The 144,179-nt window shown below is 41.6% G+C and overlaps 1 protein-coding gene across 5 annotated transcripts; it reads right to left on the minus strand.

Moving 5' to 3' along the window:
• Positions 1 to 18,350: 18,350 nt before the first annotated feature.
• Positions 18,351 to 98,951, minus strand: IRF2 (interferon regulatory factor 2). Of its 5 annotated transcripts, none has more exons than XM_058524967.1 (9): positions 98,779 to 98,951; positions 56,532 to 56,624; positions 49,367 to 49,466; positions 48,159 to 48,335; positions 47,798 to 47,844; positions 38,884 to 39,001; positions 28,560 to 28,724; positions 20,966 to 21,012; positions 18,351 to 19,705 (listed from the first exon to the last, which is right to left on the minus strand). In XM_058524967.1, exons 2-9 carry the CDS (start codon positions 56,616 to 56,618, stop codon positions 19,397 to 19,399), a joined length of 1,050 nt encoding a protein of 349 aa, XP_058380950.1. In that variant the 5' UTR covers positions 56,619 to 56,624; positions 98,779 to 98,951; the 3' UTR covers positions 18,351 to 19,396. The 5 variants fall into 5 exon arrangements, with proteins under 5 accessions (XP_058380950.1, XP_058380951.1, XP_058380949.1 ...); XM_058524968.1 differs by lacking the exon at positions 98,779 to 98,951 and adding an exon at positions 98,384 to 98,440; XM_058524966.1 differs by lacking the exon at positions 98,779 to 98,951 and adding an exon at positions 98,114 to 98,363 and having other exon boundaries at positions 28,560 to 28,718.
• Positions 98,952 to 144,179: the final 45,228 nt, after the last annotated feature.

A 144,179-nucleotide genomic window follows, 5' to 3' on the forward strand; every position in this document is an offset into this window, starting at 1 on the left:
TGGCCTTAAATGACTTTAGTATTCATTTATCTATGCAATTATATGTTGCTATTGCTTTCCTATATACCAGCAATGAACAGTGGAATTTGAAATTAAAAATACCATTTGCATTAGCACCCCACAAAATAAAATACTTAGGTATAAATCTAACGTAAAATGTACAAGATCTATTTGAGGAAAACTACGAAACTCTGATGGGAGCTATCAAAGAAGAACTAAATAAGTGGAGGGACATTGTATGTCCATAAATAGAAAGACAAATATTGTCAAGAGGTCAGTTCTTCCTAACTTGATCTATAAATTCAACACAGTCCCAATGAAAATCCCAGCAAGTTATTTTGTGGATATTGATAAACTGATTCTAAAGTTTACATGGAGAGGCAAAAGATCCAGAATAGCCAAAACAGTATTGAAGGATAAGAACAAAGTTGGAGGACCAACACTACTCAATTTTAAGACTTACTATAAAGTTACAGTAATCAAGACAGTGTGGTATTGGTGAAAGAATAGACAAATAGATCCATAGAACAGAATAGAGAACCTAGAAACAGATCCCATAAATATAGTTAACTGATTTTTTTTTTTTTCCAGGGAAAGATTCACCCTGAACTAGCACCTGTTGCCAATCTTCCTCTTTTTTGTTTTCCTCTCCCCAAAGCTCCAGTGCATGGTTGTATATCCTAGCTGTAAGTCTTTCTAGTTCTTCTATGTGTGCCGCTGCCACAGCATGGCAACTGACAGATGGGTGGTGTGGTTCTGCGACCAGGAAACAAACCCGGGCCACTGAGCAGTGAGAGTGCAAAACTTTAACCACTAGGCCATCAGGGCTGGCTCTATAGTTAACTGATCTTTGACAAAGGAGTAAAGACAATACAATGGAGAAAAGACATAATCTTTTCAACAAATGGTGCTGGAACAACTGAATATCCACATGCAAAAAAATACACCCTTCACAAGCCTATGCTGCTTTCATTACCAAAGTTTAACTCCTTATTTCATTATCGGAGGCTAAATATTCTTCCAAATCATGTTGGACACCCACAGTTATCCACAGCCTTGTGGGAACATGCTGGTTTTCAGCCGTGCTTCAGAGTTTGGCCTCTTTAGCACACTTAAGACTGACAATGTAATTTGAAGACATCACGGAGAATCCTGAGTTTGTCGGCATTTCCTCTTTGGTTAAACTTATAATTTTGTTTTTCCCTTTTTAAAGATAAACATTAAGCAGCTCCTATTGAAAATCACTAGAAATTTTTGATAGATTTTGGAGCCTGAATAACACTTTTTGTTATGATGCATGAAGTGGTCACCACAATTTCCCCTAGCTTTGAGAATTTTTTAATTTACTCTGTGACGAAGCAATTTGTAATGCTTGGCATGTGCTAGGCATTCGTATGCACACAGGGTGACATGTGTTTGTTTCAATTCAGGAAAGCAGTGTAATCTTTGTGAAGACATTTTCAGTGACCATTAGGGACACAAATCTAAGTTAACACTGTGTGGTGCCACCAATGCAGATAATGACACATTTGTGGCAAAGTGGATAAAGAGATAATTCTACGCTGGCTAAATTTGTGTGGCCATAGGCAATGTCAACCATGTTGGCACCTTACTCCTCTGCCCAGCATTTGGCATTACAGATCCCAAGCTCATAAATGTTAACATATGGAAAAATAAAGTGAGTCTTAAACTAGAGGAAATGCGGCAGTTTTCAAAAATCACAAGACCTCGAGAATTCTATTTAGCATGTAGAGCTGGAGTTGTGTCCACCAGCTAAAAAGTTGTGTCTACCTCTACAGTTTCTGTCTTCCCGACTCCCCCTCCAGCCCCAACCCTGGAGATAATAGAGTTCAAATCACAGCTTGGAGGGAAAACCAATCTAAAAAGGAAGAAGAAGACAATAGTTATGCTTATTTTAAGTTTCCTGCCTGAACTACCACTAGGTTAATTTCTGTTAGATCAGACTTCATTTCCTGAAGTCTCATAGGCAAATGTGTATTTTCATGGCTGTGCTAAGATATGAAGGCTCCCTTTCCTAGGGCTTTGAACCTCATTTGAATTAGGATGGACCTGTGGCTATTGTGAAACCCTAACTCACATCTGATAAAGGAACCAGAAATTAATCCTATAAAAGTATTTTGCAATTTTGTATGTTCATGTATGTGGTTATTTTTGCTTTGAGTGTTTTTTGTTTCTTTCTTTTTAATAAAGTTGTCAAGCAAAATAACCTTTTAATTGTGATAACAAGCTCTCACCCAGCAAAGCCCCTCCCTTCCTGTTTTACCAGTAAGAGCCTTGCCTTGCTGCCTCTGAAAAAATTCCCAGCTTTAAAAGAAAGAGTGAGTTCTCCCATCTGGAAATACGGGACAAGAACTTGCACCGGAGGGCAAAGCCAAACCAAGCCAAGGTGCAGGTGTGTGGAAGGAATTTACATGAAGCTCTGGGAGAAAGAGTCACTCAGTGGCCCGCTCACTCAAAGCTAGCCCCAGGGTAAGAATGAATGTGCCCTGTGTATGTCTTGAGTAGCCACGTGCCCCTGCTGCTGCCTGCAGCCTTACAGACCCTGAGCCATAAGACAAGCAAACAGGACCCCAGGCCTCTGCTCCTCCACACCCCTCCTCCCTGCCAAGCAGCACTTGGTTGCTGGACCGGAAAGAGAAACATCTCTGTTGGAGCAGCTAGAAACCCATTCCTCCCATTTCTGGCCATGGAATCCGCCACAGTTTCTCTCCTCACCCATCACGCAAGCTTTCAGATATATCTTACGTATTCAGGTTAATTTTTTTTTATGGGAAAAGGCCTCATTTTCCATCACTGACTGTCTCTGCATGGACACCTGTGTCGACACAAATAATCCATAATCAATCTAAAAATCAAAATTGGGGTGAGTTTATTATGAGCCAGGTCTGAGGACTTTAGCCTGGGGGCTTCCTTCCCCAAGGAAGGAAGGACACCAAAGACGTGGGGTGTACAGAGGGTTATATACTGTCTTGGAACAAAGAGCATCCATCACATATGACAGGAATGTCTCTTTTACCACTGTCACGAGATGCTTAGCTAGCACAGCAGGTCAGTGGTCAGCAGGTCAGTGGTCACAAGGTGAGCACAGCAAGTTGGTAATTAATCCTCAGTTTCTAGGAAGAGATGCTTATCCTTAAAGAAATGCCAATATGGGGGGAGGCTACATCCCTATCTTTAAGGGCATCGTTCTTGTCTTTGGGACATTGTGAATATTTAAAGCAGATGTACAATGCAGGCTCAACAGGCCACATCAGACCTTTTTGGAAAAACAAGGTCAGGCTGAATTAGTTTTAAACCAAATGGCTTCCTCATATACTCCAGTATATCCTATTGCTTGTCGCTTATGCATCACTCAGAGGACCTGGACTTTTCCACCCACTGGCAGGGCACAGGCTGAGCAGCAGTGCAGTCCTGCTAGAACCAATGGCCCTTGACTGGGACACCACTGTTGAAAATGAAACAATTCAGTTAGATAAACAGACATTTGATCTAAATAAAAAGTCACTACCACTTCACAATGATACATAAATGCATCTTTTGCATCTGCTTATGTTAAATAGCCATCTTCAAGCACAATCTTCTTAAAACAACTACTAACTTTAGCAGATTTTGTCTACATGTTTTTTTGTGGTCAATGACATCACCAGAGTCCCTTGCTGGATGGTAGATGTCTACAATCATTTTGTGCAAATTATATATTCATCATCAACTTCCTAGAGAATCAAAAAGATAGCAATAATTGTTTCATTAAGCATGCCCTTTTTAAAAAACCATTGTTGTCAAAATAAATAGTTGTGGATTTAGACCATACAATAAGTGGCAAAACCATTGTAGCAAGAGCATTCAGGGTACTTTGTACATGCTCTATGGAAGGAGTGCTCAGCTTTGTTTTTTGCACCTATTTCATGCACAACTAATGTATAATTTCCCATGTTTCCCACTGACCTTGCTGAATGGCAATGTGATGACATTGAGCATCTCACAGGCCATAGCACAGCCCACATGACACAACTGACTGGTACACCGAGTGGCCTGCAGGGGCAGCAGCATCAAATACCTCTCCAAAGGCCTGGAGACTTGAAGGAATTATCTATCCCTAGACATTTGTGTCTGAAGGCATTTTATTTTAAGCATCCCACACGCTGTCCTTGAAGAGGAGCTATTAGTTACGCTGTGTCTGGAAAGGGTCAGGGATACATGTTAAAGTGAAAATAGTTCTCCCTGCACATGCATCTCACACTATGGGATAAGATCACGGAGAAGCTACAGTAAAAGCAGAGGTCTACCAATCTTATCCAGGTTAATTTATTGTGACCATAAATATGAATATATGATTGATCAATTTTTCAAAATGATCCATGTTCATTACATTTTAAAAGAAGATATAATCTCTATTATTAGGGCATAGTGTTGTATACAAATGCATACATTCTACCTTGTTATTTACTAAATTGTTTAAAACACTTATATCTTTATTTTCTTTCAGTTGGACCTGCCATGCTGGGTGCGGTGTATTAAAGACTCTTATTACTACTCTATTTCTATCTATTTCTATTCTCATCTCATGTAATTTCTGCTTTATATTGGTGGTTGCTATATTATTTGGTGCATAGATGTTTATAATTTACCTTCATTGTGAATTGTGGTTTTCAGCTTTATCTAGTTCACTTTTTTGTCTCACTTAAAGCTTTTTGCCCTAAATTCACTTTGCAGGATATAAGAATCACTACCCTGCCTTCTTATTGTTTTTATTTTTCTGGTATATCTTTGTCCATTTCTTTATATTTGGTTTTTTCAATCACTGTGTTTGAGGTGTGTCTATTAAATATAACATGGGGTCAGATTTTGCCTTGTGACCCAATTTGAGAATTGGCTCATTTGTCACTGTAACAAGAAAAGAGAAGAAATCAGCAAAATCTATTTCATTTATTGATATGACTCATATATTTGGTCTAAAGACTGTCACATTATTTTATGTTGTAATTACTGCATGTGTCATATTTAATGTATTTCCTTCTTTATTTGGCATATTTTCTTTGCTATTTATTTTTTCATTTCTTTTGGCATTTCGGAATGTTTATATGTTTGTTCCAGTGGTTGTCTTTGTATTTATTCCATTTATTCCATAAAATGGAATAAATCTCATTTAATATCTTTTCTTTCCTTGCTGAAACTTTACTATCCTGTATGTCCATTTGTATTCATCTCCTTTACCTATTATCTATACAACTGCCAATTTTATTCTTCTGCCTTCTGGTTTCTCTCCCATCCCCTCTCTCTTTTCAGTTCTGTTATTTTTACTTTTCCGGAATATATAATATGTAGATACTACTCTTCAATTCATGTCCTCACCGTTGTTTTAGCCATAACTATATAATGAAATATATTACAACTTAAATAATAGAAAATTAATTAATTAATATAATGTAATAATATATTACAAAAAATTACACCATAAAATACATGTTCACCCCCAGTCCTATCGCTGGTTTTTCCAGTTATCTCACGGTTAGATAGAGCTCGTCCTCTAGAAGAGTCTACTGCACACGTATACGGTATTCCCTGAGTTGCTGCGTGTTGAAACTCTTTCCTTTAACCTTGGTACTTGAAGGACAGCTTGGCTCACACTCTTTGTTCTTGAGTCTCTTAAGAATGCTGCCCCATTATTGACTGGCTTGACCAGTTGCTCATGAGAAGTCTGATGCCAGTTTAATATTCTAACCCTTATAAGTCATTTTACCGTTTTGCTTGGAGGGTCTGTAATGGATTGAATAGTGGCCCGAAAAAAGATATGTCCATGTCCAAATCCCTGGAACATGTGAGTGTTACCTTATTTGGAAAAAGGGTCTTTGCAGATGTAATTAAGCTAAGGATTTTGACATTAGATCATCCTGGATTATCCAGGTTGTCCCTAAATTTAACGACAAGTGTTCTTATAAGAGAAAGGCACAGGGAGGTAGATGTGAGAGGGACAGTGGAAGAACACACAGGTTAAAGAGGAGAAGGGAGGAGGGAGCTCTCTGGGGCCTCTTTTTTAATGTTAAGACACAGGAAGAGATTAGAGTTATGCTGCCACAAGCCAAGGAATGCTTGGAGTCACCAGAAGCTGGAAAAGGCATGGAAGGATTCTCCCCTAAAGCCTTCGGGGGGCATGGTCCTGTTGACACCTTGATTTGGGACTCCTGGTTTCCAGAACTGTAAAAAAATAAATTTTTGTTGTTTTAAGCCACCAAGTTTGTGGTAAGCTCCTACAGCAGACCTAGGAAATTAACACAGGCCCTGAAGATTTTGTATGCGTGTGTGTTTGTGTGTGTGTGTCTTTAAAGTTTCATAGTTTACTAGAAAATATCTCAAAGTTGCTCTTTCTAGATCAATTTTTTCTGGCTATACAGTGGGCCTTTTCAACATGTGGATTGCATTTTCACTTATTTCAGGGGAGTTTTCTTCAGTTATAGTTATGTTTCATTGCTTTGTTTTTCTTCTTCAGAAAATCCTACTATATGTATGTTGGACTACATTTGCCTCTCTTCCATTTCAATCACATCTCTTTAACTCTGTTTGCATCTTTCTTTGTTTCATTTTCATTCTCTTGGTTATTTATCTGCTCTTCTTCAATGTCAAAATTGTTCAACATTCAAATCTATTTTCCTTCGAGCACCTTGTAATTTACTCTTCATTTTTGAAATGCTTTTGTATTATTCCTCAAGTTATTTTGCTAGGTCAATCAACTCTTGTTTCATTTTTTCCTATTTTGTGCCCATGTGGGGTCTTAGCTTTTAAATTTCTGATCTGGGTTTTTTCCTAAATATCTCCAATTGTTTGAACATAATGACTTCAGTTTGGAATGTGGTTGTACAGTTTTCTTCTGTTTTGTGGTTGTTTTCGGGTGGAAAATTTTCATCAATTAACCTGTTATGATTCTCATTTTCTGTGTTCTTCTAATAGTTGCTCTTTATGGAGTTAGGTGTTTTCTTTTTTTCTTTTCTTAGCATTTGTGGACAGAGTTACTAATTCAAGAATACCCTCTCCTGTCAGTGCAGTGAAGTGAAATGCCTTTAGTGGACAGTAATGGAGAGAGGAGTCATCATGTCTTATTTCTTTTTCATTTCTGCAAGATCCTCAATTTTCTCCTTAGTTCCTTCTTTCTCTTCACTGCCAGATCTGTAAGGGGCACCATCCTTTCTTGGTTTATCTGGTTCTCCAAGAAGCAATGCTTCCTTGAAGCTGCTACTTCTGGTCTTGTTCACTTTCAAGCTCCTTCTCTCTAACGGTGCTGTGAATGTGTCACTTAGTATTGAAAGTTACACTCTCTGTGGATGATATTGTCTATGCTACATCTAAGTCTTTCATGCCTCTTTACTCTTTTTCCTGGAGATTTTAAGTCTCCTCTCTCTCACACTCTGTACCCAGCTTATAGAGATAAGTGACAGGACCTCTCTTGGAATGTGGTGTTGATTTCTCTACTTATTGGTAATTTGAAGTTTGTGACATTCTCTGTCTTCTGTTAACACTGAAGACATGGGTCGTGTGTGGTTTTTTTGTGCTCCTGTTGAATTAAAGGGTTGTATGAAGAGATTCGATTTCAGGTGGCTACACTTATCCTCCAAACCTGGAAACTCCCTTAGATTAGTGTTTCTTAATCTTTTTGAACCCATTTTCTCTTTTCATCACATGAAAATTCCATACACTATTAAAATGTTTATAAAACTCAAAATAGATGAAATAGTATAACTAAAAACAAATCAAGGCAGTGAGACAAAGTACCATTTTCTTTCTAGACACACACTTTCCCCTCTCCAGATTCTGATGTGTAAATATTTCCTCATCCTTTCCTCCAAATCATTGAACTGAGTAATTTCCAGAGCCATTGTCTTAGTCAGTTTGGGCTGCAATAACAAAATACCATAGATAGGGTGGCTTACAAACAATAGAAATTTATTACTCACAGTTCTGGAGGCTGGGAAGTCCAAGATCAAGGCACTGGCAGATTCCATGACTGGTGAGAACCCGTCTCTTGGTTCATAGATGGTCAACTTTTCACTGTGTCCTCACATAGCAGAAGGGAGGAGGGAGGTCTCTGGGATCTCTTTTATAAGGGTAGTAATCTCACTAATGAGGGGTCCATGCTATGACCTGTCAAATCCCAAGTCTCCATCTCCCAATACCATCACATTAGGGAAATAGGCTTCAACGTATGAATTTGGAAAAACACAAGCATGCAGTCTACAGCAGCCGTAATATTGGATCAAGATATTTTGTCATAGTTGTTTTGACACAGAAACATTTTGACACTTCTGAATTTATACCTTTTGTAATACCTTGGCCCTCTCTTTTTCATACTTAACTTTTCTACTGTCTATTCTATCCATTTTAAGTAGTATAATTCGGTTCACACCCAATTTCTATTGTCACGGATATTATTCATTATATCAACAATATAATTATATGAGAGAATGAATAAGGAATAAGGAGAGAGTTGCCCCTTCTCTCTCCCTTCTCCTAATGTCATTTAGTTGCGTTCTTTCCACTTTGCCAGAACGTAAAATGTTTACATACTATTACTTCAATCACATCCCCACCCTTGTTTTAGTCTTAGATATACAATTAAGTACGTTAAATTTTCATCATCAGTTCTTTTCCTGAAATTTCCCCAGTTATCTTTTGCTGAATACAGCTCACCCTTCAAGAGAGTTCTCTAGAAGGACATGTATGTGTGGTATATATTCGCCCTGGGGTGTTCAAGGTGAGTGACGGTAGCGGCCTCAGAGAAGCGTCACTCCTGGCAGAGAATCAGATACATAGAGAAGCAGTGGAGCTCCTTGCAGATAGTGAAGAAAAGAAGGAGAGGAGAGGGGAAATTTTGAGAATCTTGAAGAAATGAAAGAAATACATTTTTACATCATAGTGGTCACGCTATAGTGAAAAAATTCTGTTTTTATGATCCAATTGTAATTTGAATGTCCCAATGTTTCCCAATCTATAGGTACAAATGATGCCATATTAATGTAAATACTAGCTGTCCTAAACTTGAAAGTTCAACCTATGCAACCTCAAAAATTAAATAGCAGAACCTCCTGCCACTGCTACCACCTGTTTTCGAGGTCACCTCCACCTCTAGTATCTTAGGTTCTCTGCTTTGTGTGTAAGTCCACTAAGTCCACTTCTTCCGTCCCTAGCCTCGGAGCTGCTGCTTCCCTGGGCCTGCTGCCGGCTCCACTCCCTTTCTGCTTTTAGCCAAATTCTCATTCCTTGGCTAAGGCTGCCACATGCTCTACTGATGCAATCCTACTCCAGAATGTCTGGAAACTCCTACTGCCTCTGCCCTCTCCAGTGGTTCGCATCATTCTACTTGATCTGCCACCCAGCCCCAGGCCCCTGCTCATCCAGCCACTAAGAAATAGCTAGGGACATAAGAAGTAAACCTCCGTTTAAGGAGGGTGAGAGTGTCCTGAGGTGGCAGCTTTACATGCCCTCAGCCATTCTCTACCCAGGGTGTGTGCGCCCCTCAAGGGTGGCCAGGCATCTTTATGGGCTCAAGCAACATCCATGACACTGCTGAGGACAACTCCTGCTCCTTTCAGAGTCTTATTGGCTCCAGCTGGTCCCATTCTCAGGCTCGATTGTCTTCCCAGAATCTGGTCTCTGACACGCTCTTCTAGCTCTTTTCCCAAGAGCCTCTCAGCCCCTGTGCTAATCAGTTTAGGCAAACAGATGCCCTGGAAGGGCATGCTCACACCCGGCGTATGTTTCAGTTCTGACAAAGCACGTGCCACAAAAGCTCCCTTGTCCCATTCCTGAGCTAGGATAAGATTCTAGGAGAGGGTAGGAATATCTTAAGAAAGCGACAAAAGCTTAATAGTTTGTTAGTCTGTTTTATAAGTATGTTGAAACTCATCTAGTTTCGAAGTTAGGAGTCAAATGTCACGCAGTCCATGAATCTGGTGGGAATTACGGTGCAGACTGGTCTACAGTGGGAATTATATTGCCGACCCTGAGTGAAGCTAATTAGAATTACCTCAATAATCGAAAGTTAATTTAATTCCACCTGGTGGTTTTATAAGGCATTTAAAAAATTTGTTTGAGCCTATGTTGTTAAAAATAAAGGTAACGGGCCAGCCCTGTGGCTTAGCGGTTAAGTGCACGCGCTCCGCTACTGGCGGCCCGGGTTCGGATCCCAGGCGCACACCAACGCACTGCTTGTCCAGCCATGCTGAGGCCACGTGCCACATACAGCAACTAGAAGGATGTGCAGCTATGACATACAACTATCTACTGGGGCTTTGGGGGAAAAAAACGAGGAGGATTGGCAATAGATGTTAGCTCAGAGCTGGTCTTCCTCAGCAAAAAGAGGAGCATTAGCACGGATGTTAGCTCAGGGCTGATCTTCCTCACAAAAAAAAATAAATAAATAAAGGTAACTACCAGCAGGTTCTGATCCCCTTCAACTTCTACCAGAAAGGAATACAGTATTTTCTTAGCTTCTTTTAAGCCCACTCAATAATAGAATTAGCCTTGCCCAACAAAAGATGGCCCAAGATCTAGGGGGAAAAAAAAAAAGACCCACTAATTTTACATAGAAATTGGGGTCACATGTTTGAGTTTTGGAACCCTCAGTGGTGAATCCTTGAATTAATGTGAGTCTAGGAGCGAAGGGTAATTTGGAATTAGTGCTCCATAATATGGATCTTAGCTATTTTATATACAGATTATACGGTTAATAAAACTGTGTGTACAATGAGCCCCGTACTTTCGTAGCATTATCTTATTTAATTCTGACAACATCGTTGCAAGTAAGATGTTAATACCCCATTTTATACACAAAGAAACCACTTCGCATAGATATTAAGAAATTGCTCAAAGTGATCAGCAAGTAAGTGGGAACTGAACCCAGGTTTATCTGATTTCAAAACGTAATCTTTCCCCACTACACAATGTTGCCTTCCCACTCCACACTGGAGTGTTTTGGATGAAGATTCCATTCTTTTGATATTCTTACCTTGGATTTTTTTACTTCCCCTGGAATTCTTGGCAAAGAATGGTTTCCTCAAGGTGTATGGATGTCCTACACAGGTACTTGGTACCCATTCCCACCTCCTTCTAGTGTGCCTTCCTCTACTGCAGAGGTTGGAAATCTAGAACTATATTTTCTAGTCTTTCTTGCAGCTGGGTTTCTAACTGTGAATTAGGTGCAACTAGTTGTATGCACTTGCATAAGACTGGAAGTCAGAATTGAAGCAAAAGCCACCTTCTCACTAATTTGGCTGTAACCGTTGGCAAACGTGGTCATGAGACATTGGGACTTTCTAAAGCAGTGTCTCGCTGTTCAGTCGCTAATTTAATGAGTGTCAAGAGAGAGTTAGGGTGGGGGTGACAAGCACTTCCGGATTCTCAGATTTCAGCTAAAGAAGCGTGTTCCCACAGTCAATACTTCCAGTGACAGCCTCCTGATTTCCGACCTTCACGGTGGTGGCAGAGATAGAAGCAGCCCTAGAGTTGGCTCCTCCAGCTTTCCCACCAATGTTGTAAACACCTGCTTCTCTCTATTCAATGCCTTTCTGCCTAAAATAGCTAGCGTGGTTTCTGCTTCCTGCGACTGAACCCTGCTGATACACACAGTTTTCCTTTTTTTCCCACTAACTGCTGGTCTTCGCAACTGCCAACCCTTCAAGCGATCCTTTAAGCTCTAAAATGAAAGCTTTGAATATCTCCATCCCTATCTCCCTTACCTGGCTTTATTGTTCTCCATAGTATTTATTGTCACTCAAAGATTACTTCTTGGTTGAATGTCCACCTCTCCTAGAATTTTAGCTCCATTAGAACAAGGACTTGGGTTTGTTCACTTCTGTACGGCTCTCCAACACTCAGAACAGTACCAGCAAACAGTGGGAACTGAATAAATAGTGTTGAATGGATATATCTACTTTTCTTAACGGAACACCACTAAATGAATGCATTAGGAACAGACTCATCAATAGTACACCCTCAATAACACCTCCTCATGAAGCTTTCACTTGGGTTGAGAAAAGCCCCAAAGAACACAAAATAACATGCGTTCTCCAGATCTCAACCTTAAATTTAGGGTGAACAACTCCTCCCAGTGTGCCTGAGACTTTCTTAGTTTTAGCACTAAAGTCCCACATCCTGAGATGCCTTCAGCCCTGGCAGAGCAAGCTAATCGGTTACCCTAATTAAATTCATGAGGTGCTAAAGAAAGGCATTTAGAATTACGTTGCTTTCAATCAATCTTGCAAATAAAAATTCACAAACACGAATCTGTTAAACCAGCCTGAGGTTTCCTTCCCATGTCACAGCCATGTTGCAAGTGGTCCCTGAAGCCATCAGATGAAATTTGGACGATGGCCTTACATTTTTACTAAAGTTTCTTTTTTGTCTCTTCCCTGAGTATGTCAGGGCTCAGCCTGTGAAATCTCTTCTGTATTTCATAGTTACATTAAAAACACGATACACAATGAGCCAGCCCTGGTGGTCTAGTGGTTAAGATCTGGCGCTTTCACTGCCACGGCCCTGGTTCGTTTCCCGGTCTTGGAACCACACCACCCATCTGTCAGTTGTCATACTGTGACGGTGGCTCACATAGAGAACTAAACTAACAACTAGGATACACAACCATGCACTGAAGCTTTAAAAAAAAACACGATACACGAGCTTCCCAGAGAAAAGACTCTGCAGCATTTATAGTACTAGATCCCGCAGAGAAGGCAACAGAAGTCTAAGTTTATAATCTCGTTGGGAGACAGAAGAGTGAACTCTGCAGAGAACATTTATCAGTGTTAATTCTAAGAGTGAATAAAGGCTTAGCCATCACTAACCACAAGGAACTCGCCCCCTCTAGCTGCTAACCTTATCCTGAAACTTCAGACAGCGAGTTCAAGCATAACTTGGGGATTTGAAATGTCAACACCTTAGAACTGGTGCATTAGAGAGAATTTGGGGAATACGAACACTCTCAGATCTACAACCCAAGCTTCGGGCAGATGGAACCTCTTGGGGATTCTTGTTCCCTGATGATTCATGCGGATGGATGTTTGAGTGTTTAGATTTTAAAACGTTCTTCCCGACCAAAACCGAAACTTAGAGATGCTATCACCCTGGAATTATTTTTGGCCCTGCAAAAACAGTTGTGTTACTAAAATCAACTGTTTTTTGCTGCACGGGCTGTTGCGTGTGACGGTGGTGTCTCTCCAGCCACGTGTGTAAGGGGTTAACCGGGCAGCAGTTGCGCAATCTCAGCACAATACATTCCACAGAGCCAGCCATCTCTGTTTGAACGTGTTTATAAAGCAGATACAGAGAAACTGACCAAACCTCCCAAGGGCAGCTTGTTTAGGGGAACAGAAGCGCACATGCTGCTTTTCTTCTTAAGACATTGGTCAAAGGACTCCAGAAAATGCTCTTTTCAGACTGTGTGAACTCGGAAATGTCCTGCATCTTGATCCACAGCATGACTCAAGTTCTTGGACAGACTTCACATTTTTGCTAAAACCGGCTATTAGGCCTGGCCACTTCCTTCCTTCAGGCACTATTTTCAGAAGCAGAGACACAGAGCCCCTGCACCTGTTGTTAGTGCAGCCACAGAAGGAAACCTCCACAAAACCCTCCTTTGTCCACACAGCAGGGCCAGCGATGCCCAAGCCGAGGCAAGGGATGGTATCACTGTCCAGAGGGGCTGGTCAGGGACCAGAGGCTAGGCAGCTTCAGGAGGGAACATCTGACCCACCATCTTCTTGCATCTCCTGACCCAATTTGCACAACCTGGGGCACTCCTCTCCAGGTCTGTGACTGGCCACGTTCCTAAGGGGCGCAGCTAAGGGCCCCAGCCCTGTTCTCTTTCTTTTGGTGAAGAAGATTAGCCCTGAACTAACATCTGTTGCCAATCCTCCTCTTTTTGCTGAAGAAGACTGACCCTGGGCTAATATCTGCCAATCCTCCTCTTTTTTTTTTTTTGGCTGAGGAAGACTGGCTCTGGGCTAACATCCGTGCCCATCTTCCTCCACTTTATATGTGGGACACCTGCCACAGCATGGCTTGATAAGCGATGCCGACCTAGGTCTGCGCCTGGGATCTGAACCTGCAAACCCCAGGCCGCCAAAGCAGAGCACACAAACTTAACCGCCATGCCACCGGGCCGGCCCCCCAGCCCTGTTCTTTTGACACTGGTATGGTGGATCCCAGGGGAGGCGGAGGAGTTCTTGGAGGTGACTGCCTACTATGTAGCTAACCTCGTCCCACACATTGGAATGCAAAGGTGACTGAGACACAGCCTCAAGAAGCTTACAGTCCCATGGACAGTGATTCCCTGGGGGATGGGTCTCCTGCAGCCTGGGAACAGATGGAGAACTGGCTCCCAGCCCCCTTGTCTGGCCAGGTTCAGGTCCTACTGGCTCTGACCATCCTGGCCTTGGGTATGCCACAGGATGAAATTTCAGGACGAAGTAGCTGAACAACACTACATAAAAGCCAGTTTCTGCCTCCATTCTCTTTCCAAACCAAAACTGGTCCTGCGACATTGGATAGCCAACACTGACGGCCAGGGACCTAGCTTGGCTACCTGTTTGCCAGTCTCTTCCTAGCATGCTTTTTGTCTTTCTTCAGTAGAAATTTGGCAGAATCATAGGGTTCTTATTTTCACCTTTTATCTGGATCTGTTTGTCCATAGCTAGAATAACAGGGTCTTTTAAAACCTAATGAATGTAACGGTCAAAGAATGGCCTCAGGCAAATGGAATGTCTAATGTTCCATCTCTCTGGCTGAGGGCAGGAGGCCATTTGGGGCTTAACAACTTTTTCATTCACAGGCAAAATACTTCCAAAAGCACAAGTTTGAAAACTCACAATCCTGAAACCAAATCACTAATCTTCCTCATTCCTCACATTTTTATCTCGGTAGTGGTTACTTGATAGTTTAATACACTTTAGATTTGGGGGGAAAGAAAGAGATGCTATTTTGGGGTTTTGAGGTCCAATGGATTTGTGTGTATTTCTTATCCACGTATATTTCTTCTTCTCTATAAATATATTTAAATAGACTAAACACCTCCTTTGGCAGTTACTTCATCAAAACATGGAAAAAATGCTATGGCTGAGCACGGATTTATTTAGAGACTTGCAAATGGTGTTCTGGAAGTCTTTCGGGGTTTGAGGATGTGCTGGGTTCTCTCAACCTTCTGACTGGGCGGAAGTTCCTGTCACTGGATTCACAGTTCACAGCTGTACAATGCTCCTGGCTATCAAGGGAGTGAACCAGGTGTTGGCTGCAGAGAATAGAGAGAATTGTTCCAAAGGTTGTTGCACTGGACTTGCTACTTAAATACGCACACACACACACACACACACCCCAAGCCCATCATAAAAGCATATCAGCACACACAGATGCCAACCAAATGAAGCACGTGTCACTGGTACTTCCTCTAACTGACAACAAAGTCTGAGGCTTGAGTCCACGAGATGCCCCATCTCACTGGTTTTTCTTCCTCATGTCAATCCTAGGCATTGTGTAACCAGCTTGTTTTCCTCCACTACTGGCAAGTAATACCTAGAAACAGTACAGCCTTTCTCAGAAATAATTTAAACATGATTCTGTTTTTCATGGACTTATTGGCAATGGATCTTTAGTACTTCCATTGGGCATTTCCAAATCTCGAATTTTCTTTCACCTGGTAAGATTCTGTAAGTCTGGTTACAACCACAGAAGTGGAGGAAGCAAGTGAGGATGGTGCGTGGGACCTGTAAGCTGCTGAAAGGGGCAGGAAGTGAGCTGGGTGCTCCGTCTGTGTTTGGAAGAGGGTAGGGAGACAGGGAACAGGATCCTCAGGCCATGTGACTTAGGGGCACTTTCTGTGATTGTTTTTTTAATTTATTTTAAAACACAATGACTAAATGTTGTGTATTGGTTTGATTTCATATCCACTTGTTTATGACTTAAGTGAAGTTGTTTTAATCCACTTGTTTATGACAAAGACAAACAAATGAAGTTGAGGTGAAGTTGTTTTGATATAGGAATGAAGTAAGTTGTGTGGGGATGTTATCATCTCATCTGTTGTCATTGATAAGAACACTGCTGGGGGCTTATCAGTGAGAACATGTGGAGAAGCAACTATAGCAAGGAGACATTTAGACTGGAAATACCCAGAGTGTGTAAGAATTGTTTGAGTTTCATTCTGGGCAAGACGACACTTTGTTGGCCTAAATAAACTCTCTGATGACCTGGGGGCATTAGCTCCTACCATAAGGACAACTCTCTTGGGAGTGGTGACAAACCACACACCGGCCCCCTTGAAGGAGATCAGCCTACCCTCCAACACCAGTGCCATCATTCCCTGGCAACGTGCTCTAGAAATAAGGGACTTACTTTATGCTGGCAGCTGGAGGTCAGCTCTTGGTTGGGTTAGCCCTTGCCTACTCGTATGAAAAGGGACACCTCGATTAAACTTGGACTTTATTCCTTTTATCTCCCCTTGCCTGGAACAAGAGTGTGACTAATCTGTCATTGCTCTGGAGTATGTTATTTCTTTATTGGCTTATTAAGAGACATTATCCTGTGTGCTATTGGCTTGTGAAACTATTATAAATCCCACAGTGAACCTGTGTTAAATAAAATATTGGCAAAGACAAACTCAGTCTCTGAGCATAAATTTGCCCCCCAAAACAAAACATTAAATAAAAATATTTAGATATAAGTCACAAAGAACTGGGCTCATTTATTTGAGACCTGGGAGAAGAGTAGGTGATGTTGAAAAACAAAATTCAACCGAGTAAATTTGAAGATCTAATTGGCTTTATTAAATGTTTCACGAATTGGGTGGCATCTCCTCTAGCAAGTAGAAGGGTGTTCCGAGGGGTGATACAAAATGGAAGGTTTTTATAGGAAGAAGAGTGGGGCAAGGGAGCTATTAGCGAAAGAAAAGAAAGGATTATTTTTAGGCCAGGCCATCTCCTCTTGGGGGAAGGGACCAGCAGAGCGCTTTATCATGCAGATTGCCTCTTCTTCTTCTGGGGGATGGAGAGGGCCCATGTGACAGATTACCTGACTGGTACTAGACCAGAAAATTCCAGACTGGTCGATTAAGATTACATTTCTGGGAGGGGTTGAAACTGCAATTAGGTCAAGTATCAAATCCAGGTTTGGAAGCACGGGCTTTAGCAAGAGTGACGCCATTTTGGGCCTGTGGTTTTCTTTTTAACAGTCTTAACCGAAGAGCATAGTGCTAAGGAAGCCAGGAGCATCTCTTTCCTCCTTGTGACATCTCTTTTCACTGAGAAAGTGAGGTTTTCCTGAGAAATTGAGGTAAAAACATGGTCAACAAAGAGGTCCTCACAGAAGCAGTCAACCATCAACATGCAGCATTTCAACTACAACACATCAACCAGTAAAATGCTTCGGTTAATTTTTGTTTAGGGTTGGATAATTTTATGACCACTAATTATACCTGCAGCCACAAATGAAGAAAGGCATAAAAATAGCCCTTTGTCCTTTCATTGAAGGAACCTTTTCAAATATTAACTTAGCCATCTCCTCCACAACCCCCCAGAGGCAGTAGGTAGGCAGCTGAGTCTTACTATTCTGATTTTAAAGACATCAGGGAAGCTGGAGAGGTTAGTGCAGTGGCCTTCCTCAAGATCAGGACAATACCTTGAAATACCAAATGGGCGATGGAGTCTGGGGTTCTTGAATTCACATTTCTCACTTGAGAAGACATGCCCTAAGTTCTGAGGGCAGGTTCTGTGTCTAAGGCCCCAGGTCCTAGAAAGAAGACTGTCATAGAGTAGAAACCCAACAAATGTTTCCTGTCATTGAAAATGTCTTATCCACGGGGCTGGTATGTGACATAAACACAAAATTTTAGTCACACACATAGCCTATGGATGAGAACAGGAGAAGCACAGAGACGGGTGGCATTTGCTCAGAGTAGAGAAATAGAATAGTGAAGTGGGTAAAAAGATTCAGCCCATAGTCACACCAGACTTGGGCTTAACTTGTGCCCTTGACTCTTACTACCTATGTGACCTTGCATAAAGTCTTTTCATTTTAAGTCTCTGTTTCCTCCATGTTTAATGGCGATAGATCCCTATCCTGTGCACACCTGGATGCGGGAAGAACGTAACTCATGTAAGACATTCAGCAGAGAGCCTGGCTCAGGGTGAACACTTAGTAGAGGAAGCCATTCATATCCTCACAGTAGGAACCCTCCAGGGTTTCTTGTGGTAGAAAAGGGAAAAAGTTTTGGTCCCCAAAAAGAAACATTATTTTGTCAGTTCTGTCTCACGATTGTGTTCTAAAGTAGACACAGACAAAGCCAGGCATGACGCCCATTAAAAATTTAACTATATATCATATTCATTTATTATCAATCCACAGGATAATTTGATTGCTACATGAGCTCATAAAAGCTTTTTCACTTTTACAAAATTAAAAAAAAAAAAATGTGCCACAAGGGTGTAATAACAACTGCTGATAAACAAGAAAAGGAATCTTAAAATTATAAATTTGCTGTAGAAAAGATAAAAAACAATTATATTTTCTTTAGAATTTTACCTTGAATAAAATATTCCCCTGTATAAAAAATAAAAAAGCTTGCTCTGGTTAGAATTAGAGTGTTTTCATCTTCAAATCTGGGAATTTGCATAATAGCTCCATGATAGTTTTCCTTTGTACCGCGTGGCATTCAAGCATAGCAGATTAGAAAGATTTTCTTTTTCCTTTTTTTTCTTTAAAGCAGTCTTACAATGGGACACCAGGGGAGAAGTTCATTTTCTTCTTCTCCTCCTCAGGGATGTGGAATACAGCCTTTGAGGGGAGGAAGAAGAGGAAAGGAACTGGGTGGGATGGGACGGGAGGCAGGATGAAGGGCACGAAAGGGGGATGCTCAATGTGCTGTGCTGTGAAATAGAGCAAGGTGAGAGAAGGTCTATCTGTAAGTGCTTTAAGATAAGGTGCAGAAGCAGACTGCAACGTCGCTAGTACTGCCCTATGTACATATTCACAAGAATAAAAAATTCCAGCTAGTTCACATTTTCTCATCCATTCTGAGACATCCACTCCACCATGCTGGCCTTGACCGCAGGCAACGCAGCACCTCACCGCCCGTGTGGGTGTTGGTCCTATGACGTCCTTGAACTTGAGGGAGCAGCCCTGGGAGATCCAGCAGGCTCTAGAGATACACGTCTACCAATGGGCTGGAGTCCTGAGTTAAAAAGAAGCTCCTTGTACTGGAGTTGGACACAGCAATCAATGTTCTATTGTCAAGGCTGTTTCCCTTAGATTTGTCTAAAATACATGTCGGAGAGAAAAATAAAATACAAACAGACAACAAAACAAAGCCGAGAACGCCCAACAACCACCGGGGGAAGTCAAAGGCTTAACAGCTCTTGACTCGGGCCTGGGTGATATCTGACGTCTTCTTGATGACGCTGGCCCGAGTCTCCCGGTCCGGCCGACTGCTGCTGGCTGCTGGGGTCACGGAGGGAGTGTGGGGCAGGTCCGGGAAAGGGGGCCAGGAGCTGTTGTAAGGCACTGGACAGCTCTCCTCTTTGATGGTGACCTGGAGATCAGGCTTGTTGGAAGTGACGAAGGTCGCCATGCTGGGCAGCAGGTAGGTGCTTCGCGTCCCCATGTTGCTGAGGTACTGTTTGCCTTCAATGTTCCTCTTCCTCCAGTGTGGTCGTCCCTGTCAAAGAAAACAATTAAGACACATATTCTCTTTGCCTTCTATTGGATGGCTTTTAAAAAATGCACCACGGTTCCCACATGTTGGTGTTTTGACTGAGTTTCTTAAGAGTCGTGGAATGAAGAGAAGCTTGGCAACTCCACATCCCTCAACTGAAATCCATACCCCAAGCTGCTCATACCCCAAGCAATGGTTTCTCTTCCCTTTTTATCAATTCCCATTTGCTACCTCCCAGAAATATAGCCAAGACTGTTCTAAGAAGGCAGGAAAGCAAGGCAGCAACTTGGTTTCTAGTTCTCCTCCACTATGGCTGCCCAGCCTGATCATTAGGTAGGTTTCAGGCCATGAGGGCTGGTTTGTCACGGTGACTTGGTTCCTCACTGACGGCCCAATCCGATCTTAGAGTCAGTCTGCATTTTCAGAGGGAGGGAGGTGAGAAACTCAATAACGGCCAATAGGTGGCCTCAAGGGCGGCTTCATTCAGAGAAGGAGCTGGAATTCTGACCTTGAAGAAACAGGGTCAGAATGTAAGCATCTACATCCACTGTCTTTTCAGAATGCCTGGACTATACTTGAATGTATTTAGCACACTGGGAAATCACTAAGTCAAACAACCATTAGTCAGTCAGCCTCTCCGTCTCCCCCTCTCTCTCAAACACAGACACAAAGCTGGGAGGCGGTCAGCAGGAATGCTGTCCATCACCATTACGGCCCTTTCCTGCCATTGTGTGAGCCCAGCCGAGAGGAGAGAAATCGGAAGCAGGTCACTCAGAATCAAGACCGAACACACGCCTGGCCTCTGGGCTCGGAGCACAGAGGGAAGGGGCCCCAGGTACATGTGGAGACATTGTTACTTTGCACTTTCTGACACTTGCTTCTGGTCATCGCTTTGGGCCACCTGAACATTCTATTTCTGCTAGGGAATTAGGATGTTTATAGTGGTTAAGAATATCAACATTTCCTGCCCTCTCTTCAATTTCCTTTTCCTGCTGTCACAGCCTCTCTTTCTATGGTGACATCTTGCTCCCTTTCCTCCCATTCAGTTCCCAAAACTTCATTTTAAAATTTAAAATCCAAAAGTATGGTAAATTTTATATTATGTATATTTTACCACACACACACACACACACACACACAAATCCAAAAGTAAAACTGGTGATCAAAAGAAAAGAAAGGTAACTGGCAGCAAGGAGACCACAGTGCTGGTGGGGTTGTCCCCCCGCCACCACCCGCACCTGTGGGGCTGGCAGCCACACTTACCTCGGTGCTCTCTTCATCGCTGGGCACACTATCGGTAGTTTCGCTTTCTGTTCACAGAGAGAAAAACACAAGGCCATCATTTCTGCCACTCAAACTGTTTTGAGGCTCAGGCAGTGTTTAAAAAACATATCAGCACTTCTTTTCTCAGAAGAGAGAAATGGGTAACTAAACGCATAATTCCGTCCCCTCTATAAGGTCAAATCTTGTACTTGGGAGATGCTAAAGGGCATTTGGTTGCTCTCATTTGGGCCCTTCAGAGAAAGGATTCAGGGTTGAGAAGGAGCTCACTTCCCAAGGGCCAGGCTATGTTTACTCACGGCCACTACTTCCCAGGATGGTGTGGGTCCCCCCAAGCCAATCTGCTTTCTGCTCTCCATGCCCTGGGCTCACTCTTGCCTCCACATCAAGCCCCTTCGTCATGCTGCTCTATCCACAATGCCCCACACTGGTCCTCTTTTCCAATCCATGACCATTAGTTCATTTAAGTCCCAATTAAGAGTCTTCCTAGGTCACCCCCAGTCTACTCAGATCCTCCTTCACCTATATCCCTTTAGCACTTAGATATCTTGGATTCATAAAGTCGCATCTTCCACCTGGGTTACTGCGGGTGGACAGATTCAAGGATGGCTCCCATAATCCTCAACTCCTGGTGTTTATTTCTTGTGAGATTCCCTCCTCCAAAGGGTGGGTGGGACCTGTGACTTGCTCTGAACCAACAGAATGTAGGAAAGGTGACTGGACGTACGTGGTTACATTATGTAAGACTGAAACCTGTCTTATGAGGAGACGTTCTCTCTTGCTGGCTTTGAGGAAGCAAGCAGCCATGTTGGGAAAGCGTGCATGACAAAGAACTAAGGGCTGCTTCCACCCAACAGCCAGCAGGAAACTGAGGCCCTCCGTTTGACAACCTGCAAGGAACTACATTCCGCCCCAAACCACGTGAGCTTGGAAGCAGATCCTCCCCATTCAATCCACAGATGAGACAGCAGCCCTGGACCACACCTTGACTGCAGATCTGTCCAGGGCATACCCTGTGCAGAGGACCCAGCTAAGCCATGCCTGCACTCCTGACCCTCAGAAACAGTGGGATAACAAATGTGTTTTGTTTTAAGCCACTAAGTTTATGGTTATACTGTTAAGCAGCAATAGATAACTAATCCGGCAACCATCCTGATTCAGCCTGCCGGCTGTGAAACATGAGCAAGGTACTTAACTCCATGCCCTGAGCTGCAGTTTCCTCATCTGTAAAAGGGGAGTATGAACACCTTCCAAAGAGGATTATTGATGACTGAGTCCAAGGGTGTGTGGGAAAAGGCTGAGCAGGGCCTGGCACACAGCTCACACTCAGTAAATGTTGGTGCACCTCTGTCCTGAGCTCAGCAGCCTTGTTCAACATGGGATTTGCACAACCTGCTAGATTAACAAAGTCAGAGTCAATAGCTAGTGGTTACATATCACCTATCCATATAAAGCAAGATTTTTTTAAGTAAAAAAAATTTATATTTTGAAGTAAAAAAAATTAGATCTTTTGAAGTAAAAAAATTTTGATTTTTTTTTTTTTTTTTTGGTGAGGAAGATTTGCCCTGAGCTAACATCTGTTGCCAATCTTCCTCTTTTTGCTTGAGGAAGATTCACCATGAGCTAACATCCATGCCAATCTTCCTCTATTTTGTATGTGGATCGCCACTTCAGCATGGCTCACAAGTGGTGTAGGTCCATGCCTGGGATCTGAACCCATGAACCCGGGCCACCGAAGCGTAGCACACTGAACTTAACCACTATGCCACAGAGTCAGCCCTTGATTTTTTTGAAGTAAAAACATTTTGATTTTTTTGAGTAAAAAATTGACGGTGTTATGTTCTTCAGTGTTCACAGCACTGAGAAATGAAAGCACGGAGGGTAGAACTTCCAAAATACACAGACCCTTAGAGATTCCTGAGTCTCGGGCATTCATTTTACAGACAAGGCTGAAAGAGGAACCGTAATAGTGAACATCCACGGAGGGCTGAGTGCCAGCGCTAGGCCAGCGTCTCTGCACGCCGGTCTTGTTTAGCTCTCACAAGAATCCTGAGTCGGAAAGCAGCTCCCATCATCCCCCCATCATGCAGAAGAGCTCATGTGGCCTTCTACCCACTTCCATCCCAAACCTGTTGAGGGACTGGCCCCCAGTCTCACATCTTGCTGGTGGCACTGCTGGGACCAGATGGCTCCCAGCCCACAGTAAACCTTTTTGACCACTCAGATCACTAGCCACAGACCAGGCTTTTTACAAATTAAAGGCTAAAGAACAAACGGAAAAACTGAGCCACGGGTTCGTTCCCTAAACAAAGAAGGGGAGAACGTTGACCACACTGGGCCCACCCTGGGGCCTTTCCGCACGTTTCTTGGCCACTGCCCTCCAGTAACCTCACCCAGGCACGAGTGACAGCCGAGGGCTGACCACGAGCATGTAGAGGATGGGCTTCCCTTCTCCTCAGACGGAGTAGGCATCCCCAAAGCATTCCTGACTGGGAGCAACAGACACCCAGAGAAGGCTTCGGCCTCGGCTGACAGCGACCCTAGCTACCCAGACAAGCTGACCAAGCCAGACACGAGAAACGTTTCCACACAAACACAAATTACAAACAGCAGAAAAGGAAAACTCCCCTCCTCACATAACCCTCAGGCTAGCTCAGTATCCCGAGCAAGCAGGAATCGGGATGGCCACTCCCAAGAAAAATGAGGAACAGAGATGTTGAGAAACCTGCCAAAGTTGTGGACTGAGTCAGCAGAGAGCAGAGAAAACAAAACAGCACTTCTCATTCCAGGCTGTGCCCTGAACACAGCATCTGCTTCCCGAAGCACTCCCGCTGCTGGGTCTCTGACGCAATTTCAAGATCCCCTTTCCATTTTTATGCTTAGCTTTCTTTGTGCTCCGAAGCCAAGGTTTCTCTTCCTTTCATATATGTCTAGGCCCCTCCGCTCCTAATTACTCTTCATAAATACCATCATTTTCCGTTCCTTTCCCCTTCAACTAAAAACAAGCAAACAGATGCCACCAGGGGGGCTGGAAATATGGGAAAATGAACAGTTAATGCCAAGGTTCTAGGATTCCACCACAGTCCAAGTCCAGTGCCGAAGAATTTGGAAGGCCACCCTGGGTACGACTCCTTGGTAAGACCTTGCACAGGGCATGAACAGGATCAGAATGTTAACTGCCCTTAAGTACCCAGTTTTCAACTTCGGGGAAACTGTTTGAGACAAGAAAAGACACACATGTTCTGAACTGATGTTTTCAGCTGACACAAATGTTAGTTGAGAGCATCGTTTCTAAATTAAGATGAACTACTTCTAAAAGTAGTTATGAAGACTGTCCATATTAGCACACTGAGATTTCTAATTTTTACTGTTTAAAGCCTGGCCTTGAGTGCCTTCAGCCTAGGAGCAGGAGATGCTTGAAGCTCCAGCCTGAGGACCCAAGATCCTTCTAGAATAACAGTGGTTCTCCCGGCCACTCCTGAATCATTGGCTCAAAGTGCTTGCTGGATGTAGTCATGCCCATTTTCCTCTGTTTCCTTGGTTCTACTTCACCATTGCCATTTTCAAGATCCCTCTTATATGACAAATGAGTTCACTGCAGCTGCCGCTTCCAGATCCAAGTTACTGCTGAAATATCAACATAAGTTGTTATTTCATTTCCCCTTTTTCATTAGTTTGGATTTGGTTTTTTCTTTACTTTGAGTACAATGGAACAAAAAAATTTGAAGTTGCTTCTCTAACATGCATGATCTGAGTAAGTTCTAAGTGTTTACAGAGTAATAACAGGTACATGAGTAGTTTGTTTCATCTTTCTGGTCTCAGTGTCCCTGAAAGCAACTGGGGTCAGAAGGAAGGGGAGGTTTGGATTGGATGATCACAAAGGTGCTTCCTCCAGAGCTATAGTTCTAGAAGGATGCTCGTCTTAGGTCCACACTCCACTGCAGCTCAGTTTTTATTGTCAAACCATCACAGGAACATTGTGGGAGGAAGATAATATGTTAAAGACTTCTTGCACTCTAACATCCTGGTACATTTTCTGGAAGGCTCTTGTTCAACAAGTTTTATTAATAAGATTGGCAAGGATTTCTTTCCTTCAGTCATTTCCTCAATTACTTTCACTAGAAGTTTCGATTAAAAGGTTCAAATCAGAGTCCTCTTCATCTCAAAGCACTTTTACCTTTGCCCCACCCAACAAAATGCAAGACTGCCATGGTTTCCATATAGACCCAAAGTCTTGACTGCTGGTCGCTGGTCAGTAGGCAACCTCCATTCTCTCGGTTACAACCAATTAATCCTTGATATTATGCTTTCTTCTCCAGCTAATCTCCATTCTCTCATCCAGCCTTCTCCAAAACACTAGTGTGGCTGTCTTTTACTAAACCATCAACAACCTAATAAAATCCTGGTGCCACACATCAGGCCAGAGGCCACTTTATGGCAGACCTTTAAAAAGAAAATGATTCTCCTATAGAGTTTCCCAAGGTTGGGCTTGGGGACATCCCTCCCCAGAGTGAAATTTTTACGAATCCAACTAGAAATTGACGTTGTCTTAAAACACCCAATGCAAGTACTTTCACTCAAAGAAACTGTCTCTTTTCTTGCTCACCATAATATTTAGACCATAGAGAAGACCGACTTGCAAAACTGAACGTGGTTTTGTAATCCGATTGGGATTATATTTCAACGATCAGTAGGGGAAAAAAATAGCAAACAGCAGCCTCCAAGTACCAGTTTTCTAAACAAGGGAATGAAGTGGTTAGAGGAAGCTGAAATTCAGTTGAACAGTCCAAACAAAGGAATCCTGTCATGAAAAACAGGCAAACAGCCTCTCTTCTATTGGGGAACATACAGTTAGAAGGGTGAGTAGAACCAAAAAGCTGCCCTTCCTAGCAGCATGCTATAAAATTCCCGACTAAAATTAGACTGAAGCTAGTCAGGGTCAGTAACAGATGAATTACGTGTCTGTAAGCTCTAGAAAAGTAGCAGTGATGAAACATTTTGGCTCCATCCATTAAGCTTCCTTCCAAAAGGTTCTGGAGAATTCAGACAATGAAAACAAGGGAAAGAACCAAAGGCAAGACTGAAAAGCCAGGCTCCAACAAACCCCCCACTGCCTGCCAGCCTGGCCCTGAAATCCTTCTTTTCAAATGTATGCAAATATCCTGGAAAGGGTAATGAAATTTTTATTTCCCTCTGCATGGATCAGCTGTTCTTAGGATTCTTTTGCTAAAGCAAAATGCCACTGCTGGCAGAACAGCAAGAAGAGGTCTTTCCAGAATTCCCAAGAAGACTTCAGAAAGTCTTACTCAACAGATAAACAGAAAAGTCTATTCTAAAGCTCCAGCCCCTTAAAAAAAAACCCACATGGGATGTAATAATGCCTGCAGCAGCATGATATAGAAGAAAGTCACACATTTTTAGCCATAGCTATGTGAATATAAGCAAAGTAGCTTAGTGTTTCAAGCTTCAGTTATCTCAACTGTAAAATTAAGGCATAAACATTCTGCTCTGCCTCCTTTGGTGGGTCATTGAGATCATGGGATGCGGCTGTGTTCTGAATGGCAGAGCCCTGGGCAGCTATCCAGGGCAGCATTATAGTGAAAGGGTTAAGAACAGGCCTTCGGCATCAGCTACGTGTGGGTTCTAACTGTGCTACCACTTGTCTATCCCTGGACATGTTGCTTTACTCACATTGGCTTTAGATCCCTAGTGTTTAAAGAGGTAATAATGATGAAACCCAAGCTGACAAGCTTATTCTCATGATAATTAAATCAACTGATTCCAAGCGTTGGGCACAGTTCCCAGGGCACAAGAAACATGCAACAAAGAGTAGTTATCATTACTGAGGATCGGCTAAGGACAAAGAGCGACTGGTACACATAGGAGTTCAAAATACGTTTGATGAATAAATAACTGATGACAAGCTTATCCTGTTTGACGGATTATAAGCTTCTTGTAGCCAAGATTTGCTCTCATATTCCTTCTATGTTCTTAGCACAAAAAGAAGTTAGGACCTTGAGGACATTATGCTAAGGGAAAGAAGCTAGTCATAAAAGGATAAAAGGACAAATACCTTATGATTCCACTTGTATGAGGTCCCTAAGACCTCAAAGAGACAGAGGTGAAAATGGAGGTTGCCAGGGGCTGGCAGGAGGAGGGATGGGAAGTTAGTGTTTGAAGGGAACAGAGTTGCAGTTTTGCAGGATGAAAAAGTTCTGGAAATGGATGGTAGTGATGGTTGCACAGCAATGTTAAAGCACTTACTGCCACTGAAATGTATACTTAAAAATGGCTTAAATGGTAGGGGCTGGCCCGGTGGTGTAGTAGTTGAGTTTGTGCGCTCTGCTTCGGCGGCCCGGGGTTTGTGGGTTTGGATCCCGGGGGCAGACCTACACACCGCTCATCAAGCTATGCTGTGGCGGTGTCCTACATACAAAATGGAGGAAGGCTGGCACAGATGTTAGCTCAGGGACAATCTTCCTCACAAAAAAAAAAAGAGCTAAAATGGTAAATGTTATTTTAGGTATATTCTACCACAATTAAAAAAAAAAAGTTAAAAAAAGGAAATTGGGGTTCAGGAAATACGAGGTTAGTTTAGTGACTGATACTTCGCAAACAAGCTGGCATCTGAATCAACCTAATTCTAACGTCGATTCTGTGCCAGTCGCTGACGTGGCACCTGAACTGAAGGACATTCTATTTGGCAGCACACAAAAGACACTGGGAAGAATTCCCGAACCATTTATTAGAGCTGAATCACAATGAGACCTCTGCTTTTTGTTTTTAATATTTGTAAGCAATAACAGTGACTAGAATTTATATTGCATAATTATGACTGAGTCCCCCCAAAATTAAGTGGAGATCATCAGGAAGAGAGTAAAAGATGATGTAATGTTGGTAAGAAAAAGGAGTCATCTCTTTATTCCATGAGGATGGGAGAACCAGCTGACTCTGGTTCTAATCTTGTGACTATCTGGGCCAATTCCTGCAATCCTGGGGAATTAGAAATGGGCTCAGTCGTCTTGCCCAATTGGAAGCTGTACTAAATCAAAAGAGAAGGGGAAAATATGTGGAAGTGACAAGTGAACTTGGTGGGATGGAATGGGGCTTGGGGTCTGAAGGTTTAGTTCAAGTCTTGGTCCAAACACTTACTGACTGTGTGACCTTGAGCAAGTCCCCTCACTTCCAAAAATGAAGGAACGTGAAGAGATGACCCCTAAGATCTTATCCAGCGTGGTCAAACGGAGATTCCTTTAAAGACACTCTCCCGAATTTCTGATAATGTGTGCAAATAAAATAGACTCAGATGAACTATTTCCTCAAAGAAATCTTATTATTTGTTAGTCATGTATGAAAACATTATGGGTGATCAAGTAAACAAATGCTGGGACCTTGTCTTCTAACCGAGAACAAGAAGATGCTGGTCGAGAAAATTAAAGCAAGAATAACTCCAGCAGAATAATTCTTAGGACGAGGGGAGGCTCTCTGCTGTGTGGTGAAACAGGTGACCCCACACTAAAGGACGGCCCTCCCTTGTTCCCTGCTCGGTTCCAGAGTTTCCCTCCTGCCCCCTTACCTGCGTAGGAAGACACGGGGGAAATCTGCAGAGGGTAGAGCTCACTCATGCTGACTGGCTGCTCGTCGCTCTCAGTGGTCACCTCCACAACTTGGCAAATGTCTGGCGGATTAGTGACAATCTCTTGATCCTCAATGTTGCTGTCCAGATGGGACTGCCCTACAACTTCAAAGAAAAGAGAGCCATCATGCACCAACGTCACCTGACTTCGCAATTCTAACACACACTCGCAAGAAAGATCTTCCCCGAAAGAGTCGAATAGCCAGGAGTCAGACTCCCGGTCGCCAAATGTCCTCTGCCATGGAAGAGGAACAAGCCTTAGCTTTGGGTTAATGTCTCCAGAGAAGCAGCCTGCCAATAACCTGGCTCCCCAGGGCTATTTCCAGCATGCCTGCCAATGGTGCTTACATGTGGCAGTGTCCCAAGCTGAACCCCATTACAGCCACGGCTGCAGGACCAGAGGCTGCATCCAGACCTAGCCCCAGGGCCTGACAGACAGACAGTGCTTTGAATCTGACCCATTTCTGTTCTCTGCTCTTGCCCTGAAGGAAGCTGATGTGCTATTTTCTGGGTTCTGGGGTCCAGAGAGAGATTAGCAAATCTTATCAAGGAGGAAGGACCACCAAAATCTACCCAAATTGTGTCATTTCTAGCTATGGGGTGCTCTGTTCATACTCCCAGCCCTCTTCCTACTCAGCAGGCAACATGACCACCGGATGAAATATCAGAACAATGGAATAGAATGGCTTCCCGATTCTCACACCCATTAGTGGCATCAACTCCTCAGGACACTGATAAGATGAATTCTGACCACCGTCGCTCTGCATCCTGCCTCAATTTTTTTTAATTAAATTTTTTAGTTTGAGATCATTGTAGTTTCACATACAGTTGAAGAAATAATACAGAGAGATCCTGTGTGACCTTTACCCTAGTTTCCCCCAATGGTAACATCTTGCAAACTATAGTACAATATCAGGATACTGGCACTGATAACAATCACACATCTTGTTCAGATTGCCTCAGTTTTACTTGTCCTCCTTTGTGTGGCGAGTGTTTTTTGTGTGTATTTAGTTCTACGCAATTTTATCACATACATGGTTCTATGTACCCGCCACCCCAGTCAAAATACTGAATGGATCCATCATCGCAAGCATCTCCTATGTTAATCTTTTGTAACCATATCCACCTTCCTTCAGCCTCCTCCTCTCATCTCTAACCCTTGACATCCACTAATCCGTTCCTCATTTCTATAACTTTTGTCATTTCAAGGATGTTTATAAATGGACTCACAAAGTAACCTTTTGAGACTGGCTTTTTTTCACTCAGCATAATTCCCTAGAGATTCATCCAAGTCGCTGTTGTGTGTAGCAACAGTTGGTTCCTTTTCATTGCTGAGTAATATTCCATCATATGGATGTACCACAGTCTGTTTAACTGTTCACCCACTGAAGGACTTCTGGGTTGTTTCCATTCTTTGGCTATTACAAATAAGGCTGCTGTGAACATTCACACACAGGTGTTGTATGAACATAAGTTTCCATTTCTCTAGAATAAATGCCCAAGAATGCAACTGCTAGATCACATGGTAATTGCATGTTTAGTTTTATAAGAAACTGCCAAACTATTGCCCAGAGTGGCTATAGCATTTTACATTCCCACCAGCAATGTATGAATGATCTAATTTATGCACATTTTCACCAGCTTTTGGTGTTGCCACTATTTTTTTACTCTAGCCACTCTGGTCGGTATGTAATGATATCTCATTATGGTTTTAATTTGAATGCTCCTAATACCCTGTGCGACTTTTAAACAGAGCTCACCTTACACTTCTGTTGGCAACTGATTAGGTGGAATATCCCTGAAAACCAGCACCCATAAACAAATAGGAATAACAATGTTTTCCCAGGGGCCTCAAAGCACTTTGCCATCACAATCAATGTTTTGCTCACGGCTGTGTAAATTATTTCAACATTCCAGCCCACGAGAATGACAGGGAAAGCAACATTACCCTGTCATAAACGAAGAAACTCGGGCACAGAGAAGGAGAGTGACTCGGATTACATGCAGTGCTCCATGTCCCTGACACTTTCTGGGCCATCTGTAAAACGTTCGGGTGAGGCAGGAAGGTGGCCACATTCCAGTCTGAGAAGCTGGCCATCGTGGATGAGTTCCTGTTTTCACTGCTCAAAGTATTTTAATTGCTCAAGTATTTTTATTTATAAATGGGTTCCTGTTTTAACTGCTTTTTGGGGGGTGATAAATGACTAGATGAGGTAGGGAGAACATTCCTGATTTCTACTCAGGGAAGGTTTGAAAGGGAGCAAGAATTCATGAGTTCTGTAAGGAAGAAAGGAAAGGCACCAGAGAGGCTGGGAAAAGAGATTTCGGGATGTGATCGAAGAGTCCACAAAGCCACAGCAGACAGAATGAAAGGGGAACTGGATGCTGTTTAGGTTTATCCCCTGGAGGGGATAAAATTAAAGAAAAGCCAGCCTGGCTAAATATGGCAGGCAGACTCCCAAATTCTTATTTCATCCTTTGGACTATCCTATTTGAGCACGAGAGCATCAATTATGCAGTTCGCCAGACACAGACCAAGAGACAACATTGACCTCGCTCAAGTTTTTTCTCCCTCTTCTCCCAAGCAAAATAAAACGGCAGGAAAACGAGATATGTCCTGTCCCTTCTCAAGTCATGGGTGGAGACAGAAACCAAATGGGGCGTGTGTGTGTGTGTGTGTGTGTGTGTGTGTATGTGTGCATATGTGTGTGTGACGAGGGGGTGGGTACAAGCGATACTTTGCATTCTAAGGCAATTAAGGTCCTACACAAATTTGATTTAAATCAAAGCCACTTTAACTTCCAATACTCCAAAATTCATTTCTCTCTGGCACTGTCATTCCAAATAGAGAGACAGTAAGCTAGCTAGGATTATAAACCATGGCAGCAGTTCAAGCATCTTCCAATTATATCCCTTTGTTCTGACCAGGAATTCTCTCCCTCACTGTTTTCCCCATACTGCCCAATGCAGTCATTCAACTAACAAAGGATTATTGAGCACCTACTTTGTACAAGACCTTGTTGTCAAGTACTAAGAGGGGCAGAGAAAGATCAGCCTAGTCAAGGATCTGGTTTGTAAGAAGTCTATTAGGGCTACAGGCCAGCAGATAATAATCTGGAGAATAAGTTTAGGACAGTAAATAGTGAAAAGAAATAGAAGTGGAGGAGAGAGGCCACACGATGAGAACTGAGGAAGTGGAATATTTTTTTCCAGTCAAGGAATCAAAGGCTTCAATGAGGTGGTAACACGGGGCATTGGGGGTGGGGGTGGTGAGCAACAGGCAGTATTCAGAATTCAGCATGCCTCTGTTTTATTGGAGCCTTTTCCTCACCACCCCAGAACAGACTGACCTCTCTTTCCTGAGTGCTTCTCATTCACTGTCCCCACTGCTCAGCCAAAACTATAGTGTGACACAACCTTGTGACCTTTCTTGACTTTCTGCCTCACATTGCAAGTTAACTCTATCTTTTTTTTTTTTTTTTTTTGCAGGGAAGGATTTGCCCTGAGCTAACATCTGTTGCCAATCTTCCTCTTTTTTTTTTTTCCGCCCTAAAGCCCCAGTACATAGTCGTATATTCTAGTTGTAAGTCCTTCTAGCTCTTCTATGTGAGCCACCACCACAGCATGGCAACTGACAGACAGGTGGTGTGGTTCCATGACCGGGAAGCGATCCCGGACCGCCAAAGCGGTGAGAGCGCTGAATTTTAACCACCAGGCCATCAGGCCTGGCTCAACTGTATGTATCTTTATTTAACTTTTTATGTGTGTCATCTCCCCAGCAAATTACGGCTCCTGAGAGAGTTGAGAACCTGCATTTAGAACTTTTTGTCTCAAGTCATAGCTCATGCTCACGGCTTGTGCCAGAGAGCAGCTCAACAAATCTCTGCTGAATAAACAGATAAATGAACAGACCAAGGTTCGCTGTCTGGGCCAGAGTCCTGCTGGAGTTTACGACCACTTGCAAATACTGGATGTAGCAATGAATGTTTTCTAGAAAATTTCAAGACTTCTGGCAAGTGGGCTTTTTTAGACCCAGATGAAATGATCAAGACATAGCAGGCCGTAGTTGCCAGGGGCTGGGGCCAGGGGGAGGAAATGTTTTGGGGTGATAAAAATGTCCTGTTTTGAATATAGTGGTAGTTAGACAACTGAATGCATCTGTCAAAATTCACAGACCTGTACTCCTAAAAGGGGCTAATTTTACTGTATTTCACTTAATATATAGGACTTTAAAAAAAGTAGATAAGTACCTCTATTCAAATTTTAAGTGTATCCTCAATGCTGGTGACCAGGATAGGAAAATAAGCTTTTGTTTTCCGGGCTACAATGTGGATACCCAGTTAATATAATCACATTATCTCTAAGGCAAAAGTCCCCCATAGGAGTACGTTGCCTTACACCTCGGACAGGGAGGACCACTTCTCTCCATGTGAACATCAGTGGGGCACTTTAGGAACTTTCCAACTCACAAGTCGCAAGCCCAAGAGAGAAGCAGGGAAACCCGCTTCTGAGATGCTCTCCGGATCTGCTTCAGGCACCATCCCTAATCAATCTCTTTCTCTCTCCTTTTTACGCCAGGAGAACTGATTTCCCTGAACCACCAAACTTTGCCCCAAGTGACCACACAGACAGCAACACTGACTCCTGACAACTGAAAGCACACTGAACAGCAGACTTGGAGCAATCTGCTACAGCAAATAGCGTCAGAAGTGGCGAGAGTACCCCGATTGATAGATCACAGGAACAAAACCTAACATTTCCCGAGCGCCGACCTTCGCTTTTCCCATTCACCACCCCGCCACTTCCCACCTACAAGACCTCACAACCCCGCGAGGAAGGTACAATTATCATCCCCATTTTAGACACGAGGACAGGCATCATGGAGAGTCAAATAACTAATTCAAGGTCAGACAGCCAGTAAGTGGCAGAACCAGGACTCAAATGCAGCTTTCCCTGACCCCAAAGCTTAACTCAAGTACTTTGCAATACGGTCTCCCTAAGAGAAAGAGTTAATGAAGTCCAAACTGAGCTACTCTTGGCTTTCTAAGCCCCTCTCAGGATAAAAACTTTCGAATCTCACCTTAATGAGACTCTGGGCTCATAACCAATAGTGAAATTGCTTTTCAACAGCTCTATATTGGGTGCCAAGGAAACTCTCAAATGGTTCAAGGCACTGGAAAGCCACTAAGCTGCTCCAGCTTATTAAGGTCAGTGCATTAGGAAGAGTCACCCCCAGGAATGTCATTTTATCTAGACCCAGTGGCTGAGAAGTACAACAACATTATTCATGGCTGGTTACTGATGAACCGGTTTGATTCCTTAAAAGGTCATTCTCACTTTATTAACAATTGTTGACTTAATATAAGGCTCCACCTGAGAAAGCACTTGCCCCCATGCCTCAGAGAAAGCTCCTGGAAGGAGAGACGATCAGAAATGGAAAGGTGGGTTGGTCCCGCCACTCGACAGCTGAAAAATGCTGAAACCCAGAGAGGTCAGGAAAATTGCCAAGGTCACTGAGGTAGCTGCAGGGTCAAGAATAAAGCTCATCAGGGCCGGCCCGGTGGAGCAGTGGTTAAGTGCGTGCTCCGCGTCTGTGGCCCGGGGTTCGCAGGTTCGGATCCCAGGTGTGCACTGAAACACCACTTGTCAAGCCATGCTGTGGCGGCGTCCCATATAAAGTGGAGGGAGATGGGCACGGATGTTAGCCCAGGTCCCGTCTTCCTCAGCAAAAAAGAGGAGGATTGGCAGGTGTTAGCTCAGGGCTGATCTTCCTCACAAAAAAAATAAAATAATAAATAAAAATCATTGTGAGTGGAAAATGAATGGAGAAGGGGTAGAATGGAATCAGAGCTCGAGTGAGAGCAAAGGTGACTGGGAGCATCAGAAACAGAAAGAAGGGCACGGATTTAAGAAATACGATGAGGAAAGACAGGAAGATTTGAGGGTTAATTATAAATGAGGTGGAGGTGGCAAGGGAGAGGGGAAGGAGAAAAGTACACACAGCCTCATAAAAAGACGGCAGGTTTCTTGGGTAAATAAAAACTTCTTAAGGTTGAAAAAACAACAACCAGATTCCACTGCCCAGGGCTGCTGGTGGCACATGGTGACTGAGAGCGGGTCCCCTGCCGTCTCACCTCTGTGACCTGGCTTTCCAGGGTCTGGTCTGCTGAAGGAAAATAAGATGTATGATCGATTCTGTGTGTGGGTAGAGTGTGACATCTTGGTTCACATCTCACATGGAGTTTCATGTTGCTAAGAGTTTCCTAGGGGTCCTGATAAAATCAGATGCCTTGTCTCTGGCCCCTGCTCCTGAGGGGTGAACAGCTCAGCCCTCCCAGGAGAAGGGGCACAGCGAACAGCCCACCGAGAATGAGTATGGAAGACCTTCACTGGCTCCCTCTTAAGAGAGGTGCCTTCCATCTAAAGACCCACCCCAAAGCTACTTCTTATCTTGTAGATGGAATTTTTCATATCTTAAGCACCAGGAAAAATGGCAAAAAGAACAAGGAATAAAAGAGCTGGCAAAAGATAAAGACATAGTTCTACAGCCTAGCATTGCCTTCGGCCATCCTCAAATCATTATGAATTCTGGTGCCAGCGGCTGCCGACTTTTGAGTCATAACCACGAGGCCCTCATGGGGACCCTAGAGTTGGTCTCTAAGTTGTGAATCTGTTCTGCTCCTTCAGGCCTCCCCGTTGATACCCAAGTTTCTAAGCTTGGCTAAAAAAGCGACTCAAGGTTTACTTTAGATAAAGCTAGTCAAATTTGGAAGGATTACCAAAAAAGTACATCCCAGAAGGTGCACTTTGGGCAGCTGAAATCAAGACAAAATCCAAATTACAGTATTTCCTAATTGCTATACATCTTGTTGATTGACTTCAGAGTCATGAACAGCCTCGTTCTGTAGCAATCTTTGCTTTATTGAAGGGTGGGGTTACCTTTTATCAAGAAACACAATGGGGTTATAGAGCCCTGCCTAGGCTAGTCAGACAGAATGCCCGCACCTGCGAACTTTTTACACTGGCCTGGAGATGATTTCAACACAGCTCAGCCAAAGCATTGGGAGCCTGGGCCAGATGCCAGTGGGGTACTGTCAGAACAATCCAACATGTTGCTGGCTTCTTCTGCTTCCTAAAAAGAGAAGTCACCACACACACAAAATAATGCAATGCTAAAGAAAAGTAAAAATAAAAATAAGGAGGTTTTTCTCCCTCCCCTTAAAGGGACAGCAGGGATAGGTCTTTGGGGGCGCTAAACTGTGCATCTAACCACACAGGAGAGAGGGAATGTTACGTGACATGTCTTAAGTAGTGAGATGCTGCACTCCTTTTTGGTGTGCACAGCCAGCTACATCTGGAAGTACACTCAGCTGTTATGGACAAGAAGGCAAGATGAGGACGCAGCCCGCTGCCAACCGCAAGTGTGCGCACGTGTGTGTGTGCATTTGCTTTCCTATGATTTGTGGCAAAAAATAAAAGTAAAACATAGCAGCAATCCAGCAAGAGTTCATTTGTCAGGGCAACAGTACATTTCACATTTTGCACACTTCCTGGATTTGCTTACAAAATAGCCACCCTGTCCAGAACAAAGGTGTCCTAGGTGGTTGGCCTCCACTGGATTAAGTTATTGATTTTCAAACTATCTCCCTAGCTGCAGAGCCTCCAGACAACATGAAAAAATACTATCATGTTAAGTACTCCTTCTGGCTCCCAACTTTAACCCTACAACATAATGCTTATAAAAGTAGAATGAGAACACCTTGAAGCTTTCACCTTGGTGCCTACGTACAAAACTGGAATGAACTCTGCGTTTAGAACCAAATGAACTAAAAGCAAGAAATGATGTCATTTTTAAAGAAAGCATTTTTAAAAGGTAAAGAGAGATGGAATGAGAATGTCTCACATTCCACCATGGCCTTGGAATCAGAATCCCTATTTCTTATCTCTACCCACAAATCACAGAGACTAATTAATGGCTAATTAATGGTCACATGGGAGAGTGTAGACTAAAGTTCTGACAAGGGTTTAAAATCTGAGGTAGTGCCATTGTCAGCAAAGATCAGAAACTACCCATTTCTTTAAAATACTTGTATGATCCACTTCATATATAATTATACACCTTCATAAGGGCTACTGACTAATTAGAAAGAGATATTCAAACTCATTTTACTGCCATCCATTATTATTTTATTATAGCACCAACCATACCAAAGGACAAAGAACAATCAACTTGACAGAGAATTTACATATTGAAGAGTCAACCAAAATGTCAAAAAAAAAAAAAAAAGAAAAGAAAGAAAACTCTAGTACAATTCTGGCTTTTGTTTGGCATTTTATCTGGGGCTGAATTCACCCCATAAATGAAGGGGAGCTCCAAAAACCAACCAGCGCACTCAAAATAAGCTGAATTTTAAGAAAAAGTGCTTGGAGTTTGGGCAAACATCTTCCTTTTTTAAAGGGTTCAATGTACATGGGCTTTCCAGGGACTGCCTGCAGAGGAAGGGAGGATAAGCAAACACACGGGAGGGAAGGGAAGCAGTGCGGGCCTCAGGAAAAAGGGCCCAGGAGCGAGGAGAGCTGGGCTTCTGGTCAGGCAAGTTCCCTCACCCCAGAGGGAAAGCGAGAAGAACACTCCATCTCAAAGACCTCTCTTGGCTCAAAAACAACTGTGGGACAAACCAAACCGCCTCTCTGCTCACACGCCCTTCCAGATATGAGCACTGGGAGGAAGGCGAGGCTGTATCTGCCCTGAGATACAGCACACACTCAACATAATCTTCATTCTTCCTTCACACTGCACCCTGCCAGAGACCTCAGCGTTGAAGAGAATCCCTGCTACATGATTCTATTTCCAAAATTCCAAAACTGACGGGAAGGAGGGGTGATTGACATCTGCGGTGGCTCCGGCCTCCTGTCCCTACTCAACTGAGAATCCAGAAATGGAGGGACTCGGACATGAGGCTTGCTCTTGTAGTTCTGCTTGATCTGTCTGGTTCTTTCCAGCATCAGAAGCCCTGAGTGTTTACAAAATGGAGTAAAGTTTAATGGACCAAAAGGTACCTGAGGGCAAAGAAGCCCCCAGTTCTGGATTCTGGGGCTAGAGTTGGAATACAAGTTCACGGCTGGGCCTGCCCTTTTGCACAGAGGCCTCACCATCCATTCACCGCAGCATCCCAGCAGGCCTTGATTGAGATGTAATGCACACTGTCCTCCTCCTGCCTAAAAGTCTCGAAGAGGTGGTGTTTACATTGTGTGTGTGTGTGTGTGTGTGTGTGTGAAACATTTATGCATTTTACTGTCTGTTATACTTCAATTAAAAAAAAATGTTTTTGAAACACACCCTCCAGCAGTTTGAGAACCTCCTTCCCATGGCCTGCAAAGGCCCCCACCACCCTGACCTGCCTCCCTCTCTGAGGAGACCCTCATGCGGCTCTCCCCATGCTCACTATGCTCACCCACACCGGCTTCCTTCTAGTCCTCCGAGGGTATTCCTACATCGGGGTCCACGTTGGGCAGTTCTGCTGCCTGCCCCACGCTGCTCCTCCTCACTCGTTGGCTCCAGGGGAAACGTCACTCCTCCAAGAGGCCTCCAGTCTAAATCCAGACCCTGGTTATTCTCTCTCAACTCTCTGCTCTTCTCTTTTGCAGCATTTATCATCAATGGTAACGCTGTTGTTATCTGTAGCTTTATTTGTTTGTTAGCTGTCTCCTTCCATGGCCTGTCTTATTCCCCAATCTATCTCCTGCTCATAGTACTGGGTCTGATATGTAGAAGGTACACAGAAATCTTTGTGGAATCAAAGTGTGCCCTTTAGCAATATGCCTCTGTGCCTCAGTTTCTTCATCTGCAAGATGTGTGCCACCTATGTGGCAGGTCTGCCGTGGAGCAGGTGGTGAGAGGACTCATGAGGACAGTCTCCCCCTCCTTGTTCCCAAGTTATATAAATAACACATTTGTCCGTGTGACCAATTATTGAAAGATTGAGAACTGCTAATCATTAGCCATTGGGGGGGAAAACCATTTCATCTACTTGGACTCCCCTGGGAAGTCACTTTTCTTGAGGCTGACCCATCTAAAGTTCCTTTACCTGATCTTCAAAGGCCTTTATCTTTTAGCCCTAAAATCTGGGAGCTGGAACTTGCATTTTGAGATGGTTCCAAGACCTCCTCCCACTGACTATGTTATTTCAAATCATGACTTATAAATTTTAGACCCCAGAGGGCTCATCATGTGTATAAGAAATGAGACGTCAAAACAGTTTACCTATGATGTTCACCGTACTATCCACTTCATTTTTTATAGCTGAAGTCAGGACCGCATACTCAGGAGAAAGATCACTTACTCCATTACTAAGCCCCAAAGATGACTCAACTGGTTCTTGCTAGGAAGAAGAAAAGAAAAAAGAATTGAGAACACTTCCTTTACCCTCCCTTTTCTTAGCTTAAATTCTACACTCTGTCTACTTTATTTAATGCCAGGGTCATGTTCATCTCCCAAATGCATTCCCTACTTCTTTAAATCAGCCAGGAGCTAATGAAGCACATTTCTGCGTAGAGTATACTGCTGGGTATTTGCTTTCTTTCATTTTCCTTTGAGAAAATGGTATCTGTGCATCTGGCTTGCCTTTCTGAAATGCTTACACCTGCAGACAACAGCTTTGGGGTTCAGCAGAGATGCGTAAGTGTCTATGTAAAGTATCGAGCTGCCTAGATTCCAAGTCTTCCTTCTTGGAGGGAGGGAGGGCTCAAAGAGTCAACTCCTGGCTTTCTCTCTGAGGGAGGAATCATGGCACCCCTTTTACAATTATTTTTCAGGCAAAGCTCTGCCTTAACCATTGGCCCAAGAGCAGGAACCCAGAGGACGTTGTGGATGAATTCTTCTCAGGTATGGTTTATCCTGGACTCTGGCCACTTGAGCATCCTGCACTGGGTGGGTGGCCGATAACATGGGCCAGACTCACATCTGAAGCCTCCTTCCCCCGGTGGAGTCCAGTCAAGCAACCCCACAGCCATGGCTTCACATAAATGCCTTTTGAGTGCCTGAATGTCCCATGAAGCCTGAGAGGCTACGCATTGGTACTAGTAAAACAATGAGAACAAATTCCCTTTCCTTAGTATAGCTCTCAATTCTGCTTTATTCAAGCACACTAGAACCCTCCAACCTCTGAGAGCACCAACCAACTCTGGCCGAGCCAGTCCTGAGGTACATATCGACCTTCAGCATGTTGATGAGACAGCATCTCCTTAAGGTAAGATTGCATTTGTGTCTATGATAGCAGTTAAGTCAGACAAAAAAAGCCACACAGGACACCTCCTGAGAGAACCAAAATGGACAGGAGGGTAGAGGAGTGGAAAAAACACAAGACGGGAGCAGAAGATCATGTGAGGTAGATATGACTGTACTTTGAAGAATCCAGACTGGTGGACGCCTCTAAGGCACGCAGGGTGTTCTTATCAATTTATTTTATTTGCTATGTGGAATCAATGATGAGCCTCTCAAAAATCTTAGGGAAGGAAAGAAAAATTACCTCCTCCTTCATGATCCCACCTGGCAAACCCCCACTGTGATAACCATGACTTCAAAGACATCATTTCACTGTAGAGCTCAGTTCTAAAAACTCCCACATTGCAGGGTTGACAAGATGTCCCAAAGGGCAAACACAGGAAGGGCCCAGGACAGCCCCACTGGGCAGAATTCCTACCCCCTTCTCTTGCAGCATCTTGCATTTTCCCCTCTTTACAAGTTCCAAAGAAGTCTGTTCTTTCTGGGAAAAAAAACTCACTTCCCTGTAACTTGAGTCACCATCTTTTCTCCTCCTTTAGAGCCAAACTTCTGAACAAGTATCTGCTTTCCCCACCTTCACCTCCTCGCCACGCCCAGTCCACTGCCACTCCACCTGCAGAATCAAGCTCCCAGCTCCCAGGGGTGGTAAGACAGGCCAGGCTTTGGAGTTACACAGACCTGAGGTCAATGCCTGTCACTAGTTGCAGGATTTTATTTCACCTCTTTAAGCCTCTGTTAGGGCACTGCAGACAGCTGTAAACTGAGGACAATAATAGCACCCATGTCATAGGGATGATGTGGAGATGAAACAACATAAATACGCACCTGGCACTTATTATTAAATAAATGCTCGCTATTATCTAATGTCACCAATAAACCTCTGCTCTCCCAAATCTTGAGGGAACTTGAGGGAAAGGGACTTGACCTTTCCTCAAGTCACTTTCCCTCAACCCCATCCTTTGACATCCAACAGGAAGGCCTGTACTCTCCCTCTTGACAACTCGAACCATCTGACGTTGCTTCAATTCTCAACCTTCCTGATGGCACCTTCCTTCTTGCTGGCTTCCTCAGTGGTCCCTCTTCCATCTCCCCCTCCCTAATCATGCCCCACGTTTCTTTATTCCACTTCTTTTCCCTCAATTCCCTCAAAAGGAACTAAGTACAGAACATCTGAAGGAATTATGGAAATAATTGCCCACTTTTATGGGTTTCTTTTGTTAAGTTATTTTTCACTCATTCTGCTTCTAGGTTTCTTATGAAAGTAATGAGGTAGTCAGACTTGCATATATTTAAAAACCTAAATTTTTCTGATTTCTCAATAGAAGAACTCTAAGTGTTTCACATGATCTACAGTTTAATTAGTAGCAAGAGATACTTTTATCACTTTTCACTTGAGAAAACTATGACTCAGACTAAATTAATTTTCCAAGATCACACTACTTTTAGCTGAAGGAGAGATGATCTCAGGCTCTGGTCATGCAGCATGGTTCAATTCCAGCGTTTTCTGTCTTAATAAACCCTGTACCCTGCACTAATTCCAATGTAGATTGAGACAGAACTATTTTCAACATCGTTTTACTGCCCCCATCCCTACCTTGTATCCTGCACCACTTCTATAATGGAACAGTATATTCCACCAATAGAGACTAAGTCAGATTATTTTGAACATTGTTTTATTCCTCCCATCCCCACTTCAAAAAAATAACCTGTTGATTTCAAAGTCTTCAGTGCAAATCATCTCACTGGACCTATCACTCAGGAAGGACCATATAGTCAACTGTATGGTGAAATACAGCGCATCTCCCTGAAAGGTCTCCATCCAACAACAGGGATCTTCACTGTACTCAGTCGAAATTTTTGAAATGATTAAAACAGGAATATCTAAACATATATATATATATTTTTTTAAAAGCAAGGAACCCAAATTAAGAAAAGAGGTGAATAGTTCTCTATGGAACATGTGCATAGAGATCCTACAGGTCATGAACGGCCTTTGCCGACAGCATCTCCTGGTCCTCCAGGGTACCCACTCCTGCCCTGTCCCCCACCTTGCTGTCCCATAACCTGGCCAGGCTAATCCTGAACCAGCCTCCTCTTTCTGCTCCCTTCCTTACTTTAAACATAGGCTCTTGTGTAATCAAGTAGTCTTGGTTTCTAATTCTCTCATCTTGCCCCAAGAAAACCAAAAAAAAAGATTGTGCTTGGGTTCAGGCTCCTACATGGTGCATTTACTCTGCCAAATATTTATGCCCAAGAACCTTTTTTGTCAATACAGAATCCAAGGTTTGGTCTATAGCTTAAGGAATTTTAGGTGAAAGCAAATTGACACAAGAGAGCATTCAGGGGCAGGGGCTGCCTGCTTTAGACCTCTAAAATAATATATCTTTGGTTGGTCTCAAAGTTATGCTTGCTGGAAGGGTTTGGGGTAGTCCTGAGACAGAGAACCACCCATCCTTCTGCTCAAGCCCATTCTGTCTCATCCCTGTGCCATAGCCCCTTATCTAGATGTCTCTTGAGACCAAATATAATGGCCAAAAGACCATTTCCCATCCCCAACCCAACCCTCCACCCCCAGAAATCTCATAATCCATCTGTGCAAAGCCAGTCTCCTCGAAGCCAAATTTAAGGGCATCTCTAGGTCTCTCTATTAACAAAAATTTCAGGGTGACAGCTGGGCTTCATAAAAGTAGCTCAGGGAATTGCACACTCCACACCACAGAGGCCACGAACTCTAGCAAAGCAGGCTGAAGCTTCCTGCCTAGTCCTACAAACACTTTCCTTCCTTTCCTCCTCCTTCCTTGGAACTAGAGCATCTTCATTCTCTTCCTCCCTACTCTCACTGCAACTTCCCTTCTGACTTTTTTTCCTGGGTTCACTTTTCTCTTCGTCTTCTCCTTGGGTCTCTGTCTTCATCTCATATAGCTTCTCTCTTGGAGAAGGCATCTGTTTTTGGGGACTTCAATATCATTCTTGAGTAAATGACCACACATCTGCCCTCCAACCCTTGCCTGACCTCTGCGCCTGTTAGATTCAACTTTCTACCCAACATTTGCTTTAGAGGCTCTCATTCATTTCAAACTCAACATGTCCAAAGTTAAACTCGCCCTCTTCTCCACAAAACACACTCCACTCCCGACATTCCCCTCTATGAGGGTTGAAAACTCAGGGCCTCCTCTTTGATCCCCTCCTGTCTTCATCCTCCAGGTCCTCTTCCGTTCTCCAGAGGAATGTCTCCTCCTCCCGTTCCAGCTGCCACCATCTTCATCTAAACTTTCCACTGCAGTCTCTCCTCCCCTTCATTCCTTCCCATCACGGTGAGAAAGACCTCCCTTAAATATCAATTCCATCATGCTCCAGATCTTCCCCAAGGAGTTCAGCTGCACCTTTTTTCACAAAATCATCCACAGACATTATTAAGCCAGCCAGTTTTCAGACTGTGCTCTGAGCAGTCCCCTCAAGAGCTGCCAGGAGGGGAGGGAGGCACCAGAGCACGCAGGGCAAGCCCTTGAACTTGCTCCATCCAGGGCTGCTCTGATTTTATCTGTTTCTCAAGTGAGACCCTGGCATGTGTTTTCATCTGATTAAGGTTGAAAAACTGAAGACTTCTTTCAACCAATGGAGGGATTGCTCCAGTATCAGCCCTGACAGGTGGTCATTTGGCCTGTCTTTGGACAGCGACAGAGAACAGGTTTTTTAATCCCACAGCTCTATTAGAAAGTTCTGCTGAACCAATATCTCTGCTTTTCTGTAGCTTCTACCCAGAGGTAGAGGTCTGCATGCAGAACTAATACAGACCAGGCTGACTCTTTACCAAGTGAATTTAGAGGCCCTCCTTGATTATATTTTCTATCATAACACTGATGCTTTGATCTGGAAGCACCTCACAGTTTCAAAGCAAGTCTATTTCATCTGCAAACAATCCTACGAGGCAGGAAGTATTAATCTCTAATCCTCCCTACCTACACGTCTTTGTTTCCCATTGTTGCCTCACACAAACTCCTGCTCTCATTAAGCCAGTTTCCTGGCTCATCCAGTGAAGACCAGACAGCAACTCTGACCTCCAGACCTTCACTGACGATGCTCCTGGTGCTGAGGAATGACCCCCATTTTACTGAATCCATCCCTCCAGGCCTGGCTCAGATCCCACAGCTTCTGAAAGGCTGAGAGGCAATGAGTGCGGTGAAAGGGCATGGGATCTGGAGATGGACCAACCTGGATGAAGCAGTACAACCCTGGGAAAATTACTCAATTCCTTTTTGCCTCCATTTCCTCATATGCGAAAGAGAGAGAACCCGCCCATCACGGGGGGAACTAAATGAAGTAATAATTAGAGCTTAGAACTTGGTAGGGACTCAAAGATGTCAGCTACCACCGCTCTGCTTTACCTACTTCTATCCTTATTGATCTTGGCCTTGTGACATTTTTTGAAACACACATACATACTGATGACATGCCACCTAGTACTGCTCACTATTGTGTTTCTTATTCTTATTTCCTTAGATAGCCGTTTACCTCCACACAGGTGAGGCTTACATCATGTAAAACATGGCTCACTGAGTACATAGCATATACTCACAAAGAGAACATCAGAGAATACTGAGGCAGCATTTCCATAACTACTGCGTGTCCCACAGGCTTTGCATCTCTGGGTCTCAGGGAAGCTATTTGCTGAGGGAACGTACAGCATGGAGATAAATTGCCTGAGCGACCCAAGAAAAATGCCAACAGTTGGCTTGCATGTTCTGAGCATCCTTTGCTAGTTAAAACTTTAATTCAAGTTGAATTGAATAAAGATTGGGAAGAGCCTGTTTCAACAGCAAATTTTCATACCTAGTTACTATATACAAGTCAAATTTTCTCAGTGGAAGACACCTACCCAGTCTACCCAGTTGCATATTTGCACAGGACATATTAATTCAGAGCTTAGGTGTTTCCACATACAATAAAAAGTCATGTATTAATAGCTCAGTAGGGAGAAGGTCCTTTAACTATACAATTCCAGACGAGCTAGAGAGTTAATTTTGGAAACATTCTACAGAAACATCAAGTGAACACTCTGGCGTTAGCAGTCGTGAGCCACAGAACTTGGGAAGCCTAATGGCCTTATTCACGTTCTGCTGCTACACTGGAGGACAGATCCGAGTAGATTTAAATTCAGAAGTTAGGCTGTGCTTCTTTCTGAAGAACCATCTGCCTTTTGCTGAAGGAATAATGTCCCTCTGAGGGACAGGCTTCAGGTATTGACCATATCTTCATCATAGGAGGATTTCACAATGTACACATTGCTAGGATGGAACTTGACCCGTATGATTGTACCTAAGAGGAAAACCCTCACTTGCTTCCCTGGGCCAATATGGCCAAGCCCCACCCAGGGTTGTACCTTCCATGACGTGCCCATTTGAGAGGCCATGTGACTGCCATTGCTGATGTGACAGATGGCCTTTACTCACAAGAACACCACGTCATCAATTCTAAGATGCACATTTCCTGACATTTCCACATCCCTCAAACAGGATGTGTCTTATAATCAATTATGTGTCATGGTCTCATTGCAAGCAGTTTTTCTTGCTTAAAGATACATAAAATAATGGGTGTGTATTATAATCATTGGCACCTGATATTCAATGAAGTATGGTGGATATGTCTGAGCAAAGTTTGTTAAAAAGTGAACATCCATTACTCCATTCTTATTTCTCTATTAACTGAGATTATGAAATTGAATCTGCATTCTAATGTCAAACCCCCCACTCCCATCCAACATATAATATTTATTTATGCATCTATTTGGTCAACAAATACTCATGCATCTATTCAGCGATCAATAAGTATTAACTATCTGTTTTGTACCAGGCACTGAGCCAGATGCTGTGTAATATAGTCATACTTAAGATTATAGCAAATTCTTTGTGGGGCAGTTATCACATATTTTTGGGGAAGTTATACTTTTCTGCCTAAACAATACTAATCAAAATGTAGGCCCTAAAAAAATCCAAACTGTGAGAAATTTGATATGACTACTTACTAGGTTTTTCAATTGCAAAAAAAATAAATTTTTAAAAAAATGATGTAGGGGAAACCTATAGATTAAAAAACACATAAGAGATATATCCATAAAGTGCAATATGTGGACCTTATATGGCTCTTGATTCAAGTAAACAGACTGTAAAAAATTGTAACATTTATGAGACAAGTGGAGAGCTGAACACTGATGGGATATTTGATGATACTGAGGAATTATTGTTAATTTTTTCAGATGCAATAATGATTTAAAAATATATACTAAAATATTTATGGAAGAAGCAATATGATGTTTGGAATTTGCTTCAAAATATTGAGCTGAACTATGAAATTGTTTTTGTAAGTCAAAAACGGTTGAATATCTGTAATTTCACATTGCACGTAGGGAAGTGAGTGGAGGTGCTAAGGAAATAAAATTCACCATGAGTTGATTAATGTTGAAATTGGGGTGATGGTCTATGGAGTAAATTTTACTCATTTGTCTCCTTCCTGTACGCATAAAATTTTTCCACAATAAAAAGTTAAAACAAAATTAGACCTTAATACTGTGCTATATATAAAATAAGTCACAAACTAAAAACATTGAAAGTGAAACCAGAGGTTATCGTTGCTAAAACACTCTGCCTAAAATATTCATTTTCCATTGCAGACGTAAATATGCCTGAAACTTTACCAATTCATCTAAGTTTTCCCTCAAACTCTAACTACCTTCCCAAGTCTAATTTTACATGTGTAGTAAATTTCGTTGTATTTTTTCCAACTATTTTGACTAAGTGGCTTGTTTTTAAACATTGTGCTGCCTGGACAGTTTTGTTTTTACTTCAACAGTTATTCTAGATTAGAAGTCAGGATACTTGGCATCTCCTTTAAGTTCAGTTCTAAATAACCATGCGACCTTGGCCACATGTCTCACAGCCCTTGGGGCCCATGTCACTCAACTCTCTTGAGCCTCAGTTTCTTCATCTGCAAACAGAGCTCAGTTAACCTTAAGACAATCTTCTCTCTGATAGTTTATGGGTCTGAGACTGTCTGTTCTTTGCTTAGCAACTGAAGCTCATCCTCAATTTTACAAGGGATATTTGGCTAGTCTCTGGCTATTTAACAAAGGGTCTGAGACTGTCTGTTCTTCACTTAGCAACTGAAGCTCATCCTCAATTTTGCAAGGGATATTTGGCTAGTCTCTGGCTGTTTAACAAGGGCAACTCAATCTACACACAAAGATCCTCACACTGCAGGGGATTTCCGACTACATACCTACTGAAAAGCTCTCTCTCTCTCTCTCACACACACACACACACACACACACACACAACACATCCCTATGGAAAACCTTTGTGAGTTAGGAGAGTTGGTTCTATAGTGGAACAGAAAAAAACTACTGAGACCCATGCTAAGAGAGTGCTTGAACTAACCACCGTGTCCCCAACCTAATGGCCTGTCATGGAATATATATATATAAAATGAAGGTAAAACATTTTAATATAAGTATAAAATATTTAATATACTTTAAAATATATTTAATAGCGTGAAAATATACTTAATATTATGAGATAGTAGCTGGTTGCTGGAGCTTAGCTGGAACTCAGTGACCAGCTGGCAACAGTTGTGGGGACCAGATGGAGGCTTGAGCCTGTCAAGCTACGTGTGAACTTGTGACTTCATTCATAAATTGCTCAGTGAAACTGGGTGAAGCCGGGGATATGTGTACTTGAGTCCGCATGCCAAAGAGGAGACATGTAAAGCACATAAAACACAATAGAGGAAGAAAAAAGACTAAATACTTCACAGAGCTCACATTACTTGTTTTTAGGAGACAGAATATGAATCATTAATATGGTCACAACTTTGGCCTTCTCTCTGAACAACCAAAGATTACCTTGATGTGCTTAACTCGGTCTTCTTTTTCTGTCTTTGGTTTCTTTCCTATGGCAACAAAAAAATAGTTGTGGATTAATTCATGAAGAACATACAGAGAAACGTTTCCCCTAAGTTAAATTTTTTCTGAAACTCTCAATGAACCTTTAATCTGTACATGGTCAAAATTGCAAATGCTTCTTTTAATGCCTTTGGCGACCTGAGAGTCATTCTCCCCAGCCAGGTAAAGCAGAATTATCATCCACAGTGCGAACAGATATTCTATCCTTGGTGTGACTACAGATGTAGAAATAAAGAAATGACAAAGGCACTACAATACACACTGAGTGATCATATTTTAATCAGTAAACATCTTTGTCTACCTTTCTTAGAAGGTCGTTCAGATAAGGGCAACATGCGGTACACTCTGAAGGCGTTGTTTCCTTTCTTTATACTTCTGTCCTTGACTTCTTCAATATCAGGCAAGGAGTTCATGGCACATCGAAAATTCGCCTTCCATGTTTTGGGATCAGGTTTATCTACTCCTGGTTGATGCTTTCCTAAAAAAAATAGCCAAAAGAATTAACGTTATGGAAAAGAGAGAAAAAAATTAGATAGTGGGTAAAAATGTTTGGAAACAGGATTGCTGGCCAGGGAGTGCAGAGAATCCTTTCAGAATTCCAGGCTACACCTGTAGTGACCAATTGTCCTGGTTTGCCTGAGACTGAGAAGGTTCTTGGGATTCAGGAATTTTTGTTTTAAAATCTGGACGGTTCTGGGCAAACTGGGACAAGCTAGTCACCCTGGCTCTACCAAACAGCTTGAGAGAAAATTAAGAATGGCAGAAGAATGGAGAATCAATGTAAGTAACAGAAAGCTGGGAGGCTGGGAGGCTGACAGGCACAGATGATTGAATTATCTCCTTTTTGTCTGACTCTCAAATACTAAGTAAAAGTCCATTCTTGTACATAACTCCTTACTTAAATTTTGTTATAAATGAATATATTCTTGACTACCTTTTGGGGAGATAAATTCGACAGTTATTTACAGCTCCAGAACAAATAAATTCTATATTCCCCTAGTACATACATGGGGAACTTAATCAGAATACCACATTTGCAGGAAAATTAAGGACTAAGTTTCTACGGGATGGGTGGAGCCCTCTCTTCTGAGTGATGAAGTGTGTACACCATGTGTTCTGGATGTGCCTGGGGACAAGTCACAGGTTTTCCAGAGCTATCCTCATAAGGCCATAAGCCAGGAGATTTTATATGTGTAGTGAAACAAAAATAAACAATAGTTAATACTGTATTGTATAACTGAAATTTGCTAAGAGAGTAGAACTTAAATGTTCTCACCAAAAAAAAAAAAACAAACATAAAAATGTGAGGTGTTGGATGTGTTAATTAACTCGGTATCGGGGGGGATCTTTTCACAATATATACGTACGTATATCAAATCATCACGTCATACGCTTTAAATGTCTTATAATTTCACTCGTCAATTATACCTCAATTTAAAAAAAGAAAGCAGGAAAACAACAAAAAAACAAAAGCACCTGCCTCTATAATCAATGCAGGGGTTTTAATACCTGTATGGATTGCCCAGTTTCTAAAGAGCGGGGCATCTTTCTCCACATCCCACCCATGTCTAGCCGCGTGCATCCAGGGGATCTGAAAAATCTTCTTTTCCTGGGAAAAAAAAAAAGCAAATAAGAACTTAAGTTCTTAAGATTCTCCACTAAGTATCACTGGGTTTGTTAAGTGTCTACAGTAGAATCTACTATAAACCAAACCCACTTCCCCACTGGGCTCCAAATCTTGACAGTCTACCCAGGTAAGCTTCAGAGTCGTGCAGAGTCTGGCAGAACAGGAATGTATTCCAAGGTCAAAGGGGATGATTTGGGATATGCCAATGTGTTCTGTTATCTGGGCCACTTCTCTGTTGTGGGACCACAGATAACTGGCCACTTACTGCAACTTCAAATGCTTAGTCTTATCGTTTATTTCCATCATTGGTAAAGAGGAACTCCAGCTGCCTCGGGTAAATTAAAAATTAGGCAACTTTCCAAAATAACATCCATTTGTGCTGCTAAAGAGAGGTCAGGGGTATCTGAGGCCACTATCACAGAGACCAAATATCTCAATCTGCTTGTGTAGCCAATAGAAATAGAAGACTTTGTCTAATGTTCTAACTCCTATGTGTCTACTGCCCTGCATGAAATAGCAAGAATTACAAACAAAGATGTATCAAGTATGTGGAAATAATACTTCTTTTTTGGAGAAAAGTCCCTCAACACAATTCTTCTGATACCAGACTTTCCATCTCTCTTACAGCCCAAGAGGTAACTCAAAATTGCTTAAATCGACCCTGGCAACCACAAGATTAGAAACTAGTGCTTTGGAAACAAACTCACACTCATAGTAAAACTACATTTGTGAAACCTGGTTCAACCAGCTCTCCTGCCAACACCAGCGGTTGCTAAGGTCCCGTGGCACTTTACATCTGACCGCACACATTCACATGGTCTCAGTTTTGTTTTTTGCAACAACCTAATGAGTTACGTATATGTCATCATTTCCGCTTTACAGTTGAGGAGACTGACGAACGGAATTAAATTATTTAGTCAAGGAATTTATGGTAAGAAGTGTCTAAATTCAATCCCGAGGTCACGTGAGCCCATACCCAATCACTTAATCACATCACACATTGTCTCCCCGTGTTTAGATTTAGAAGAGTTCCTGTTTTATGACAGATCTGTTGACTTGGATTCTGCGGAGATTAAAGCCCAGGAAAACTGTATTTTTTTAAAGCTCTCAAGGTAGATCTGACAATTTCCAGGTATGAGGATCCCTACACAATCCACTGGGAAAGGAAAGGAAATGCCAGTAGGGATTTTTCACCACTTTGGTCTCACACAATGAAAGATAGACAGGGTCCCAACTGACCCAAAGGAGGGCTTGGTGCCTCTCCACAGAGCCACTTACAAAGCCTGATCTAAAAATATTTCAGAACATTTGAGAGTTCCCCAAAAACTGTTAGAAGGGAAAATTCTACTGTATTTAAACTCAGTTAATTAAGAAGAACTGAAAGCAAGAGACTTTTCCACAAACCCCTCCTTGTTCATTCTGTATCATCCACCGAGAGAGCAGGGTTTCAGGTGAGTCATTTTCAAAAGGGCAGTCACCACAAAGGGGCTGAGTGAAATTTTATTTTTTAATGTAGATGAAAATCAGAGAGCAAAATCACTTAATGCAGTTTTTGATGTTCACATGAAAATGGATTTATTTCGATAAAAGAACTTTTCCTGAAGTACACAAGCAGATTCTAAAGGTTTATGCTTAAAGATACAGACATTAAGAATTTGCTATTGTATTTATTTCTAGATCAAAGGGTTCTGGGGTGACACAATCTGAAATCCATCTCATAAGACACAACGTTGATTCTGATAAGTAGATCTTTTCAAGCACTTGCGTGAGCAGGCACGCATGCACGCATGTACGCATGCACACACACACCACCAAACCTGGTCTCACAGAAACCACGCCAAAATCATGGAACCACAAAAGTAATGACTGAACCTAGCAATTATCCACCATGGAGACTCTTGAAACGGACAAAGGACCTGAACAGACCTTTCTCCAATGAAGATAAATAAATGGCCAATAGCACATGAAAAGATGCTCAACATCACTAATCATTTGGGAAATGCAAATCAAACCAACGATATACCATTTCACACTCATTAGGATGACTAGAATTAAAAAAAAGGACAGAAAATAATAAGTGTTGATGAAAATGTGGAGAAACTGGAACCCTCATACATTGCTGGTGGGAATGTAAAATGGTGTAGCTGCTGTGAGAAATAGTTTGGCCGTTCCTCAAAAAGTTAAACACAATATTACCACATGACCCAGTAATTTCACTCTTGGATAAATACCCAAAGAATTACAAACAGGTGTTCAAACAAATATTTATACATGAATGTTCACAGCAACGCTACTCACAAGAGCCAAAAGCTCTAGCTAACAGCCCAAATGTCCATCAACTGATGAATGGATAAAGAAAATGTTGTATATGCATAAAATGGAATATTATTCAGCCACTAAAAGGAATGCAGTACTGACACATGCTATAACATGGATGAACCTTGAAAACATTAAGTGAAAGAAGCCTTACACAAAAGGCCACATGTTGAATAATTCCATTTATATGAAATATCCAGAAAAGGCATATCTCTAGAGACAGAAGGCATATTAGTGGTTGGCATGAACTAGGGGAAGGGGAAATAGGGAGTCACTACTTAATGAGTACAGTGTTTCCTTTTGAGGTGATAAAAAAATTTGGAATTAGATAGTGGTGATGGTTGCATAATATTGTGAATGTACTTAATGCCACTCAATGGTACACTTTAAAACGGTTAAAATAGTAAATTGAAAAAAAAAAAAGCTACATGTAACTTTTAACTAGTTTTTCATATTGCAAAAAAAAAGAAATACTAATAAATGCATCATACATATGTATTTTTAAAAAGACCATGTTGAAAGGTAAAGAAGGAGAAATTCATTTTAAAACTAAAAGAGATTCTGACCAGTAAACATTCTAGTCATAGATCATCGTGCTCTATGGGAGGGTGACGGCATTGCTCTGTGTCTGTGACATCAGTATGCACCATCAGAAGCCCTGAATGCCGAGTCCACACATATAGTGGCTGTATACACTGTGTACAGAAGGGCGGCACGTACCAAAGTCCACTCATGTTTACATATATACAGAGAGAACTCTGCCCCTCCGAGGGCAGGAGAGATAAGCACGGCTTGAGTTGAGAAGAACATTGAAGGTTATCTTGAGCAATGCAGAACAAATACACCTTGGCCTCAAGTGGAAACTAGCTTTCTTCCCTCTCTCTGCCTCTTCTTTCTCCCAATATTTATAAGACGGTCCAAGTTAGTTATGTTATTTTTGTTTGGACTCCTTACCCTGTTCTGAGATGGCCTGATATTTACACAAGCACAAGCTTGCTTTCAAACTGAACAGAAAGGAAAGGTCTGGAACTACCTGATGATCTCCTGTGCTTGGGGAGTGGCCTTGGCAACTGGGTCCAGACAGTTCTCCAACATGAAATAAGAACATCAATAAACAGAGTGGGAATCAATCAGAGCTAAGAGAGAAATGATGAACCTGGAGGTGGCTCCTTCCTCCCTCAAGAAATGGCCCAGGGAAACCAAAGCAAGCATTTGGACAGATCCAGAACTGACCTGGTCTCTTCAACAAGTCAGTGGCAAGAAGAAAAAAAAGGAAAGGGTTACTGTTTACAATCAGGAAAGACTTCGAGTCAGAACAACCAATACAACCTGTGGACCTTCTTGGAGTCTGACTGAACAAATCAACTGTAAAAAGATATTCTGGGAATATTCACAGCATTTTGAATATGAATGGGGCAGCTATGATATTAAAAATCATGATTAATTTTTTCCAATTGATAATGATATTGTGAATATATAAGAAAATATTCTTAAGTCTTATAGATGTACGCTGTCAGGGAGTTGCTTTAAAATATCACATACACACATACAGATTTAAAAAAATGTTAATAACTGTTAAATATAGATGTAAATTTTAAATCTAGATGGGAATTTGCTGTACTGTTCTTTTTAGTCATTAGGCTATTCAAACATACTATGTATATTTGCAAATACTCATAATATAGAGTAACTGGCCCAAGCCAAGACCCCATTCGTGAGCTAGTTATAATGCTGCTCTTCCAGACTTCCTCATTGCTCCGTCAGAGGAATCCAAAGGACCTATTTCATTACCACCCTCCTCCAAGTTTATTGTAAAAAGGAGATAGAAATAAATTTAAGGCAGTAACTAACCACCTATTTGTCTCTTACAAAGAATGTACTGGGTTTGACGGACCATCCGTTTGAGGAGACATATCACACTGCCAGTGTTCACAAGTCTAATTAACTTAACAGAACAAAAACACAGCCACCAATGTTGCTCCTCTTCAAGTATGCATCATTCATCCATTTATTCACAGAACAATATCACTTATAGGAAGATGCCCTGTGGGAGTATAGGTATGGAGAAAATGTCCTGACCCCATCCAAGGTCTACAGCGTCAGTGGTAGCACTGCTCGCAGGCACAAACACGGCCACATGCCCACTCTGGCTAGGCCCAGTCGGAGGCCTGTTTGACCAGGCCCCTCAGGCAGCCCATGGACTCCTGTGCCAGTGTTGTCCTGAGAGGCACCATCTGCTACAGCCAAGGGCACGTTCTCTTCCTTTCAGCCTGGCTCATGCCCAGTGCCAGCAGAGGAGCCAGACAAGGTGGCGGAGGGGTCTCCTTTTCCTCCCTGCTAGGGAAGACAACTCATGAGCCAAGAGCCTGTTGAGTGAAGCTCAGCAGTAAGGGCCACCTGAGAGGAGCTAAGTTGTCACCTGCACAAAGAGGAATCCATTTACTTTCAGAAAAATAAAGAAAAGGTGTTTCAATGGAGAGTCGCAGTAAGGAAACAGCCCTAAGAGGGCTTCCTTGAGCTGTTGTAACAAATTGCCACAAACTGGGCAGCTTACAACCACAGAAATTTATTCTGTCTCAGTTCTGAGGGTCAGAAATCCAAAATCAATATGTCAGCAGGGCTGCGTTCCCTTCAAAGGCTCTAAGGAGAATCTTCCTTGCCTCATCCAGCTTCTGCTGTTCCAGGCATTCTGTGGCTTACAGCAGCATCACTCCAATCTCTGCCTTCTTCTTCACATGGCCTCCTCCTCTTTGTGTGTCTTTTCTTCTGTCTCTTATAAGGACACTTGTCATTGGCTTGGCCCAGCTGGATAATCCAGGATGATCTCATCTGGAGATCCTTAACTTAATTACATCTGCAAAGACCCTTTTTCCAAATAAGTTCACATCCACAGGTTCTGGGGGTTAGGATCTGGATATATCCTTTGAGGGACCACAATTCAACCCACGACAGAGGAAAACTAACTGCAGCATATCAAGTGCCTACTCGGTACAGGAGACACAATGATGTAAGGTCGCCACAGCATCAAACCAGCCAAAATGGGTAGATGTGTTTTTAAAAAAAGAAAAAGAAAAAACAAACAACTTACTTCTCTTCAGAATTCAAGAACACCTGCTTTAATTTCATACTCTAAATCAATATAGGCAATGTTATCTTGTTCTTCAAAATATAATCCTACTTAACTTCTCTCTGCCTTGGTTTCCTTGTCTGTAAAATGGAAAAAATAAGAGTATCTACCCCATAGACGGGATTATGTGAGTTAATGCATGTGTCTGCTTAGAGGAGTACCTGGCACTTAACAAATATTAGTTTTATGATTATGATTATGATTATCATTGTTATTGAGTACGCTATGTCTCTTCAACTTTCCTTGACTATCATCTCCCCTTTCTTACACCTCCACATGCATCCCAGGAAACCAAATAGGCGAAGGTGCAACCTGATTTCTTGTTTGTTTCTTTGGAAGAGGGTAATTACAAAGCCCCTCCAGGATACAAATATAAAATACTATAGATATAGCAAGCCTAGAAAAAACATATTTTTTGCCATAAGACCTTAAGATATATGACAAGTCACATGAAATGAGCACATGGTTTATTTATTTCTATTTATTTCGTACCCTGCCTTGTTTCAGAAAGGAATCAAACAGATACTTTCAAATACAATACCATTAATTTAAAAATAAGTGGATGAAGGAAAAATCACAAAAATAAATAAAATCTGAGAGATATCTGAAAAGATAAAATGAAGCCAGGAGTGATATATAACATAAAAAAATTATGCTGCAATATTCTGTACACTCATTAGAAGCGGGCCACAATCTGGCTCTAAGCTCTCGAGCACGTGATACAAAGATAAAGCCTGACCAGCTAAATTATTCATCGTGTCCTTAAGATTAAAAATGAGGGGGAAGGTAAAAGAGGAAAAAGAAATATGCCCAGAAGAATTATAATCTTCTTGGTAGTATGAAAGAAACCTCTCTCTTGGGCCCTCTTAAAGAAGGCATGATATATTATATTTAGTTGCTTTCCTAGATTATAACCATATATTTCAGGAGTTCTTCATTTTTACAGACACTATCTTTCTGTTTCACACCTAACAGGCAGGCTCAATTAAATTGAGAGTTTAGGGGTTGATAAAGTAAGAGAGCATTTATGTATATATGGAGGCAGGAGGTAGGTGCTTGTAAATGATAACTACTACTTTTTTAGGATGGGTAGGCACACAAACAGGGCTCCACGATAAAGATAAAGAGAAGACATCTTTTAAATGAAAACGAAAGTTTTCTTTACACAGAGAATACTGAAAAGAAAATCAGTAGGCTCCATTGCCAACAGAAAGTCTTAGAGTTGCCATGGCTTCTCATTCTAGAAAGCCAGGAGAAGCAAGAAAGTACTCAGAGGGGAAGAGGTAGGAGTCATTAAAGAAAAACACAGCAAGAAGTTTCTCATCAACAGTCATCCAAATACCAAAGGTGAGCTCCAACTGTCAACTCATGGGCGAGGCTACAGTCAGAGAAGATGATAAAAGCCTTCTTTATACGATAACTTGACGTTTTTACCATCATTTTTGGTTGGTTGAGATTTGTAATTAACAAGCATAAGATTTTGAACACCAAGAACAGTTTTACTTTTGGCGGTCCGCGTGCTTGTGTTTCTAGTAAGGATCTCTCTCTCTCCCCCCGACACACACACACATATATAGACACTCACAGGCACCTAGTGCACTTACCTTGTTAAGCCACTTTAGCCCTGGTATCGTGTTTGAGTTTATCTGTTCCTCCAGCCACGGGCGCATCCGCATCCTTTCCACTGGCATTGTACCCTTTTGCAGAAGAGAGACACAACATTAGGCATATCTGCTGCCGACTGTCAGGTCTGCACTATCAAGTTCTGCACCCCAGCCTGAGCTTCTCCCATTATTCCTGTCCTCAAAACCCAACAGCTTATGTGCACATGGGGATTGGGGGGCTAGGGGAGCATGTTGAGGGGCTTTGCCCTAGAGCCACCGGCCCCATCTTGAGCACTCTGCTCATCCTGAGGAGCTGCCTCAGTGGAGCAATGGTACAGGCCAAGCCTGCTCTGGGCTGAGAGGGTCCCATGGACATAGGAGGTCTATGGAATCTCATCTAGCCAGAGGGCCCAGACACCTCTGAGTCACCTTGCCTAAAGCTAGGTCTACCCTCTCCTAACCTGGCTGTGTTTACAGCAGACACCTTCAATGTATCAGGCATTCAGAGTACCTTTGGATATTATCCTTCCAATAACCAAGGTGGACAGAGAAAACAGTTGTGGGAAAGAGCGACTATAACCAACTCATTTCTTTTGCGTATCTGGGTTATAGAAGTGCTTTGAACCCCCCAATATTGGCACTTTAAAGCTCTAAAGGAATCAATTCATTTGGTTCCAAGGTCTTTCACTAACTAGCCATTCCCTCCTGACCTTCTATCTCCCTTCAGAGCGCACCAACCTCCTGCTCCAGCTTCAGCTTTGCTTTCACGTCAATGCATTCTCTTCACCCCCTCAAGGATCTTTCTTCCCTGCCACCCTCCCCCTCCGACATGACATCATCCTCCCTTTTCCTTTAACTTACTTTCCCTCTGAAAATCATTTCACAGTCTAAACACCTTTCCTCTACCAGCGCACATAATGCCTCTCCCCTCCTTCCAGATACATTTCTAGATGGTCTTTCCCTTGTCCACCTAAGTATATCCAGAGTGGAATCACTAACAAAGTTTGTCTACCACTCATCGTCATGCTATTTACGCGTAAATTTAAATTTAATGCGGGATTCAAAAGCCAAGATGATATCGATGCAAGCCTCCATTCTATAGGACTTCATGGACAGTGTGACATAATCCTCTTTTCAACCCTTAGCTGTCTCTTCTTTATTTCACTCATCTCCTCCCCCAAAAATGAGCTCTGAAAATTCTATTCAGATGAATTTAGGCTGAGATCAAAGTCTCAATAACTCTCTCCTCCAGCCCGCAAAGGAATTCCCCTCTCCTCTATGCCCTGCCCCCAGCTCAGGCCAGAGTGCAAGCATCATTACGTGAACCACTTGGGGCTGCACCCTTTGCCTGTAGAGCCTAATTAAACTCTAGAACTAAATTCTGGAACCCGCCTTTCCCTTGTGCATCTTGCCCATTTCTGATCCACTCACTGTTGCAGACGCCTCCTGCTCCTTGCTCGTCCCGTGCCCTCTGCTCCTCTTTCCTGGGCCTTGCCAATCCTTACCCATCCTCCAAGACCCAACCTCCACTCTCCTTCTCCACAAGCCTTCCCGGACCACTCCAGCCCGAAAGAATCCTCCTCCTCCAACTCCCACAATACTCACTGGTCTTATTCTGCTCATTTGAAAAGCAAACAGTGCTTTACGGCAGCTTTCTGTACTGTCTTTATTCTTATCTAACTCTCACCTTAACCATGAACTTTTCAGCTGTGTATACCCTCTCTTTCTAACCAAATGGTAAGTTCTTTGACAGTGGGAATTCCACCTCTTATAGGTCTTTTTATAATCCTACAAAGCCCAAATGCAGCCTTCCACCCAGGAGACGTTCAACACAAGAACCAGGCCAGTTCTGAAGATCAGCCAAGGTGGTTACCCCTGCAGGCTGGCTCCGTCCACTCATCTGGTGGCTTCAGGCCACCATTCTTTGAGACGAGTAATAGGAACCTCAAGGACAGTCCAAAGGACATGGAACGGCCACAAGGAGCCCCAAATATAGCTGCTCTTAGTGGTTCTCAAGTCGTTCCACTCACTCATTCATTCAGCCACCCATTCAAAGATCATTCATTGAGAATGATATTCCAGGAAGAGGAAAAGGTAAGACACTCCCTGCCATCTAGAAACTCCTAGTCTAATAGGAGACAGGAAAGAAGATAATTAACACATGAAGAGTTCTGTGTACAGAATGATAAGGAGTTACAGAAGAGTTGTGGGCTGCTGGGAAAAGCTGTCCACAGAAGACCCCACTGGGTGACTGACCACTGTGAGGGCTCCACTCAACAGGCTGGTGACCACCAACCCAGTCAGATCCTCTCTCTTAAGAAGATCTCAAGACACAGAGAAGGGCAGCTAAGTCTGGAGCGGTAAAGAAAGTAGAGGGAGGGGCAGAAGTAGGAATAGGTACGTAGTCATGAGCTCTTCTGTGGGGACAACATGACAAGCAGAACTGCTACGGGTCACTACCGTTGCTGCTCTGCCTAAACTTAGCAACGAAAAAACAACGGGGATGCATAAATGGCCCTGCTTCCCATTTGTCATTATAATAATATGATATTTCCTCCCACGTTTTTTTCACAAACAACTCATTTGGAAAAAAGGTCACCAGAAATATTTCAAAGCTTCCTGTCTTTAAAATTAGAGCCTATGTGGGGAGATACAATCAACTCTCATTATTTGGGGGTTCCATATTTGCAAATTCACCTACTCACTGAAATTTATTTGTAAGGCCCAGACCAATCCTTGGGGTGCTTTCATGGTCATTCAGAGACATGCACAGAGAGGGGAAAAATTGGAGTCGTCCAATGTACACATTCCTAGCTGAGGTGGAACAAGGAGACATTCTGCCTTCTTATTTCAGCTCTCACACTGTAAACAAGTGTCCTATTTATGGTCTATTTAGTGCAACATTTTTTGAATTTTTGTGCATTTTGTTGGTGATTTTGCTGATTAAAATGGGCCTCCAGAGTGGTGTGTCTGAAGTGCAGCCTAGCGTTCCTAAACGCAAGAAAGCTAGGGTGTGCCCTATGGAGAAAATACGTGTGTTAGATAAGGTTCTTTCAGGCGTGAGCTAGTGTTGTCGGCTGTGAGTTCAATGTTAACAAAACAACAGTATATAACAAAGAGTCTTTAAACAGAAACATAAAACAAGATTATGTATTGATTGATGAAAGTGTGACTAGAGGCTAATGGGACCCTAATGTCCTTATAAGGAGGGAAATTTGGACACAGACCCACACAGAGGGACCGCCGTGTGAAGACACAGACCCAAGAGGGAAGATAGCCATGTGCAGACAGAAGCAGAGACTGGAGTGATGCTGCCACAAGCCAAGGGGTTCCTGGAGCCAGCAGAAGCTGAAGAGCCATAAAATGATGCTCCTCTAGAGGCTTCAGAGAAGAAAAGCCCTACGGACACTTCAGTTTGGGACTTCTAGCCTCCAGAACTGTGAGAAAATAAATTTTTGTTGTTTAAGCCCAGGAAACTAATACAGAAGGTACTCTGAGGGCAGGAAACAGGGCCCCAACCTAGACTACAGGTGAAGGAAGGCATCCTAAGGCATGAGAAGAAGACAAGACACTGTAAAGGCCCCGGGGCAGAAGGACCAGCTGCTAGAAGGTAGTCAACAACAGGGAGGATGCCAGAGACAGGCTGACCTCCATCAGTCTCAGTGCGTCAGATTCTGCTGCATCATTGTTGGTCCATTCTTATTTACATACTATGACTTTCTAACAAAACCAAACCTCAAAGTTTACCGCTTACCTAGCCAAAATACCATGGAAATCACACATGGAAAAAGCTTCCTACGTCTTTAATCAGGGCAGTCCTTAATTATAAGCAGATTCTTAGGAAAAGCAAATATAGCAAGTATCTTATCAGAGTAGGGCAAACTCTGTTATAAAGGGCTTCACCTATTTCAGGTTCTATGTTTTTTTTTTTTTAAATAGCTAGGACATCCCCGATGATACACAATGAAAAGCTAACCCTGGTATGTGAAGGTACTTCCTCTTTTTCATTTGATTTTATGGCCTGGCCCCACCTCCCACACACTGAACAGGTAATGAATTACCAGTGGTCTTGCCACATGATACAGAAGAAAAAGGTTGCTGTTTGACATACATTTCTCAGGACCATCAGAGGTTGAGTATGCGTCCTTACTTCTGTGAAAGAAAGCAAAAGTGGAATTCTGCACTGAGCCTAGCACCAGAAACTCGTCATTTAGTTTGATGCTAAAAATAAATTATATTTCCAGAGATTAAAAAGCTGGGATGACAGTCCCAGAGGGTCAGAGGACTGAGTACTGAGAAAAGATGCTTACGCGGCATGATTTTCTAGCTTCCATCAATGAAATTCAAAGTGATAGATTGGCCTTCCTTCTGTAAGGCAAGTTTCCCACAGTCACCAACACCCAGACCACAGGACACTTGAACAGAGTTGAAGAAGGCATGGAACTAGGTAGAGAAGACACAGAGGTGCTCTTTTCACCAAGAGAACCAAAATACACCAGAAATCGGGACACTTGTGTTCCAGTCCTGACTTTGCCATCCCTAGCATGTATCCTTGAGCCGTCACTCAACCTCTCTGGTCCAGACCTTGATCATTCAGAAAAATGAGAGATTTCAAAAAGATAATTTCTGCGGTTATGTATGATTCTAGGAACCCTTTTGTAACATGAAGGCTCGTAAGCCGATTTACCTTTTTTGTAAGCTTCTATTCTTGTACGGTTGTTTTGAAAGTTAAATGCTAAAATTTTATGGTTCTATAAACCTAAAATATGAAGCATCTACCTTCAAGCCTGACAGAAGGCACTTTCTAAAATCAGCTATCATTACAACTCTGAGATTTGGGATTGGGATCATCTTCAAAACCATGGCACGGGGCTATAAATCAATTCAGTACATGGCGAGTATTTAGAATATTACTGGTGCCAGGGATGCTGCATAACGGCATGCAAGCTGTTCACCGTGATTCACAGGACATAAATCACGTCCCCCATGAAGCTGACAATGCTGTGGTCCTGGTTAGTGTCATTAACAGTGATCCTCAATATTAACAGCAATAACTTTGGAAGTTTGGATCTTGGCATAGTCATAGCAATGGCTACTATTTACTGGGCACTTACTATATGGTAGGCATTAAAACCAGGGTTTTCTATGAGTTTTTCATTTAACTCTTACAAGCCTAGGAGGTCGGGAGTTCATTACCCCATATTACAGATGAGAGGATAGGTTAGGGAACTGCTCAAGGGCGCTCTGCTGTTAAGTAGGGGAGCCGCCGCTCATCCAGGTCCGTCTGAAATGCCTAGGCTCAGAAACCCTAACCTCTGCTTTCAGCTTACTTTAGAAAGCATTCAGTTATGACGGCCTTAACTCTTCTGCTTACTGAGCCTTTCCCAACTCCCCTCTGTTTTGCATTCTACTGACACATTAATCTTCCTAAAATACTACTTAAATCATGTTAACGTTCCCTGTTAAACATCCCTGCCGGATTTAAGATAATAAAAACCCTTGGCTGAGAGGAGGGTTCTTCTGGTAATAGCACAATAGGTAATTCAGACCTAACTCCCATGGTGGAGAACTAAGAAACGCGGACAAAATATGTTTTTAAAAATATGTTTAAAAGCATCAGAGAACTAACAAGGTAGTAAAGAACTAGGAGGCAAGATCTGGGAGAAAAAAGAAACCCAGGAAGGTCAAGCCTGCCATTTGAGACAGTTCTTCTCCTAGTCTAGAGGCAGCTGCTGATTCCAGAAGAGGAGGCTGCAGAGAATAGAAGCTGAGCAGAGTTTTTGACACATTAGGGTGACTAGTGGGACCAGAATTGAAGACGAGGACCCAGCTAGGAAAGGAAAGTCCTAGAAACCACTCCCTCCAAGCTTTGTAAGGGATAAAACTAGATCTTAGCAGCCTCAGTATATGATTTTTTTCTTTCCTTATTAAGTCAAGAACTTTCACCTTTTCACTTAAAGGAAGTACTTTATGGCTTCTCTTTGGCATATCTGAATTGCCAGCATCACTACTCTTGCACTTTTGGACCATTATTAAGTAAACAACGGTTACTTGAACACAAGCACTGCAATACTGTGACGGTCAATCTGATAACCGAGAAGGCTACTAAGTGACTAACAGGTGGCTGGCGTGTACAGCGTGAATACACTGGACAAAGGGATGATTCACGTCCCTGGGATGAAGCAGAACAGCACAAGATTTCATCACACTACTCAGAACGGCACGCAATTTAAAACTTATGAATTGTTTATTTCTGGAATTTTCCATTTAATGTTTTTGAACTGCAGTTGACCACAGGTAACTGAAACCGGGAAAGTGAAACTGTGGATGAGGGAGAGCTACTATACAGATAGCAAATGTTTTCAGATGTAGTCTTTAAAACAGCTATGCCTAATATGTTCAAGGAAGTAAAAGACAAAAGATGGAAAATTTGGCAGAGAACTGGAGACTTTAAAAAAATAGAGATTCTAAAGCTAAAGGAGAAATAATTAAAATTAAAAACTCAATGGATGGGTTTACCAATAGATTAGACACCACAGGAAAAAAACAATAAGTGAACCAGAAGACAGGTCAGAAGAAAATAAACAGAATGAAGCCCTTAGAGACAAAAGGTAGAAAATGTAAAAAAAAAAAACATAAAATCCACTGGAGATTTTATTTTCGACCTAAAAAGGTCCAAAGTATGGGTAGTTTGAAGTTCCACGACGACAAGATAAAGAATGAGGCAGAAGCAATATCTGAAGAGGCAATGACCAATTATCTTCCAACCACAGATTTAATAATTATAGTTATGTGCTGCATAATGATATTTTGGTCAATGACACACCACATACGTGACAGTGGTCCCATAAGATTAGTACCATATAGCTTAGGTGTATACTAGGCTATACTATCTAGGTTTGTGTAAGTATACGCTGTGTTGTTCACACAATGACAAAATCACCTAACAACGCATTTCTCAGAATGTTTCCCCGTTGTTAAGAGATACACAACAGTCCTACAAACCCCAAAAGGACAAATACAAATAAAATCACACCTGCACATACTGTAGTACACTTGCTGAAAACCAAAAATATAGAGAAAAATCTTAAAAACAGCCAGAGGAAAAAATAGTCATCACCTTCAAAAAACAAAAAAATCCCAGAAGCCTTACAGTGACAACTCAACAGAAACAATGGAAGACAGAAGACAATGGAAAGATGTCTTTATGGTACTGAAAGAAAATAACTGTTATTTAAAAATTTTATATACAGAAAATATTTCCTTGAGGAATGAAGAGGAAATAAAGGCATCAGAGAAAAACTTAAGAGAATTTTCCCCTAGCAGCCCCACAGCTCATCAGTTCCCAGCTACAGTCACAGGAAATAGGTCAAAACTGGGCAAGTGAAAGCAAATGTATGGGAACTGAGATGCTAAGAACAGGGCTTAAGTTTGAGTCTGTGTCGCAGAAGCTGACCACAGCAGTGCTTGGCCCCATCTCTTTTGCAGGTGCATCATTTGTTTTAAAGTGCCTGTGAGGGCTCTTGTCATCTAATAGCCCTCCCAACAGCCACATGCCCACCGTTTTACCAACCTACAAAAGTGCTACCCTCCCAACAAAAGCTAGCTCAAATCTATTTTCATCCATTAAACCTCCTCTCACAACTCTACCTACTGGACCCTCTTCTCCTATGGCATGTACTGTCTGCAGTATCCAGTCATCCAGTCTATCAACAAATTGTTATTAAACACAAATTATTACAAGGAACTGTGCTAAGTGCTATGGAGGATTCAAAGATGTGTAAGACACTGCTACCCTCAAGGAATTAATAAGTTAACTTGGGGTATGAGACATAAATCATATAAAACTACCTAATAATATTATATTATAATACAAAAGACTGCAATAGAGATTAGAAGACAGTCTATGATTAATTGCCAACTTTCCTAAGGAATACATAAATCATTATTAGATGGGTTTTTAAGGGAAAGCTTTATGGTAAAGGAAGAGCTTATAGGATGGGGAGGAATTGCCCAGGCAGAGAGAAGATAGCAAGCAAGCCAGGCAAGGGGAAAAGTTGGTATAAAAGGCCAAAGCAGGACTCAGAAAGCTGTGTTTGCTGATGTGGGCAGAGCTACTGACTTACGCAGTTACGTGGGTGGAGCTTTGTAGGAGTCAGCTAGCATGCGAGAGGCATGGACTGGATATTTTACATAAATCATCTCTAACCCTCACAACAGCCTTTAATCAGCTAAATATTATTATCCCTATTTTAGAGATGAGGAAAAGTGTAGCTTGAAAAGGGTAAATAAAAAAAGAAAGAAATGATGTCCAAGTTACCCAAGCCCCTACATGAGGAACCAAGATTCAAACCCAAGCCTTTCTCAGCTAGAGACTGAGCTTGTTCACAGAAGCTACTAAAACTTCTGAGTATGTGACACAAGAATAGCCACGTTTCACTATCACGAACCAAGCAGCATTCTATACAGGGGCACACAGAGGCAAGGGGAGAAGCTAGAAGCTACTGCTCTGGTCCAGCATGGCGGCTAAGGGAACATACAAAAAAAACCACAGGTAGCAATACACTTGTAGGAACAGAATAGCGATTTTTAGTAGTAACTTTTCCTGGACATACAGCAATCTTTTCCAAAATGCAAATTCCTCTTACATGACATTCTACACTCCTCACACTGACTTTTGTGTACCTTTTCAGCAAAACTAAGAATTTCAGCTCAAAATTATGCGACCTGAGAGGAAGCTGGAGTTGGAAATTGAAAATCCTCATCATCATATCATCACCATCATCATTATCCCCATCTCATTTGTTCAGGTGCTTACTAGGAATCAGACACTAGGCCAAGTGTTTTTCATGCACTATATCATTTCATCTTCAAACAAGCTATCTGAGGTATAGTATCTTATCTCCATTACACAGATGAGGGAATGAAGCTACTTAACAAGATGCAGAGCTAGTAAGTGGTAAGGATTCAGATCCAGATCTGCCTGATTCCAAAGCATATGCCAGAAACCTCTAAACCAAACCTATGGCAGCAACCCATTAGAGGATCATGAAATCAATTTATTGGATTAAGATCAGCATGACTAGATGAAGATCAGCACTTCAATTTTAATGTTCGAGAATACAGAACAGAAACTATGAGAGTCCCCAAAATCAGAATAAGCATTGTTTTATTAAACTTTTGTTTCAATCTTATATTATATTATACTGGTACTATGGTCAAAAGAGAATAAAAAGCATTGCACTAGGCTGAACTGCTTCCCAGGTGTGTGTACAGATGTGTGTGAGCATGTGGGTGGTGGATGGAGGGGAAATGACAGTGGAAAGTAGAAAGCAGAAGAGAAGGCTACAGGAAGACGAGAAGAAGCAAATGCTTAGAACTGTACCAACTCCCGGAAGACAGACTTGAAGTGCATCAGAGAAGCTTAATAGCATGTGCTTGGCATGAAAATATCATGTTCAGAAGGAAGATAATATGACTCTGTATATTATGGTGGGGAGTTGAGAGCTACCCATTTGGCTATACTTAATACTTCTCTGCCTACAGTATTCAAATCACTCTACGTACTCTGGTGGGACCCTGGAGGATGAAGTCAACAATAACGAGTCACGAAATCAAAAAGACATTTAACATTTGGATGGCGTGCCAGACACAGAAAAAAGCCTGCCTCTCAGTGGACATATTATCCGCATCAACGCAATCCAATTTTTAAAAGTTTTGTTAAACTTCAGGAGAGTTAGTAAGCAATGGAAATCAATTGTATGATATCCATTGTATCATTGATGTAATCCTTATTTCACGCATTTATTGTTTTATTTTATTGATCTTTAAAGATGCATGTCATAGATGCATTTAAGAATTTTAGTCTCTAGCCCAGTTTTTCTCAAGGTTTTAAGCAATTCAACCATGAATTCTCCAACTATGTGTATTTTTCGGGAACTCAACCTTGAATGATGTGGCAGGAGTGCTGTAAATGGCTACCCTCAATATATCATAACCTATAGTTACACTTTTTATACTTTTCTAGTCACCTATACCAGCATCCCAAAACTGCCTGTGCAGCATTATTATCTGGGGAATTAAAAAAAAAAAAAAAGATTCCCTGGCCCCATCCTAGACCTACTGAATAAGAATCTCTAGGGCTTAGGAACCAGGAATTATTTTTACTATCCTAGGGTAATTTTGATATACAGCTAAGTAGGTATCAGTGACATTTAGTACCCATTAGCCCAATGGCCTTCCAGATCCCATATGTTTGATAAACATCTCCAATTGAGTCATGGGAAAACAGGGAGGCCAATGGTGAATAGATTTCATCATGAATGGAATATAAATGCATATGAAATTAAAATTCTAAAATGCCTTTAAATACCACAGAACAAGTTTCCCATTCTGAGAATCATCCAGATTATAGTTTTGCATATTCGCTATTCTACCCACAATTTTCTTATCAGGCATGTTTTCTATACCCTTTTAGAAGATATTACCATAGCCACTTTACAAAAATTTCCCTGTCTCTGACCACAAACTACTGTGGTACCTGAAACAGGGCGATTTGGCCTCTGATAGTAACTTGTGCTGCATCATTGCAACCCCAAGCTGACAGAGAAACTGACTTATGGCCTCCACATGTGTGCTCGAAAGGCACCAAAATATAGCTGGTTCTCAGTACTACAGGTGACCCAACGGTCATTCTAGGAAACTGTTCTCAATGCAGCCTAAAGAGAACAGGAGTTTTCTATCCAGGGAGTAAGGCTTGAAATATACGGAACATGTTATGTCTATGTTGTGTGCCTTTTCCGAGAGAGGGCTCAGAACCCTACAGTCCATCCCTGCCCAACAAGCTCTGCTTCCCTGCTCCCTCCCTCTCCCTAGAATGGCTGCTCTCTGGCCCCTTCTCCTCCCAACACAGCTGCCCTACCACCTCTCACCACCTCTCTCTTCTTGTCTGATCATGCGGCAAAAATTCACGACCGGGCTGAATAATACCAAGTCATAAAAATAATACCATGATACATTTATGGTTTATCACCTCACCTGAGCTTTCGAAGTCTCTGCAGACCGTTTTGTTTCTCCCTCATAGCTCCTGTTCCCGTTCCCCACAGGAGCGATTTCAGATCTTCCACACTCATACTCCCTGATTCACTTTCACACTCATCGACACCAGCAAAGGATCTTGCCTCCAACTTCAGAGAGAAAAACAGAGGCCACCAGGCTCTTCTTTCTGAATTTCTGGCTCCCTTCCCCCTTCAATCTTATCTGGATCTCTGTGACCTTTTTTCCTTCCTCAGACCAGGGGGGTGGTAATGCCACACTCTCCGGAACAGGGAATGTGCAAGGTTTAAGAGGGGACATACTGAGATTGGTTTCAGGTCTACTGGATTTGAGATATCTTTGGGATATCCAAAAAGAGATGCTGGGTGGGCATTTAGATATATGAGGCTGGAGCTCAGCAGAAAGGTCCAGCCTGGAAATAGCCAACCGTCCCTTTACAGATTGTTCAAATGCCACCTCCTCCACCAAGCCTATCCTGGCCGACTCAAAACTCCTTTTCAATTCATAAAAGACGCTGCCTCTAACATGTATCTTATGCTGCCTTGCAGTCTTTGTTTCATTTTTACATGCCTTACTCCACTGAAACAAATGCTCCTCTAGAGATGGAAACCTGGAAACCTATGTTAGCATTGCTACATAAGTTAATATGTAGAACTAAGTAGTCTTGTCCTTTGCACCCAGCAGGCACCCACTACGTATAGACCAGCCCTCTCCAGCAATCCTGGACATGTTCCATATCCACCCAGTCCACCAAGGTAGCAACTAGTCACCTGAAAGGTGGCTGGTGTGAATGAGGAACCATTTGTCCCCAAAGATAAACACACAGTTTCAAGGCCGGTTCTAATCGTTCCAAATCACAGTGAGTGGTCAGGTGTCTGATAAAAACAAAGTATCTTCATAGGACACCCTTGTGGGGCTCCTGAAGAGGCAGCTTACCCACCTGACAATGAAACTGCTCCATTTTGAGAAAAGCCTAGTTTTAGAAGGCCTGACACTGTGCAAGCTTAATCACCTTTTGGAAGGCAACCTGTTGGTAAGCTGAGGAGCTTCTGTGTGAGTAATCCTTATCCCCGTCTAGACCTGCAAGCCCTTGAAACACCACCAGCTGGCAGGTACAGAGCACACGGTATCATGCTACACCATGATGATATTAACAATAGCTAACAGGTATTAAGTGCTTAATGGTGTTAGGCAAGTTCTAAGCTCGTTATGAGTTTTAAGTTCACTTGATTCATCACAATCCTATAAGGTAAGCGCTACGAAAATCCCCATTTTATAGATGAAGAAACTAAGACACACAAAGTTAAGTAACTTGCCCAAGGTCACAGAGCTGCTGAGTGGTAGAGCTCAGATTTAAACAGACGGAGTCTTAGCCTCTTACTTAGTATGGATGATGAGGCCAAACTGGGGTCCACATAAAAAGGCGTCGAGGGCCCAATGCCTCCCGGTCTGACGCAGCGTCTGCACTGGGAGCCCGTGCTGAAGGGGCCCCTAGCCAGGGCGGGGAGAGCCCCAAGCACTGCTGAAGGGCACCAGCTGGGCCTGATCAATAGAGAGCAGCTTCCCCACCTCCTCTCCCCATGCCCCCCACCACATTAATTCATGCTTCCTGCCCCTTTTAGTACCTTCCTGGCTGGTGGAAATCAGCAAGACCTGCTGCATATCCTGTCCCGCCAGGGCTTTATTTTTGTAATTTGTACTAGGAAAACAGTATTTTCCCATTCCCATACTCCAAAATAAAAATATTTTTCCACTCTCCACCCCTTCAGCTCCATCCCCTCTTTAAGAAAGCGACAGGAAAAACCAGGGGGTGTGTGTTTTTCTTGAGCCACTGGGTGTATTCTCCAGTTGTTTCATTTCAGTGTCTGCCTCTACCATAACAGGGTTCCCTGGCCCAGAGCATGGCCACCTGGGTCCTGGAGGGGTCTTCTGAAAACAGGGGAGAAGATGGTGCTCCCTACCCAGCCTATGACCGATCAACATGGAGAACTATTTCAGGAGCACAAATAAGCCCCATAGACTGATGCTCCATTATCTTAATGTTAACTTCACATTAACATTTTTGTAAGGTACTGAAAACTGCTAAAGTGCTAAGCATTTTGGGTATTCATCAATTTCCACCCCCTTTCATGTATATTTAAGAACAAACTCTTGGCTATGAGGCCATTTTCTTTTCCTTCATTTTCAGTATCAGGCCCTTTAAGGAAAGCCAAACCCCTATGCCTGCAAACTCCACTCCAACTTGCTTAAATGCCTCAGCACCCTGTGTGTTCTACACCACTCTGCACCAACTCACTTCTCTCTGGGAATTAAGGGGCCAGTTTCATATCCACCCTTCCAAAAAAGCTTCACCTGACCAACGTAGATTCAGCTATTACCACAACAACAATCATTTGCTCGTACTGATATGACAGCCCCGAGAAATATCTGGATATTAACGATAATCGATCTTGTCTGACACTTAGCTAATTCATTTGACATGGAACTTCCTAATAAATGATTATGATCTCCACAGGGCCTACCACCGTCCTTACTTATCATCGAGTAGGATGGTGGGCACGATGCAGGACATCACTTGGGGTCTGACAGCCACCATGACTCCAGGACAGCATGGCCATCCACGGGCAGGGTGAACACCAGGGAAGGCCTGTGTCCACCACAACTGAGCAAGGAGTGAGCCTGTGGCTAGTGCCACTTCTTTATCACCATACCTTATATGAGACTAGGATTGGGGAGTTGTGACCTTAAATGAGAAATCAACCTGCCATTCCCCTAAAAACTCAGAAATCCCTTAAAATCTCTACCACTCTCTCCACAACTGTAGGAGCCACTCAGGTTTGGGAGCATCTCCATGGCCACTCCCCAAGGGATTGCTTCAGGAACCAAATGCAGAGGCTCGCAGAACCCAAGCTCCTCATGCCTCAGTTTTCTCACCTGTAAAATGGGGATAACTTCCCCAGCATTTGTGGTAAGGATCAAATAAGGTGTGTAAGGTGCCTAGCCTACAATCTCATCAATAGTGGATATTTAATAATTAATAGTTTCCACAGACACAAATTTATGGCCAAGGATGTTCGATAGAGCATTATTTATAATAGCAAAAAATTTAAATTGATCCAAATACCAAACAGTAGGAAGATGGTTAAATAAAATGTGGTAGACTCAACAGAATATTGCAACTATACAAGAATATTTTATTTGTATGAGAAAATGTTCAGAATATATATGTTAATATAGTTAATATGTATAATTATATATGCTATATATGTATTTTTATATATTCTATAGAAGTAATATATAAATTAACATAGCTCAGAATATAATACAAGTTAATAAGTAAAAAAAAGCAGAGAGTGGGGGTCAATTTTCAACCATCATAAACTTCTAGGACACGCTGGGCCATGGATGGCTTCCCCACAGCTGTTGAGTCCCAGCGCTGACACAGTGCTCTCTTCTTGGACAGTGCTGATGACAGTCAGAGCTCACCCCACACACGCACTCCAGCTGGCTCTCGCAGACGGCCAGCACCGCCTAGTACGGGACTGACAGCGTGCACCAAAACACAGTTGTTTGGTCTGGAACAGGGTGGTAGGGGCGGGGAGCACCCCAACCCTGGCTGCACCGTATCAGGTGAGGAAGCTTCCTGAACAGTTCGAGTAATGGGCTGCAACGCTTTACAGCATGGGGTGTCTTGAGGGGTGCGGTCCCCAGGAGGAATAGTAAAGTCCTACGACGTCAAAATGAGTGCCATCCTGTGCTCACTCCAAGTCCTCAGTTTTCCAAGAGCCCTGATGTCAGCAGAGTGCTGTAATTTTAGATTAGAAAATAAGAACAATATGGCAATAGAGAACATTCTTCTCAAAATGACTGAGAGAGCTTCCTTCTACCATTCCTTTCTTCCTCCCTCCCTCCATTTATGAATGATTTAGCCCCAAAGCCCACGAGGTGGAACTTAGCAAAGCAGATGCACTGGACTGAACAGTGTTCCCCTAAAATTTATGTCCACTCGAAACCTGTGAATATGATCTTATTTGGAAATGGGGTCTTTGCAGATGTAATCAAGTTAAAATGATGTCATACTGGATTAGGATGGGCCCTAAATCCAACATGACTGGTGTTGTTCCAAGAAGAGGGAAATTTGGACACAGACACATACAGAGGGGAGAAGGCCATAGGACAATGGAGATAGAGATGGGAGTGATGTGTCTACAGCCAAGGAAGGCCAGGGATTTCCAGCAACCACCAGAAGTGCGGAGACAGGCACGGAGCAGATTCGCTCTTAGAGCCCCCAGAAGGAACCAATTCTGCCGACATCTTGATTTCAGACTTCTGGCCTCCAGAACTATGAGAGGATAAATTTCTGTTGTTTAAGTCACCCAGTTTATGGTACTTTGTTATGGCAGCCCTAGCAAACTTAATATAGTAGACATTAGTGGCACAGGCAGAAGCATCCCAGTATGGGGTATTGGCATAAAGAGGGTGTCCATTTGGGTGGGAGGAGGCAGCAACACCTGGCTTGTGGAGTGTTGAAGCCCATGTGGGGCAGATAGGATAGATGCAGGAGGGAGATAGATGCAGCCCAGAGTGGGGTGTCAGGGCCCAATCGGAGCAAATGGGCTCCCATACAAGAGGGCAGCAGTCCTGTCCAGGGTGTAGGAGCCCAAGGAGTGACATGAGGGGGACATCCTCATTGTGATGGGGTGGCTGCGGGGACATGAGATTAGATACACACACGCAATTGATTAAATTAATTAATACATTAAGGGAGCCAGGTTTCTCACTATTGGAGAAGGAAATTCAAATACAGAAAGCAAACTAGAATAACCCTGGTTATTGGATTGGAATAGGACTGAATTTATGGTTTTTCATATATCTCAATAAATACAGAAATAAATATCGATGTATAAAGTATGTGTATGTGTCAGTATATATGTAAACAGTACATATATTCCCTAACCCAGTCCACTAAGAGGGTCTGGGGGCAGCAATACACCAATGGTGATGAGAGCAGGTAGCGCCCAAATACCACTTTCCACTAAAACGAATCAGGGCTTCTTAGAAAAATGGCTGATTCCAAGGCTAAGGCAGGTGAAGCAGAAGATGAGCCTGAGCCATTTTTTGGGGCCAGAGAGCAAGGAAGTGCTCAAAGAACACTGGGAACACGTCAAGAGGACATAGCAGCCAACTTGAAGGGGCTCGCACCGGCCAAAACTGAGACAATCTGAGCATCAAAATAGTAATAAAAACGTGTTATACCCCATTGAACAAAATAGAGATCTATGAAAAAGTAAACATGAAGAAGACAAATCTTTTCCATAAAGTAGAATGCCAACTAATAAATGTGGAAAGATGATAAAACTAGAAGATCGCCATTTGGCAGCTATCGAAGTAGTAATTATTCAGTCAAGAAACATCAATGGATGCTAAAACCAGTAGGTGAAATATTGATGAGAAATGCGACACTTACAAAGTCTCAAAGCACGTCCCATAAAATATTTTTTATTACGAAGGGAAAAAGAGTAGCTTTACAATGGAGAAGCCTGACAGATATCTCCTTAATCAAATGATCAAATGAACATCACCAATAAAGGCACAAGTTGAAGTCATACACCACCTGAGAGGATGCAATTAGAAGAACAGAGCATCACATCTGTGATATTCTTGCAGAAAATGCATAACCTGAATCTAATCACCAGGAAACCACCAACACACCCAAACTGATGGACATTGTATAACTGGCTTGTAGTTGTCAAAAATGTCAAGTTCACTGAAGTTAAGGAAAGATTAAAGAGGTATGACCCCCGAGCCTGGATCAGATTATTTTGCTAGGAGCGACATTATTGAGACAACTGGCAAACCTGAATGGGGTCTGTGGATTAGACGCTACTAATGTTAACTACCTGATTCTGATGGTCACATTGTGGTCATGTTGGAGAGTGTCCTTGTTTTCAGGAAAGACATATCCAAGTATTTAAGAGCGACGGGAGGTCATACTGGCAAGTTACTTTCCAAAGGTTCAGAAAAAAAATTCTTTGTACTATTTTTGCAACTTTAGTGTAAGTCTGAAATTAGTTGCAAAGGAAAAGACTTGGCGAGAAAGACAATAGCAAAGTACATGAGTAATTTACGGTCCAGAGAGGGAAACGAGAGCATTTCTGCAAATACAACAAACTTGAGAAAATTCCCTCTGTGGTGCTTAAATTAAACTGCTGGCAGTTTTTTCTTAACGCAGGCACCACGACTATATTAAGTACACCCATCAATCACTCTATCCGTCCATCCATAAGGGGCAGAGTAATCAAGCAACAATTATCTGAACAAGGAGCCTCGCAGCTCACTTCCTGGGGATGCTGAGGAGGGATGGTCCATAATTCATTTAAATTGCAGGTTGTGTAGAAAACTAAAAGTGAGCCTACCAAAAAGCTCGCCTGCATATTTTGGAGAAGGCTCTCAGATTTAAGCATCAAAGATTCACCTCCAGACAAACTTCTGTACTAATATTTAATTGAAGTTATTTAAATTTTAAAACACAAGGTTGGTTTCCAAGTGACACGGCCTCACCTCATAGGTCAAGTTGGCAGCAAAGGAAAGAAGTCAGAAGCACCCCTCCCTGGGCTGCCACTCATGACATTTTTTAGATATTCAGCCTTCAGAGGCCCCACACCACGGTATTCTCTGTGGGACGTTTCAGGCCAGCTCCAAGTTGTCACCAGAGCCCCCAAAGCTGGCATTCCCGGCATAGTTTCATTTTCTTTCATGACAATAGTTCCTACTCCCACAGCCTTTCAAGCACTTGGCTCAAAACAGACCCACCATGAGTAAGGGTTTTGCTTTTTGTTTCTCATTTACAACTTTTCTTCAACTTGTAGAATTCGGAAGCCTGAATAACCTTCAGTTCTGCTTGCTCCAACTTGGCTGAAGATTTCAGTAACGACTATGGCCCCGGAAGAACAAGCAGAGCACATATCTACTATCCTCCAAGAGAATAACTCTAACACGGAAGAAGAGAAAGCGAAACCCACGGATCAGGAACAATTCGTTCCTTCAGCAAAGCCTGTATCAAGCGGCCATTCTGACTGCTCTCCCCACCCCCAGCCCCAATCTGTTATCTGCCTGCAGCCACAATACTCTGCTAAAAGCACAAATATGATCTGCCTAAAGCCCATTGTTGTCACATGCGCTGGCTCAGGTTCCATGTCCCTCCCTGCCCTTACTCCAGCCAGTGGGCCTGCCCCAAGGCCTCTGCACCTGTTGTTCCTTTGTCTCAAGAATGACCTCTTTCACCCCCGTTAACTCTAACATTCTTCAGGTCTTAGCTTCAAAATCACTTCCTCAGCCAGCCGCCTTAGTCTCCCCAGGCCAGACCAGGCCCCTGAATCTGTCTGCCCCACTTGACGAGAATCTCCATGAGGCCAAGACCAATTCTGTGTGTTCACCACTCTGTTCCCAGGGCCTAGTATGGCCAAGGCTGATGCTTAATAAAGAAACTATGAACGGACCATGTATGCAGGGCATCAATGATAGTCAAAGGGGTAAGAGAGAGGAGGCTTGCAGCCTAGTAAAAGAGGGCTGATACACAAGCAATTACGATGAGGAAAATGATGATTTGCCAATTTTAAAAAAAGGTATATATAAATGCTGTGGGGCATTCTAAGAAAGCAGTGGGGTATACATTTCAAAAATTATTTCTTATCGACAATGCTTTAAATTATTTCAGGGTTTCAAGATATAATCTGGAATCTTGTTTATTTCAAAGCTGTATATGTGAGAACTTACTAGAAACTTATTGACGCCCATCAGCACTGCGTTGTCCATTACCAAGAACTCATAGATGGTCAGTATGGTGATCGTATCATTTAGTGCCCAAAATGGAACACTTTTGAGTGTGAATGAGGCTTTATTAATAATTATACCTTGCCTCTGAACAGAAGAGGGACTGTCCCTGGAAAACCCAGGATGTGGGAGTGTTCTGGCTGTAGGAGATAGTTGCTCTTTTATTCCAAATCTTTGGACCAGATATGTTTCAGAATTCAGCAGGTTTTGGATTTTAGAGAAATAACAGGGTGCCTACACCATACAGAACATAACACCCCCAGCAATATCTAGAGCAGAACTCCTTAATCCAATACAGTAATATTTCTGCAGTAAAACAGGAACACTCACACTGACTGGGATTAGTAAAAGCTATGAACAGCTTCATGCCAATGCAGGGCAGACTTTACAGCCAAATGAGTCATGATAAAAACTTCCAATTTTCAGAGCTTTTTGGATTGGAAATAAGGGATTTTGGATCTGTAATTAATTTCAAGTTATTTCTATCCTTGGAATATATTATTGTTCCCACGTTATACAAGGAAATCAGCATCTTCTTCCTTAAATTGTCCTAACATTATAAATTAATCTGGCATGTACTGTGCTTAAATTAGTGAATAACAGCACATTTTTAGCCCTGAAACGAAAAAGTTTAATGCAAACTGCTTTTGCATATTAAAAAGTGGGAAATACTTTTGCTGAATATTTTTATAAAATTTGAAATCTTAAGTAGCCACTTAAAAATTCTTATTGCCGGGGCCGGCCCCGTGGCTTGGCGGTTAAGTGCGCGCGCTCTGCTGCTGGCGGCCCAGGTTCAGATCCCGGCGCACACCCACGCACCGCTTCTCTGGCCATGCTGAGGCCCCGTCCCACTTACAGCAACTAGAAGGATGTGCAACTATGACATACAACTATCTACTGGGGCTTTGGGGAAAAAAAGGAGGAGGATTGGCAATAGATGTTAGCTCAGAGCCAGTCTTCCTCAGCAAAAAGAGGAGGATTAGCATGGATGTTAGCTCAGGGCTGATCTTCCTCACAAAAAAAAAAAAAAATTCTTATTGCCTTTACATTAGGTCTACCTAACAATATGTATATGTGTTTATATTGTATACATGTTTCATTTTACCAATCTAATACATAAAACATGTATTTATAAAATAAGAAAATTTTTAAGATTCAAAACTTCTTTAAAATATCCTCCTTAGGGTTCTTTTACAATGACATTGTTCTTTCTCCAATAACATTTTAAATATTTGATTTCAAAAATTAAATTTATTACAAAGAATACTTTTATGAGTATCAAGTTAAATCAAGCTTATTTATTTGTTTGTTTATTATTGTTTATGCAGGATGAGTGAGAACTGCATCATCCATTGAAATGGGTACATGGGCCACTCGCCTATTTAATATAAGCCCTACTGCTCTGTGGAAACCATCGGGTGAAACAAAAAGACCAAATATATATAGTGGCACAATGCAAATTTATGCAAGGAATTGTCTGGAAAGTTTACCGCCTCCATTTTTTTATCACGTAAAATAATTTTGAATGGGGCCGGCCTGGTGGCTTAGCAGTTAAGTGTGCGCTCCGCTGCTGGCGGCCCGGTTCGGATCCCAGGTGCGCACTGACGTACCGCTTCTCTGGCCATGCTGAGGCCGCGTCCCACATACAGCAACTAGAAGGATGTGCAACTATGACATTGCAACTGTCTACTGGGGCTTTGGGGGAAGAAAAAAAGGAGGAAGATTGGCAATAGATGTTAGCTCAGAGCCGGTCTTCCTCAGCAAAAGGAGGAGGATTAGCACGGATGTTAGCTCAGGGCTGACCTCCCTCACAAAAAAAAAAAAAAAAAAAAAAAATTTTTTTGAATGAAAGGGCAGATATATCATTGCAATGTGAGAAGTATAATATACATCGAACTGTTCAGGTTCTGTGGGGCTGGGCTAGAAATTCAGTTCAGAGATCCTTGGGCAAGTACTTCCTCCTGGCAGTGTGAAGAAAGAAAACAGACTAAAGCTAAAGACAGTCAAGGTGAAGGAGCCCCCAGAGACCTTCCTACTCTGACGGCCAAGACACATACACCAGCGTTTCCATTTCCATGCACTGACTTGAATATAAATATACGCATAAAAAAGTCAAAACTTGCCTCCAGAAAAATGCTCTCCTGATTCCTCAGGAGACAATGATGGTGCTAGGGATGATGATGGCAATGACTATTCATAGACCACCTGACGTGGTCCACAGACCACACTGATGATCCTGGTCTTAAACTCTATGCTTTATAGACATTATCTCATTTAACCCTCACACTAACCCTATGAGGTAGGTACTACTATTATCTCCATTTTTAAGAAGAGAAAGTTGTGGCTTAGCCCATGCCAAAGCTGATTCTCCATCACTGAGCCCCATTATCATGAGAACCACGCATCCAAAAATAGGCTTCAGCCCTGAGTGGACAGTATTCACGTGCCCTTTGGGTCCTCAAACCTAAACACTAGAGAACAGGTGTCTTTCCCGAGCTTTACTTGGACACCACACTAGCTCAGACAGTTACTTCCTCATGTCAAGAACGTTTCAGGAACACAAGCGTTCGAGTCCCCCCAGGCCTACAGATCAGAGAGAAAATGCAGAGCCTGGGGCCGGCCCGTGGCTCAGCGGTTAAGTGCACGCACTCAGCTACTGGTGGCCCCGGTTCCTATCCCGGGCACGCACCAACGCACCGCATCTCCCGCCATGCTGAGGCCATGTCCCACATACAGCAACTAGAAGAATGTGCAGCTGTGACATACAACTATCTACTGGGGGTTTGGGGGTTAAAAAAAAAAAAAGGAGGAGGATTGGCAATAGATGTTAGCTCAGAGCTGGTCTTCCTCAGCAAAAAGAGGAGGATTGGCATGGATGTTAGCTCAGGGCTGATCTTCCTCACAAAAAAAAAAAACAAAGAAAATGCAGAGCCAGTGTTGTTGTGGCATTTCCCAGCACTTTCTGTTTTGTTCGGTCTTTGTTCTGAGAGAGGGGCAATTAAGAATACCAATTACCCACAAACAAGGACAAATGAGAAGATAAGTGAGCTGTCTGGGGCTTTTCCTAAAAGAGGAAGTCTTTTGACCCTGCATGACCCCAGGGCTGCATTGAAGAAAACACTGTGTGTGTGTGTGTGTGTGTGTGTGTGTGTGTGTGAAGAAAACACTGTGTGTGTGGGTGTGTGTGATCTATCTCACCAGATCCAGCAGCAAACATAAGCATGGGTTTACAACCTGAAGACCCTAACTAAGGCAAACTTTGTAAAACCTTCACACCTCTGTTTGACATCTCCCCTCAGTGATGTTGGCAACAACAGGCATCCTTAACAGGCAGGCATGGGTCCCAACACTTGAAGAAGGGTTATGAGGCTAAAGGATTTAACAGTCTCCTGCCTTTCTTAGCCTGCAGCCAGCAAAACAGGAAGCAAGGAGAATTGAGGACAGGGGCCGGCTCCCCAAAGTGACTGCTGCTTCTTTCTTAAAGAACACTTTCCGAATTATACAGTTTCATAAAGAATGTAAAGATCAGAGGTTTTGCCTCAGGAAAATCCTTCTGCATCTGTCCTATCTGATGCATCAAGAATGAGGGTTAAAGAAGAGATCATATCCATACCCAGGGACTCACAGAAGGAAATGGGAGTCTCATCACAGCATGCCCTTGTTAATTTTCTCATACTAGCTGCTACGGAAGTAACAGAGCAGGAAAGGCAACAGTGTGGGACTATGGAGTCTGGCTGAGATGCCTGCTTCCAAATTCCAGCTCTATTACTTATTAGCTGTGTGACCTTGGGCAGGTTACTGACCCTCTCTGTTCTCATGGAGCTTTGCAAGGATTAGATGAGGAAATATTAAAACTTCCTGAATAGTGCTTTACATCTCACATGTACTATAAGTTGGAGTATAAATAGGTACAAAATTTCCACACAGCAGCTTGGCAATAGATATCAAAAATTTTAAGTGACATCCTTTGACCCAGCCATGTCACCTCTAGGAATGTTTCCCAAGGAATTTAATCATGTGGGAAACATGTTTTCTAAAAGAAAAAAAAATTCTACAGTAATCATTAAATCTGTTGCAGATATAAATGTAATATTCTTTCTTGTAAAAAAATAAGATGAGGAAGCTATGTGAAGTTGCACAGATAAATTACTTTCTAGAAACATCTAAATTATGAAAAACTAAAAGCATTCTTTTAATCCATCACCTTTTAAAAGAGTTTTCTAATAGAATTCATAGAAGGCAATAAGGATCTAAAAGGGTAGACTGACTTTTAAAAATATTTCATAAATTTGAAATCATGCTGGGACCACTGGGTGTGTTTGGCCCCAGACTCCAGAACCTAGATGGCATCAGATTCTGCAATTCAGCAAGGCAAGACTCATGGACAGATTTCAAAGCATATGGACTCAGGCTCATACTGCACGTTCAAACCTTCTTTCCATATGGAAAATGGGAAAAGAAGCGACCCTATGTTTCCCTTAATCAGCATGTCCTCTGAGCACTGCCTCTGCAGAACAGGAGAGGTAAAGCACTCTGAAAGGCATAGCTTCTCCTTTTGGGAGTTAAGTGAAGAGTTCATTTAAGACTGTCCCTCTTTCCATGAATAGGCTGGTGTCCCTGGAGCCATCCATCCAAGTCAGCAGTACGAAAACCCGGAAAAGACATCTTCGTCCTCCAGGACGCCGGGAAGGTACAGGAAAAGTTAAATAAGAGGGTGCATGTGAGAAAAGTGTGGACAACAAAGTGGATACATGAGACGCACACACTAGCTTGGGGAGGAGGAGCCTGGCAGGAAACAGGCAGGACCTGAATTATCTGAGTTGTTTATATCAGGCAAGTCAATGCATACCTTCCACTTGCTTTTCACATTCTACAGACTTACAATGGGTGTGTTTTGTCCCACCGGGAATATAGAAAAGACAAGGGGACGTGAGGAAAGAGGAGATGGCAATGCTTTCAGTACTTAAGTTTGAAAAGTCAAAAAACAGAGATTCTTAGAACAGCCAGAATACTGGGACATTCTAAGAAAACCTATTTGCATAAAAATTCAGCTAAGTTGTTTGCTGCCATCTAATTTCAAATCCATTACTGGCAGACTATGTTGAAAACTAATGTCTTCCCAAAAGACAGTTGCCTGAAAATAATTTGCTCTGTGAAAGGTTGACCTTGAAGGGTACTGTCTATCTTTTCCCCTGGATGAAAATAAATGATTCCCTCCCTCACACCATATCCACCAGGGTATCCTTGACAGCCTCCTTGCTGCCATTTCTCATTTTGGGATTTCCTTTAAGTTGTCCCCTCTGCTAGTAAGCTCTCAATAAAGGTTACCCATTATTATTATCATTATAGAGCCACCCAATTCAACTCTTTATGTTCAAATCAGGCCGAGATCCAATACCCAAACTATAAACTTACACACTACGGTTTTCACAAGTTTTTTTCTATTCCTGCGATATGACAACGTGATTACAAATGATTCTAACTGGAAAAGAGAGCCAAAATTGCTACCCACTCTAAGTTTAGGAATACCTCTGAAGCAAGAATGCATCTCTCCTCTGCAAGCTGTAGAATGGTCTTCAAATATTTTTACAAGATACTTACTGCCACTAAACAAGTTCCAAATGGTACCTGGAAGTTGGATTTGACTGTATTGTCACCATTTCCCCCTTCTGCCAATCCCTTCCAGGACCTTCTCTCACCTTGTTGAAGCAGAATATGCTGGAGAGAGCTCAGGTTTGGTGTCAAGTACACCTGGATTCGAACTTCACCACTCAACCTATAACTTCTCCAAATCTTAGTTTCCTCATCTATAGTTTCCTCATCTATAAACAGAGATGTTAATAGCAACTTGGCAGAGCTACTGTGAAAAAGAAATAGATCAAGGGAAGTTTATATTAGGAGGAAAAGTATGAGATGATTGCTTTGATCTCCCCTAAGACTTCCCCAATGAAATTTCAAATAGTAGAGCCAGTATTCCACCCAATAGCAGAGTGGACAGAGGCAGATTCTCTCACAAGGAGCAGGAGGGTACCCAGAGTCCATCTCCTGGAATATTAGCAGTCTCCACCCTGCACAGTGCTGGGCAGCTTAACCTTCCTAAACATCTTGATGCAACATGACATCACCTTGCTCAAAATCCTTCAGAGGCTCCACAATGCCCACTGAATAAAATCTGGACTCCTAGCCACCAAAACTCACCTTTCTGACTTCTCATCCCACCGATTTCTTCCATCTTCTAACACAAGCAAAGCTCACAGCTTCATGTGCTTGTAAACAGGCATATCTCTGTGTAAAGTCCTTGTGAGCAGGAAACTCATCTTATTCATCTTTAAACCTCCCAAAATATCAAACACAGTACTTTGCACATAATTATATATAGTAATTATTTATTGATAAGAAAGTGGATGAATCCCTCCTGGAGAACCCACTGAGGGGAGGGGGTGGGACGGAAAAGGCAGATGATATGAACTATACGTTGTGATGGATAAAACTTATTATGAACAAGTGATAAGCAAGGGAAAAAAAAAAAAGCATGTGATCTAAAAAAATAATAATTTTACTATTTTCATGACATTTTCCAGGTGAATAGAGCTAAGTATGTTAACAAATTTTTAAATTACATTATTCTACATTTCACTCAAAAAATCTTATTGAGCCAAGTACTGTGAAAAGCACTATGTGCCAAGCATTACTCTGCAGGGGATACAAAGATGATGAGGATATGATTTCCGTCCTCAGAAAGTTTACACTGCAATGAGGGAAGCAGGCACACAAACGACCAACTCTAAAACAAGGCTTCTTGTCCTGAAGGTGATACTAGAGAAACAAACTGAGGATGATAAAACACTTGATGACACACTTCATATATAACACCTCCCATGACAGGTGAACTGGGCATTCGACACATGGGTTCTTGGTTCATTCTCTGCATCAGGCTCACCCCCATCATTTCATTAGCCTCACAGTAAGGTGACCCTGCATTTTACATAGGTGAATCTTTTGGAAGGCATTTTGGGGGAGTTTTATTATATTATGTAAAAGCCCAGAAGAAAGAACTCTGGAAGGCTTCAGAGATGAGGGGACATCTGAACTGGGCCTGGAAAAGTAAGAGACTTTCAGGTGGAAGAGAAGGAAAACATTCCAAACAAAAGGAAGAATAACAACAAAGGCAAGAGGGAGGGAGTGTGGATGGCGTGTTAATATTAGTAACATGGAGAAGCTGTGCCCCAGGGAACATGGGTGGTTGTGGTGGAGAAACAGCTGGAAGGCTTGCCTAAGGCTGGCTGGTTAACAGAGAGCCATTCGTCCTTGCACCTTAACCAGAGTCCCTGTGGACTGGCGAGGGGAAACCCCCAATACCCCCGGAAACATACTGACAGGGCCAACGGGCTTTCCACCTGCTGTCTGGTCACATTCCATACGGGAAAACAGCGCACGAGCCCTGTTAGCTCTAAGGTGCTATGGATGGGTCTGTTGTCTGGACAGGAAATAACAAAAGGAGAACGAGGTCAATCATTATAATTTAATTCAACCAACATTCATTGAGAACTGAGTATATGTAAGTCATTTTGCTGAGCCCTGTGAGGAACAAATAACTGCACTCCAAAATTTACAATCAGGTCAAGAAGGCAGTCATTGATAACAGATGTAGAACGTGGAAATACAATGGAAATATAACAGAAATATCTAGGGCTTTTGAATAAGACCTTCAGACCTCATCCCTACAAGGAAGTGAAGAGCCCAGCAAATACCTATTCAGTGCTATCACTGCAGCCAGTCAACCGAGCCGAGATGGCCTCCACGCCTGATGGTGGCGCCATTTTCACCTCAGCCATGTTTTGGGGATGCAGATGGAAGGAAGCCTTAACATGGTGCAGACAATACACTGCTCCTCCCCTTTATTCCCGGTTTTGCTTTTGGGGTTTCAGTTACCCAAGGACAACTGGGGTCTGAAAATATTAAATGGAAAATTCCTGAAATAAACAATTCATAAGTTTTAATTTGCCCACCATTCCTAGTAGCGTGATGAAATCTCATGCCATCCCCTCAGTCCCACTAGGGACCTGAATCTTCTCTTTGTCCAGCATATCCACGCTGTATACCCTACATCCCCGTTAGCCCATTAGTTAGGAAAAAACATAGTATACATAGAGTTCGGTACTGTCCGCAGTTTCAGACATCCACTCGGGGCCTTGGAAGGTATCCCCCACAGATAAGGAAGACTACTGGACGACTGTCTTCCTCTGGGCTTCCTGAGTCTCTGTAGTTTAGGCTCCACCGTTAGGGCTCCAAGAACCTGCCCTTCCATGTTCTTCCATGGGCATCACTCAAAAGAACATGGCCAACGGCGCCTTATGCCTGGGAGGGAGGAGCCTCCTATGCCAATGGCCCATCTCACTGCTGAGGTGACACCGAGGTCCCAATCACTCTTTAAGGCGGTAGGACACCCTGCCCTAAGAACTTGTGCTGTGCTCAGGTGTTGCTTCCGGGCACCTTGCCACTCACTCTCTTGGCTCTCTAACTGGGTTTCTCATCTGTATTAAAGATGACGTCTCTATCTCCTCTCACTTGAGTATTATAAACCTGTTCATAATCACTTCACTCTATAAACCAAATCAAAACAAACAAAAGAGAGTACAAAAAAATATTTTTGTACCTGTGCATCACTTCCTCCTAGAAACGTGGGGAGCACCTCAAAGGCAGGCCTGGTTATTATCAAAAGCGCAATCCGGGCCGTTCTGCAATGCCCATCGTGTCTGTGAATGACGAATGCATACCCCCTATATCTCCTCTGAAACGTGCCAGGCGCACAGCTCTGCCACACCCAGCTGCTAAGAGTCATTATCTATATTTTCTAAACGTAAGGGGGAAAAAGGTTCCAAGTCCTCAATAATATGCCACCCAAAAAGCTTGCCCTTTCCTCAGAACAAAAGCCTTTCCTTACTGGGAAACAGAAACACGTGCCCTGAGGTCGCTGTGGCCACCAGGAATGACCCTGACACTCCCTTGATCTGTCTGTTCCCACCACACCGGAGAACCCTCTGTGCACCAAGGGCGTAGAGACTTTTCGACTCTTGATGTCTTTGCTCTCACTGCTCTTTCAACCAAAGACGCCCTGCTTACTCATTTGCCACCAGCTGACACTGCCTTCCTCCTCATGGCCAGTGGGAAGTCGGCAGTGAAGCACACTCCAATTTCTCCCGTCAAAGACACAGCTCCTTCCCCTTCTCTGCCCTAGCCTTCTGCTGGTTGTGCTCCTATGAAGCACACATTTCGTTCTTTTTGTTAGTATGGAGGGTTGTTTACCTGCCTGTCTAACTTAATGATGAGCTCTTCAAGAACGTGAAATTTTCAACTACATCTCCACAGCACAGGGCTTCACACACAGCAGTTCAAAAATGTCTGTTGAAGGAGTTAACTCTTCTGAGAGTTTTATTTAAAATATTTGTTTGTAGCAAAGAGTCTTCAACTTAATTTCATCATTATTATATTTGTTTTCATAGCACTGGAGGCTAATTTTAAGCACTTTTTTTTAGCCTTGGCCCCAAGCCTGAAGGAAATACAAATTTTTGCAACTCCTCTTACCACTCTGCCTTATGTCAAACACAGACATTATGTATCTTCTTCCCAATTATTTACAATGCACTCTTGGTTACAATCCATATGTTAGCTTGCCAGACTGTATTATTCAATAAAGACCAACTTCTCAAAAGGAGTGAGTGAAACGAAAAATTTGAGCAGACTATAAAAGTAAACCAACAACAAATCTACTGTAAAGCTGTGATATTTTACCGAATTTTTCATCAACTATAGCTCTTATAATAAACATAAAAATATATAATATAAAAATATATAAAAATACATAAATAATAATATAAATAATAATTATTATTATTTAAATAATAATAATTAATAATATAAATATTATAAATAAATAATAATATAAATAAATGGTTTCTCGTTCTATCCATAATTCACAGTAAATACACAGGTGGTTTTATTCTCTTTACTTAACAGATCTGTTATTACAGCAATAAACCTTTTTTCATCTACTCAACTAGCAGTATTAAACCATTATTGAATGCATTATGTTTAAATTCCCATGCCCCTAAATGTTATTCTGAGGCTGCTTTTGCTCACTTTTATCCTAAAACCAAAAAAAAGGATGAACCCTATGGTCTTTTTCACAGACCCCAAGTACTGAAGGTACCACCTGAGCAGCTGCTGCAGTTAATTCACTACCATACTCAAGCACTGCTTTTTCCGCTCATTAGAAATTTTAGGATTCAAAATACAACAGAAAAAAAATAATTTTTTACTACAGAGTTCAACAAAACACACTGAGTACTTAGTCTGGCTGCAAGACCCTGGCAGGTCACCTGATTTGTCCAGCTAAAAAAAATGAAGGGGCATACTATAATCTCTAAGCAAATTTCCAATTCTAGTATTTTATGAGAAAGTTAAGTACTTTTATCTGATTCCCCATTTACCAATCCACTCCGGTTCACTTCATTCAGTATCATTTAATTCCTCAATAGGTGCTTTATTGCTTTACAACATCTCAAAAATTTTTAAATGGTCTCATGCCGCCTGCTACACATACTGTATGAGGGAGAATCCTTATTAGTTTTCAGATCATACTAGTAGGTCATTTTGGAACCCACAAAAAGAATGACTAAATCCTACAACTCAACAGCAAAAAAAGTAAATAACCCATTCAAAAACAGGCAAAGGACTGGAACAGACATTTCTCCCAAGAAGATACACACGAGGCACATGAAAAGATGCTCAACATCACTAGCCATTAGGGAAATGCCAATCAAAACCACAATGAGATACCACTTCACACCAATTAGGATAGCTATTATCAAAAGAAAAGAAAAGAACAAATTTTGGTGAGGATATGGAGAAATCGGAACCATGTGCATTACTGGTGGGCAGGTAAAATGGTGCAGCCATTGTGGAAAACAGTTTGGTGGTTCCTCAAAATGTTAAACATAGACTTACCATATGATCTACTGGATTGAAAGAATTGAAAGTAGGGACTCAAACAGATACTTTTACACCAATGTTAACAGAAGCATTATTCACACTAGCCAAATGGTAATAACAATGCAAGAGCTCATCAACAGATGAATGGATTAAAAAAAGTGGGAATATTATTCTGTCTTAAAAAGGAATGAAGTTCTGATACACACTACAACACGGATGAACCTGGAAAACATTCTAAGTGAAATAAGCCAGACACAAAAGGACAAATATTGTATGGTTTACTTATATGAGATACCTACAGGAGTCAAATTCATAGAGGCAGGAAGTAGAACGGTGGTGGCCCAGGCTGAGAGAAGCAGGGTTACTGTTTAATGGGTACGGAGTTTCTGTTTGAGATGATGAAAAAGTTCTGGAGTTGGATAGTGGTGATGGTTGCACAGCATTGTAAATGTACTTAATGCCAACTTAATGCCACTGGATTATATACTTGAAGATGACTGACTATAATGGTAAATTTTATGTTATGTAACTTTCCCATAATAAAAAAAAGATGACTAGACATGCATTTATGAATTCACTACTTGCTGCCACTGTTTCTTTCAGTCCTGTCACAGACGATAATTATTCTTTAATTCTAGGCAACTTGAAGTATTTACTGGCCAAACACACACACACACACACACACACACGCACACACGCACACACGCACATACACACAAGAAAATGATGGATTTTCAAAATTAAGTAAGGGCCAATTTCCCCTTCCTGGCGATGTCATCTCAAGCCATGTGAAGAGAAAGCCTCTCCGGGACATGGAAAGGGCCAGATTCTCCCAACATCACCCTCCAGGGAAGGATTCAGAGCAGTCACATTTATTAGGGGCACTGCTACAGTCCACCCTGAGGGGAAGGGAAGCAGAAAGTGGAGATAACCATCAGGACTTACCCACATCGGCATCCCAGAATGACAAAAGACACAAGACAACTGAATTCTACATGCCAAACCAAATGTGGAAGAATTGTAGAAAAACAGCAATAACCACAAAACAATGTGTTGTTTGATGCCTATTACATGATTTATTAAGAATCAGTCTTTCAGAAAATAAAATGTATACACTTGGCCCAAAATTTGTCATTTTAGCACTGTTGCTTCCCCTACAATCTGGGACAACCCCATGTGGCCCATGGGAGAACTCTAGAAGGGATTCACAGATATCTAAAATCACTTCTGGAACTGTGGTCTTAGTTGGCCAATGGCTTGATTCTGTTTTATCTAGCTGTATGAATTAGGCGCCTAACTAGTAGGAATGCAGGTCATCATGCCCCAAGAGGATGCACTAGGGATGTGGGGAACTCTGGGTACTCCCAAGGGCCGACACAGATGGTTCTGCTCCCTTAGAGAGCAGAACCATTAGAGAATGAAAGTGGAAACTTGGGGAGCCTGCGAGGAAGGCCCTAGTAGAGAATGTGGATCTATCTCGCTAACTCAAATCGAAGATGATTACATTTTTACTTTTTTATTCCTCCCTCTGCATATAGTTAGCACTGAGTACATACTCATTAAATAAATGAATGACTGGACTGAATGATCAAAATTGTCCATTTCTTCAGTTGAGTGCCCTTCTCTACCCCATCTCCCAAACCGCAACTTGACTTTGAAGAAAAACAAAATAAAAGCCTTAATGTGTTAAAGGCACCTGTAAGAGATGCAAATCCTCCCCTATAATATTTTAAATTCACCCTGACTTCACAAATCACCAGGATGACCACACCCAAACATAGCAGTTCACCTACATTCCCTACTGGGGCCTCCCTTCCAGGCTCCCCAAGTTTCCACTTTCATTCTATAATGGAGAGAAGAAAGGGGAGCAGAACATCTGTGTCGGTCCCTGGGAGTACCTAGAACATCCTACATGCCCAGCCTCACATCTGACTTCTCTGTCCCATTCTACCCTAAGGACCTTAACTTTAAAGGTCAGCTAAACAGTGCACATGAGTTAAGTTTTCCCATACAAACAAAATCCCAACATCTCTGAAAAGAGTCAATAAAGATTTACCTTCAGGATTACTATTTTAAAGTGAGATTATACTTTCCTGTTCTTCTGTCAGTTGCAAAGCCCCAAACCTACTAGAATTCACTTAAAACTAATCTACAGTGTTTTCATTGGAAGAAAGCAATCAGGAAAGCTCTGACCCACTGAGCAGCTGGGAATTTCTTTGCTGAAGGTTTGGTTTAGTCTTTATTTTTCTAACTGCTAGCCCTGCTAACATGATTCAGTGAAGGTCATATTTAATCTTGCAGAGAAAAGCTACCTAAGCAGTTCTTAGGTAGGCTTCAGTAAAAATAAATTGCGTTGGCTCTGTGGATAAGTCTGTTGCTTCAACCCAACAATTACAGTCCAAGAGAACAAATAAAGGTAACAGTAAAATACCGCACTTGGTTTCAAAAGAATTTCACTGCATGTATGTTACCAGCTGAGTGTTTGTTAATAACAAAGTTATTGTTAATAACTAACCCACCAAGAAAGTAGCAGTTCCCAAAAGTGTATCTCTGCCTTGTGAGCAAATATAGCTTATTTATATGTACAGGAAGGTAGTTAGTATCACCACTGGAACTTAAATGTCAAAGGAATGGACTGACAAGATTTCTTTAAAGACCTAAATACAAAGGAGAAAACCAAACAATTTTTCACCTTCTGAATGTTGAACCCCTAACAAAGTGACAAATCCTAATGCAAAGTGACAAATCCCAACGTTTATGTGCTTAATACATATACTACTAGGTTTCTAACACAAAGTAGATTCGCGCCATCCATCTCAAGCTGGAATTCAGCCTTCTGAGCTAACCTTTGCTTTAGGGCTGAAAATCAAATCAACAAATATTTATCTAGTTCTTACTGCGGATCAAGTACTGGTGGGGAATGCAAAGAAATACAACACGATCCTAGCTCTCAAATAACTTGCCTTGTAGGTGTTACTAATGGAAAAATCCAAGGAATCAACGATTTTCACAACAGTTCAAGAGGCTAGAAAAGACTTAAGATGTTTGTGATTAATCGCCCATAGGAATGGCACACAGTGTGTTGCTTCTGAAGAAATTCAGAGAATTTATTACGGTCATGCACCAGATAACGATGTTTTTTGTCAATGACAGACCGCATATATGATGGTGGTCCCATAAGATGAGTACCATAGAGCCTAGACATGTAGTAGGCTATACCATCTAGGTTTGTATAAGTACATGCTATGATGTTTGCACAATGACAAAATCGCCTAACGACGCATTTCTCAGAATGTATCCCTGTTGTTAAGTGACACATGACTGTATTCTAGGCTGAAGAGATCAGCTAAGGTTTGTGGGAGGAGGCACAGGGAGATGCATACAGTTATAACCAAAAAGACCACTCTAACTCTGCTTTCCTTCGGTCCTTTTAGGTTTAGTCCCTGTACTACAACTTTTCCCCACATTTCTCTTCACACCTAGCTTCATTTCCTAATCCTGCACCATCTAATAGGCAGCCACCAGCCACATGTGGCTATTGTGCACTTGAATGTGACCAGGCTGAATTAAGATGTGCCGCAGGTGTAAAAGACACACAGGATTTTGAAGATTCCATATGAAAAAAAGAATGTAAATGATCTCATTAATATTTTTATATTAACTGCATGTTGAAATGATAATATTTTGGACATACTGGGTTAAAAAATATTATTAAAATTAATTTCACCGACTTCTTTTTATTTTTCTAACATGGCTACTAGAAAATTAAAAATTATACATGTGGCTCACCCTATATTTGTATTGGATCGTGTTGCCCTAATCAATATTTTTTTTTGGCTGTGCTTTGGCATTCTGCCTCTGAACTTCTAATGGTTGCAGCCAACCCTAGTTTCATAACAATCCAAAAATGTCTCTAGTAGCTATCAAGGGATCAAAACTATTCTAAAATTTTTTCAGACACAAATCAGGGATATGGACGCTTCTTCTGTTGTGCAAAGTCAGAAGTCACACTCTGATTGAGTCATACTAAGTCATTTTCCAACAGGGGACCTGTAACGGTTGGTGTATGGGGAAAATAAAACCTCCCTGAATTCCCCAGTGCTCCTATGAAACACCTGAGCCACCAAGACACAGGAATCTATACCACAGAAAGATAGAGAATCTATATGATGTAAAGGTAGGGAATGTTTGCATTAACTTCCCCTAGAAACACTTTACTCCTCACATACCACAAGAACTGGATCTGCAGCCATTTGTCTAAATTAATTGCTCTGATCCAAAAAGATAATTAAATTTCTCTTATCTCCTCAAGCGGGCCAAATGGTTGCAGCCTGGACTAGGTCCCTAGGTTAAGTTCCCTGGGTGGCAGGAAGACCTCTCTCTCTAAGCACGCACATTTCAAAAGCGATGAGGCCCAGACCTTAGGGACACCTCTAGGTTGTAAAACCCTTACATTCCAAAAGGTTAGGATGAGAACCCTGGGTCGTTCCCATCCTGTCTCGAAGGAGCAAAGGTGTTTCTTTTCTCTCTCTCTCCTTTGGGAGAGGAAAGGGATGGTTGCTCTGACCATCATCTGCAGAGCGCAATCCACATCCATGGTCCATCAACTCTCATGGCATTGCCTGAGGGTCTAGGTTTGGGGGACCAACACTGAACATCAGTCTGGCTGTTGACCTGGTTATAAAGGTCAATAATGAACTTTTCTCCTACTCAGTGTCTTGTGTTTCTCAGTATTCACATACATCAAGGACATATCTGCGAAGTGGGGTAACATCTCAAACCGTCCACAGTTCTTGACAAAACAGCACGTCCCAGCCTCACCAAGGAGCCATCAATCTAAGTGTCTTCAAGAGGTAAGAGCTGAATGGGGACAATGGCATCTCTGAGCCTGGCTCCATACATCAAGGGAGAAAGAACTCACGAATGGCCAAGTCCATGCACAACATCCTCCTCAGCAACATCCAATTTACTTTTCCTAATCTTATATTTACAAGAGGTGAGGTCAGAAAGGACACTTTAGAGTTGTCTCGAGAATATTTTTTCTGGTTATAAAAGTAATTGTGCTGTTGTATTAAATTTGGAAAATACAAGTGTTTCAACAGGGGGAAAAAAAGCCAAACACCTACAATCCCACCATCCAATGTTTTCTTTCACGTTTGTTTTTTACATGATATATATACAAACACACACACACATTTTCAAAATAAAATTAGGGTCACAACTGAATATCCTCTTTTTCTCCACTCAACATATATCACAAACATTTTCCCATCATTAAATGCAAAAACATGAATTTTATAAGCTATCTATACTCATTGTCTGGATGTGCCATAATTCTTTTAAATGTGTTCCTGTTGTTGGGTATTTAGGTTGTTTCCAAGTTTTCACTATAACAAAAGCTAATTCAATAAACATCCTAGTACATAAATATTTGCCCCGTCTCTGGTCACTTCACGTGAAGTAGGTTCTTGAAATAGGTTCCTAGAAGTGGAATTACTGGAACAGAGAGTTGAACATTTTTAAGACTTTAAATATATAACATGGAATTGAATTCCAGAAAGTCTATTTCAAGGTACAATCCCAACTACGATATGGAGTGCTCACCTTCAAAATCAGTGACCCAGTTACGGCATTCATAATTCAATCTTAACCTGTGCCCCCCACTCTTTAGAGAAACGCAGTATTGGCCTATTCCATTTTCCTGATTCCCTATTTACCTCCTACAACCTGACAAAAATAAAACAGCAGGAAGGACAACCAGCATGGGGGAAGTGAGGAGGGCCTAAGACAGCCAAGACAGTATTTCTGATCAATTTCATCGACATGTATCTTCCTTTAGGGGCTCCTGGTTGCCTCCAAGGGCCATTTTGGATTGAGTCTGAGGCCTCATGTGGGGGTACCCATTCCGCTATCCTCTCCAGCTCCAACACTACCCCCTCTAAGGTGCTTCAACCATGCCCCATGGATAACCACTCACAAGCTCCTGTTTACTTGTCTAAAGTCAGCTGATGCAGAAAAGCTTTCTCGTCAGACTTTATTCTTCCCTAGGATAAAAAGGCCTAAGTCCAAAGTCAGAAGTGGAGGGTCCTCCAGCATTTCAACTTGTCCTTGAATTACTCTCAATTAACCACCAACTTGTTCCCACCACCTCTGAAACACCTTCAATGACTTTTGTGGCAAGACAGAAAATGGACCTACCTGACTCCCTCTTCTCTCTCTCCCACTCAGGAATGCCGGAGGCCCTATTCTACTCTCTACCTTATTCTCTTTTTTCATCACCTCATCCCCCAACGGTCACCTTCCAATGCCCCCCACTCCTATCCACCACTCCACACACCCACCAACACCCTATCTGGGTGTTAGGACACTGTCTTCTCACCACCATCATTCTTCTCATCATCTTCAATAATTCTAGGGTAAGGGGAACCAAAAAAGCTCTCTTCCAAAATAACACGTTAGATATTACTTGAAATAAAGCAATTTGTATGTGGTTCCTTCTCACTCAAAATGTCAACCTCATGAAATGGGAAAGTAAGTAGGATTCTAAGCTTATGGGGCCAGGATGGTATAGTCCATCTATAAAATATTTCTTTGTATCCTACAAAAAACCTGATATTCACAAGCTCAATAAAAACAAACGAAATCGAAAAGTCACCTTTCCTTTGATCGCATTAGGTGTGCAAGTATCAAACGCTGTTACACAGATAGCAACAGATTGCTAAATACGCCTGAAAAGAAATTATTTATGGAAATTACACAGCAAGTAGTTAACTCTCAAAAGTATTTGTTTAATGAAAACTGGACAGGATTTTATCACACAAAATCCTAAATTAAGTATTTTGTTGAACTAAATTGGTCTTGCCCTTGAGATAAAAATGCTTAAAATCCATCATCAGAAAGCACCATACAGCCTTCTGTTTCTCATAAAAATGGAGACTACAAGGCATGTACATGGGGCAAGAGACATTTGGAGACATTTTTTGCTTGACTCTAGTTTTTCCTTGCTTATCGAAGCTGAATGCTAAACTGAGAAAAAGGACTATAATCCAAAACAGAAATAAACAGAAAACAAACCCATAACTTTTTATGGCCTTCCTAGACAAAGAGACATACCATAAGACAATGTCTTTCTTGTCTCTTCAGAATGGAAAATTCAAAGTATCACAATCATAACACCAATACCATTTTTGTATGACAAGCCAGGTCAACATGGGCAGAGCCAATAGAGAGTGGCCACAGATTCCCTATTCAAGGCACTGTCTACAATGTGGATAACAGGTTCCATCTCCTTGCTTTCCTGCATAGCGTGGCCTCTGAGCCAGTGAAAAAATAAAACGATTTGGCCCTGGGAAGAGATCCTCCCTTCAGTGGTTCTCCACCTTTTGCTCTGGCCCACACACCTGAGGGATAGAGACCCAGGACATTCTGGTGAATATCAGAGGCCTACCATGGGGGTGAGGGGATCTTAGGGTGGGAGGGGCAAGGAGGGGAAGGGGCTCTCAAATCTGAAGGTTCCTGTGTGGTTTCCAAAAGCCCACTCCCCCTAGGTGATTTTGATACACACATAAGTCCCATCCCCCAAAGATAAAAGAACTATGCAGCCCCATTTTACAGATGTAAAAACTAAAGTTCACAAGGGGGAAGCGATTGAAGAGTTAATAAAAGACTGAAAGTCAACTCCAGGCCTCTGGACTCTTGAGTTCATGCACCTTCCACTACACAGAGCCTGTACATGGCTCACTGTCAACAAATATTTAATAAATAAACAAAATAAGGGCACAATGTTTGTGTTCATTTAACAAAATAATTGCCTGGGTTACTACAATGGTTCATACCCTGGGGTCCCTGGATCCCCAGCAGAACTCAAAGTTACTGTCAGGAGTGAGGGATCCTGGGGTAATTTCAGATCCGGTGAGGGGGAAAAACATTTTAAAGGGATCTTTGAAAGTAAAATGCTAGCGACTATGGGCCTGCTGCACACATGCCCCCTCCACCGCCAGAGGCCGGGCAGGGTCCTTGGGACAGGTTACAACTCAGCATCTGAGTCTCTGGTCTTGATTTCCTGCCTGTGTATTTCCCTTGGTATCTTATAGAAAATATTGGCTTCAGGTTTAAATCTGGACCCTAAAGACAATTTATCATTCTTTGTTTAAAAAGAAAGATTTTTATCAAACCTCCTTACTCCCATTCCCACCAGCTACCCCCTGCACGAGGGCCATTCCTCAACCCTGGGCAGACATTACACACCAAATATTGCTCACACTCAGGCCAAAAGTAGGGCACAAATGGGGCAAACAGGGCAGAGAGCCCTGACCTCTTACCCCTGGATGGGAAGGAACACAGTGTCCCATACAGATGAAAAGAAGAACTGACTTTATTATCAATAATAACTGACATTTCATAGCAATTTATATTATTTTTATATACTACTTTATGTATTTTTGTTATACATTATAAATATATACTATTATATTTATTTTCACATATGTTATCACATGTTATTTTCACATATAAAGTGTTCAGTATACAATAAGCATTCAATAAATGCAAGTTAACTGAGTCCTTTTAAAGATGTTATAAAAAAAATAGCAAAACCAGTTAAAGGCCTACCTGTAATAACACATAATGAATTGAAGAGTCAGAAGCAATGATGATGAAAATCCAAACTAAAGCACAGTGAGCTTAGGAAGATTTTTTCCTGATATAAAGAGGGAAAAGACATGGGTCTAATCATTGTTATTTCCATATCATTTGGTCTCCACGGATACCATCTAACTTTTCTTCTAACAGGAAAAAAAAATTCACTGACAATATAATATTTCATTGTTAAATACGTTGATGCTTTACATAAACTAGTTATTCTGTGTTTAATTCCTTTGCATTATCTATATACTCTCAGAAGAAGTAAAATCCTTTCTTGCTGAAAATTCCATATGACAAAGTCAGTGTTTAATCCACCGTCATGACTCCCTGGCTTTTTTAAATTAATAATCTGACAGAATTCTGAAAGTTAATGTCTCAAACATTGGTAGATTGCTGTAATTTATGCAACCGTCTTTCACATACAGTATCTCATTTGTTCCCAAAAGCAACCCTATCAGATACACAGTTAAGTATTATTATCACCTTCCATAGAACTAACCTCACTAGGCAGCTACTGAACTTATTTTTCAGTTGTGTACTGTCAGCTCAACAACTAGAATGCACTATCTCCCCAGAGGGTAGAGAAGTTGTCCTCCTGTTCCCAGTTGAACCCTCAGAGCCCAGCACTGTGTCTGGGGCATAGTGAATGTTCTAGTAATATTTATGAAATGAATAAATAAAGTCCCTTGTCTGCTTCAAGACCTTTTTGGTATAAAGCATGTAATGCAACCATGTCCCAGATACCCCATTTAGAGTTCAGTGGTCTGTTCTCTATCAAAAGGAAATTGTGTGAAAATGCTCTGAAAACTACAGCTTATACTCAATGATACTAAGAATAAAAGTACACTTTCCTTGGCAACATGGGAAAATCGATGCACATCACATGTAAAACAACCAAAGTTTCAAATTTTTCACTACTAAGTTTAAACATCTTTAACTAGCTTTGGTATATTGAATATGTGCCTAATAAAGAACTTCAGAAAGCAGAGAAAGAGAAAAGTGCGGCCACAGTTCATAGAGTTTTCAGTACTTGAGGACAACCATTTGCCATAATTTGCTTCCAATTTAACTACAAACCCTTACTTTTGATTATGATGACATTTTTACAGGTGGGTCTGAAATATGTGGAATTATCTCTAACTTTTGAAGGTCAGCAGAAAAAGAGACAACTCATTGAGAATGAAATATGTAAATGTTTAATATTAAGAAGCAGCTACAAATCATAACAGACAAGAACTCTGGGATCTAGAGGCCAAAATCTAACTTCTTACACAACAGGCTAAGTTATAAATTATAATCATTCACTAATTACAGTGAAATTCCGGACTTTGCCACCTCAATCAATCAATGTTCCAAAATTACCCCTTAGAAATGCCATATTAAGTCCTAAACATTCCATCTGCGGAAGTTTCCTTAAAAAAGACAAGTTTTTCCAGGATTTTTTAGGTTTCTATTTCCATCCTTTCCCTCTCCAAAAAAAGAATGATTGGGGGGAGGGGAGCAGTTTGAGAAAACTAGAGAATCCTGAATCTGTGTGCACGACGAAGTTAAACAGGGATCACCCTCGGGGTCGTGGTAAGGGAGCGCGCATCTGTGGAACATCAAGACCATCCACCTTCCATACTCAGTCTGTCACCAGACCCCTGTCTGCACCTGCCCTCAAGCACCAAAAAGTGCAGGCTGCTAAGTTCCAATTATTTGCAGTCAGTCTGAAAACTAATAAAAGACTGCAGGCTTGACAGCAACCTTGGTGATTCCTGAAAATCCACAACAGGAAATGTAACTATCCTCCACCCTCCCGAGCCATTCATCAAAAGCAGACCGAGTCACAGCAACAAGGAGGCCAGGGGCAGGAGGCAAACGCCAGCACTATTCCTCACTTAGAAGGACTCCGCGTTTTCTTATTCCGCAACCAAGGACGAGGAGCACTACCCACTGCCCACACTGGAGGGAAGAGGCTGAAGAGGGAGTCCCTCCCTCTTGGGGTAAAATGTCCCCAAGTTCCAAGGACTATCCTATGGGGTTAAAGATGGGTGAAGGCCACGCTGCCAATGTAAGGCAACCTCGACTGCCAGTCCCAGAGGTCACGTTTACAGCTGATGACCAAGGGTCCTGCCTACACCGACTGACCCGGGTGCCTCACCTGGTGCCCGGAACACCGTCTTTGCGCCCGGCTCGGGCTGCCAGCCTCCTTCCCTTCTCCGCCTCTAACGGGGCAAGGGGGTCAGCGCGGCAAACGCACCCACACCTGGGGCCTAAGGGAGATGCCACTGCGTCCTGGGCAGGAGGATGAGGGGCATCCTGGCGCCCTCCGAACTTGGAAAGGCTTCCGAGCCCCCCTCGGGGGCCGGCGCCCAGGCCGTGGCGCTGAGGGCGGCCGCAGGCGGGCGGGCGCCACGATTGGCCGCGGCGGGCAGCGCTCGGTGGGCGAGCCCGGCCGGCGAGGCGGAGAGGAAGTGGCGGCCGCGGCTTTGCACCAACCATGTTCGGCCGGCGGGCAGATGCCACTCGGCGCCCAGAGCGGGGTCAGAGGGCGCGGGGCGGGCACTCACGTCCCCACCCCGCGGCAGCCCGCGCCCCAGGACCCCCGGTGGACGCCGGCCCCCACGCCTGCCAGCAGGGCGCCGCTCGGTCCCCCGAGGCTCCCCGCCCCCACCTCGCCCGCTCCGTAGCCGAGGCGGGTCAGGCCCAGCGCGCCAGGCCGGCCCGGGGGCGCCCGCGGGGACCCGGAGGCGCCCGGCTAGGCCGCGGCCGGGGCAGATGACCCCTCGGCGCGCCGCCCTCCCCGGACGCGCCGCCCGAGCCCCCCGCGCGCCAGGACAAGTGCAGTGACAAAGCCCCAGGGCCAGGCCGGGCGCTGGCCGGCGGGAAGGAGGACGCGGCGTCCCCCCCGAGCGGCGGCGGCGGCCCAGCCCCCAGGAAGCCGGGCGTGCCGGCCAGGCCCGGCGCCCAGCCCAGCTCCGAGCCCGCCCGCCGGCTCCGGCCGCTGGCACCCGCCGCCTGCGCCCCTTCCCCGAGCCCCAGGGGCGGGCGAGCTCTGGGACCGCCGCGGGGCGCACCATCAAGTTTCCTTTCGCCGCGGCTGGAGGCGCCTCTCCCGGCCGGGGCGCGGGCGCAGACAGCCCGGCGGGCAGCGGGTTCTGCTTATTTACGCTGGAGGCTGCCTGGAGAGGGGCGCCGCCGCCGGGCACCCAGAAGGACCCGCTCCCCTCCTTCGGATCTGGTGGCGACGGCATCTGTAAACACACACACGCACACACATGTCCGCGACAATTTTGTTTTAAAAAGGAGGCCCGACTCCAGCGGACCTGCACCCCCACACACAACACCTGGGGCGCAGAATCACACAGAGCAGGTCCGTGTCCATGGAGCCACCTCTCCGCATCTGCAAATCCAAAAGTGAAATTAAACCTCCACCGACCTCCTCCTCCTCCTCCTCCTCCTCCCTCTCTACCTCCTCCTCCTCTCTGCAGCCTCAGCAGCCCCAGTAGCAGCAGCAACAGCAGCAGAACCTGCTTCCCCTAAAATCAGATGATCCATAACGGCGCCGACTGTTCCTCCAAAAATCGGTATTAATATTTATGAACCTCAGCATTTTCCGTCTGCAAAACATCGTGTCAAACCATCAGGACACGCACGCATACATCTCCCCTCCGGTCCTCATAAACATGCCCTCGAGAAAAACACACACGCACAGTCACAACTATTATTTGAAAAATGTTACCTCTCAGTGTGCTTTTTCACGCTACCAATACAATTCCGCAAGGTTTAAGTGTTGCTAGGGTGTATGAAATGGAAATGAAAGCCCGTCAGTTGAATAATCGCAGGAGCAAAACTAAAAGTTACTCCCCGGCTTGCCTGAGAACAGTCCAGATCGAAAGCAAAACAAGGAGAGGAAACTGCGAAGAGCCGAGGCTGGAAATCCCCCCACCCCCCGCCCTCCTCCTGCTTCCCTCCCTCGCTCCCTCCCTCGCTCCCCCCTCCGCCCTCCTCCCTCCGCCCTTCCTCCCCAGTGTTTGTTTCAAGCTTGTGCAACCGGGAGGTGGAGGCGGAGGGAGGGCGCGCGCGGCCCGGCCCGGAGGTGCGGAAGTTCGCCGCCGCCGTTCATTGGCAGGCAGCGCCGCTGTCATCATTTCTCGGAAAAGTCAATTTCATTTTCACTTCCCCACGTCGCGGCAGTGGGAGCAACAAGCGGCTGCTCGTGAGTCTGTCTCTCGCACACCGGGGCGCTCCCATGCGCCGCGCGAACACTCGGGGGGCCCGGGGGTCTGGGGGTGACGGGGCGCAAGCTCGGGTTCAGGCCAGAAGCTAATGGCTGTAGGAGAGGAAAGCGGGTACCTGCCTCTCCATCCTAAGGGTTACCTGGAGGTTGGGCGGGAGGGAGGAGGAGGGCGTCCGGGGAAGCAAAGGGGCTCTTGCTATCCTGTGGGTAGGGCAGGTGTTTAGAACCGCTGTCTTCAGAATGAATTTGCCCACCTCAAAGAAATATAAGGAATAATTAACTGACAAGACAGCGTTACTTAGATATTAATGCAAGAACTGGGCCAAGTGACTTGCATCCTTAACCTCGTTTGAACCCTTATCAGTAGTTGAGAGTGTAACCATGCGAGGGGCTGCTGCCATCTCTGACACCACCTGGCGCCCTGTTTGGGGGCTAGCCACGGGATAAGGAAGGCCTTCCTCTAGTACGTCAACAGTAGCACACTCCAGTGCAACAGCGTTACCTTGCTCCAGGATGACATGGGCAAGGATGTGATTTTACTTAAAGATGTCTTGGCCGTGGCTGGCCCAGGAAAGAGGCTTTACACTGTAGTACTTTCAGCCAGGTTCAAATTTGTACTCCTTAACTTCCAAGCTGGGCATCCTTGGTCAAGTTGCTTAACCTGAGCCCTCAGTTTTCAATTCTGTGAAGTGGGGCTAAATGAGAATGCAAGAATACAGGTACAGTACCTGTCACCTTCAAGCTCAAACTGATACAATTCACTTGGGACCTACTGCTTTTTGGTCCCATGCTTTAAAATGATGCATTCTCATCTAATTATACCTGTTTCTTCCCCCACAGGCAGCTTCATCAGCCTCCTCCCAAACTTCTCTACCCAACAGGGAAACTCCCTTCCTGGGAGGCCATAGCTATTTATATGTAAACACTTTCCTAAAAACATAACTCCAAGACCCCTCTTTGCCACAGAAGTACTGAATTCTATGAACTAGAAAAAGAAAAGTATCCAAATATGCACATGTCGTGAGGAGAGAGCTGAAGGTTTAGGATTCTATTTTGTGGCTGCAGCCTCAGAGATAGATCTCACATACACACGTTCTTTCTTATCCGTCTCGTAGAATACTGTGTGTCACAGCCACTCACTTTCTTATTTCCTGTAGCAAAGACCACTATAAAGCAATCAGAGTCACTATATACAAACTCTGTAGGATTGCTGTCACTCCTTACCCACCCATGGACCCAAGTTAAAAACCCAGTAGTCCTTGACATCTTCCTTCCCCACAACATACTCCAATCAGTAGTATCCTGTTGACCTGTTGATGCTAGTCCCAGATCTCCCTGGACCTGGCCCCTTCTGCATCCCCACCGCATTGCCTTCCTTCGGTTCCAGCAGTGGCTCGTCACTGTGCTCCTTGTGTCCTGACTTGGCCTCCTCCGAGCCAGCGGCCACACTACTTCCAAGTTCAGTAGAAAATTAACTTCAGGTAAAGCACAATTCCAGTCTTAACTCTACCCCTCAAAAACCTCCCTGCAGCCTTAAGAATAAAGTCCCTTTTATTTGACAAGACATATAAAGTCCATTATAATCTGGCATCAAACTACCTTTCCAGCCTCATCTCCTGCTACGGTGCCCCGCAAGCTGTCCACCTCTCCCTTGTCAAACCAGCTGCCGTTCCTCTTCGTAAAACAACAGAGCCATCCTCTCGCTTCTTTTATCTTTAGCATGGTGCCTGGCAGGTAGGCATTCAAATACTTGTGAATTAATAATTACTTGCCCTTTGTTCTCATAAAATATTTTAGACTTTATCAGAGTATTTTATTTTTTAATATAAATGTAATCAATACTTATTATACAGAAGACAGAAAACTGGAAAGAAGAAAATAAGCCACCTGAAATCTCACCAGTCAGGAACAGACCTGTTGATATTTTTATGTATTTCCTCCTAGTAGTTTTTTCTAAAGAGCCATTTCCAGTCTTCATCTGCTCAATCTCTCTATCATTTTGTAACGCCCATTGTGCTGCCATTTCCATGATGCCTGGGTGATATCCCTGTGTCCTGTTCTGTTTCTTGGCTGGCTCCTCTTCTGCTGCCATCCCCCTAAATTATGGTGTTTCCAGACATTCTATCCTCAACCCTCCTATTTTCTCATTCTACCTGCTTTCTCTTTGAGTGCTCTCACCCACACCCAAAGCTTCAGAGATCGCTGTTTGGTGATAACTCCAGAATCTGTCATTTCTGAGCTCTGGATGCATTACCTCCTAGAGGTTCCTTAGGTGCAACAAATTAAACATGTGTAAAACTAGACTCATAACACCTTTCCCTGCAACCTTGTATTTGTCACTTCATTAACCAGCCAGGAAACGGGGAGGCATCACAGACTCCTGCCTTTCCTGGGCCCCTGGAGCTCCCTGAGGCATGAGTATTGCTTCCAATGTTCCATGCCCCTAAACTCACAAAGCATAGATTGAATTTCACTCTTCTCATGCCCCTGATGACGTCACTGCAGACCTTGTAAATACAGCCCCAAAATCCACATGGTATTATATACACAGTCAAGAAATATTTGTTAGCCCTTTGATGAGATGCATATAGTCATAAATCTCTGTGGAAAATGGATCAAGATAGCAAAATATAACCTTTTTGAAAGTCTCTGGAAAAAGTAACCTTTGCCATACCAAAGAAATCTGACCAAACACCTTGGTCTAATACAAACACCCTTGTTGGAACAGTCTTGTATAATGAAACCAGAGTGGTGTCCTCAGTGAGGCATTCTTGTATTTTACCTGTGGAATGGAACATCATAAAAGAAGACCCACCTGGATGCATCAGGACCAGTTTCTTTTCAGGGGAGTCAAGTAAGGACAGTGATTCCCGGGACATGTAGTGATGGATGTCTCCATGAATGGATCTCAACTAAGGAAGAAATTTAAAGATACATTCAAGGTTAACTCCTTTCAAATGGATTTCTTATTTATTTTTCTAATAAATGAGAATAGTTTCATAAAATAATCATTCAAGTCACAAACATTAATTAAGTGCCCAAGAAATTTTCTCAGCACTGGGATACAGCAGTGCACAAAACGAATGAAAATCGCTGCCTTCCAAGAAGTTTTCTTACAGTCTAGTATATTGGCATGTTAATTTCCACTGTATTATCCCAGTAATTGCACCCACATCACCTCCATCTACAATCACAGCCTTTAGAACTGGACGTTAAAGTTAAGAATGTAGATTATGATGGCATACTAACTGAAGTGTTAGGTATTTATAGCTGTGATTAAATCAGTGGCCCCTCATCAGTCTGTCAGTTGATGCCCCACTCTTCTCCACAGTATCACCGGTACCACTTCTGTCCTGGCCACGGAGGCTCTCCTCCATGGTACTATAATTCAGGGGTTATAAAATCATGGAAAATGAGTGTTCCACGCTTGCCAGAGCAGTGGGCCAGTACAGAGCCATAGATGCCAGTTCTGCGTTGCAAAGGATATTATTGTGAAGTCCATGTTGAAGAAACATACAGCCAAGTTAGATTTTAGTGGAGACAATAGAACTGTGAAGATGTTGAAAAAGCCTTCGATCAGAGTTCAAGGAACATAGGCACCAAGTTGGTGAAATTCTTGACTATTACTTCATGTAATGGTTTCTTCCCGTTTTACCAGAAACTCTGAAATGAGGTTCATTTTGTTGCAATTATTTTCTGAAAATAACAAAGTTAAATTGAGTAATATGTTGCCCAATCCTTAGTAATAAATATTAATTTTGTCCTGTTCTTCTGATGAAGTAAGGGAAAAAATACTCTTTAAAATTGCCAGGATATACGTGTGTGTGTGTAAGGGAGCGAGAGAGTTTTTCTTGTCCAAAAGGAAGGCTTTCAACTTTGAAAACTTAATAAACCGTTTTTTGCTATAATTTCTCTGTTCCATCCCAAATGGCTTTGAAATATTATTTCTCTAAGGTGATAAAATAGTGCTTTTACTTTTAAAGTCAGAAGGAAAAAGTGCCTATAGCTTTGCCTTGAAGTTCTTTAGAAACAATTACTATAATAGTTTTGAATATTCAAAATATTTTAAATAAGAAATAAATTTCAAATTTGTAATGTAAATTCAGCAAACCGCGTGATTCACTGGATCTGAATATTTAAAGAATTTTTTGTTACAGCTTCCACAATTTCTCTGTAAGTGCCTCGCTCACAGCATATGAAGCTTGATGGCATTCAGCGTGTCCTCTTTCTCCCCAAACTTCTTAGCGTTTTGAATGATACACCTTTATTCTGTTTGAAAATGTTTGGAAATTTGCCAATCAGAAAGACGGAAGAATGTCATAAAACAAAGGATTGAGAGTATTTTTAAATTCTCTCATTTCTTGGAAAAATCTCATCTCCACTAAATCCAAAATGTGCCTGACAATTCATATACACAGCTGTTGGCACTGCCTCCTTGACCCCAGTTGCAACTCTGTGACATTTCCGGCTCATGTTTATAGAGCACTACGATGCTCCAGGCACTCTGAGAGCTGCTGTGAAGACAGTGAGAAGGAGACAAGCCCCTGCTCTCACGGAGGTTACATTCCAGTGGGGGTGATGTCAGCAGACAGACAAGCAAACCAGTAGAATGGTTACAGATTTGTATTAGTGTTCTGACGGAAATAACCAGAGCTCCGATAGAAAACAGGGGGGGATTTGGTGGTCAAGGAGAGTTCCTCAGAAAATGACATTTAAGCCAAGACTTGAAGAATAAGACGATACTGTATTAGTTTCCTAGGGCTGCCGTAACCAAGTACCACCAACTAGGTGGCTTAAATAACAGAAATTTATTGTCTCACGTTATGGAGGCTAGAGTGCAAGATCAAGGTGCCCACAGGCTTGGTTCCTTCTGAGGGCTGTGAGGGAAGGATCTGCTCCAGGCCTCCTGGCTTCTGGTGGTTTGCCAGCCATCTTGGGCATTCTTTGTCTTGTAGACATATCACTCTGATCTCTGCCTTCTTCTTCACATGGTGTTCTCCCTGGGTGTATGTCTGTGTCCAGATTTCCCTGTTTTATAAGGATGCCAGTCATATTGGATTAGGGGCCCACTATACTCCAGTATGATCTCATCTTAACTAATTACATTGGCAAAGACCTATTTCCATATCAGGTCACATTCTGAGGTACTGGGAATCAGGACTTCAACATATGAATTGGAGGGGGGCACACAATTCAACCCGTAACAGGTACCAATTGAGCAATGAAGCGCCTAGGTAGAGGAAAGAGTGGGGACAAAGGCCCTACGAAGCAAAAGCATCTGGCATATTCTGGAAACTGAAGGAAGGTGAGTGAGGGTCAGAAACCAGGTGGGCAGAGGCCAGATCAAGGAGTTTGGATTTATTCTAAGATCAGTGGGAAGATTTTGAAGGGTTCTGTGATTTTAAAAGTTCACCCTATAAATTTCCCAGTTCTTTCCTCAACATCAATGAAATGAGAGGATTTCTTAATTTGTTGATTTCTTAGAGGAATTTGCAACTGTTTTCTTATTGCTCTCTGAGTTCATTCCTGATGAATTTGCTGAGGAAATATAATGCATGTATGATATTATGAAACAGTTAAGTCTTTTTTATTCCATTTTTGAATTCCTAAGTTAAAATATTTATTTCTCTTTAGCTTTCTCTCTGATTTTCATCTCCACAAATGAAGTAAATTTTTACTTCATTCTTTTTACTCCCCCCAAACAACTTTCCTTTAAAAAAAAAAAACAAGATATATTCAACTGTGGATTCCAGGCACACACTGTTTTCCTCAGACTGTTTTGAGTGAACAGTGATCATTTTCAGAGATTGTGTAACCACAAAATCAATATTCATTCCAAAATTTAATGATTTCAAATGTATTTCACTTTATTGATTTCTAAAAATTTTCAGATTTTTTCCCATCAGAAATTCCTTGTGTAATAGTTTCCACAAAACTGAATTTTTGTTGACAGAACAATCAGCGTAAGAAAAACCATGATTTGCCTTGACTGTTTTGTAATTTGAAAGCAAATATTGGTTTAAATAGCCCATCATGTATTTTCTCAGCCTCAGGCTGTGGATCCTGGTTTTCGGCAACACCCCTCTCTTGACAACCCAAAAAGGTCCACTTTTTTCTGTTTTACATATTGAGGTTCTGATTAAGATTTCATTTAGGTAAAAGGTTTTGTTGCTTAAAAAAATAGGAAAAACATCAAAGCCACAAATACTGGCTGTTAGTTTTACTTCATTTTCATATAATTGGAGATAGGAAAGAAAACACAACCAACCATGGGTGAAAAACCCTTAAGATTGAAGGAGAGAAAGAAATACGGACACCAAGCAATCGAAGCCTGTGCGAGCATTGACATAATTGAGTTGGTTCATGTTGGGTAGCCAGGCAGAGCCAGCCACAGTAGAACACCAACATTATAGGTTCAGCATCACTTGAGTTGCTCGAATTGTCTCCATATTGCTTTGTTTTTATTTCCTATCTTGATGAGAACTTTTTATCTTTTCAGCGATGGAGAACCAACAGAATCATGACCACTTGTTTCACAACGTAAGCAGTTAATGTCATGCTTTTATGACCAATGGACAAATCTTTTTCTCTCATTGAGAAATTGGAGGAACATTATCCCTAACCCTGTCATCTTTCACAATGCTTATAAATATCTTGCCACATAAACACTTTTCCTTTTGTTGGTATTTTTGCTTATGCTGAACTTAAAGTAAGTATGATAATAGGAAATATTTATGCTATATTGAAGGCAAAAGGAAAATAAAGTTTTATATGTACAGTTTGACCACCCCAAAATGTTCACATAAATAAAACCAAAAGGAGCTATATCAAAATGTTAATAGTGGTTGTCTTTTTTTGCTTGTTTGTTTCCCCCAAAGCCCCAGTAGATAGTTGTACGTCATAGCTGCACATCCTTCTAGTTGCTGTATGTGGGATGCGGCCTCAGCACGGCCGGAGAAGCGGTGCGTCGGTGCGCGCCCGGGATCGAACCCAAGCCGCCCGTAGCAGAGCACGTGCACTTAACCACTAAGCCATGGGGCCGGCCCAGTAGTGGTTGTCTTTGAGTGATGGAACTGTGGATGATTTTTTTTTTCCTATTGAAAAATGAAAGTTTTTAAGAATAGATTTTACTTTTATTAAAGTAAATTTTAAATAATATTTTATAGGTGATTTCAGAAAATTATTTCTTGATATGCTTGTATTTTTATATAAATTACTTGTAAATTTTAGCTAGTTTCTTCCATAATACTTCAAAAAAGAAAGCATTGATTAATACATCTTATATCTTACACTACATTCTTTGAAGAATTTTAAAATTTATGTCTCTTTGAGTTACATAGAAGATAGTTTTCTTCCAGTTTTGTTGAGAAAAAAATGACATACATCATTGTATAAGGCACACAGCATGATGGTTTAATTTAGATATATTGTGAAATGATATCACAATAGGTTCTGTTAACATCCATCATCTCTTATAGATACAATAAAAAGGAAAGAAAAGAAAAAAAATTTTTCTCCTTCTGATGAGAACTCTTAGGATCTACTCTCTTAATAACTTTCCTATGTATCATACAGCAGTGTTAGTTATAGTCATCATGTTGTACGTTATATCCCTAGTACTTATTTATCTTTTAACTGGAAATTTATACCTTTTAACCACCTTCCTTCAATTCCCCCTCTCTCCACTCTCTGCTTCTGGTAAACACGTCTTATCTTTTTTTCTGAGTTTGGTGTTTGGTGTTTTTTAGATTCCACATATAAGTGCGATCATACAGTATTTGTCTTTCTTTGTCTGACTTATTTCACTTACCATAATGCCTTCCAAGGTCCATCCATGTTGCCACAAATGGTAGGATTTCTTCATTTTTTATGGTTGAATAATATTCCATTATATATATCTATATATATATATATTACAATTCCTAATCCATTCATCCATGGATGAATACTTATGTTGTTTCCATGTCTTGACTATTGTAAATAATGCTGTAGTGAACATGAGGGTGCAGATATCTTTTTCAGTTAGTGTTTTCATTTCCTTTGGATATATTCCCAGAAGTGGAATTGCTGGATCATAGCATAGTTCTAGTTTTAATTTTTTGAGGATCCTCCATACTGTTTTCCCTAGCAGCTGTACCAATTTATATTCACACCAACAGTGCGCCAGCGTTCCCTTTCTCCACATCCTTGCTAGCATTTATCTCCTATCTTTTTAATGATGGCCATTCTAACAGGCATGAGGTGATATCTCATTGTGGTTTTAATTTGCATTTCCCTAATGACTAGTGATGTGAGCATCTTTTCATGTACCTGTTGGCCTTTCGTATATCTAGAAGATAATTTTTTCCGACAAATGCTATATAGTTTCTCCTAGTCTTTTACCAAAATATTCATTTTTAAAACACATTTGTGTTTTTATCTTAGCAGTTCAAATATTGACTCGCCAAAGGAACATATAAGAACAAATTTATAAATTAACTTGTGTCCAGATCAATAGCTATTAAAAAATGATACATCCCGTGATCACTATTAAAATTTAAATAATCTTTTGCTTTGATTCACATCATGTTTTAAGTAGGCTATTTGAAAAAGATTAAGAATTAAGAGAAATCTATAACAACTAAAAAATCTTTTCTAATTGTAAATTTTCATTTCACTTACATGCAAATTTCAGTTAGTATATTCTTAGCAATCAAATTCAAATTCTTAGATCTCAAACATGAATGAGGACTCTAAGAAAAATATCAAACTTTTATGTGAAATTTGTTCTTTTTGCCTTTCTTCTTTCTGGCACTTTCATATTTAGTCATCATATTTCCTATTTTGCTTGCTTAATTTCCACATACAAGCAGATTAGCAGAAGGGAAAAGAAAACATCTCATTTGAGAGCAGTGAAGGAAAGGTCCTCTATCTTTTTCTCTCTCTCTCTCACACACGCGCACACACACACACAGTAGAGGAAGGTTCTCTGCATGCAGATACTCATTTGGAATTCAGAACATTTTTTTCCCACAGAAATAAGAAACTATAATAGTATAAGTATATAGTTTACCTTCATTATAGGTTAAAATAAGAGTTTGTGGTCTGGCCTGGGAACACACCATTTTATAACGTACACATGGGAGAATTTCGTTCTGAAATCTAAACAGCTGTTTTCAAAAGAAACTATTAGAGCACACTGGGTTGTGTGGGTCTGGGACTGCCCACCCTCTGTCCTCCACAGAGCTGTGCTCAGCGGTGTGGAGGAGGCAAGGAAGAAAGAGGCCTGGTTCCTGATCTCAAGGCATGTGCAGTCTACACCGGGAGACGGGGCCCACAAAGAAAAGATGATTATTTCAAGACCGAAATGGTATGCAGCCCCACTCCCAGGTAACATTGTAATTCATTCATTTATCTGTTCATTCAGCGTCTGTTTCTTGACTTTATAGTAATCTCTCTCTTTTTTATATTTTAAATGATATTTTCTAATATAAATAATACATGATTTTAGTAGAATATTAGAGCAATACAGACATATTTGTAGTGACAAAATCAGAAAGAACTTGAATGTCTGCTGGCAACTGAAGGATTGAATAAACTATGGTTGATCATCCTATGGGATGTTATGCACCAATAAAAAATAACAAATTAAGGGGCTGGCCCGGTGGCACAGGTGGTTAAGTGCGCACGCTCCACTGCAGCAGCCCGGGGTTCGCGGGTTCGGATCCTGGGCACGCACCAGCGCACCACTTGGCAGGCCATGCTGTGGCAGCATCCCATATAACGTGGAGGAAGATGGGCACAGATGTTAGCCCAGGGCCAGTCTTCCTCAGCAAAAAAAAAAGAGGAGGGTTGGCAGATGTTAGCACAGGGCTGATCTTCCTCACCGAAAAAAAAAAAAAAAACAAATTAAGAATGTCTATTGGGGGCTGGCCCCGTGGCCTAGTGATTAAAGTTCCACATGCACTGCTTCAGCAGCCCAGGCTCACGGGTTTGGATCCCGGGCACAGACCAACTCCACTTGTTGGCCATGCTGTGGCGGCATCCCACATACAAAATAGAGGAAGATTGGTACAGATGTTAGCTCAGGGCTAATCTTCCTCAGCAAAGAAAAAGAAAAAGAATGTCTTGATCTGGAGAGGGGACCAGGATGTATTAGAAGAATAAAAATAAAGATGCAAAGAAAGATTCATAGTATGATCTCCTTTTTGCAAAGACAACAGTGACCCCCCCCCAAAAAAAAAACATTTGAATTAAAAAGGATAAAGATGTATACACAAAACTGTTGATATTGGTCACCTTGAAGACAGGTAGGTTACCAACTTTTTTCTTTACTTATCTTTGTCTTGAGGAAAAAATGATAATTTTAAAACAAAATGAAAATTTGGAAATACAGAACAGATTAAAGAGAAAAATTAAAATCACTTTGATTTCTGATTTCTATTTTGTTAGGTATTGTGTGTGTGTGTATGTGTGTGTGTGTGAACTTCCCTGGATAATTAATTATAAATGATTTTTCTTGACTGTCACTATGTTTATGTCAACTCAGGAGCCTTCTGAAAAGAGTGCTTTAACCCAAAGCCACCCAGTAGACCCACGATGGGGACACTTTTAAGCAGGCAGGCATTCAGTTCCCTGTGGGATCTGCCTGCTCCCCTGTGGCAAAGGCCCATCTTAGCCCTGTCTGTGTATCTCTACTACCTGAATGGTAAGGAAGAGTTTCCTAAAGTGTAAAACTGAAAATAAAGGAGTGTTGCTTTTATGCCAGCATGAGCTCTGCGCCGGTTAAGGGTTCTCTGCCTTATACTGATGAATTCTCCTACATCATCTTAAAGAACCAACATGGCTTCCTTCCAGGCAGGCTGGATGTACTCACAGGAAGGAAGCGAGCAGCTGGTGGAGTCTGGCCCACTGAATACACTTTAAGAAAGTGCTGTGTACACTTCTGCTCAGCACCACTGGTAAGCCCATGACACCGGTTCAGTGGCCCCGGGGAAAGTGGGTACCTTAGTCCAGTTTTCTCTGTACCTCTTCTGAAGAATTATTCACCAGGAGATAGGTGTTCCTTACATCAACATGACACTTTCATCAGTCAAGCACAAAGCAAACAATTCCAGATGGTAAACAACAGAGCATAGCAAGGACTACCAAAAGAAAGGCCCAGAAGGCTTCCCATAGGTAGCAGGATTTGAGCTCTACCTTAAAGAATGGGTTAAAAATATATTCGTGTGTGTGTGTCTGTGTGTGTGTGTGTGTGTAGTTAATAGCCAGCTTTAAAAAGCCTTGATACAAGCTTTCAGACTTCAAAGTGCCCTCTCATCCCACAAAGAACACCCATGTAACAAACTCATCTGGTCCTGTAGTCCAAGCCAGTGCTGTTTTTAGGCCAAAGGAATTTTGTTGAATTATCCATTAAATATATTGGTAGAGTTAGGAAACTAGTTTTTTCAATTAAAAATTGGAGATGAGGGGGTGGGGGGAGACTCCTAGATCCAACATGTGGAAGAAATATGTACATTTAATAAGATCTCTGAGACTTCTCTTTAGCCTCTAAAACTATAGATTGAAAACCATTTCCTTGTGATACTTTGATTCCTTAAGAATGGGGGAAAAAAGTTATGGTCAGATCAGGAAATTTTGAGGAACATGATTTTCCAAATTTAAAAGGCATCCCAATGTCTAGCACAGTATGTGACTGAAGATAGGATGTGAAGATCTATATCAAGACTATCACCACAATTAAGAAATAAAGGGACAGTTGGCCATAAAGAGTAACAAGGACTAGACTTGACCTCCTCCAGAAAACAACTAGAAAACTGGACAAAACAGGAAACCACTGAGGGCCGGCCCAGTGGTGTAGTGGTTGGCGTCACGCACTCCACTTTGGCGGCCCGGGGTTCACGGGTTCACGTCCCAGGCGCGGACCTGCACACCGTTTATCAAGCCATGCTGTGGCGGCGTCCCACATATAAAGTAGGGGAAGATGGCCACGGATGTTAGCCCAGGGCCAATCTTCCTCAGCAAAAAGAGGAGGACTGGCAACAGATGTTAGCTCAGGGCTGATCTTCCTCACCAGAAAAAACAAAACAAAACAAAAACAAAAACATGAAACAACTGTTTTCAGGCCTTGAGCAATAGGCAGCACAGGACTGTGATCTTTGAGAAAAGGGAAATGAAGTGAGCCCTGTGCTTTCTGTTGGAGACAATTTCCACACCACAATTGCCGTGATGGGCAGACCCAAATAGAACCAGGAAAGGGAGTGAGGATACAGAAATCAGAGAGGCTGAGGCAGCTGGAAGTTTTGAGGCAGAGTTATCAAAAAATGGTAGTTATGCAGAAAAAGAGCTTTAGAAATTTGTATGGTCCCCTTTAGAGTTTGCTGAATATGAGACCAGGCACGTGGAAACCAGTACTCCAAAATACTGGACAAAGAATGACTGGGGCATGGTAAACTAAATATTCCCAGAGCTCCCACAGACCTTGGAATTGATCAGATTCCCAACAGGCAGAATGGAGAGGCCTTACTGATCATCCACTTATGTCTCTCTGGTAGGGCAAACAATCCCCAGAGTGAAGGCTACTTACTATATGTCTTAGCAGAATTAAAAAGACGTCTTAAAGGAATAAAGCGTATATGAAAGTAAAACTCCTTGCCTAAATAAAACCAAAACCTCATTAAAGTAAGACAAAAAAAAAAAAAAATCCAGACACTCAACAACATCAAAAACACAGTATCTAAAATCCAATAAAAAATTACTAAACATGCCAAGAAGTAAGAAAATACGACCTGCAGTGAAGAAAAAAAGCAATAGGAACAGACACAAATAAAAGCTAGAGATGATGGAACAAGCAGATAAGAATTTTTTTCAAGTTATTATAGTTGTGAACACATATTTAAAGGAAAACATGAACCTAACGAGGAAATGAATGGAGGATATCGAAAAGAACCAAATGAAATTTCTAAGATGAAAAATACACCATCCGAAAAGAAAGTTTAACTGGATGAACCCAGACCCAGGTCTTGGTGTCTAAATCTATTCTCCAATAAAAGAAACCAGGGATCCTCGGGGAAATGATGGATTCTAGGGCTGGGGCAGGGCATATACGAGATGAGCCTGGTGCCAGAAAGTAAGGACGTCCTCAAAAAACAAAATGATGGGGGTATGTCAAAGGGACACAGGAGCCAACTGAAAGGCCTATGCTGGAACAATTTGAACAAAAAATGGAAAGAAAGAAAGAAATATTGGATTATAACCCAAAGTATAAAATAAATATCTATGAGTCCATACTGATATAAATCAATGATAATAAATAAATACATACAATAACTCATATAGAAGAAGTTGAAATAATTTTCTGTAGGTTCTTCTCCCTCAAGGAGGCAGAGCATAACTCCCACCCCTTAAGTGTCTTCCTTGCAAAGAGTCCATATAGAAATAGGGGGGAAAGTAACTTTATAGTGGAGGAGCTCAACAAACTACTGCAGCCAAGTGATCCAAGTTATCATCAGTGATAAGTCAAATTGATAGCATGCACCCTTAATATGATGTGATGAGAATGACACTTTACCTCTGTGGTCTTCTTCAAAAACCCTTAACTCCAATGTGGTAGGCAGAATAATGTCCCCCAAAATGTCCACCTTCTAAAGCCCAGAACCTGTGAATATATTACCTTATGGCAAAAGGGACTTTGCAGATGAGATTAAGGATATAGACTTTGAGGTGGGGAGATTATCCTGGATTCTCTAGGTAGACCCAATCTAATCTCATGAGTTCTTAAAAGCGGAGACCCTTAACTGGCTCTGTGGTCAGAGACAGAGAAAGATGTAACAATGGAAGAAGTGTCAGAGGGATGGAAGCGTCAGAGAGAGTTGCTGCATTTGTAGCTGAGGGGAGGGACCACCAGGCAAGGAATTGTAGATGGCCTCTGGAAGCTGGAAAAGGCAAGGAAATAGAGTCTCCCCAGAGATTCCAGAAGGGAATATAGCGCTGATGACACCTTGATTTGGGACCAAGGAGACTCATTTCAGACTTCTGACCTACAGAATTGTAAGTAATAAAGTTGTGTTGTTGAAGCCACTAAGTTTGTAGTAATTTGTTACTGCAGAAATAAAAAACTAATACATTCAGTCTACCATGAGAAAAACATCAGGCAAACCAAAACTGAGGGACATTCCACAAAATATCTCCTCAAACTGTCAAGGTCATCAAAAACAAAGTCTGAGAAACTCTCACAACCTAGAGGAGCCTAAGGAGACATGATAACTATATGTAATGTGGTATCCTAGATGTGAAAAAGGACATTAGGTAAAAACAAAGGAAATTTGAATAAAGTATGGACTTTAGTTAACAGTAATGTATCAGCGTTGGTTCATTAGTTGTAACAAATGTACCACAGTAATGTAAAATGTTAACAGTGGGGGAAACTGGGTGAGGAGTATACAGGAACTCTCTGCACTATCTTTGCAATTTTTCTGTAAATCTAAGACTCTTCTAAAATAAAAGTTTATTTTTTAAAATTCACTGGTTAGGATTAGCAGCAGATTAGACAAAAAAACAAGGAATACTAACTCATAGCAATACAATCTATCCACAATGAAGCACAGAGATAAAAAAAAAAGACTGAAAGAAAAATTAAGCAGAGACTGAATGACCTTTGAGACAATGCAAAGCAACCTGACATATATATAATTGAAGACCCAGAAAGAGAGAAGAGGGGAGGCCAGAAAAAAATCTTCAAAGAAATAGTGACCAAAAGTTTTCCAAGTTTGATGAAACCCACAGATGCAAGAAGCTCAACAAACCTTAAGCAGGATAATCAAACAAACAAACAATAAAACACAGTAAGGCGTATCATAATCCAGTTTCTGCAAACACATGATAAAGAGAAAAATCTTAAAAGCAGCCAAAGAAAAAGATGTTATATAGAGAGGAACAAAAATAAAGATGACAGCAGACTTCTCATCAGAATCTTTCCAAGCCCAGAAGACAATGGAATGATACTAGTTAACAATCAGATTGATGAACTCAATTTAAAAAGCCCTATACTGGGCATAAAACTTAGAACTTAGTTCAAGAGATAGGATTTGAAAACAATTAGGAAATAATTCTAGGGAAGTGTATCAACTTGCATGTTGTATGTAGGCAAATTATGCTGCCAATTCCCTAAAGTAACCTTTTAACAAAGACAGAGTCCACTGTTGTAGTGGGTTGAATGGTGGCTCCCAACAAGGTTTATCCATGTCCTGACACCCAGAACCTCTGAATGTGACCTTTTTGGAAACTGAGTCTTTGCGGTCATACTTAAGGATCTCGAAATGAGATCATTCTGTATTATCCTGGTGGGTCCTAAATCCGAAGACAAGTATCCTTAATAAGAGACAGAAGAGGAGAAGACACACCCACCGAGGAGAGGGGGATGTGAAGACAAAGCAGAGCTTGCAGTGATGGTGCTGCAACCCAGGAGCACATGGAGCCACCAGAAACAAAGACGCAAGAAAGGATTCTCCCCAGAGCCTTTGAGGCCAAGAACTACGGTCATGTTTATGCTTTTGCTGTATGTATAATATTAATAACTATTGATTAACCACCCTTATCTTTCTAAGTTCACAAAATCAAGTAGTATAAAATCTTTAACCCAATAACTGTCACATTATTTCAATTAACACTCATATTCTGGGTTGGTTAGATTTTTATTATACTTCCTCTCAACTTCATGGGCCTGTGTCATCCAGTATGTGGTCCTGGGTGATTTATCCCCTTTTCCAAGTCGATAACTTGCCAAAATCAGGCAAATTCCTGGTTTTGGTTTTTTTTTACATCTTTATTCCTATTCAATGGCAGGAGAGATCAAGAGATTGGGAGAAAACGGAATGACACAAAAAGACTAGTTTTTTTTTTTTTTTTTTGATGTTTTAATGGTTTCTATCATTGTGAAATTTTGGGTTGTACATTTTTGTTTGTCCATCACCATATATATGACTCCCTTCACCCCTTGTGCCCACCCCCCACCCCCACTGCGCTGGTAACCACAGTCCAGTTTTCTCTGCAAAAAGACTAGTTTTTTGTTTGTTACTTCTGGCAAAATGATCAAGTGGTTTGTTTTTTTCTCTCTATACCTAAGAATATTTTTTTAAAATCTTTATAATATGTTAATACTTTTAATGAGGACAACAACATAGATTAAAACTAAATGTGTTTTCAGAGCAACAATAAGGCCAGTGATCTTGATAAAGCTTAATCAGTAGAAAAATTACAGCTATTTCCTGTGGCTCAACACAAATATGAATACACATACACACACATACATATCTTTTCACAGAGTCCTTAACAAAGCTTAAGCGTATGTCCACTCACTTTTAATGATATTTTCTGACCTATTTTTAGTAGAATGACCCATTTTTCTAAGAGTGGTGAGAGATTTGGACCAAACCAATATTCCCAGCCTTTTTACCACCAAAGAAGGAAGGAAACATTTACTGAGTACATACTATGTACCAGGCACTCTGCTGGATGCTTAAACACCCAATCACCCCAATAGGTCATTCCCTTTGAGGGTGGGGATCTAATTTCCATTTCAGTATTTTATCATCCCTGCCTGGTCTGCTGGAGGAGACTCCTTGCTGGCATCTCTGCTTCTACTTTTGTTTCCTGATAGTCCATCTGGACTCAGATGCACCAGAGTGTTATTAAAATATATCATGTCACTTTCCTGCCTCAAGCCCTTCAGGTATTTCCCATAGCAATTATAATAAAATCCACACTCCGTTCAATGGCCTACAAAACCTACAAAACCTCTGCATGTGGTCTGCCCCTTGCCTACCTAACTCTCTCTCACTTCATCGGGCCGTGCTCTCTTCCCCACTCACTATTCTTCAGTCCAGGGGTCAGCAAATTACAGCCCACAGGCAAAATCTAGCTGACTGCCTGTTTTTGTACAGCCCCTGAGCTAAGAATGGTTTTTACATTTTTAAACAGTTGGGAAAAAAATCAAAAGAAGAATGATATTTTGTGACACGTGAAAATGATATGCAATTCAACTTTCAGTGTCCATAAATAAAGTTTCATAGGAACGTAGCCACGCTCATTCGTTTATATATTGTTCAGGGCGGCTTTCGTGCTACAATAACTGAGTAGTTGCAACCAAGATAGAATGGATCACAAAAGCTTAAAATATATACTAGCTGGCCCTTTGCAAGAAAAGTTTGCTGAACCCTGCTTCAGTCACACTGGTCTCCTTTCTGTTTTTAAAACTTGCCCTGCTCATTCTCTCCTCAGGGCTTTCTATTTCCTGTTCCCTCTTCTTGGAACGTTCTTCCCCAGCTCTTTGCACAGCTGGTTTGTTCTCATAAGGTCGCACTTAATATGGACAAAACCAGCAGAAGGTCATATACTATCAGAATGTATCTCTTACCTATGGAAGGATCACTCTCCAATCCCTCGATAGAGAGATTGGATTTAAGTTTCCTATCTGGCAGAGGTGAGGAAACGAGAAGCTTTCTGGAGGCCAGAGTGTGCTCTGAACTCCATAGACCTGGTGATTCCCTCTGTAGTCGGCGTGAATGGATGTTCCTCACCTGTTGCACCCAGAAGACTAAGAAGCTGGAGGAAGAGACTGTGTTCCATCCCCCAGACTCGAGGGAACAAGAGAGGCTTCAGAGACTCTCCTCATGGTCATTCCAGCCACATCTCCATCACATTATAGCCAGCACAGCAGTGCGCACAGCCCGGAATTCTTGGTGTAATTTGTGGACATGGCAATTACAAAGGACGATGAAGTTTTCCTTCATTTCCTTCGGTCCACAGAAGAAGTCAGTCACCCTCTGGATAAAAAGTAAATAAATTTAGCATTTGGTGTAGCAGAAATGCACAGATCTTAGATCAGAACATGTCCTCTCTCCATAACAACTGCAGGACCATGGCGAGTCATTTGCTCTCAGCCAGTTTCCTCTACTGTAAAAACACAAACTTGCCTAATCCTCTTAGAGATTCTTAAGGATCAAATGAGAAAACATTGGTAAAACTGCTTTGTAAACTGTCTTAAAGAAATATAAAGTATTTCACTCACCTTAATACCATGAAACAATGGTGCCATATTTGGCTTAATAAATGCCATTGTGACAACTCCCACAGTTTTGCACATATTTTAAGACTATTTAGTTAAATTGGTACGTGCTTAAATGCATTATTTTGTTTGTAAAATATATAATGAAAAGATATGAATAAGATTTTAAGGGATGTCGGCTTAAAATGCAAATACGTTCTGAGGGATGCAGGGGGCAGAGATGAGAAAGAGTGATTCTGAAAAAGAAAGCCTCAGAGAGAAGAGATTAAGGCCAAGCCCAGAGAGAAAGGCATCAATACTTCCTCTCACGTTTACGTGGCAGTTTTAACTTAGAAACAACATATTTCCCAAAGCAATTCTGTGCATGGGTTCACCGTAGGAATTGTTTTAGTGTAACTGAGTGTACCGAATACCAAAGGGAGCATTCTGACAGAGGATACTGAGGGAACTTTTGTATTGGGATTTGGAGGAAAATGCAGCAAATCCTTAGAGAGTGAGGACAATCCTGGGCTAAGGGCTGGTTGTAACCTTAACTGACGTCTCCGTTAAGGCCTGTGTGTGGGCCCTGGCCCTGGAGTCAGGAGACATGGGTCCACGTCAAGGCTCTGACACATTCTAGCTGTGTGAAGTTGCCCTCTGGGAGCCAGTTTTCTCATCTGTAAAATGGGGACAATATGCTCTATCATTCAGGATTGTTGCAAGGAGTAGAGATAATGCATGTAAAGCAACTTGCATGTGCCCTGCTCAAAGGGAAGCTGCTGTTATTGTTCTTACCTGCTCGGTCAGTTACTATAGAGATGGACACTTTGTTGAAATAACATGCTCTGCACTAGGCTACAAAGGTACCAGTGTTAAAGCGTGGCTGATATTTGAAGCTGACACATCCTACCCGGGGTACCTGGAGGTGATTCCAGGTAAGAGCACTACAAGAATAGACAGAAGCATCTGCTTCCACCAGTGCTAAGGTAACAGTGAGGATCTTCACTTGGCTGAAGAGTAAAGTGAGTCTGGGGTCTGACTCAGATCATTTGTGTAAGGCCAGAACCACAGGAATTGTTCAGAATGGGGGCCCACGGCCTAGGGAAAGAGCCTAATTGTAGCGAAGAAGGAAAGCCAAACTCTGAGCTAGAAAAGCTGAACTGAGCATCAGGTTGGAAAGGTAAGAGTGGGAAGCAGAAAGTAGGCCATGAGCCAGGAGAGGCCTGAGCAGGTGGTACACCTAGATGACCGATGTGGCCTCTCTGGAGCTAGGGCGTGTCAGGGCGCTCTTCTTCTGCTGCCACTGCAGAACTAGCTGACTGTGCAAGGCCAGTAACCCTTATTTCCCATCCCCACCCACTCACACCTGCCCACACCTTCCTGGATGGATCCTTGCCCAGCTGCCTGTCACACCCCAGTGGCGTCTGCAGCTCTGCTCTTTTGCTCACCTGCAAAGAACAAGAGAGCAAAGGGAGGAGCAGAGTTGGGCCAGGCAAGAGGCCACTCACCTTGGCCAGCAGCTGTAGGTGAACAAGGAAACTCCAGGCCCCTGGCACTCGGGAAGGTCCCCTTGGCACAGATGGAAGGGGCAGTTCATGTGGCAAGGGCCAACCCTCTTGCCCACTTACAAACCCAATCTCTCAGCATAGATCTCTACAGCAACTCAGCAAGCATATTCAAAGTGTGAGGCTTGGAGGTGGTGATGAGAGATCTGATGAGAGACAGCCCCTGGTTCCAGTTTGCTTACTCTCCTCCACCTCGCGTCGCTCTTCCCTTCCTGACTGCCAGCACCAGCCAGCAGATAAGATTACCATGCAATAGTTCAATATTACCAGCCAATGTATAAAAGACAAAAGACAGTTTAGAATTATCAATAAATAATGTATAAAAGAGCGGGGCATATAAAAGATGAATACTGGATATTTTTCAAGACTTTGTATAATCTTTCATATACGAATGTACTTTGTGAATTTCCAAGAAGAAAATATAACATGTATATTTTCCAATATAACGTGTATATCTTCCAAGAAGAAAATATAACATTTCTCAAACTTTATTGTACTATAGAAAATATTGTGGGCTGAATTTTGTCACCCGCCCATTTCATATGTTGAAGTCCTAACCCCTAGTACCTCAGAATGTGACTGTTTTTGGAGATGAGGCCTTTAAAGAGGTGATTAAGTTAAAGTGGAGTCACCAGAATGGGTCCTAATCCAATGATGGGTGTCTTTATAAGAAGAGGAGATTAGGACACAGACAGAGAGAGATGCCAAACACGTGCACACACAGAGAGATGACCGTTTGAACACACAACACAGCAAGAAGGCGGCCATCTACAAGCCAAGGAGAGAGGCCTCTGAAGAAACCAACCTTGCCAACACCTTATCTCAGACTTCCAGCCTCCAGAACCGTGAGAAAATATATTTCTGTTTTAAGCCACCCCATCTGTGCTACCTTGTTATGGCAGCCCTAGCAAACTAATGCAGGAAACCTATTAATATTTTAATGATCAGTTGGGATATGCTGGAATAGTGTTAACCATTTCAATACTATTTTATTAAAATTTATTCTGGACATTTATTCATTTTTATTTGTTAGTTATCTTGTATCACTGCCTTATAAGCACTAACTTTCCCTACGCTCATGAGTTCTTTGCACTTGATTCACACAAATCCTCAAATGGCCAGTCTCCGCCATTACAGATAGACAAACACTTACTCTGCATTCTCAGGCCGTTCTCCTAATCCCTGGACAGGGGCTCTGGGACTGTGGTGGCTTTGTACAATGTCAGTGTAGCTAAGCTGGAACTATGTGTCCCAGAAAATCTGAGTAACATCTGGAAAGCAAAAGTGAAATGGCAGCCATGTTTGTTGTCAGAAGGTCGGTGTAGGGCCAGGCGCTGTTGCAGCTCACACACAACGCTGTGCATCTGCTGGCTTGCCTTGCTGATGTAGGGCAGCAGCTCTGCCTACAGCTCCTCCAACTGCTTCTTCAGTTTCTCTGAATCCTGGTTAGGTCTGTGAGTAACTGCATGGCGAAGTGCACCACCTCTTCCTCAGGTCATCTTCATCACCAAAGTTGGAGGATTGAAGGCATGAGAGATGGATGTGGGAGATGTGGGTTCCAGTTCGTCCGTGTGGGTTCCGTCTCGTCCATACAAGTTCCAGTTTGTGCTTGCTCTCTTCACATCTCCACTCCCCAACCATCTTCCCCTCATGAAGCGTATCCATCCTGCTAAGTTCAGGCCCAAGTCTTGACATGGGGATGACAGGTTGCACGGATTGCTTAACCAGCTCCCAGAATCATGTACGCTCTAACTCCTACAGTAAATTCCTTGTTTCACTTAAAGGTTTTGCTTCTTGCATCGAAGTTTAACTGATACGGATTTTGGAACCAGGGTGAGTGCTGCTGTAATAAAAACCTAAATCATGTGCACTGGCTTTAGGACTGGCCTTGAAAAGTCTATCAGTGAAAGTTTAAACAAACATGAGGAAAATATTATTGAAATCTGGAAGAAAGGAGACATTTTTATGTAGTGGTGGGAAGTTTAGCAACATTGACACCCATGATAACTTGGAAAATACAAAATGTACCAATGAACTGTGTGATCTAGCTAAGGAAATTTCCAGCATGGTGTGGCAGGTGCCACCTGGCCTCTTCCAGCTGCCTACAATAAAACGAGGGAGTATAAAGGTAAGCTAAGGAACAAACAGATATAAAGGTGACAGGATTTGCTGAGTTTGGAAATAAAATGGTTTCTCATTCCCAGATGGCAAACAAATCTAAAATTAAGAAATGGCTTCCGGATCTGGTTCCAGGAAAGGTGAAGTGAGCAGATTCCATGGTCTCTCTCCCACTGATTACACCTAAAAACCCTAGACAGAATACATAAAGCAAGTAATGAGGACTCTGAAGGGAAATAATGGCAAGTGGGTTAGGAAGGGAAATCCAAACTCCAGGAAAGACCAATAAGATGGTGAGTGTCCTGGGTTTTTTTTCTTCCATATCTCTTGGCATAGACTCAGGACCACCTGAAACTTGAAACTCCTTAAGTGGCAAGGACAGAAAAAGATCCAAGAGAAACCCTCTCTTTCTGATCAAAAGAATGGGGGCGGGAGTCCCTGCATGACAGAGAGAGGAGGGGAAATCCTCTGTTTTCATTCCCTCCTGACCTGTCTCAATGTCATAAAGCAGTGAGATTTGGGGGTCTTGGGGAGGGGATGAGTGTATTTTGCTTGTGGGAGGGGTGTGAGTCATTGTGGCCAGAGGGCAGACTATATCACCCAAAGATGACCATAGCAGTATCTCCCAACCCACATGCTGTTTGACAATGTGGTCTTGTCATCTCCCATCAAGAAGTCGTGTCTATGTCTCCTCCCCTTGAACCTGGCTGGACCTTTGTGACTACTTCAACCAACAGAGTATAGCAGAAGTAATACTTTGTGACTTCCGAGACTAGATCATAAAAGGCAATGCAGTTTCATCCTGGCTTTTTCTCTGGATACTTGCTTTTGGAGCCCAGCTGCCATGCTGGGAGGAAGCCCAGGTCACATGGAGAAGCCACATGTAGGCGTCTCGACTGACTGCCCAGCTGAAGTCCTAGCTGACAGCCAGCATTAACCCCAGATTCCAGCCCTGGCCACCACCTGACTGCAACCCCGTGACAGACCCCAAGCAAGAACTGCCTACCAAAGCCAAATCAAGCCTGCAATTGTGAGAGATAATAATAACAAATGATTTTTGTTGTTTTATGCCACTCAAGTTGGGGTGGTTTGTTATATGGCAATAGGTAACTAGAACAGGGACCACAAAAACAGCTGTTTTAATTTCTTGTTCATCAGCTCTCACCTTCTCCAAATCTATTGTCCTACCTCCCACTTGGAACCACCAGCCCTACATATTGGTTGCTAAAGTTTCCCCACACTGTTGTTCTCACACTGTGGTTGACATTCCTCATCTTGGTCTTTAGTAAGTTACACTTTCCTCATTGACTAGGGAATCTCGTACCCCAGATACTGACACTGGGATTGCCTCCAAGATTCACCCTCAGTAACCTCACCCATCAAATGTGAGACCAGCAAAGTAGGAAGGAGGGCTTGTCATGTGGTGGGAATATTAAGCCTAGACAGATCAGAAGCTTAGCAACCTCTTGTGAAAATGGGGAAGAGTAATGAGTGTAATTATTATAATTGAAGTATCACATTATGGAAATCTAAAGAAATGTTATAGACAAATACAGAATAAATAATAAATGGAAAAGAAACAATAAGAGAAAGGAGGAAATTAAAGGGAAATGAGCAAGAAAATGGAAAAAATAGATATAGGATGAGAGAAATAGGGAGGAAAGAGATGAAGATCATGAGGTGAGAAATAGAAAATGAGGAGAAAGAAGACTGAGCACAGTCCCTACTACTTGAGAGGTATGCTGAAAATACCTGCTAAAGGCATGCAAACACAGTAGAGTTCCAAGACAGCCAAGGTGGTGCGCAAAAAATGTATGAGTACTTTCTGTATGTAATCTATCCTTCCTCTAAAAACTAAAGAAGAAGAAAAAAGTGTACTAAATAGACTAATGTATACTGATCTTATGCCTCTGCTGTTAGAACAGTAACATTCAATTAAGTTGTTGCCTATTAACAACGTAAAATTATGAGATTTGGAGATGGGACCTAAAAGTTTGAGTGTATTACAGGAAAAGACTCTTTAAAGATGACTCTGCTTTCTATGGTACATACAAGAAGATTGGTAGAACACAGTGAATGATGGAAGTTGGCTTCCTGACCGTCTGTTAGGATGTTAATCATTAAGAAACAAAGCATACTCTACCATTAAATAAATCGGGCTGAAAGAAATCATCATAGATGGAGAGATAAGCAACAACAAAACAAGCAATATAGTAGAAACCAACAGTCTACAGAATGTGTCCTCACTTTACAGAAAGACACCAAACCAAAGAAGCGATTCTTTCCTACCTGTAGCCCTTGTACAATAAACCATCACTGCATAATGGAGGACGAAGGGAGGTTGGGACATGCATCTCTATTTTTGGATGAGAAGAAATTATTCTACCAATCAGAGATAGATCCCAAGAAGAGGAGATAACTTAATCTAGCTTTAATCCTCGTAGCACCCTGGTTTGACAGGGCTTGTGACAGAACATTCTAGCCAGTGTGCTTGGTACCCCAGCGTGCAATATACAAATATCATTTTGCATCATTATCATTTTCTATGTGTGTCCAGTGAGATGGAGAAGGTTGGGAAACTGGGTTGTAGTTGAGCTGAGTCTTCCCTAATGAAGCTTTTATGTAGGTAACAAAAGTCTATTATAATCTACCTTGATTCCAACCTGGTTAAGGAGAAGGGAAATCCATTTCAAATTACCTTACTATTCACTTGGGACCTCTGCCAACTCAGGCTCTACTCCCAAATTTACATGGGAGAAGTAGAGTAAAGTAGGAGAAGAGTAATGGGGTAAATATCCATTTGTCACTGATCAGCTAAGTGACCTTGGGAAAATTACAAAGATCATCTAATGAAATCCCTTCACTGCATGAATGAGTGAATTACACGGGTTAAATAGCTTGAAATATCAAAGATGTGGCTAGTAATAACACCAAGACAAGAAACTCTATCCTCTCCAGTCCCAATACGGGGCTGATACTGCCCTTGAAGCAGACGACTGCCGTACATGCCACAAGTAAATTGTTCATTTAAACTAAAGTAAAAAGCACCATGTTCACTGTCTCTAAGGGAGATCAGCAGAGCTGTGGTCCAAGGAGACTGGCTGTCCACCAGACAGGACAGTCAAAATGGGCCAAAGGTCTTGGCATGCTCATCACATTTAAAGATCAGGGGTCTGCTTTGCTGATCCAGAAATTCCAAAATTGGTTGCCTCATGGGAGAACAGACTCACACCAGCTAGCCCCAAAGACCTGAAATATAAACCAGAATGCCAGTTTATTACTTTATAAGGGATAATAGGTCTTTCCAAAGACTATCTACTCCATCCTCAGCAGCCCCATCCAGGTATCCAGGTCCCTTATAAGCTGCATGATGAGCATGAAATCAGAGCACAGGGATCCCCAGGCCCTGAGACACCTCATGGAACATCCTGCCCCACAATAGGGGATTTCAGTGACTGCAAGTTACTTCCTTCTCCCCACCCCCACTGCTGAATTCCTGCTGTCCAGCTCCCTGCTTGAGAGGGTGGTGTGCAGCCATCCCGCTTCTATTGACAGTCATTCTTCCCTACATAAAGCAAACACAATTGATTCCTATTCCTCCAGGCCAATAACACCTGTTTTGTTCAGCTTCAGATAAGTTCATGCAGATGTCCTGAGATAACACATCGATTAGCTTAGGGCATCTCTATCTCCTTAGTCAATAATTTACTGACTATTCTTTGGTCTGACTTCACTTAGTATCTTTAGATGCTTCCTCATTTAGTCCCAGAGGTTGACTTCACCTCAGCATTACCCTGTCTACTGACTGCAGCATCTGCTAAAAGCAATGCCTAGTGACTAGGTTGGGTGCCAACCAAAGAATTCTCATGGACCATATTTTGAGAAATCATGACATATTATAGTTGCTCATTTAATATTTTCATCCTCTGGCACAAGGGGCTGATTTTGCTGTACTGAACCACACTTCAGCATAACTATTATAACTATTATTCTCAGCCCCTTTTAGTCCATTTTCCATGTCTTTTTCTTCTTTTTTAATCTTTTGGCCACCTTTCCCCCTATACTTAATCCGTGGTACTCATACACAAATATTAGCTGTACTGACAAACTGCCTCAGTTCCTTCTAGAAAGCAGCAAAGATTAAATCCTTACTTTTGGTGCAGAGCTCCACTGCCAGTTCTCACCCATGAGACCTCTGGGAGCCTCGGTTTCCTCATCTGCAAAATGGTGACAGTCACTTTTGTCACCTGTTTTTTTCACAAGATTGCTGTGAAATTCAAATAAGATAAGGTAGGTTAGAATATTGTGAAAGACGTGGCAAGTCACACAAATGTAAGGAAAACATGCCCAGAATGTGCAACAAAAATGATTAGGCATTGAGGTTCATTCGTTTCAGTGTGGCTTTTGTTCCTTTCTTGCATCTAATTAAATCAAGAGAAATTAAATCCCACCTGTATACGATTCTTAGGGACGGGGGTTATGTGTTTGCTGGGCAAGAGAAATATGCCCTCAAGTGCCTTGGGGATATAATTAATTTGATTTTTCGATGTTTTAGGATTAAAGCCCTATCTGGAATGCTTATGGCTTTTTATCCTTCCAACCATTTTGATGCTAATGTAGGAAAGTTCAGCAGGCATGAATATTCTAAATATGTATTATTTTATTTAATGAGTATCTTCATTAATAGTTATGGTTCATCATGTGACCGGCCTTTTCAAAAGCATGAGTAGGCGGATGGCCTTGTACTTGCTTGGAGAAGAAAATTTGGAGACCCAAATAAGTAAATTTAATTAGAGATTTCACATGGAATGATTGTGGGATGCGGGCAAATTTTACCCTGCCTTACAGCAGGAGGGCTTTGTCCTGGTGTGTCACATTTCAAAGGCCCTTGTTCATGGGAACCATTTTTCCCTACTATTTTGATGCTTTTGCAGCTGGTGAAAGGTGTAGACATTTCATTTTAAACACAGAATGTTCTTCAGCTCCTGTAATAACCTGCAGCTGTTTGAACATTCGGTACAAAAAGTTGAATGTTGTGCATTGTCCCTGGAGCTGCTTCAGACCAAAGCAAAATATTTTCCGCTTCCAGGAACCAGTGAAGGGCCACCTATCAGTGGAATTTAAAATATGTCTCCAATTAAGGTCCAGACCTACAGAGCCAGTTTTGAATGTGGGAAGAAAGGGACTGCAAGTTCGCAGGGTTGCTCTAAAAAAAGCCCTTCTTGAGATGACAAAGCTCTCTGACTGGAGCAGCCTTCAACCCTCTTTCTGAATAAGGAAACACCTGCATGCAGAGAGAGTGCAAAGCCCTCATTCCCTCTGGGCAAAATGAGAGAGAAAAGTTGGTGGATTTTTCAGTGTTCTTATCTAACGGTCAACACCTAGAAGAAGTGAATGCCTAACAAGAAATGTACATGGTGGATACACAATAGATGTTAGTTGAATGGATTAATTAGTGAATAATCTAATCTTAATACCATTTTAGCTCTAGAGAAGATTTCCTTTTCTCTTCTATCCACGTATTTCAGGAGCAGCCATTATCTAGACCCTGGTTTATTGCTAGGCTATCACTTTTTTTCTTTTCTGGACTGACCACACTAGAGTTAGTCACATTCCAAATACTTGACCAAATATCTGTAACACTAAGTGTAAAACAATGGTATTTAGTTGTGTTCTGGAGGAATGTTTGGGTAAAGATGATAGATTCTAGAATTAGAAACAAGAAATAATGGGTATGATTGTCATTTTCTTCTATTATCTGTTCAATCCCTCTGTCTTGCTTTTGTTTCTGTCATGAAAATAGAATAGAAACAAAATATCACAGGCTTGTTTTTGCCACTCAGTTGTCCTGTGTCTTCATTTAATTTTTCTCCTCCCAGATGGGACCCAGGTGACAAGGTGGCAACTGTCAGAAAAATATTTACTTTCCACAGAACCAAGATGTCCTTGACTGAGGTGACTTTTGGGGCCCAGGATACAAGGTTACACAAGAGGGTTTGGTGCACAGAGATGCTGCAGCTGACCCTTTCTCTCTCCTTGTCCCAAACCTGAGGACCTTACTCAGAAGAAGAGACCCTGGGGTTTCTCATATTGTCACATCCACAGGAAACAAATCGTGGGCCCGATAAAGCCAGCTTTGCTGGGTTTTCTCATGTGAGTGCTAGATAGTATCTCTCTATGTTCCTTTAGTGCTGAGCAGCTTAAGGGCACGGTGATATTGGAGCCTGCAGGGTTTCCCAGATTTGGACACCAGGATCCCAAGAGCAAATGTCTTAACTCAGAGCTGTGGCTTAGAGGCATGTGTAGAGCATCCTCGTCTTACTGCATTTTCCCAACAGCTGAAGAGCTTTTACAGTAGAGTTCTTCAACCATGAAGGGAATGACAATTCGGGATCCTTTAAGAGGATACAGGAAAGAAGGAAGGCAATGGAGACGCAACAGTGAACATTCCTTCATCTACGCTCTTCCTTTGTACCTAACGTCATAGTCTCACTAAGATCTCGGGCCACAGCATCCTTCTGGGGGCTATGAGATCCAGGAGTCTCTCACGACAACTCCAGCTTAAAGATGCCTTTGTTATACTGAATGGTTGATCCAACCTGGAACTACTTACCTTTTCTTCTCTCTACATCTCTGACATCTCTGAGCTTCTTTCCAGTGAAATCACTAGTCTTAGGGTGGTACGAATGGAACCTAACCACATTGCTATGCTGCTTTTTTCAGCTTCTTATTCTTACAAATTTTTTCCCTCTAACACATTTGAGGGTGTGGTACATAAATGTACATGTGAACTTTATGTTTGTCAGAATTGAGAAAAGTGATGTAGCATTAGGGATGTCCTAGTTTTGAATATGCAATATCAGCAGATCTTTCAGTTTAACTTTACCAAAAAAAGTGAGATTCTGTGTATTCCAGCCTCTGTCATCTTGACAGTTCCTCCTCAGGTCGCGCCTGTGAGCTCAGCCTGATGACCAGTCCTCAAAGACTCTTGCTGTGTGGAACCGAGATACTAAGGTACAGTTTTTAAATGTGGAGTTTCCTATTCAGGACTTCCCAATTCAGTCCTGTCCCACCCCATTTGGGGGAGTACAGATAGATTCACTTGCTAAAATGGGGAGGCAAGTGCCCACAGCTGGGCAGGCTGAGCTGTTTCTGAAGCTCAGAGCAGCTATGACTCACCCCTTCTACAGTCCGTTAACTTCCCACTCCTCTCACCAGACCAGCTACTCCTCTCGCTCTGACTCCTACAAACCCACTTATTTTCAAATTTGCTCAATAATCATAACATTCAAACCCAACCTGCTCCATGCACAGGATGCTGAGAAAACACACAGTGGGAATGAAGGGGCTGCAGAAGAAATAATGACCACAGAGTGAGGACTCTTTTCTTGGACTCCGGGTGGCAAGAAATAGCTGCTAATAAGAGACAACAGCAAGTTTTAGGACATGTGCCATCCTGCCCAATTGAGTTAAGGGAATGCAGTCATCCTAACTGGTGATTTTCAGGAAGTCACACCAGATTTTAATTAAATTCACAGGCTCCTGCATGATTAAGAACATAATACTTTGGTGCCCAAGCCAGATTGAGCCTGTAACAATGACTGAAAATGGCTTTCTGCCATAAAGTAGTGATGCTCAAACCTATTCTCCCTGTGACACTTCCAGGCCCTGTTGCCAAAGTCACAAAAGGAAAGTCAAAATAACAATTTTTAGAGAAGTTTTGGGTCTTTCCTACATGGTGCCAACTGCCAGTGCAATAAAAAAAAATTTTTTAATTTATGTTTTCAAAACTGACAGAGATAGGAAAGAGACACTTATCCAGGAAGGAAAATTGGATCGAACACTGAACATTTCATACTAAGTCTGGCAATGATGACTATATGTATTATTGTTTAAATAAATCTTCTATTAATCATTAAAAAAGGGGGGGTGGGGAGGATTGCAGATGGATTTACAACAAACTTTTGGAAGAAGAGACAAAAAGAAACCATCAGTTTGGTGCAAAGTCACTGAAACCAAGACGCAAGTAGCACCAACTCCTCCCATCCTTCCATCAGACACCATGAACTTAAAGGAGTCTTCAGTTATGCAGCCCATTCTGAGTTTGTATCCTAAGCCCACCTATATCCAGTCAGAGTCCAGGGACTCCAGAAGCCTCCAATACTTTGCAAAGAGGAAATATTCAACAGATTCATTCAATAAATATTTGTCGAGTGCCTACCATGTTTCAAGCACTAAGACACAGGGAGTTATGATAACAATAGTTGGCTTGGCTATCAGCCCAATAAAATTAACCAGTGGACTATCAGTGGGAACCCCAGAGATATATATTCAACATAAGCCTGAACTAAAAATACTCATTTCCTATGTTGTGAATATTTTTTACTTCTTTGCTTTAAAAGCGAGGTCAATATGGGTTATAGCCTTTCACTTTAAACTGAGCCCTGGACATCTGTATGTAACTCTCAGTAGAAGGCTCACCAAGATGTCTGTCAGAGCAGCTCTTTAATCTCATCTTATTAAAACCTGAACTCATTGTCTTCCCTCCAAATCTGTATGTCTGCTGGTGGCACTCAATCCCCCAGATCAGGACCTATGAATCACCTTTACCTCCTTCTAGTCCCTTACTTCCAAGATGCGATCAGTCACCACATCATATCACTTTTGCCTTTTAAACACTATTCAAATAATACAATAGTGATCTGTTCTGTAGACAATGTATTAGCCAATCATAGATGGGTACTGTTATTTTCATCCCCATTTGACAGATGAACAAACAGCATTACAGAGGTTAAATAACTTTCCTAAGATCACACAACTGGTATATGGCAAAGCCAGTATTGAAGCTCAAGTCTGCCTGATTCCAAAGACTAGGGTTCTTAAACCCTGTACCTCTCCTTTAGCAATCACTGCCCTAGTTTAAGCCTCATCCCTCCTTCAGTCTTCTTATTGGTCTTTCACTCTTTTTTTCAGTTCCTTTTTTACCTTTATTATATTTTCTAAAGTCAAGTTTATAAAGGTGTAATATACAAAAATAAAATTCACTCCTTTTAAGTACCATTTGATGAGTTTTGACAAATGTATATGGTTGTGTAACTACCACCACACTCAAGATAGAGACATTTCCATTCACCCCAAAAAGTTCTTCTTGACCTTTTAGTCGGTCCCCTTCCCTGGTTTCTCACTGTGGCAATTACTAATCTGATTTCACTCTCTCTAGTTTTGCCTTTTAAAGAGTGTAATGGAAATGGAATAATATAGTATGTAACCTTTGGTATCTGGCTGCTTTCGTACTTAATGTAAAGCTTCTGATTTCATCCTTGCTGCTGTGTGTATCAATAGTTCAGTCCTTTTTATGGCTGAGTAGTGTTCCTTTGCATGGATGTATCACTGTTGGTTTATCCATTCACCAGATGAAGGACATTTGAGGTGTTTCCAGTTTGGGGCTACTATGAATAAAGCTTTTAGAAACATTCACATACAAGTCTTTGTATGAAAAGATTTTCTTTTCTCTTGGTTAAACGAATACATAGGAATGGGGTTATGGGTATACAGAAAATGTATGTGTGTGCTTGACTTTATAAGAATCTCTCAAACTGTTTTCCAAAGTGGCTATCTAACTTTGAATGCCAACCAGCAAGGAATAAAAGTTCTAGTTGCTCTCCATCCTTACCAGCACTTAATATTGCCAGTCTTTTTAATTTTAGCCATGCTAATATGTATGTAGTGGTATCTCCTTACAGTTTCTATTTGCATTTCCCTAACGACGAGTGATGCTGAGCATCTATATTTCATGTGCTTATTTGCTATCCATGTGTCTTCTTTAGTGAATTATCTAGTCAAATCTTTCATTTATTTTTAAATTGGGTACTTGATCTTTTGACTATTGATACAAGTCCTTAATCAGATATGTGTTTTGCAAATATTTTCTCCAAATCTATGACTTGACTTTTCACTTTCTTCCCAGTGTCTTTTAAAGAGCAGAAGTTCTTAATTATGATTAGTGCAATTTATTTTCTTTCATGATTCCTCCATTTTATTTCTTATCTAAGAAAGCTTTACCTAAGCCAACATTGCAAAAATTTTCTCTTACATTTTCTCCTGTTTTTGTTTTTTGTTGTATTTTTAGCCCCTATATTTAGGTCTATGATCTATTTTGAGTTAACTAGCACATGGTGCAAGGTGAAGGTGAAGGTTTACTCCTTTGCCTATGGATATTCATTTTTTTGAACACCATTTATTGGAGAGACTATCCTTTACCAATTAAATTATGTTGGTACATTTATCAAAATCAATTGACCATATATGTGTGGGTCTATTGAAAGTCTCTTTATTTTGTACCATTGGTCTATGTATCTTATCTTTATGCCAACATCGCATTGTCTTACATTCTGTAGCTTTATAATGTCTTGAATCGGTGAGTATAAGTTCTGTAATTCTATTCCTCCTTTTCAAAATAATTTTGGATATTCTAGGTCCTTTGCATTGCATATGAAATCAGCTTGTTAATTTTGACAAAGAGCTTGCTGCGATTTTGACTGGAATTGTATTGAATCTATTGATCAATTTGGAGAGAAATTGACAATATTGAGTATTCTAATCCATGAACATTATTTAGATCTTCTTTAATGTTTTGTGGTTTTCTATGTACGTCTTACTTTTTTCATTAAATATATTCCTAAGTATTTCATTTTTTGATAATGTTATAAATGATTTTTATTTTAATATCCAATTGTTTATAACCTGGTAACAGTGATCTTGATAAACTCACTTATTTGTTCTAGAAGCTTTTTTGTGGATTATTTTGGATTTTCTATGCAAATGATTATGTAACTTGTGAATAAAGACACTATTACCTCTTCCTTTCAAATTTATATGCATTTTATATAATTTTCTTGCCTTGGTGTCTTGGGCAGGATCTCTAGTACAATATTGAATAGACGCGGTGAGAACTGACATTTTGCCTTGTCCTCATTCTTAAGGGTAAAACATTCAGACTTTCACCATTAAGTATGTTACCTATATGTTTTTCATAGATGCCCCTTATCAGATTAAGGGGGTTACAGTCTATACCTTGTTTTTTGAGAATTTTAGTTTTTGTTTTATAATAAATTGATGTTAAATGTTGTGAAATGTCTTTTCTGCATCTATTGAGATTATTGTATGACTTATCTTTTGTCATCTGTCAGTGTGATGAAGTACATTGATTGATTTTCAACCATTTAAAAAGGCCTGCATTCCTCCGATAAATATACTTAGTCATGATACATTGTTCCTTTTACATATTGCTAGATTGTATTTCCTCATATTTCGTTAAGGATCTTTGCATTTGTGTTGGTAAGGAATATTAATCTGTATTTTTTTTTCCATTTGTCTTTGTCTTGTTTCGGTATCAGGGCAATGTTGGCCTATTTTCTGGAAGAGTTTGTGTAGAATCGAGACCATTTATTTCTTAAACGTTTGGTAAAATTCACCATTGAAGTCATTTGGTCTGGAATTTCTTTGTGGAAAGATTTTTAACTACAAATCTCCTTTCTTTAATTAAATTTCTTTAATAGAAGGCTGTTCAGGTTATCTGTTTATTTTTGAGTGAGCTTTAATAGTTTGTGTTTTTCAGGAAATGTGTCCGTTACATCTAAACTATCAAACTTATTGACATAAAGTTGACCATGATATTCCCTTATCATCCCTTTAATATCTGTAGTATCTGTAGTGATGCCACTCTTTCATTCCTAATATTGCTCATTTGTGTCTTTGTTATTGTTGCTCTTCTTCTTCATCAGTCTGGCTAGAAGTTTATTTTATTGATCTTTTCAAAGACGCAGCTTTTGTCTTATTTATTTTCTCTATTTTTTCCATTTTCTAGTACATTGATTTCTGCTATTGATTTTTATTATTTCTTTCCTTCCGCTTGCTTTTGGTCTAACTTGTTCTTGTTTTTCAGGTTTCTTAAGGTGAAAACTTAGGGTTAATAATTTGAGAACTCTCTTCCTTTCCAATATAAACTTTTAATGCTATAAACTTCCCTGTAAGCCCTGCTGTAGCTGTGTCCTAGAAAGTTGATATGTTGTATTATCAATTTAATTCAAATTATAATATTGCCTCATTTTCTTTTTGATTTCTTCTTTACCTATGGGTTATTTAGAAGAGTGTTGATTAATATTCAAATATTTGAAGTTTTTTCCAGATTATCTTTCAGTTATTGATCTCTATTATGTGATTAGAAAATATACTTTGTATGAATTCCTGCATTCCACACTTTTCTCCTCAAAACCATTCTCTAAATGAAAAATATCTCTATACATTGCTATGGCATGATCTCCAGAATACAGTGTCAATAAAGCAAGATGGAAATATATCTTGTATATGTTTCTAAATAGAAGGAAAACCACAAAATAAATGAAATTATTCACTATAGGATGGATTCAGGGACCAGGTAGAGGTGAAAGGGAGAAACTAGATTTTTCTGAACATACTTTGTTTTGTAGATTTTACTTTGATTATTAGAAATGATTATTAAAAAAATTGAATAAAAGTAAGAGAGAAAAGCAAACTCCTGAAATTAAAAACAATATAATCACACAGACTAGCAAAATGGGTTTTCCAAAATGCTTTGCGTTTGCTTATAAAAACAAACAAATGCTGCATTTGGACTTTCTTAAAAGGAGTCTTGTGGCTCAACTTGGCAAACTAGCTTTTCTCTGGGAGGCAGAGAAGAGGGAGGGGAATATAAACCCTAAATCTTACAGAGGACATTTTGTAATGAGAAATGCCTATTTGCTGATTCTTCTCCTGAGTAAAATTTTAAAATTTCTATTTTCTGTAAAGAAAGTAAATGTAACTGTATCATTCCTCTGCTGAAAATCCTTCAAGGGCTCCCCCACTGCTTACCTGAACAAGTGTGATACACATGCCCTCGTTGGTATCTGAGATGATTTTAAGTGATCCGTGGATAAATACTTTCTCAATTTTTAATTGTGATGGATTTATTGTAACCTGTATTAGAAAAATAAAATGAGCATAACAAAACTGATCTAAAGAATATTATTGCTCAGGCCAAGATCAAGTATAAAGTGAGCTGATTTTAATATTAAACAAATAATATTAGAGAGACAACATGGATGTGGCAAAAATTTGAAGAGAGTGGGCAACAGATGTGTTGGAAACACTGGCTGACAAGATGAAGTTCAAGTTTTTCCACACGGCACACAAGGTGCTTACCTCCCAACCCATTTCTTGCCACTTGCTTGGCATTTTATGCTTCAGCGACACACACCAGACACCGGTGGTTTTCCACTCTCCAAACTGCCTTGCCTTCCCATGCCTGCTCTTTTCTTCTCACCTGCCTTCTCAACTCCAAATTACCTTTCAAAACAGCTTTCAGGCAGCCTGTACATCTGTACTTCTGCTACAACTGCATTTATCCACAGTATATGGGAATGATCTTTTTGCATATTTCTAACCCACAGAACTACGAGCTCCTCAGGTCAAGGACTGTCTTAGTCATCTTTGTATCCCCAGTGCTAGCACAGTCATTATTAACTCAAAATTTTCTTGCATAAAACCTAGAGTCAGTATGGAATTGCTTAGTCATAAAATGGTAGTGCTTTTACTGAATCTCTTCTATGTACAAGGCGTGGTGATAGACTATTGGTATCAAAGAAGAATAAAAGTAAACCCCTTCAGGGAGCTTATAATGATCACCTTTAATCTTCAGAATGATTTTATGAGTTAGGAATTATTCTCTATCTTACAGATGAGAAATTTGAGTCTGAGTGGCAGGAATACAGCGTAATGGTTAGAAGAGTAGGTTCGGCCATTAAAAAAACCTGTGTTCAAATCCATTTAATAGCTCTGAGTGGCTTACTCAACCTCTCTAAATCTTGGTTTCCTCTTCTGTAAAGTAGAATAATAATACCGACCTATTAGGGTTGTTTTCAGGATTAAATGAGATGTTGATAAGTCAACTTGAACAGTGCCGGGCACATAGTACTTATTAAACCTATGTATATATATCACATTTATTAAACCTGTATATATATCACAATAATTATAACATAATAATATAAAAAAGACTATTGTGTTGTTTCATGGTCTGCCTCAAAAATAGAAGACATAAATAAATTATATCCAAAAATAATTTTAAAACAACTAAAATCATTATATTATCTTTTGAAAGTGCCATAGAGGATTTCACTCATAACACAAAACAGAATGTCTATAATATCCTCCTCAACCAGCATTTATCTGCCCAAAGCCCTACTGATCACAGCGTTCAACCACCTCCAATCTTTTTCCCTGCGTCTCAACCCCTCCCCCCTCAAAACAAAACTCTTTCTTCAAACTCAGCCTATGCTGGCTCTTTCTCTTTCTGCCTTTCTCATTTCACCTGCCATATCTGTTATCTTCTTTCCCCAAGTAACTTTCTGCTCTTTCCACTGTAAGTCAATTTTGCTGTGAACCTAAACCTGCACTAAAAAATAAAGTCTCTATTTTTAAAAAGTCTTCAGAGCCTTCTCAGTATGTATGCTGCAGCACAGTTCTTTAGCACAGGATGGGAAAAACTGACTGTATTATTCAGTAGAGTAATAAAATGATAACAGCTAGTTTTTTTTTAGCATTTCTCATATGACAAGCACTGTTCTAAGTACTTTGTATATATTATCTCATTTAGTCTAGATCCCCCACTTAACTTTACCCTGATCTGTTGAGTAAGGCCCAGTCACTAAGTTGGCAAAGACGGACTTATCCTCATTGGGCATGAGAGGAGACCCTATAAATATGTTACCTTTTCTTTCCGTCTCTCATTAAGCTAACCTCCCAGAATCACACGGTAATGGAGGAGGTGGTATTTCTCTTCGACTCCAAAGCCTACAGTCTTTGCAAAGTCCATGAGCATAAAAAACAAGATTACTCAAAGCAGAGCTGTCTCAAACGATAGTATTGGAGGACAGATCAGTGGCTGCCAGAGGTTAGTGTGACTAAGTGTGAAAAAGATACAGCACAGGGAATTTTATGTGGTGGTAGAATCATTCTGTATCCTGATAGTGCTAGTGGTTCCATGAATTTATACCTGTTAAAATTCATAGAATGTACTCTCACAAAAAATCCATTTCACTGTATGATGATTTAAAAAAAAAAAAGCAGAGCTGTTTCAAGACTTAGAAATGTTCTCCTATACAATGTGGGCAAAATTGCAATTCACCCAAAAAGTAAGAAGTAAAAAATCTAGGCTGTCTTTCCTCCTCTAGGAGAGCTGTATCCAGAGGCAGGCCTAGGTAAAGCTATGTGACTAGGCAAAGGCTCCTCTCCACCTTCCGCCTTGCTCTCTGAGCATCTGCCTTCCTCTCCTGACCCTCCCCTGCAACTCTGCAAGCAGGGCACCTGTGAGCTCATGCCGCCTTCCCCACAAATGCACGGGCTCTGCTCTGTACAACATCCTGCCCGTGCCCCTGAACTCTTGCACTGGGGAGCTCCCCCATTCTACAACCATAGCCCAATCTGTTTATCAAAAGTCATTTCCTTAACATGAGGTTCTGCTCTCAGCTAACTGCCGTAGCAGGAAGGATCCAATAAACCCATGCTCACCAAGTGGAGGTGTTAATTACAAGGATGATTGAATGAGATAGAAATATCAGTCGTGGGTTGACAGATAAGGAGGAAATTTGGGGCAGGGATGCTTTCACATCATTCAACTCATTCCTTGTAAGTGCTGCCCATTCTGACCTCAAAATATAAACAAGCCACCACAGAAAGAAGTCATTCCTCTTTTTAAAAGTCTTCAGAATAGTGGGGGAGGCTATATGTGCATGGGGCTAGAGGATATATGGGAACTGCTCGATTTTTCTATGAACCTAAAACTGCTCTAAAAAAAATAAAGTCTATTAAAAAGTCTTCAGAGCCTTCTCAGTATATATGCTGCATCAGAATTCTTCAGCACAATCTGGGCAAAACTGACTATATTATTCAGTAGAGTAACAATAAAATAATAATGGCTAGTATTTTTGAACATTTATCATATGACAAGCTCTGTTCAAAGTGCTTGGTAGGTATTGTCTCATTTAATTCTCTAACAATCCTAAGAGGTAGATACCATTATTATCTCAGCTTTACAAGTCAGGAAATTGAGGCAAAAGAGATTAAAGCAACTTCCTGTGGTAGACACGGGGATGTGCCACCCAGATGCCTGGTCATGATGCCCACCTGTGGGGAGCAGAGAGGGGTGGTTAGCCTTCTGCCGTCAGCTCCTTCAGGGTGGGCCGCAGCTGCAGAACGCTCCTGGCCTGAGGTCCTGCCCTTCTAGGGCAGCACACATCAGGTTTCTGCATGAGGTTGGTGTATAAAAGCCTGGCCATTTCAGCCCAGTGAGGACACAAGTCCAGAGCTCCCTGCTGGAGTGGCTGAGGCTGTCAGATCTGCATCTCACTTCCACCCCTTCCTCCACCTAGTCCTGCTTCTGCCCTGCCTTCATAAGTGCTGATTCTTAACAAACACCTTGCACTCGAAGTCTGTCTCAGCATCCTTTTCCAGAGGACCCAACCCACAGCCTCGCCAGAGGTCACACAGCAGCTAAGTGGTGATGCTGGCAGACAGTGCTCTTAAGCACTGTCATATGTTGCCTTCAAATATAAAAACAAATATAGAGGGGCCTGCCCCATGGCTTAGCAGTTAAGTGCGCGCGCTCCGCTACGGGCCGCCGGGGTTTGGATCCCGGGTGCACATCGTCGCACCACTTCTCTGGCCATGCTGAGGCCGCGTCCCACATACAGCAACTAGAAGGATGTGCAACTATGACATACAACTATCTACTGGGGCTTTGGGGGAAAAAAAAAAAAAGGAAGAGGATTGGCAATAGATGTTAGCTCAGAGCAGGTCTTCCTCAGCAAAAAGAGCAGGATTAGCATGGATGTTAGCTCAGGGCTGATCTTCCTCACAAAAAAAAAAATAAATAAATAAATAAAAATATAGAACACTCTGATAGCAATAGTCAAAACTATTTGGAATAGCTGAAATTTTATCTTTAATTTTTTATAACAGCATTATTAAGCTATAATTTACATGCCATAAAATTCACTTTCAAAGTATACATACAACTCAGTGTTTTTAGTATATTCACAAAGCTGTGAAGTTATCACTACTATCTAATTCCAGAACATTTCATCACCCCCAAAAGAAACTCTGTACCCATGAGCAGTCATTCTCCATTTGTCTTCCTAATCTAATTGTGGTCTCCTAAACAATAATTAATGTAGTTAATCTGTTCTTGCCAGTTATGAAATCCAACTACCATTATCAAAGGTACAAATTTTCCTAATTTCACTCCCTTTTAAAGTATCAAAGTCATAAACATGTTCAAATTCTTGTTTGGTAATCTCACTCCTGGGAATTGATTCTTTAAAAAAATTACAAATGATGGGGAAAAAAATCAAATTGTTTGCTACAGCATAGTTTATAAAACTAAAAATCTGGAAACAACTTTTGTCCACTGTGGTGAGTGGTTAACTAAATCATGGCACTTTAACAAAACGGAATATACATCCATTAAAGACTAAATAGCAACAAGGAAAATGTCTGGTATAACATTAACCATAAAAGTAGAATACAAAATTGCATCTACAACTATGTAAAATCTGTACATATGGATAAGGATTGAAAGGAAATGGAAAAAAATGAAAACAGTTGCGGCAACAGGATGTTGGAACTGTGAATTATTTTCATTCTTCTGAGTTCCTTTATGATTGTCAAAATGTTGTCCTTACAATAAATTAGAATTGGAGGAAAATATGCATATATGTACACTTGTCAGTAAAACTTCTCATTCATAGAGGGAGGTGTTATAATATACAATTCTTGTTAAGAGCGGGACTGTGGAGTTAACACGAACTTGGATTTTAATTCTGGCTCTGATATTTCTGAGATGTGACCTTGGGCAATAACCTAACCTCGGAAAGCCTCATTTTCTACAACTATTAACAGGGGCTGATAGTACGTCTACCTTATAGGGCTGTTGGGAAGATGGAGTGAGATAGTGGTGCCTAGCACCACTTGTTAATAGTAACTACTGCTATTTTTGCTGCATGAGTAATGGTGGTGGGAGTGATGGTGGTGGTACTAACAAGGGGACAGGAGATAGGGGACAAAGGTTTTTGTTTATGAAAATACCACTAACACTGAAAACCTTGAATGGCAATATAATTTCATTCTGAATACACAGGCAGAGGGCTTTCCATCATCACTATCAATTGATTACTCCACTTTAGACTAAGCAAGCATTGCTTCACAAGAGAGTTGGAGTTGCAGGCATTATCCTGTCTTAGCTGGTGATACCTAAAAATCTGTACCAACAAGATACTCATTGGCGTCCTGGTTGAAAAGTTTAGCAAAGAAAATCAAGTACTGCTGAATTTGTGTGACTCATTTCGTTAATGAATACAGAGGCCTACTAACTCTTCTCATTGTTGTAGTTGTTGATCTTATCATCATCACTAACAAAGAGCCATTGTGGCATATTAAGCAAATCCTACCCATGTCTTTGTCTTCCCTCCTGTTAGGGATGAGCTATCCTCTTCTCCGAGGCCCATGCCTCCCTCGTACACAAGACACCAGCCCAGCCCTTCCTGCCCACTCAAGGATCTCAGTCAGTTCCTCTTACTTTTGCATCCATTTCTCTTCTCTCATCAGCATATAAACGTGCTGTAGCATATCCTGCCTTAATCAAAACCAAAAATCCTCACTTGATCCCATATCCCTTTCTAGGTACAGCCCGTTTCTCTGCTCCTCTTTACAGCAAAATTCCTTGAAAGAGAATAGCAAAATTGTGAAAATTATTGAAGCTGAATGATGGGAATATGTATGCTATATTATCCTTGCTACTTTTTTTTAATTAAAAGTTTATTGAGGGCGGGCCTCGTGGCTTAGCGGTTAAGTGCTTGTGCTCTGCTGCTGGCAGCCCGGGTTCGGATCCCAGGCGCGCACCGACGCACCGCTTCTCTGGCCATGCTGAGGCCACGTCCCACACACAGCAACTAGAAGGATGTGCAGCTATGACATACAACTATCTACTGGGGCTTTGGGGGAAAAATAAATAAATAAAATTATTAAAAAAAAAGTTTATTGAGCTATAATTCACACACAGTATACTGAATATATTTCTTATGTACAATCTAATAATGTACAATAGGCATATGCATATACCCATGACACTATCACCACACTCAAGATAATGAACATATCCATCACCCTCGAAAGTTGCCTCGTGACCTTTTGAAATCCCTCCTTCCTCCTCCTCCTCCCCAGGCAACCACTGATTTGCATTCTGTCATTATGTATTCATTTGTGATTTCCAGAATTTTTATAAATGAAATTGTACAATATGTACTCTTTTTTTGGTCTAGCTTCTTTCACACAGCATAATAATTCTGAGACTCACCCATGTTGCAGCATGCACAAATAATTCATTCCTTTTTATTGCTGAGTGTTATTTATACCACAGTTTGTTTATCCATTCACCTGTTGATGCACACTTGAGTTACTTCCAGTTTCGGGCTATTACAAATAACGCTGCTATAAACATTCATGTACAAGTCTTTGTATAGACATATGTTTTCATTTATCCTGGGTAAATACCTAGAACAGAATGGCTGAATCATATGCCAGGTGTACATTCAAATTTTTAAGAAACTGCAAAATTGTTTTCCAGGGTGTTTGTTCAATTTTACATTCCCACCAGCAGTGTATGAGAGTTCCAGATCCTCCACATCCTAATCAACACTTGGTATACAGTCAAAATTTTATATTTTTATCATTCCAAAAGTTGTGGGTTTTCCTTGTGGTTTTAATTTGCATTTTCCTATTACCTAACAAAGTTGAGTATCTTTTCATGTGCGTATTTGCCATCCAGAAACTTTTTTTGGTGAAGCATCTGTTCAAATCTTTTGCCCATTTTTTTATTGAGTTGTTTTCTTATTGTTGGGTTTTGAGAGTTTTTTATATCCTAAATACAAATCCTTTATCAGATACGATTTGCAAATATTTTCTCCCAGTCTTTTTCTCTTAACAGTGTCTTTTAAAAAGCAGAAGTTTTGGGGCCAGCCTGGTGGTACAGTGATTGGGTTCGCGCGTTCGGCTTCAGCAGCCCAGGGTTAGACGGTTCAGATCCTGGGTGCGGACCTGCACACTGCTCATCTGGCCATGCTGAGGTGGCGTCCCACATATAAGAACTAGAAGGACGTACAACTAGGATATACAACTGTGTACTGGGCTTTGAGGAGGGAAAAAAAGGATAAAAAGAGGAAGATTGGCAACAGATGTTACCTCAGGGCCACTCTTCCTAAAAAAAAGAAGTTTTAGGGCTGGCCCTGTGGCTTAGCGGTTAAGTGTGCGCGCTCTGCTACTGGCAGCCCGGGTTCGGATCCCGGGTGCGCACCGATGCGCCGCTTCTCCAGCCATGCTGAGGCCGTGTTCCACATACAGCAACTAGAAGGATATGCAACTATGACATACAACTATCTACTGGGGCTTTGGGGAAACAAAAGGAGGAGGATTGGCAATAGATGTTAGCTCAGAGCTGGTCTTCCTCAGCAAAAAGAGCAGGATTAGCATGGATGTTAGCTCAGGGCTGATCTTCCTCACAAAAAAAAGAAAAAAAAGAATTTAAAAAAAAAAGAAGTTTTAATTTTGATAAGTCCAATTTACCAATATGTTTTTTTAAGGCATAGTGCTTTTGGTATCTATCTAAGAAATCTTTACCAAACTCAATGTCATAAACGTTTTCTCCTGCGTATTCTTCTAGAAGTTTTGTAATTTTAGGTTTTATATCTAAGCCTATAATCCATTTGAGTTAATTTTTCTGTATTGTGTAAGGTATAGATTAAAGAACCTTTTTTTTTTTTTTGCATAGGGATATCTAATTGCTCCAGCAACATTGGTTAAAAAGACTATCCTTTCTCCCCAGAGTGCATCTGTTCCATTGATCTGTTTTTCTATCTCTATGACAGTATTGCACCGTCCTGATTACTGTACCTTTATAATAAACCTTGAAGTCAGGTGGCATTAGGCCTCCAACTTCATTCTTCTTTATAAAAGTTTGTTTTAGGTCCTTTCATTTCCATATGAATTTTAGAATCAATTTTTCAATTACTATAAAAAAGCCGGCTGAGATCGTAATTTGGATCATGTTAAATCTGTAGATCAATTTGGGGATATTGGCATCTTAACAATATTGACTCATATATATGTATGCCATTGAATAAAGTATATTTATCCATTCCTTTAGTTCTTTAATTTCACTCAGCAATATCTTATAGTTTTCAGTGACTAGGTCTTCCACATCTTTGTCAGATTTATCCTAAAGTATTTTATATTTTTGATGTTATTGTAAATGGTTGTAAAAAATGTTATTTTTTAATTTCAATTTCTGATTGTTCATTGTTATTAGATAGAATCAAAGTTATTTTTGTATATTGGTCTGGTATCCTGCAAACTTTCTAACCTCGTTAGTTCTAGTAATTTTTTTGTAGATTCCTATTGATTTTCTACATAGACCAGGGGTTAGCAAACTATGGCCCATGGGCTGAACGTGGTCTGATGCTTGTTCTTTAAGTAAAGTGTTACTACAACACAGACATGCTCATTCGGTTATATATTGTCTATGGCTGCTTTTGTACTCCAGTGGCAAAGTTGAGTAGTTATAACAGAGATCATATAGATAAGCAGGTCACCTGCAAATAAAGACAGTTTTGTTTCTAAAACCTTCAGGACAATGCTGAATAGACGTGATGAAAGCAAACATCCTTCTCTTGTTCTTGATCTTAGAGGAAAAGCATTCAGTCTTGCACTATTAAGTAAGACATTGATATAGATTTTTTGTAAAGGGCCTTCTATTACTTGCTTACCAAGAGTGTTTATCAGGAATGGATGTAGGATTTTGTCAAGTACTTTTTCTATTTCTATTGAGATTATCATAGTTTTAAAAAATTTATTGGTTTGTTAACATGATGAATTACCTTGATGAATTTAAAATGTGAATCCAATCTTGCATTCCTCATAAACCCCACTTGGTCATGATGTATTATTTTGTGGCTGCAATTTGCTAAAATTTTATTTTGAATTTTTTCATTTATATTCATGAGGGATATTGGTCTGTAATTTTTCTTTTCTTATAATGCCTTTGGTTTTGGTATCAGGGTAATGCTGGATTCATAGGAGTTGAAAAGTAATCCCACCTTTCCAATACTCTGGAAGCATTTGTGTAGATTGTTGTTATTTCTTTCTTAAATGTTTGGTAAAATTCACTAGTGAATTCATCTGGACTCGGAGTTTTCTTTGTGAAAAGGTTTTTAACTACAAATTAAATTCTTTATTACATACAGGGCAATTAGAGTATTTGTTTCTTTGTGAGTGAGCTTTTGTAGTCTGTGTCTTTCAAAGAACTGTCCATTTCATCTAACTTGTTGGATTTACTGGCATAAAATTGTTCACAATGTTTTTATCATCCTTTTAATATTGATGGAAAATGTAATGATGCCATCACTCCTGTTCCTGATGTTGGTAATTTTTGTCATTTCTCCTTTTTTTTCTGATCAGTCTAGCTAAAAGTCTATCAATTTTATTGATCTTGTCATTGATTTCCTCTGTTTTTGTTTTCTATTTTATTGGTTTCTGTTCTAATTTTTTTTTGTTGTTATTCAACTTACTTTGGATTTAACTTTCTCTTCTTTTTCAAGTTTCTTAAAGTGGAAGCTGAGGTTGATAACTTAAGATCTTTTGTCTTTTCTAATATAGTCATTTAGTTCTGTAAATTTCCTCCTACATACTAGTTAGCGTCACCCTATGCATTTTATATGATGTCTTTTCATTTTCATTTCTTTCAAAATACTTTCTCACTTCCCTTTTGATTCATTCTTTGACCTATTTGTTATTTAGATTACAAATATTTAAGGATTTTCCAGTCATCTTTCCGTCATTGACTTCTAATTTAATTCCACTGCAGTCAGAGAACATACTTTGTATAAACTGAATCCTTTAAAATTTATTTGGAATTATTTTATGGTCCAGGATATTGTCTGTGTTGGTATATGTTCCATGTGGTTGAGAAGAATGTGTATTCTGCCATGTTCAGGTTAAATATTCTATGACTGCCAAGTAGGTTAATTTGATTGATAGTGTTCAAATCACATATATCCTTAGTCCTTTTTCTA

Source organism: Diceros bicornis, chromosome 29 (genome assembly GCF_020826845.1).
Source record: "Diceros bicornis minor isolate mBicDic1 chromosome 29, mDicBic1.mat.cur, whole genome shotgun sequence".
Classification (NCBI taxonomy): domain Eukaryota; kingdom Metazoa; phylum Chordata; class Mammalia; order Perissodactyla; family Rhinocerotidae; genus Diceros; species Diceros bicornis.

Bases quoted from the DNA above. Each gene is read 5' to 3' on its own strand.
- IRF2 (XM_058524965.1), bottom strand. From the start codon at position 98,290: ATGCCGTCGCCACCAGATCCGAAGGAGGGGAGCGGGTCCTTCTGGGTG. The intron at 48,336-49,366 runs GTATTAAAACCC...TATTTTTTTTAG, and splicing joins AAACTGGGCAATCCATACAG to GAAAGCATCAACCAGGAGTA. The intron at 47,845-48,158 runs GTAGACAAAGAT...TTGTTGCCATAG, and splicing joins TGAACGACCTTCTAAGAAAG to GAAAGAAACCAAAGACAGAA.